At 40.1% G+C, this 144,179-nt stretch overlaps 2 protein-coding genes and 1 long non-coding RNA gene across 9 annotated transcripts; 1 reads left to right on the top strand and 2 right to left on the bottom strand.

Moving 5' to 3' along the window:
• Positions 1–34,270: 34,270 nt before the first annotated feature.
• SH3GLB1 (SH3 domain containing GRB2 like, endophilin B1) lies at positions 34,271–75,554 on the bottom strand. 7 transcript variants are annotated; one of them, XM_007529961.3, is made up of 11 exons: positions 75,332–75,552; positions 63,841–63,982; positions 61,073–61,201; positions 56,774–56,907; positions 53,514–53,606; positions 49,017–49,103; positions 47,431–47,454; positions 40,091–40,180; positions 39,627–39,727; positions 35,111–35,339; positions 34,271–34,737 (listed from the first exon to the last, which is right to left on the bottom strand). In XM_007529961.3, the coding sequence occupies exons 1-11, from the start codon at positions 75,401–75,403 to the stop codon at positions 34,630–34,632; spliced, it is 1,209 nt and encodes a 402-aa protein (XP_007530023.2). In that variant the 5' UTR covers positions 75,404–75,552; the 3' UTR covers positions 34,271–34,629. The 7 variants fall into 7 exon arrangements, with proteins under 7 accessions (XP_007530023.2, XP_007530026.2, XP_060058273.1 ...); XM_007529964.3 differs by having other exon boundaries at positions 49,065–49,103; positions 75,332–75,551; XM_060202290.1 differs by lacking the exon at positions 75,332–75,552 and adding an exon at positions 73,777–73,800.
• Positions 75,555–92,577: 17,023 nt separating this feature from the next.
• LOC103119655 (calcium-activated chloride channel regulator 1-like) lies at positions 92,578–118,888 on the bottom strand. Its single transcript, XM_007529970.2, has 14 exons — positions 118,730–118,888; positions 116,394–116,534; positions 114,561–114,708; positions 114,113–114,221; positions 109,319–109,496; positions 107,511–107,738; positions 105,130–105,354; positions 103,799–103,976; positions 101,668–101,768; positions 100,765–100,989; positions 99,918–100,188; positions 98,483–98,650; positions 97,089–97,322; positions 92,578–93,085 (listed from the first exon to the last, which is right to left on the bottom strand). The coding sequence occupies exons 1-14, from the start codon at positions 118,886–118,888 to the stop codon at positions 92,739–92,741; spliced, it is 2,712 nt and encodes a 903-aa protein (XP_007530032.2). The 3' UTR covers positions 92,578–92,738.
• On the top strand, positions 97,123–106,037 carry LOC132541257 (uncharacterized). Its single transcript, XR_009552424.1, has 2 exons — positions 97,123–97,243; positions 105,908–106,037. It is a non-coding gene; the product is annotated as an uncharacterized LOC132541257 (long non-coding RNA).
• Positions 118,889–144,179: the final 25,291 nt, after the last annotated feature.

The raw sequence follows: 144,179 nt of genomic DNA, 5'->3' as shown, positions 1-144,179 counted from the left end.
CACTTCGCACCATGTGCACTTAACCTGCTGTGCTACTGCTCAGCCGTCAGCATCTTTCCCCCCAAATCATGTTATAGACGGTGCTAATACCTTACAGAACAGTTGTTGACACATGGGTTCGCTTTCTCATTTCCTTGTGATAGGTGACTTAAAGAAGTTTCAGGGCTCTGTGACTGAAAGTAATTCACAGGTAGTAGGAAGTAGAATTAAGGACATAACAATGTGTTTTTTCAAGGCAAGATGTGGCTTAGAAAGTTGGCAAGTTCTTATGCTTCCATGCTTCCTTGAGTGAAAATAGACTCGGGTCCTCCCTGAGGAGCCTCCAGATTTTCTAAAAACCCACGGAACGGCTATCCACTGGGAGAGAACAAGTGACTTTCGATGGGGTCCTTAAGCTAATTTAAGAAAATTAAATGTCTAGATACTCAATTTCCAGCTCTATTCTTTCCTAAAATTGACTTACAGTTTGTAGTCAGTGAGTTCCTTCCACCTCCTTTTTCAAATCCCTCTTTGCAAATGACGGACAAACATTTCACCCATTATAAATCTAATGAGTGTGCATTCATTGTGCTGGAGGACCAAACAAAGAGACAATTTCAGGATACCCGACTCCCAAGAGGAATATTTTGAGTGCCAGCAGGAAATATTGAAGGGAACAATGCTTATTTCAGCTGAGACAAACTCTTGGCAAGACTTTGAGGGCATGCGTATCTACTATCAATCTATCCATTTTTTTTGAGTGAGAATTCAAGAGAGAGATGGCTGTCACATGAGTAGATGTTAACCTGCTTCTCTACATTGTGAGAAATGAAGGCAGACTTTGTCTGACAGAAAGTGATTCTGATCGTAAGGATTTGTTTGACAACAAAACCCAGTGAGAACTGGGTTTCCCAAGTCATGCAGCACATGATATCTATAAATTGAATTAACTCTGCAGCTCCAAAAATTTGGCAGAAATACATTTAATGTTCATGGGCATAATTAAAGTATGTTGGAAATGAGATATAATGTGGACATTTTTAGATGTTAGTTTAAAATTTTATAGGGCACACACTATTTTTCAAAAATTGTCAGGGAGGCGGTTGGGCAGTGGTGCATCCAATTAAGCACAGACAGTACCAAGCACAAAGACCTGGTTTGAGCCCCCACTCCCCAACTGCAGGAGGGAAGGCTTCACAGGTGGTGAAGCAGATGCAGGTGTCTATCTTTCTCTCTCCTCTTTCTCCCTCTCCTCTCTCAATTTCTCTCTGTCCTATCTAATAAAAATTAGAAAGAAAAAAAAGGAAAACACAGCTACCTGGAGCAGTGGATTCACAGTGCTAGCACCAAGCACCAAGCCCCAGTGATAACCCTGGTGATAGAAACAAATCTCAGGGAATGTTCAAGAAAATCTGAAGATGACTGTTCTGAGGCTTCAGCAAGGACTAGACAAGACTGAACAAATCTGATGGGTGTGGATGGGAGATTGGGTGGAGTGTTGAGATGCCTCCAGCTGAAATGTTAGGGGAAGAATATCTGGTTATTTGTTCAGTGTAGAAGTTTGGTGCAAAGATTCTGAGATTGTGTCTACATATGTAGCAAATGGCGGGATAGTGATGTGATTAGCATCACATGAGGGCAGATGCCAGTAGAATGGAAGGAACAATAACTTTGATCATCTGGCTCTACCTGAAAGATTTCTTTCAAGAGATGTTTCTTGTTAAAGTCTGTTTGCTTGTTTATTTGACAGAGATAGAGAGAGTGAAAGAGACCACAACACCAAACTTTTCCTTCAGGGCAGTGGGGGACAGGTTCAAACTTGGGTGGCACACATGACTGAGTGGCACCCTATTCAAGTGAGCACTTTCACTGACCCCTTGAAAAGATTTAACATCTTGATGAAGGGTAGAATAAAGATCGATTGGGCAGGTGACTGAATGTTGTTTTCGCCGGGCTGGCTTCATGGGCGGGTAACAGACGACCCGGGACTCATGGCTGGGTTGTGCGCAGTATCTCTTTATTCATGCAGGACGCAGCGCAATCTATACCAAGCTAGGCTAAACTCTAAAAACTACAAACAATCTTGTCCTTATAAATATACTAGCCCAGTAGGGTGGGAACAGGATGCGATGCAGAGAGGGTGGAGAGAAAAGTGACTGGTGAAAATCAGGGTATGACAAGGAGAGGATCAGGGTGTGACAAGGAGAGGGGGTGGAGCAGGTGAGAATACTACCACTAAACCACCAGTGCCCTGGAGGGAGGGTGGTGCTTGTTAACAGAGGCTATGTAAATAGAATGAAGTGGTTATGTAAATAGAATAGTGTTAAGCAGGGGGGATTAAACTAATGAAACAGAAGGGGTTTTTAGAAGCATACCAACAATTCCCCCTTTCTTTTTAACTAATGGCCATAGTAATTGGATTGCGGGGTGAACAGAAACCTATATCGTACAGGCGTTTTCAAAAGAACTGGCATAAGACATGGAAAACAAAATAGGCGAGCAGCAATAACCAGTGTGATGCCAAGGGGAACGTTTCTTGCCTCAAAGGGCAAGGCCTAGCAGGCAAAAGGGCATTTCTTGCCTCTGGTAGCGCTTCATGCCTCTGTGGGCATCTCTTGCCTCTTGGGGCACTTCATGCCTCTGTGGGCATAACCTAATAAGGAGGGGGACTTTTCTACCTCTGGGGACAGAGCCTGCAGGCGAGGGGACATGGTCTATAAAGTCTCAAGGCAATTGGCTGAAGTTAGTCTTTGAGAAACACAGCAGCATGTACCAGTAAGTCCGATGGAGGTGTCAGTCTAAAGTAGCTGACCACAGAAGAAAATGCCAAGGGATGAAACGCTGCATGTCTGTCTCGATGGGGAATGTCGGCCACCAGAATTCTGCTTTTCTGTAGAGAGTGATCTTTGGAGTCTGTGAATCTGTTTCTTCAGGTCATGCCAGGTCACATCATTTGTTTCTGGGGGTGTGTTGTAGTCATTCCATCTTGAGGGCAATGTCAGAGAACAGGAGTCCAAATGGATTTCTGGGAATTCCATTTGAGTAGATGCTTTTTCATGTGAAGACTTGACAGCTGAAATTCACTTACTTGTCAAACAAAACTTGTAGCAGATTAGAAGTTTACTATAATTGATAACTCTATTATAATTGGAAGTCTTTTCTAGTATGATTTTAAGGTTGTTTAAACAGTTTAAACTCAATAAAATGTGGAAAGGTAAACAGAAGAACCATGGTAGAAGCCTCAGGCATGAGAATAATTAACATAATCATTGCACTATCTGCCCCGCCCATAACTCATACCATTTCAGGATTAAACGTTTCAGATTTATGCCAAGACGTAAAAAAGAAATCAAAGGAGGAAAAAACAATTTTTTGGATTGTTTCTGGATGTCTCTCTAGAAATCATGGCTGCATCCAGCATTTTTTTTTTAAGTCAATGTCAAACAAAAATTTAGTCATTCAAATCACTCTCTTACAAAACAGATCTCACCATGTAGCATCAAGAGTCCCTGGAGGGCGTCCTAGTCCAAAAAGCTCTTCAAAATTCCATTTAGGGTGCTTCTGACTGTTCCTGCTGTATTGCTTCAGGCATCTACTTTTAAAAGTGTCTTCCCATCGAAGAAAGAATCCAATAAGGAGAGTAGAACTAACCACGTGTCTCCATTCTTGGGGACTGCCAGGGTACTGGAGAACATTCCTCAAATTAGAGTAGTCCTTATCCATGGGAAACATGCGAGAAGAAGTCCAGAAAGTCCCAGTGGAAATCCCCATGCATATCCCAAGGTCTACAATCATGGTCATAAAGAACCAAATTGTGGCCTGGAGAAAAATGTAGTCCTTTTCCTCAGGAAACATGGGAGAGGGAATCCAGAAAGTCCAAGGAGAAATCTCAGTGCATCTCCCAAGCTCTATGATTAGGGTCACAAGAAACCAAAGTTTCCGGTCAGGGAAACAAAGTGTGGCCCAGAGCAAAATATTCCAGAGACAGAGTAACTGTCTCATGATGAAACAGTAGAGGCTTTGGCAAACCTCTTCAAAAGTAGAAGAGAAGACCATAGTGCATAGGTAGGTAAAGTCTTCACTTATCTGGGAGTTGCGCAGGTCCAATCCCATGTTGTAGGCGCCATTATGTTGTTTTCGCCGGGCTGGCTTCACGGGCGGGTAACAGACGACCCGGGACTCATGGCTGGGTTGTGCGCAGTATCTCTTTATTTATGCAGGACACAGCGCAATCTATACCAAGCTAGGCTAAACTCTAAAAACTACAAACAATCTTGTCCTTATAAATATACTAGCCCAGTAGGGTGGGAACAGGATGCGACGCAGAGAGGGTGGAGAGAAAAGTGACTGGTGAAAATCAGGGTATGACAAAGAGAAGATCAGGGTGTGACAAGGAGAGGGGGTGGAGCAGGTGAGAATTCTACCACTAAACCACCAATGCCCTGGAGGGAGGGTGGTGCTTGTTAACAGAGGTTATGTAAATAGAATGAAGTGGTTATGTAAGTAGAATAGTGTTAAGCAGGGGGGATTAAACTAATGAAACAGAAGGGGTTTTTAGAAGCATACCAACAACTGAATGGGCAGTAAGGCAGGTTGGAACATGAATTAAAAGCGGGTCGTGTGGTGGCACACTGGGTTAAGTGTATGTAGTATGAAGTGCAAGGACCCACACAAGGTCCCGATTAGAGCCCCAGGTTCCCTTCACAATCAGTGAAGCAGACTGCAGGTTTCTACCTTTCTCTCTCTCTATTTTCCCCTTCTCTCTCAATTTCTCTCTGTCCTACCCAGTAAAATGGAAAAAATGGCAGCCAGGAGAAGCGGACTCATAGTGCCAGCACCAAGCCCCACTGATAACCCTGGAGGTCCCCCACTTCTGACCTGCTAGAGAGTCACTTATTTCTCACTTTTTTTAAGAGCTCCTCTGTTTGTTAGGTATATTAAATTTGTGACAGTAACTTATACATAGATGGTGTATTCTGTTTTTAACAGGCGACAGGAAATATTTGAACATGAAAACCTAGAAACAACAATTTAAATTTCATCTTATTGGGACTGAGTGGTGGTGCACCTGGTTGAGTGAACGCATCACAGTGCCTATGGGTCCGGGTTCAAACCCCCACTCCCCACCTGCAGGGAAGAATCTTCATTATAAAGTGGTGAAGCAATGCTACAGGTGTCTCTCTTTTTCTCCCTGTCTTCCCTACCTCTCTCAATTTCTCTCTGTCCTTCCAAATAAATCAATAAAAAACAGTGAAACAACTTTCATCCTTTTGTTTGCTATTTAAATAGATTTCACCCTGAGTCTGTATGATTAAAGACACAGTTGTTGCATATTTAGCTAAGAGAACTTTGCTTTCTTCCCAGGTATCTACTTTCCTCTGGTATCACTTAGCTGGTTGCTTTCCTGACTCCAAGGACTGAGCCTATTGGATCTTAAGCTGGTTGTGAGAATCCCATTGTACCTGCTGGTGTTTGGTTTAGCAATGAGCAGAAACCATTGCAACAGAAGTGCCCGTGTAGAATGGGGCCTGGGGACAGAAAGAGCTGGATCCTTTTTAGCCTAAATACAGTTAATTTTTAAAAATTTTTTAAATTATCTTTATTTATTTATTGGATAAAGACAGCCAGAAATCAAGAGGGGTGAGGGTGATAGGGAGAGAGACAGAGAGACACCCGCAACACTGCTTCACCACTTGCAAAGCTTTCCCTCTGTAGTCAGGGATGGTGGGCTCCAACCTGGGTCCTTGTGCATTGTAACATGTGTACTCAACTAGGTGTGCCACCACCTGGTCCCCTAAATGCAGTTTTTTTTAAAAAAAAATTTGTGTTATCTTTATTTATTGGATAGAGACAGAGAGAAATTGAGAGGAGGGGAGAGATAGAGGGAAAGAGACAGAGAGACACCTGCAACACTGCTTCACCACTCATGAAGCCTTCCCCTAGCAGGTGGGGACTGGGGCTTGAACCTGGGTCTTTGTGCACTGTAATGTGTGTGCTCAACACCTGGTCCCCTAAATGCAGTTTTTTTAAAAAAAAATTTTGTGTTATCTTTATTTATTGGATAGAGACAGAGAGAAATTGAGAGGAGGGGAGAGATAGAGGGAAAGAGACAGAGAGACACCTGCAACACTGCTTCACCACTCATGAAGCCTTCCCCTAGCAGGTGGGGACTGGGGCTTGAACCTGGGTCTTTGTGCACTGTAATGTGTGTGCTCAACCAGGTGCACCACCACTCGGCCCCCCCAAATGCAGTTTTTTAAAAAATATTTTATTTATTTATTAATGAGAAAGATAGGAGACACAGAAAGAACCAGACATTACTCTGGTATATGTGCTGCCGGGGATTGAACTTTGGGACCTCATGCTTGAGAGTCCAACGTCTTTCCACTGAGCCACCATTTGGCCCCCTAAATGCAGTTTTACAGAGAAGAAGAAGATTCTCTTTAGGGTACTGAGCTGAGCTGCCATTAGGTAAAATCAAAGTGGGTTTTTTTTTTTTTTTTTTTACCTAGTGAGGTCAGCAAGGACCTTAATTTATTTCTCATGTTTTGCTTAGACAAGATAATGCACTTAGTACTGCTTGGTTGGTCTCAAATGCTTGGCCAGCTCTCAAAGAGCATTTGATTTGGGGAAAGGATAGAACAGGGCGTTCCCAGCTGGCCTTATCAGAACCAGACAGTACTCAGAACTGAAGCCTTAATTGTTTGTGTGCCCTTTTGTGAAACCTCTAGAAAGCTAGATCTGCTTACAAAGCCATTAACTACGGGGTCCCCAAAGTCACCTTCCAGGGATGGCTGAGCATACCACCTAAGTGCATACCAGCCATTAAGCTGGAGTCTTTTATGCTTAACCATTTCCAATCCAAGACATACTTAGTAGATGCAGGAAGAATGAAAACAAAACAGAAAGATTTCTGTAAGCTCTGATAACATATCATTAGCTATCCCTGGAATGGGACAGTGAGAGGAAGCAACTGGTGGGAAGTGGGACATTTTATCTATTTGTTTAACTCATGAACTCAGGCCTTCCCAACCAAGATTCCTTATTTGAACTTCAGGACCTAGCAAATGACTTGCATGACTGTTTTCTCAAATATTTCCCATGTCTAAGGGTGGGGCATACTTAATGTTAATCTTTTAAGAGTATTTATTTATTAATGAGATTGATAGATAGATAGATGGACAGAGAGAGAACTGGAGCATCACTCTAGCACATGTAGTGAAGCAGTGTCAGGGACTGGACTTGGGATATCATAGTTTTAAACCTAACACTCTCGACACTACACCACCTCCAAGGCCATGCTAGTGTTATTCTTTATTTTAGGGAAAGAAGTTGATTCATACAGTAAATAGTGAGGTACCATGGTCTAATTCCCTCATGGGGTTGCAGTCTATGTATTCTTTTTTTTCATTTATTTTTATTATTTATTTATTTATTTATTCTTTTTTTAATATTTATTTTTATTTATTTATTCCCTTTTGTTGCCCTTGTTGTTTTTATTGTTGTAGTTATTATTGTTGTTGTTGGATAGGACAGAGAGAAATGGAGAGAGGAGGGGAAGACAGAGAGGAGGAGAGAGAAAGATAGATACCAGCAGACCTGCTTCACCGCCTGTGAAGTGACTCCCCTGCAGGTGGGGAGCCGGGGCTCGAACCGGGATCCTTATGCCTGTCCTTGTGCTTTGTGCCACCTGCGCTTAACCCACTGCGCTACAGCCTGACTCCCTCTTTTTATTTTTTAATATTTATTTTATTCCCTTTTGTTGCCCTTGTTGTTTTATTGTTATTGTTGTTATTGATGTCATCATTGTTGGATAGGACAGAGAGAAATGGAGGGAGGAGTGTCGGCTTTCTGGCGGGGTGATCTCCAGGAGAAAGGTAATGGACCAGTTCTTTCTTGCTCATGCAAGGGACGACACGAAGTAAAGACACCGAGGAGACTGCAGCGTGCTCAGATCTCAGATCTCGTTTATTAGTAGGTGGGCAAAGTTTAAGTAGAAAACCAAACAAAGAACATTATTCAAATATGTCAGAAATTACAGGTTTCTTAAAGGTCAACTTGCCCCTATGGTAGAGAGCTGGTATGACAAGAATTGATGCAGAGACATAAAGGTCAAGATAATTAGTCTCCAGATGTAGGCATTTAATTACCCAAAGGCGTTTGAGGGGAGAATAGGGATTGAACCAGTTAAGGCAAGATAGAGAGAAGATAAGCAAATTAAGGACATCAAAGGGCACTGCTAGGAGTGTGTGATAAGGTGTGTTCTCTGTGATCAGAAGGTGAGGTGAACTTTGAATAAGTGAATCTTTAAGTAGGCGGCCATGTGGCCTGCAGTTAATGGAGAGAAGTACTGAGGTTTCTGTGTGCTTGAGAGTCAAGAAGGGAAGAACTCAGTCTGAGAGACGGTTTCTCCCCTTTGCTCACCTCCGTTGAGAGAGACTGACAAGAAGGTATCTTCTCAGACCTCCATCCAAGGATGGGGGGAGTTCTCCCTAAGCTCTATCAAGCTTACACATAGCCCCAACAGAGGAGGGGAAGACAGAGAGGGGGAGAGAAAGATAGGCACCTGTAGACCTGTTTCACCACCTGTGAAGCGACTCCCCTGCACGTGGGGAGCCGGGGGCTCAAACTGGGATCCCTATGCCAGTCCATTAACGCTTTGCGCCACGTGCGCGTAACCCGCTGCGCTACCGCCCAGCTCTCACAATCTATGTATTCTTGAGAGCTTGTCTGGAGGGTCTAGTAGGGGAGTGTGGCTACTCCTGTACCCTCTACTGAAGACTGATCTGTCTGTATTTGAGGAAGATCATCCTCTTAAACATGACAGAGTGTGCAGCTTTGGGAGGGACGCACATGGAGCGGTGAGGGATGATGGGGACACCTGCCTAGCCAACCAGAACAGCCGAAGCAACCCTGGCAATTAGTGGGGTGACATATCGCAGCCAGACTGCCCTCGTATCCTGTGTATTCTTTATATTTATTGAAAGTCTACTTGGTGACAGGTATTTTGTAGGTACTGGTTATATAGTAACAAACTAAGTTAAATTCTGCTCTCTAGGGATTTAGACTCTAGTGAAGGATGTAGATATAACACACACACACACGCACACATACATGCCGTGCCATGATACCACACATGCCATACCATATACAATATGTATAGAGAGCATAGAATCTGGATAGAGAGAGACGATTGATTAACACGATCAGGGAAATAGATCTGGAGAGCTGTAAGGGTGGGCGTTTACTGGTTCTGATTATGGAAATTCATGATCACAAAATATATGGATGATGACCACAGGGTCATGTTCAAGAGCACTTTTAGGGCACAAAGGGCCCAGGAGTGAGGTGTCACTTAGGATGAATCCAGGAATCTGGGGATGAGATGGGGCATCTCCAGACATCAACCTGCACAGTGAGATTTAAGGCCTCTAAGGTAATAGCTCTTCCCCAGAACTTACTAAGGAGTTTCAAACACTACCCTTATTCAAGGCTGAAACATCCAGGTGCTTTTAGCTCATAGCACATTTATTGCTATCTTCTTTTTATATCTCTCTAGGGAGTTTAAGTGCAAATAGCTTAATCTGTAGTTGTTTGGGCAGAGGATGATAGGTGTGACTGTTTCTCTTCAAAATGTGAAATATCCCACAGTATTCCCCTGAGTTCACTGTGGAATACTTGGTACATGTTTCAGATTGTAGGCTCAAGGCACAGAGAGTCTCGGTTAAGGAACATAGGGATCTAAAAAGGGGTAACTCATTCCCAGCGGTGAAAATCCAGATGTGGGGCCTGGTGTTGGCAAGTCAGTTAGAGTGTATACATGCTCATGGGCAAGGCTCTAGTCCCTGGTCACCCACAAGAGGTGAGTGGTGCTGTAGTTGCCCCTCTCTGTGTTTCCCTTCCCCCTCCCTCTCTGTTTCTCTATCGAAAAGAAAAAGAGAAAAGAGAGAGAAGGGAAGGAAAGAAGAAAGGAGAGAACAATGGAGGGAAGAAAGAATATATATATATAATGTGGGGGTCGGGGGAGGAAGGCAAGCCACCAGGAGTAGTGGATTCAAAATGTTGGCACAGAGTCCCAATAATAATTTTGGTGGAAAAAAAATCAAAAGGCCGGGTAGAGGCACACCTAGGTGAGTACACATATTACAGTGTGCAAGGAACCAGGCTCAGGCTCCCAGGCCCTACCTGCAGGGGGGAAGCTTCACAAGTGGTGAAAGAATACTGCAGGTGTATATCTCTCTCACTCTCCCTCTTAAATCTCCCTTCCCCTCTCAATTTTTCTCTCTCTATCCAAAATAAATAAATAAATAAAAATTTTTTTAAGTCCAGACACATCTGTTTAGGACACAGGGTAAACCCAGACAGATGAGAAAGAAAGAGAAGGTCAGTCTATGAGTTACTGAGGAAGCCAGTTCTATCTGTGAGTGCACAAGGCTGCCTGCTAGTAAGATAAAGAACCGGTACTGAGAACATTGCAAGGATAGCACCTGGAGTCACAGGAAAACACTTAGAGGCACCGGAAGTGAAGGTGAGACATAGGCCAGAGGAGAAGGAAGCATACTGTGTGATCTTATTCATAGGTTGAATTTAAGAAAGAAAGGAAAAAGCAGGGTGAAACTTGCATCATTTTTGATATGCAGGAGAGTCAAGGACTCCAAAGTGGAGAGGAGGAAGGACCTTTAGGGGTACTTGGGACTCAGTGCTTGATAGCGGACACTTAACAGGGAGACGAGAGACTGCTTTGTGTATCATTATTAAGAGACTCCCTTGTTTATGTCTTTTAAAAAAATTTTTAAATTTATTTTAAAAAGGAGACAATAACAAAACCATAGGATAAGAGGGGTACAACTCCACACAATTCCCACCACCAGAGCTCTGTATCCCATCCCCTCCCCTGATAGCTTTCTTATTCTTTATCCCTCTGGGAGTATGGACCCAAGGTCATTGTGGGATGCCAAAGGTGGAAGGTCTGGCTTCTGTAGTTGCTTCCCCGCTGAACATGAGTGTTGACAGGTCAATCCATACTCCCAGCCTGTCTCTCTCTTTCCCTAGTGGGGAAGGGCTCTGGGGAAGCGGAGCTCCAGGACATATTGGTGGGGTCGTCTGTCCAGGGAAGTCTGGTCGGCATCATGTTAGCATCTGGATCCTGGTGGCTGAAAAGAGAGTTAACATACAAAGCTAAACAAACTGTTGACCAGTCATGGACCTAAGGGCTGGAATAGTGCAGATGAAGTGTTGGGGGGGGGTCCTCCATTTTGTAGATAGCTAGTAGGCATATTTTAGTTATATTTCAAAGGGCCTGTAGCTATACTAGTTTTTCTACCTTGTTTATATCTTAATGCATTTTTCAGCCACCAAGTTACAGATGCTACCATGACACCAACCTGACTTCTCTGTGCCAGGAGCCATTTCTCTGCTTTATAGATGATAAGCTTTGAGACAACGGAACCCCTCAAGACAAATGTTAATTCCCCCCTGGGCAGGCCATTTCCCCTTAGGTAAACCATTTATCAGTAATCAAGTGAGTCAAAACAAGTGAGTCAACACACAGTTTGGTTCCTGCCATTTGTTGCAAGGAACATTCCTCTTTGAAGATTGCTCCCCCTCCTCCTCCAGCACTTCCCCCCTCCTTCCCCAAAGCCTTATAATTTCTGTGCACACAATAAAATTTAGAGCTTGATCAGAAACTTGACTTGCTCTCGTTCTTCGCGTCTCTTGTCCCTATCATTTCAGGTCTCATTGGGTTCCTAGCCCCTGCTCACCGCCCTGCTGGCCGGGGCATCTCTGGACAGATGACCTCAGCAGTATGTCCTGGAACCCCGCCTCCCCAGAGCCCTGCCCCACTATGGAAAGCTAGAAACAGGCTAGGAGTGTGGATGGACCTGCCAATGCCCATGTCCAGTGGAGAAGCAATTACAGAAGCCAGACCTTCCACCTTCTGCATTCCATAATGATCGCAGAGGGATAAAGAATAGGAAAGCTTCCAATGGAGGGGATGGGATGCAGATCTCTGGTGGTGGGAATTGTGTGGAATTGTACCCCTTGTTATCTTACAATCTTGTCAATCACTATTAAATCACTAATAAAAAATTAGAAAAGTGAAACTGTGATAGAGTTAAATGATATTTAAGGTCGGTTCCTCGCATTCTGGGATTGTAATCTAGTCAAAGAACTAATCATTAAAAAAATCGGTGGTATTTGCCAGCAGGCAAATTCAATGCAGGAAAAAGAACAGGTGTGCTTGGAAAACAATTAACAGGAAAACACATTTTAAATGGGAGGAGAATCAGGGCAGGGGCCTCTGAGAAAGTTCCACTTGAGACTGACTGACGGCATTCACTTTCTGTTTGGAAGACTAATTTAGGCAAGAGAGGCAGCATGTGTGTTTGCCTGAGCTTGCTCAGAGCTGTTGGTGTGAGCCAGGTCCACCCACCACTAGGGCTGCCAGGGCAAGCTTTTCTCATAGTCCAAGCAGAGGCTCCCAAAGACAAGCTCAGCTGTGTGAACAAATTATTACAAGTCTACGCTTATGTGCCTGCTGGTATCCCATTGGGCAAAGCTGTACATCTGTTAGAAGCCTTGTAACTTCAAATATTATGATGACTAGACTATGTCTAGATTCACCTTTTCTTTCTCTCCTCCAATCCTTCCCTCCCCTCTCTCTCCTCTCCACCCTCTGCCTGAGTCATCTTCCTCTCCTCCTCCTCCTCCCTTTCCTCCTCTTTCTTCTTATCTGTCTCTCCAGAGCATTGCTCAGATTTGGCTTTATGGTGGAGCTGGGGATTGAATGCAAGGCTTCCAAACCTCAGGCATGAATTTTTTTTTATTCACTTACATATTTTATATGAAAAAGACTCAAGAACTAAGCACATCCATCTACATTTCTGGTAATCTAGAGTTGACTTTTAAATATAAGAATGAAATTCCAAACACTAATGATATTCAGCTATATGACAGAAAATACATTTATAGATACGGGATTTTGTGAATTATGTTTTAATGAAGAACAAACTTGCATAATACTTAGAAACATGTGGAGACAAGTTGTGGAGGCAACTACAATGCCATGCTGACTGACTTCCCTGGGAAGACGACCTCACCAATATGTCCTGGAACCTCACCTCCCCAGAGCCCTACCATACTGGGGAAAGACAGAAACAGGCTGGAATTATGGATTGACCTGCCAACATCCATGTCCAGCAGAGAAGCAATTACAGAAGCCAGACCTCCCATCTTCTGCACCCCACAAAAAAATTTTTATCCCTAAAGGGATAAAGACTTTATTATAAAGACTAAGGAAGCTTCCAGTGGAGGGAAGGGGGCATAGAGATGTGGTGGTGGGGATTTTGTGGAACCCTTGTTATCTTACGATCTAGTTTATCATTATTGAATCACTAAAGAAAAATAAAACAACAACAACACCAAAAAACAAACGTGGCAATCCATCAAGACTCCAACCTAGGTGCCTTTATCCTTTTGAAAAGGAGTTGTGATAGTCTCACACATTGATTCAATTAAACCGATTTTTCCCCAATGCTATTGCTAAACTGGACACGACAGAACCCTTGTATGAATTCTGCTTTTCAATGATCACCTATACAACATAGCATCTTGTATATGAAAGAAAATACATTGCATGGCATTATTTCCCCTGGAAAATTATCTCCTGTCCTCCTACATGTCTTGGCAGGGCCATAAGGTAAACAACTGTTGATTGCCTGCCTGCCCTTTGAAAGCACACAGACGTTATGTTATAACCTTTATGCTTGTTGCTACCGGGTGCCTGCCTCATCCTTAGTCTCCGTCACTCATCCCATCTACTCACACATGTATTCATATCTAATGTTCATTTCAATTTAAACACCAGCTTCTCACGGTTGTTCTCACTGAGTCCTTACATAGGTCAGACTTCTTCCCCACTCCATTATGTTATTGTAACCGTTCTTCAGGTCACAGCAAAGTGTGTTAAGTATATATTTTCTGATTTATTCATGTGTTTATATCTTTTTTTAAAAAAATTATTATATTTAGTTATTTTCCCTTTTGTTACCCTTGTTGGATTTTTATTGTTGTTGTAGTTATTGTTGTTGTTGCTGTCATCGTTGTTGGATAGGACAGAGAGAAATAGAGAGAGGAGGGTAAGACAGAGAGGGAGAGAAAGACAGACACCTGCAGACCTGCTTCAACGCCTGTGAAGCGACTCCCCTGCAGGTGGGGAATCAGGGGCTCGAACCGGCATCCTTATGCAGGTCCTTGTGCTTTGCACCGCCTGTGCTTAACCTGTGCTACTGCCCGACTCCCTATTCATGTGTTTATACTGACTATCTTTTACCTTATGCTACTTGCAAAACTGTGTTCTTAGTGATAAAATTAAGCACATTTCTTTATTTATAATTTATTAGTGGTTTAACATTGAATTATAAATCTGTAAGTTAACAAAGGTATACTTTCATACCTTTCCCACTGCCAGATTCTTTTCCATTATTTATTTATTATTGGATAGAGATAGAGAGAAATTCAGAGGGGTGGGAGAGATAGGGAGAGAGAAAGACAGAAACCTGCAGACCTGCTTCACCACTCTTGAAGCTTCCTCCTGCAGGTAGGGATCAGGGGCTTGAACCTGGGTCCTTGTGTACTGTAATGTGCGTGCTTGACCAAATGTGCTGCTGCCTGCCCCCCCCCCCAACCACCAGAGTTCTGTGTCCCCATTCCCTTCATTGGAAACTGCAGTAGTTCTGCCAAGATCATAGACAGGCATGAACACTTTGTCATGTAAACCATTCTACTTCCCTAGCCCTAGGTTCACTCTTTTTAAACATATCTTTTTAATTTTAACTTAATTTAATTGAAACTTAAAATTTTTTTTTTTTACTTGATAGAATAAAGAGAAATTGAGAGAGAGGGGAAGGTAGAGAGGGAGCAAGAGACAGAGACATCTGCAGTACTGCTTCACTTGTGTGGGCTGGGGTCTTGAACCTGGGTCCTTGTGCATGGTAATATGTATACTTAACCAGTTACACCACCACCCAGCCCCCCTAGGTTCACTCTTTTAAAGAAAGACGGATTCATTCATTGATTAATGTGAATGGAAAGGAAACAGTGAGAGACAGAGAACCAGGACTTCAGTCAGGCACGTGTTGGGGATCAAACTTTTGGGCTTCTTGCTTGCAAGTTCTGCTGCTGGTATGCCTCATATTGTTTTGGTCTCCTTCCCCCCACCTCTGGGAGATTGTGGTTTAGCCCTGCTAGTTTCCCACCTCTCTTTGTCCCCGCCCCCAGAATCCCTACAGATTTCCAGAGTCACCGGCATTGGCTGAGGGAGAGTGATGGGGGAGCACATGGTGTGGTGATTTGCCGGCTCATGAATAAAGATTTAAACTGCAGCTTCTTAACCCAGCCGTGTGTCCGCGAGTCTTTGACTACTGCCGCCAAGCTAGCCCGGCCTGCTGGCGCCCCCGAACTTTAACGACATTCTGCTGTTGTGTATAGCTTCCTAGTCACTCCTCTTTTCTTTAAAAAAAAATTTTTTTTTAAATCTTTATTTATTTGATAGACAGCCAGAAACTGAGAGGAAGGGGGAGACAGAGAGAGAAGGAGACAGAGAGACACCTGCAGCCCTGCTTCACCACTTGTGAAGCTTTCCCCTGCAGGTGGGGACTGGGGCCTCGAAACTGGGTCCTTGTGCACTGTAACATGTGCGCTCAACCAGGTGCGCTACCACCCGGCCCCTCTGTCACTCTTTTCTTTCCCCCATTTATGCCAATACCTGTTTAGATTGGACAGCCATCAACCAAACTGTCATTGCTGATTGGTGTCTCTTGATCTGACCCCTAAAACACGCACGGTAACCCACGTCAAGTCCTTTTTGACTGTCTTGTCATTCTGCCCCCCTCTGCAGCCTTTAACTGCCCGCACCAGCTGTATCCGGCTCTGACAAGAAGATCTGATGAAAATGTAGGCTGCTGGCAAAAATCATTTTGTGGAGATAAATGAAAATAAAATCACTGAGGCTGATTAAAATGCTGAAGAAAAATTGAAGTGGATCAGGATAATAAAACTCACTTATAGAGATGCCAGGAGAATTAGCTAGTCAGTATTCATGGTTTGACAACAAAAGAAAAATTGTTATTGATTTACATATAATGTCTGTTATGTCTTCCACAAGCCTTCTCAGCTAATAGGGAACTGTGAAACCGAATGCTCAATGTTTAATTTAAAGACCCATCCATCCTGGCTTTACTTTTTTTCCTCCCTTATTGTTTACCCATCAAAGAATAACATCAATATTGTAACAACAGCAATGCTCTTCTCTGCAGCGAGGTGGAATCGAGCAGGTTCTGGACCTAGACAGTTTAAGCAATCTCAGAGTAGATGGTAAAACACCATAGCTTCATAGAGTGTGGTTCATTGGACTTTTCCGGAAAAAAACTCCAAGAGTTGCTGCCTTCACTCCTCTGTCTGCTCGCTCCCAGCACCCATTAGAGGCCAAGCCAGTATAAATTATGGCCTGTTCGCCAGCCTGATTATTCCAGGACTGCTTGGCTTGGCTGCCTTCATCCTCTTATCAATCAGCACGCCTCCATCTCACCGCTTCTCAGCACACAGTCCTAAGAGCACAGAAACAGAAATGAAGAGTAGGGACTCAGGCCAAGTCATTATGCCTCTTGGTGGTCGTGCTGGTAAAAGAGATTAAAATTACGGCCTTCATTCGCTGAGGCCGGGAGGGTGGTTTGCTCTGTGTCACAGGCCAGGGGTTAAAATATCTTGCCCCCTCAAACTGGCCTTGAGTAATGTTTGAGAAGGACTTTCCACTTTGATTTCTTCTTCTCAGGCAAATGAGGTTATGCTGTAATGATGTTAGTCATACTTCTGAGAGAATATGTCCGTTGAGTAGATGCTGGTACCATACTGCCTACAAGTGAATGATGTCACTGAATTTCCACCGTGGCCCCAGAACTGGAAGTGGTTAGTGTTCCCTTTACAGAGTGGTAACTAACTTGCCCAAGAATATCAGCTATTGCGCAGAATATCAGGAGAAACTATGAAGAGACCATTGCCCTTGTTCCTCAGCACAGGAAGCTTTTTCATGTCTCTTTGAAGGAGCTTTTTATTTATTTGATTGCTGATTATATAAGAGAGAACAAAAGAAACCAGAGCACTGCTCAGCTGGGGCATATTATCATGATGGGGATCGAACCAGTGATCTCTAGAAACTTAGGCATGGAAGTTCTACACTTAGATAGGCTGACCCCTTCATCTCTTGAGCTTACCACACTGACCCCTCCTTTCCTGAGACCCCAAAACTTGTTGATGTCCCCATTAAACTTGTCTGCAATTCTGTGGAGGGTGTCACTAGGCTTTCTCCCAGCCACCCTGTACCTGCTTGTGTAACTTACTTACTTACTTACTTACTCCCTCCCTCCCTCCCTCCCTCCCTTCCTTTCTCCCTCTTTCTTCTGTCTTTTTAATTTTTTAAAAAATTATCTTTATTTATTTATTGGATAGAGACAGCCAGAAACTGAGAGGGAAGGGGGTGATAGAGAGACACTTGCAGCCCTGCTTCACCATTCGCAAAGCTTTCTGCCTGGAGGTGGGGAGTGGGGACTTGAACCTGGCACCTTGCACATTGTAATATGTGTGCTCAACGAGGTGTGCCACCACCTGGCTCCTGGGTGGTTTTCTGTCCATCCCTATTTTTTTTTTTTTTTTGCCTCAAGGATTATTGCTGGGTCTTGGTGCCCGCACCACAAACCCACTGCTTCTGTAGGCTTTATTTTCCCTTTTGTTGCTCTTGTTGTTCATCATTATTATTGTTGTTGTTATTGCTGTTGTTGTTATTGGACAGGACAGAGAGAAATCGAGAGAGGAAGGGAAGACAGAGAGGGGAAAAGAAAGACAGACACCTGGGAGTTGGGCTGTAGCGCAGCGGGTTAAGCGCAGGTGGCGCAAAGCACAAGAACCGACATAAGGATCCCGGTTCGAACTCCGGCTCCCCACCTGCAGGGGAGTCGCTTCCCAGGCGGTGAAGCAGGTCTGCAGGTGTCTGTCTTTCTCTCCCCCTCTCTGTCTTCCTCTCCTCTCTCCATTTCTTTCTGTCCTATCCAACAATGACAACAACAATAATAATAACTACAACAATAAAACAACAAGGGCAACAAAAAGGGAATAAATAAATAAAATAAATATTAAAAAAAACAAAGAAAGACAGACACCTGCAGACCTGCTTCACCGCTTGTGGGGTGACCCCTTGCAGGTGGGGAGCCGGGGTCTCGAACCGGGACCCTTATGCCAGTCCTTGTGCTCTGCTGCGCTACTGCTCACCCCCCCCATCACTATCTTTTTAAATTTTATTTGTTTTAAGGTCTATCATGTCAGAAATGAGCATAGATATTCTTGCCTTTTTTTTTTTTTTTTTGTGGTCCATTGGCTCATATGGTAGTTTTCCATCCTTTCAGTTAGGTGGGATTCCTGCAGACAATATATGGTTGGGTTGTGTTTTCTGATCCATCTTCCTACTCTGTGCCTTTTAATAGGTGAATTCAGGCCATTGACATAATATTATTGATATTATAGATTGAAGATATTTAATTCTACTATTGTAGATTTTTAGAATGTTCTGATATATGGCATGTTTATGGTGATCTGATTGTTTATAGGAGAATTTTCAGAATTTCTTTCAGGGCAGGCTTGGTGATAGTTGATTCCTTCAACTGTTGCTCATCTGAGGTTTTTATGCCTCTATCTCGTGTGAATGGCAGTCTAGCAGGATACAGTAGTCTTGGATGAAATCCTTTCTCATTGACCACTTGATAGATATCTTGCCATTCTTTTCTGGTCTGTAGTGTTTGTGTGGAGAAGTTTGCTGCTAATATTTTGGGTTTTCCTCTATAGGTAACTCTTTGTTTTTCTCTTGCAGTCTTCAGGATCCTTTCTTTATCCATTTCATTCTAAATATGATGTTTCCTGGTGACTTTAAGTCTGGGTTAATTCTGTTTGGGACCCTCTGAGCTTCTTGAACCTTTATGGCTTTTATGTTGTCTAGACTAGAGAAGTTCTCATCTATTATGTCCTGTAGAATGCTTTCTCCCCCGCTTTCTTCCTTTGGTAGGCCTATAATGCGTATATTATTTCTTTTGAAGTCATCCCATATGTCTCTGTTGTTATTTTCAGTATCTCTTAATCACTTTTTGAGAACTCTTACTTCTTTCTTAGTTTTCTCTAATTTGTCCTCAATCTTGCTAATTCTGTTTTCAGCCTCATTTTATTCTGTTCTCTCTCCCCTCTACTGTTTTCTCTGTCCTATCTAAAAAAAAAAAAAAAGGAAAAAAATGGCCACTGGGAGTGGGGAGTGGTAGATTTGTAGTGCTGGCACCTAGTCCCAGTAATAACTCTGGGAGAAAAATCTCTCTCTCTCTCTCTCTGTGTACAGAAGTAGTTGTTAACTACTTATGTTAAGAGCAATATATATTTTCTGCCCCAAGGTAAGTTACTAACCCAAGAGGAATGTAGAAAATAATGGGTCACTTGGAATGACATAAAAGAATTGGTATCTGTCTGTGTTACACTGGTTAAGAACTTGATCTTTGGTGTTGGGAATACAAATAAAAACAGAAACCCCAACTCTGTTACTTTCTGGTTCTGTGGGTTTCTAACTTTCATCTCCTCTTCTAAAAAATGGAGTCAAAATCATATATATATTTTTCCAAGGCTATTTCTGATTCAGTATTAGTTAAATTTGCATATCTAATAAATCCCCAGGTATTACTGATGCTGATGGCCTGGTACCATATTCTGAGAACTATTACTTGGCAGAATCTAGGCGACTGGAGCTAGAAGGTGGCGCACCTGACAGAGTGCTCACCTTGCCATGTGTGGGGACCTAAGGCTGAGACCCTCGCCACCACATGGGGACATCACACAAAGGGTGAGTGGTGAAACAGTGCTATGGTTTCTCTCTTCTCTTTTACCCTTTATTCTTTTTTCCCCTTTTTGTCACCAGGGTTATCGCTGGGGCTCAGTGCTGACACTCTGAATCCACCACTTCTGGGTGTTATTTTTTTCCAATTTTTTTTTTTTTTTTGCTTTCTATTTTATTTGACAGGATGGAGAAAAAATGAGAGGGGAGGGGGATAAAGAAAGAGAGACAAATATAAGACACTTGCTGCTTGACCACAAGTGAAGCATCTCCCCTGTAGGTGGGGAATGGGGGTTTGAACCAGGGTCCTTGCACTTGGTGGTATGTGCACTTACCTGGGTGCACCATTGCCCAGCCCCTCTTCTACCCTTTATTAAAAAAAAAAAAGTGGTCCTCTAGAAGCAGTGGAATTGTGCAGGCACAAAGCCCTACTGAAGCTCTACCGACAATAAGAAAAGAAAAACAAACAAAAACAGGGAGCAGATAAGGATAAATGCATCCAGTTAGAGGAAGGTCCACCTAGGAAGTATTTCAATGATGAAGAAAATCATTTGGTCAGTAAGTTCTAGCAAATCTTTTCTAAGGGGACATAAAATCCCAACATCTGAGACTGTGAGAGCCATTATTCATATTAACATGTTGGTCCCTTCTAGAAAATTTGAACACAAAGCGGACCCTTGCCTCTGAAATCTAGTCAAAGTCATGCTCTGTCAATTCAGCTTAAGAGAGGCTTCCCTGACAAAGTATCAGATAGTCTTTTCTAGAAAATGTTGGATGAAAAGCTTTGTTTTCTTTCTTTTTTTTTTCTTCTTTCTTTATTGGAGGGATTAATGGTTTACAGTCGACAGTAAAATACAGTAGTTTGCATGTGTGTAACGTTTCTCAGTTTTCCACATAACATTCTAACCCTTCACCTAGGTCCTCCTCCACCATCATGTTCCAGGACCTGAACACTCCTCCCTCCACTTTTCTTTCCCCCACCCCCACTCCAGAGTCCTTTACTTTGGTATAATAGAAAAGCTTTGTTTTATAGAATTAAATGTATAGAAAACAACCCCGGTGGCTATTTGTCAGTATATTTTGAATGTTGTACAAGTTGATAATTTGAGATTCTTCATTAATTATTATTACAACTTGAAGTAATTGTGCCTTGTTTAGGTCACTTCTGGATGCAATAAGCAGAAGGACTTAGCGATTATCTAGTTTGAGCTTTTCATTCTACAGATGAGAAATCTGTGGGCCTTTGAAATGAAGTGAACAATTTGCCCGAGAGTATATAACCATAAATTTAATTTCTACTGGACTTGCAATCTAACTGCTCTCAGAAAGAATTGCTTATGATGAGCTATTCTGAAACCACAATTATTTCAGTCTCCTGCAACATGTAATTGGTGTATATCTGAACACTCTACGTAGTAAGTAAAGTCATTTTGTTTCCTTGTGTTACATTATGAAGTCAACTCATCAGGAAGTTACATGCAATAACTTAAGCATTTTATGAATGCATGACTGAAATTGTTTCACAAGCACAATATGCAATTGGTTACATAAGCCTTGATGAAGCAGTGTGGCAGGTGTCTCCCTCCATAGCTCTTCCTGCCATCTCAGTTTCTGTGTCTCTCTCCAACAAAGTAAACAAACAAACAACAACAAAGAACTGGCAAAACAGTTCTTACATCCTGTACAGCAGATCTTATTGTTGCCACTGGGACTTCACTGCTCTAGGGCAACTTTTTCAGGTAAACAGAAAGACACCATAGCAATGAAGCTTCTTTCCGTGCAGTGCAAGCCTGGCTTGAACCTGAGCTGTGTGCATGACAAAGGAAGCAGAGAGTCTGAGGGAGCTATCTTGCTGGCCTGGTGATTGGCTTTGCCACCACAAGCCCAGTTCTCATCTCATTGACAGAACTGTCATTGTTAATCCCTCCTGTGGCCCTCCACAGGACATTGCCCTTAGTGTCCAGTGACAGTGGCAGAAACTGCCACACTCTCCAAAGGGAGGCTGGGTCAACCTACTCTGCCACTTGAGGAAGACTGGTCCTGAAATGTGTGCAGCCTAGAATGTTCCTAACTGTGACAGGGATGCAGAGGTTACACAGGCTCCTGTGCTAAATATGAATAGACATGGGTCCTAGATCAGATGGATGGGGTTTACAATTAATGGTATTTATATACTTTTCCCGTATTTGGCAGCTTCTCTCTGCCCTTATCCAGCTTTCTAGTCCTATTCCCAACTCTGACAGTATCTTACCAGGCAATATTCCCAGCCCACCTGCATGTGAGCTGTCAGGCTCAGGCAAAATTAGTAAAGTCACGGGCCCCTCGGAATGTATCTAAAATAGACTTCCTAGGTTTTTCCAATACAGAGACCCAAAATTTCACCTGCTATATTCTTGTCTTTAGGCTTCTGATTATTAAAACGTTTTGTTCTGCTTTGTATCTTAATGTGTTTCAGCCACCAAGTTACAGTTGCTACTAGCATGATGCCAACCGGACTTCCCTGGGCAGATGACTTCACCTATGTGTTCTAGAATCCTACCTCCCCAGAGCCCAGCCCCACTAGGGAAAGACAGAAACAGGCTGGGAGTATGGATCAACCTGCCAACACTGTGTCCAGCAGAGAAGCAATTACAGAAGCCAGATGTCCCACTTTCTGCTCCCCATAGAGATCTTTGGTCTATACTTCCAGAGGGATAAAGAATAGGGAAACTTCCAATGGAAGGGAGGAGCTATGGAACTCAGGAGCTGGAGATTGTATGGAGTTGCAGTCCTACTGTACTACAATCTTGTCCATCACTAAAACACTAAAATAAGGGAGCCGAGCAGTAGCACAGCAGGTTAAGCGCATGTGGCACGAAGCACAAGGACCCATAAGGATCTTGGTTCGAGCCCCTGGCTCCCCACCTGCAGGGGTGTTGCTTCACAGGCGGTGAAGCAGGTTTGCAGGCATCTGTCTTTCTCTCCTCCTCTCTGTTTTCCCCTCTTCTCTCCATTTCTCTGTCCTATCCAACAATGATGACATCAATAACAACAACAACTTAAAAAAAAAACAAGGGCAACAAAAAGGGGAAATAAGTAAATAAATAAATAAATATAAAAAAATTGAAAAAAGTTTAAAAAAAAACACTAAAAAAAAGGTGTCAGTGCTATTTTGTTCTCTCTCTCTTTCTCTCCCCCTGCCTCTATCTTTAAAACAAGAACAAAGAGACCAAAGAAAAAAAAAAAAACTGAAAGTAAATGGCACTACATTCATCATGTGATATTTAATGCTTGAATCAGGGCAAAACCTCTGAATTCTGGTTCAGTGCTGGATGCGTCTCTCTTCATCGCCTTTGAGTGGCCGTCTCCTGAGCAGTCAGCGTGACTCTACTTAGAAATAGTTCATTAGAAGTTGGATCATGTCTCTTTCTTTGCTTTGGCCGCTAGAATCCCAGTCACATTTGTCACCCCTGAATAATAATTAAGCAAGATCTTCCATTATACATACGAAAAAACCATTTTGTTATTTTTCCTTCAGACATTACCTTGTCTCTTGCTTTGGAGTTGACATTGTCTTAAGCCTTTTAACAGAGGGGAGAGAAAGTAGGTACAGATAACAGAAACAGAAACAAACAAAAAACTAAAAGAGGTGAAAAAAGAAGTAGAGGAGAAAGGTAGGAGAAAGTTAACCCATTTCACAGAGGCCATATACAGAGAAAAGTTTCATGATGGAAATAGCCCAATCCTGACTTGATGTGACTCAATTTTAAAGTCGTAACCAGAAGAATAATATCCTTCAATAAATTATTGCAACAATGCAAATCAGTAGTGAGCACTGTTAAAGTGAACTAGTCGGGGGTCGGGTGGTAGTGCAGTGGGTTAAGCACACTAGGTGCAAAGCACAAGAACCAGCATAAGGATCCTGGTTCGAGCCCCCAAATCCCCACTTTCAGGGGAGTACCTTTCGGGGTGTCTGTCTTTCTCTCCCCGTCTTCCCCTTCTCTCTCCATTTCTCTCTGTTCTATCCAGCAATGAACAACATCAACCATAACAATAATAACCACAACAAGGCTACAACAACAAGGGCAACAAAAAAGGGGAAAAAATGGCCTCCAGGAGCAGTGGATTCATGGTGCAGGCACTGAGCCCCAGCAATGATCCTGGAGGCAAAATAATAATAATAATAATAATAATAATGAACTAGTCAATGGGAAGCATGAATGGTGACAGATGCTGTACCTCCGTTCTCAAAGGGAGACAGATATGCATCCTATGATATTGATGTTCAGAGTAGGTAAACCTACATAATAGTAAAACTAGATCTGAATCACTGACAGATCCCATGTAGGAATTAGCATGCCTATGTTCTTGAGGTAGGCTAGCTTAGTAGTAGTGATTTAAGGCAATAAACACCAGAGTTGAGTTACATGGACAATTCTGGCTAAGGGATTCCAAAATACCTTCTCAGAGGGGATTTTTATGCTTAAGCTTAATCAGTATGGGTCTTCAGGTGGTACTGAACAGAAAAAAGTACGTAAAAGGCAAAGCAGTGGTAAAATTTAAACTGGGGTGGGGGGATGTATTTAAGTTTCACATGAATATGGGTCTAGACAAGTCCTTGTATGTTGGCTGGCTTCCAGCAAAGTTGCTTCCAACAGTAGTCTGCTTTCTTTCACGTGAGTCATTTGTTCTCTGAATTTCCTTCCTTGAAGAGCCTTCCTTATCTTCCCTTAATACTTGCTCAACCAGGTACACTACCGCCTAGTCCCTCTCATATTCCCTTGCATTCCCTTACTACTCACTTCTTGGCTGCTAAGTTTCTGATTGTAGTTTACAAAAGTGATGCTTAAATAGTCCAGAATATAAATAGATTGGCTTCTGGGGCTTTACTATACAGGATCACTGTAGCTGTTAACCATGGGATAGCTTTTTTTTTCCTCCAGTATTATCTCTGGAGGTCAGTGTAGGCACAATCAATCAATCCACTGCTTCTGGTGGCCATTCCCCACCCCCCATTTTATTGGATAAGATAGAGAGAAATTGAGGAGGGGGGAGATAGAGAAAGACACCTGTAGACCTGCTTTACCACTTGTGAAGCATCTCCAATCTCCCCTGCCGAGGATTCAAAGTAAGATCCTTGCACAGGTCACTGTGCTTCATAGGTACTATGTGTGCTTAACCAGGTGCACCACTGCCTGACCCCCTCCCACCCTGGGATATCTTTTAGAAATATTGCTGAGCAACTTTCAGAATTCAGAAACTTATGTATGTATATATATATATATATATATATATATATATATATATATATATCTCCTTTTTATTGTCATTTTATTGGGTGGGGGTTTAAAGGTTTACAGTGTAGTTCTTGACACTTGGGTAACATTTCTGATCTCACCATGATAGGTATCTGCAAAACACTCTTACTCCCGAGGTCCTTTATTTTTAAATTTTTAAAAAATATTTATTCCCTTTTGTTGGCATTGTTTTACTGTTGTAGTTATTAGTTGTTATTGATGTCATCGTTATTGCATAGGACAGAGAGAAATGGAGAGAGGAGGGGAAGACAGAAAGGAGACACCTGCAGACCTGCTGATTCAGCACTTTTGAAGCGACTCCCCTTCAGGTGGGGAGCCAGGATTCAAGCTGGGGCTCGAACCAGGATCCTTACTCTGGTCCCTGTACTTTGTGCCATGTGTGCTTAACGGGCTGCATGCTACTGCCTGACTCCCACGTCCTTTTCTACCATCACACATCAGCCCCCTCCCTCCTCCAGCCCTGTCCTCTGTCCTCCTTCCCCAGGTTCCTTTGTTTTGACGTGATACACAAAACCCAGTCCAAGTTTTACTTCGTGTTTCCTTTTTCTGTTCTTGTTTCTTAAGTTCCACCGTTGAGTGAGAGCATGCCCTATTCATCTCTTTGGCTTATTTCATATTTTATTTTACCAGAGCACTGCTCAGTTTTAGCTTATGGTGGTGCTGGGGTTTGAACCTGGGGACCTTTGGTGCCTCAAACAGGAGTGTCTTTTTGCTCAATCATTAAGCTATCTCCCCAACACTCTACATATATTTCTTTCATTATAGATGAATAGTTTTGCATTCTCCCCAGCCTGGAGACTCTATTAGGGCTTAGTTATCACTAGTATCTTTATTTTTAAATTATCTTTATTAGACGGAGACCGTCAGAAATTGAGAGGGAAGGGGGAGACAGAGGGAGAGAGATGGAGAGACACCTGCAGCACTACTTTATCACCTGTGAAGCTTTCCTCTTGCAGGTGAGGACCGGGGGCTTGAACCTGGGCCCTTGTGCATTGTAACGTGCACTCAAGCAGGTGCGCCACCACCTGGCCCCATTACTATTATCTTTATAGAGCTGAGCCTCCTCTACCAGACTCGCACACCAGTTCTTTTATTGGCGCTTTGATAGTGGTTTTAAACATTATATGATTACAGGGGCACAGCTCCACACTGAATGCACTACCAAAGCCATAGTTTGCAGTCTCAAAAATCATAGTACTCACAGAGACAGGCTACTTTTGGATTTCTTCTTTTTGCATGTTTGTTTCAATTCTCTGTATTTTCCATGAGTGACTATGTAGTACTTACCCATCACCTCATATATTCAGTCCCCTCCAGTTCTCTTTTAACCCGAAGGATACAGTATCTTTTAAAGCTAGAGTAGTTATCCATTGAATATATGTCTTGTAATGTCTTTTTTGTTTAAAATTTTATTTATGAGAAAGATAGGAGAGAAAGAACCAGACATGTGCTGCCAAGGATTGAACTCAGGACCTCACGCTTAAGAGTCCAATGCTTTATCCACTGTGCCACTTCCTGGACCACTGTCCTATAATTTCTTTATCCAGTTATTTCTCAGTGGACCTTTAGGCTGCCTCACACAGCAGATTTTAGAGCACAGAGATTAGTAGTAGGCTAAGATGGGGCAGTTTTTTAAGAAGGGGGTTTGACATGTTGACATACTCAGTTTATCAATTTAGAATACAATTACCACTTTGAACCATTGCTGTGCCAAGTATAAGAGAAACCTTCCATTAGACACTTGTTGGATAGTATGCCAGCTCCCCCTGGCTTTAACACTAGTATGTCTGTATGAGATTAATTTGATCCCAAAGCTGTGGTCTATTTACATAAGTCACTTCTACATTTACATAAAGCACCACCTTCCCTCCAGGGCATTGATGGTTTAGTGGTAGAATTCTCACCTGCTCCGCCCCCTCTCCTTGTCACACCATCATCTCCCACCAGTCACTTTTGGCTCCACCCTCTCTATGTCACATCCTGTTTCCACCCTACTTGGAGAGTATAAAAACAGCTGCTCTTCTGATTAAAGACACTTGGAAATTGCTTTCTGGCTCCAAGGGTTCCAGAGTGTATCTCCTGCGAAGTTAGTGCCGCACGAGTTCCTGATCCCTCTCCCACGCAGCAGCCTAGATCGGCTCCAGCTGAGTTCTCTCCAACCCAGAGAGCACTAGCTTGGGAAGAAGCACCCTCAGGCTATCCCGGCAACACTTTGGGAATGTTATCTGGCAAGGTTACTTAGCCAGTGGTGGAAACTAAACCCTGAGAATCACACCGGGCAGGTACTTTAGGGTCGTGTACAGTGACTATTACAGCAGCTTTCAAAAGATTCTGTGGAGCTGGAAAACTCGTTCGTGATGCATCTTTGCACAGGAAAACAAAAATACATCGTCTTTTTCTGCCAACCCAGTATTTGGCAATGGTAGTGCTACTTAATTTACTCCAAAGAGGTTAACAGCAAGTGTTCCAACATCCTCTGCTAGAAACCTCTAGTACTGTTAGTCCCAGGCAATTTGTACGTAACATTTTTTTTTTTTTTAATATTTATTAATGGGAGGGCTAGGAGGAGAGAGAAAGAACCAATCACTCTGGTACATGAGCTGCCAGGGACTGAACTCAGGACCCCATGCTCTACAGTCCAACCCTTTATCCACTGCACCACTTCCCCGACCTCCAGTGACAATTCTTCCAACTCTGCCAGTGTGGTTTTTATTATTCTCATCCTAGAGAAGAGCAGACAGGTCTGAAGTGGGAGAGTCAGTGTTCATTCTGACTGCCTTCCCCACCCCACAGACATGCTACCAAACAGCAGCTTGGACTGGGGGGTCCCAAGCGGAAAGGGAGACATATCAGACACAGGCTGAGGGTCTAAGCCTTTGTTCCACCATGTGCGTCATCAGGTAGGGTGATGCATGGTGGGAGGTGAGATGTACCCCCATGACAACAGTCTTATAAGTCAACATTCCTTCAATAAACTGACAACTGAAATTGGAAAAAAACTTTCTATTTTAACAAAGGCATGTGTTTCCAGAAGACACAGTAAAAGGAATTAAGGTAGTACTATAAACATTCCCAAAGTAACAAAAACATAACGGAAAGTAGAAAGTAAAATGCCAGAGTACTTTAAGACTGATCTTTTTTTTTTTCCCCTTACCAGAGCACCACTCATCTCTGGCTAAATATGGTGGTACGGGGGATTGAACCTGGGACTTCGGAGTCTCAGGCTCAAGAGTTTCTTTGAATAAACATTATGCTATTTATACCTGCCCTTGGTTTTACATTTTCAGGGTCTTTTTTTTTTTTCTCCTCTTCCTCTTACCTATTATTTTAACCAGTGCTCTTCTCTGGCCTGTAGTGGTGCAGGGACTTGAATCTGGGACCTCCAAGTCCAAGCACAGCTTTTTGCATAAACAGTATACAATCTGTCCACCTCCAGGCCTTATTTTTAAACCAAGGATTTCCAAGAACACTCACCTGAAGTCCTCCAAAAAGAAGAGAGTATTCTTCCAGATGCTGTTAATAATGTATTAACTGTTAAGCTTTCTAGGGGGTCAATAACAAAAGCTTTTTTTTTCCCTCCAGGGTTATTGCTGGGCTCGGTGCCTGCACCATGAATCCACCGCTCCTGGAGGCCATTTTTTCCCCCTTTTTGTTGCCCTTGTTGTTGTAGCCTCCTTGTGGTTATTATTATTGCCATTGTTGATGTTGTTCGTTGTTGGATAGGACAGAGAGAAATGGAGAGCGGAGGGGAAGAGAGGGGGAGAGATAGACACCTGCAGACCTGCTTCACCACCTGTGAAGTGACTCCCCTGCAGGTGGGGAGCCAGGGGCTCGAACCGGGATCCTTACACCGGTCCTTGCGCTTTGCACCACATGCGCTTAACCCACTGTGCCACCACCCGACCCCCAACAAAAGCTTTTAAAATCTGGAAAACTCTTTCCACAAGTAATTCCAAGCATTCAACTTAAGAAAAATATTATAGGGAGTTGGGCTGTAGCGCAGCGGGTTAAGCGCAGGTGGCGCAAAGCACAAGAACCGGTGTAAGGATCCCGGTTCAAGCCCCCGGCTCCCCACCTGCAGGGGAGTCGCTTCACAGGCGGTGAAGCAGGTCTGCAGGTGTCTATCTTTCTCTCCTCCTCTCTGTCTTCCCCTCCTCTCTCCATTTCTCTCTGTCCTATCCAACAACGACAACAACAATAACTACAACAATAAGACAAGGGCAACAAAAGGGAATAAATATTAAAAAAAAATTATGAACACACATAAGATCCAGCAACACAATGTTCTTTAAAGTGGTTTATTAGTGAAATACTGAACACCTAAAATTCAGTGTTTTAATAAAAGGTGGCACATATTGACGGAACTTTGCAGTCATCAAAAAAGATGTAGAACTGTATTAACACAGCAGGATAGTCATGGTATCAAGTGAAGAAGTTATTAAACAGTATGTACAATCTGCTGTCACTAGAAAGTGTACACAAGAGTCTGAAAGTTACACATCTGGTAACAGTTCTCCTTGGATGGTGGGATTACAGGTGATATTTCTTTTAACCTATGTGTTAAGTTTTCCTTCTCACCAGCACGTTTGACTTGTATTATTAAAAAATGCATCGACGATTGCTACAACAAAGCCTCCTTGAAGGTTCGAGTTCAACAATCTGAGGCACAGGCTGTGATGACACAGGTGTGATGACACCACAGCAGTGGTTTGTCAGCGTACTTAACTGACAAATTGTCACAGCGTTGAGTAGACTTTTGGGTGGTGGTATTGCATATTCTTCAGACTAAGAGACACAGTCAGAGAAAACCTAAACAGCTGGGGGTGAGGGAGACAGCTCAGTTAGCAGAGCACTGGACTTGCAGGCCAAGGCTCGCAGGCTGGTCCCAGCTGCCTCATGGACCCATGTGGTGGGCTGGCTTCTCCTTTTCTGTCGCATGTGAAATCCCCTCACATGTAATAAATTAAAAGAAAACAAATAACCACCAAAAACCTTCCCAGGGCAAAAGAGTACTCGCATTCCAAGCCCAATTTCCCTCACACTGAGATACCCCCATCTGCTTTCATACCCACTTGTAACAACCATTGAGGCTCCAGTATTTGAAAGCAGAGTAGTTGCTGACTCTACAGAAGGCAGGAGACTTTCCCAAATGTTAACCAGTAGGCCTGAAGGTGAAAGGCAGCTTTTCTTTATTCTGCTGAAGGAGTTCTCAAACTTTAAATAAGAGAGCCAACAGGATCAACTCAATAGCTTGTAAAAAACAGACTGCTGGGCCCTACCTCCTCGAGTAGGATTTAGTGGCCTTAATGACATAAAGGTTATGGATTTCTTTTATTTAACAATTATCGAGTACATACACTATAAGCTAGTGGGAATCTCACTATGATCAAAGGATGTAGAAGTCTCCCATTTAAGGAAGTCTACATTCTAGAGGGAGAGGTGTACATGAAATAAACTATAAATGCAATCATCTATGTAATTCTGATATCATAAGACTTTAGTAAAGGCTGAAAGACATGTTTTTTTAAAAAATTTTTACTTTTATACTTTTTAAAAAGCTGACATGGCAGAACTATGACTAGTCCCTTGAAAACATTAAGTACAAATAAAAGTAGAAAGTATCTGAAAATATGAATTAGCATTTTCAGCAAGTTTCCAGGTGATGCTGGTCTTGCCTATTTTGGAAGTCTACACAGAGAACTACTTCACTGAACTGACTTTACTAGTGAAATGGTGGTGGTGGGGGGAGATGGAGGTTTGATTGCAGAATCCCTTCCCCCCTTATGAGTCTCACCATGAGGTAAAAGCCACTTAGTCTGGAAAGGGCCTGGACCAGCTGGCTCAAGCTGGGAAGCCATCTATTAAGGCTCCTTCCTCACCTGGGCTGACCGTGCTCCACGCGACGGTAAGGCTAGCTCACCACTGCAGGTGTTTGGGAGGCAGGGAAGTGATTTTTGAGAAAAGCTGTCAACAAAGTTTGGAGGTAAGCTGGATCTCTGGGTCAACAAAGTTATTCCTTGTCCTGTACCCCACCATCTACCCTGTTTATCTCAGGATTCTCCTCCTCCAAGTCACATTCTAGTTTGGTGGAAGACAACACAGACCGAGGATGAGCTCACCCATCGGAGGCTGTCACCTCAGGTGAAGATGAAACAGACCGAGAATGGGCTCACCCATTGGAGGCTGTCACCTCAGGTGAAGACGACACAGACCGAGGATGAGCTCACCCACTGGAGGCTGTCGCCTCAGGTGAAGACGACACAGACTGAGGATGAGCTCACCTACTGGAGGCTGTCACCTCAGGTGAAGACGACACAGACCGAGGATGAGCTCACCCATCGGAGGCTGTCACCTCAGGTGAAGATGAAACAGACCGAGGATGAGCTCACCCATCGGAGGCTGTCACCTCAGGTGAAGATGACATAGACCGAGGATGAGCTCATCCACCGGAGGCTGTCGCCTCAGGTGAAGACAACACAGACCGAAGATGAGCTCACCCACTGGAGGCTGTCGCCTCAGGTGAAGATGACACAGACCGAAGATGAGCTCACCTACCGGAGGCTGTCACCTCAGGTGAAGATGACACAGACCGAGGATGAGCTCACCCACCGGAGGCTGTCACCTCAGGTTCATTTCTCATATTACTCAGCTGAGGCACATTCCCTTCTTGGGGTCTAGTCCTATGATACGAATTTTGCTGATTAGCACCATAAAAATGATTTAATACCATGTTAGATTAATTTGAGGATAAAATGTAGATACAACCTGATCATTTGGCTATTTCTAAGACTTTATAACTGTTTCCAAGTTTATTACTTAATTCATATGTGCTTTTTTTTTTTTTTTCCTTTCCACATGCCTTTAGGTTAGGCTCAGGGGCAGAGAGCTTATTTAAATAATTCTGAAGTGCACCATAAATTAGAAAACTTCCCAATATTTCCTTCCATGTGTAAGAAACTTAATGGGCTTTTACCTGAGTAGAAATGATACCTATGACTTTATAAAATAAGAATCAAAAACCAAAGCAGAAAACAATATGAAACAGCCACCCCTACACTCCAAGAATGAATCAAAATCTCACTAAGTTAAAAGGAAGTAAACATAAGGACTAGCTCATACACTGTAGTGGATTTGTGGCAGAAAAAGGCACAAGCAGCAGCCTCTGAAGCTCAACACTGAAGTCTTCTGCACATTACTGTGTTACAATAGTAAACTTCCACTTGACGGAAATCAGAGGTTCTGGAACACCTACACAAAATTTTGTGGTAAGGCTAAACCCAGATCTGGGTTTGATTAAAAGAGGGCAGAAGACTGGGAAGGAGTAAAACATGAAGGTGAAAGAGCTCTCTCTTCAGGGGCAGGGAGCTACAAGGGAGCTGACAAGGGGAAACTGATACTTACAAAATGTTACGTGCCAAGCCTTCCACTAAAAATTGCCGACTATCCTAGATACCACTCGCTATCTAATACTCACAATAGCCTCAGCAGTACATAACTGTTCACATTTTACTAATAATGACAGTCAATGATTCTTCCAAGTGGGTGCTCAAAGCGCAGTATAAAGACTGAATCTGAACCCAGAGCAACTTTACCCTACTACCCATACTCTTGCCCTTCACTACTCTACTTCCTATAATCCTAATTTACAGTTGCTTTGAAGCAAAACTGATTTTTCTGTATGATATTTTCAACTTTAAGTCTGGACTTATGTAACACAACTGATAATATTCTAGGTTGATTATACAACTACTTTTTTGGCGAAAGATCTTTACCCACTTGGTTCTACAGTGAGCCAGCCAGATTGAGCAGTCTTTGAGGCTCTTTGAGAGTATGGAAACATCTTGCAGAACGAAAAACTACAGGAGAAATTTTCTCATACCACACAAGTAAAAGGGTAACAACTACAGCTGAAGTCTGAATAATGAACTAAATTACAACATGATTAATATCAATCTATTAGGAGCTCTTAAAAAGATATTTTAAGTGTTTAAACACTTAAGTATTGATCTTTTAAGGTATCAAAACACCATTTTGATACATTAACATAGCCTGAAGAAATGAACTACATCTTTGCTCTTCCTGGGTAGGCCAGACTGAACTATTGCTAATTGTCAGAACGTGCTATATTGTCTTGGCTTCAAGCTTGGCACAGCTTTCCCCTCTGTCTGGAGCATTTCTTCTCCAAATACTTCCACTTTCCAAATCTGAATACCTTCTATTTCTCCTCTGATGACTCTGATCCTATTATGTGACAAGTGTTTATTTTTCGTATCATTTACTAGACTGTAAGGTTTGTAATGGGAAGGACTGTATGCATCTTGTTCTGGATAGTATCCAAGCTGATCAGCACAGTGCTTGGTCATCAAACAAATGTCTGATGAATCAATGAATGAATGAATGCATGAATGAGTGGAAGCATGAGAAGAGAAATGCTAGCATTAAGACAATATGCTAGCTCATGGCATTAGCCTTCTGACTCCAAGCATACTAGTTATCATTTAATTAGTGTGTTTCTTCTAGTTAGAGACCCTGATCAAGATAAACTAAGCTTAGGTAACCGAGGCTCAGAGTACACAAATGTCTATTTTGTTTACATATAATGTACTCTGATAAATGTAGCTGTATTCACTCATTTCCATAAAGGCCTGTTCCAAAAAAACCAAATTCTCTTTACTGACTATGTTGCAGCATGTTCTTAAAAGACCCAATTTTAATCAACATTAAATTATATAAATCAAGTATCTTAAAAACACTGTTTAGTGAACTGAACTTGTCCTTCAGTGTTAAGTACACCAGAGAAATATGATATTTTTCAAGAACTATTTTTTAAAATTAGACAAAATTCAGTAGTGTTTAATAAGAGGTCCTTCCCCAAAACTCATCAAACTATAATGCTGAAACCATTCAATCTCTGTTGGAAAACAAGGTAAACATAATCGAATTTCTGCTTATAAAAACATTAAGAAACACATTTTTCACAAAAGTTCTGTATCTTGGAGCTCTTTTTAAACTAAGAGCTTAAAACAAATTTTAATTTTATTCTTTGGTTATTAATTATATCTAATAAATGAGTCACCTATCAATTCACAATAAATTTATTTTACATAAAAGAAAAAGCTTGCCATTAATGAAAAATTCAGTAGAAAACAGTTCTGCTTTAAGTTGGGGCTCAAAAGTAGAAGCTGCTTATTAGTGAAACCTCAGTAGAAAGAGTTTGATAAGAAAACATTCTTGGCATGAAAGCTCTAACATAAATTCTGTACTGAAATATTTACCATGCAACTTTACTGGCAGAAATGCCAATTTCTGATGGCTGGTATTTTCTTTTCAGTCTCTTTTAAGACATTAACATGGGAGATACTTATAAACCTGCTTTACTTTGAGTTAATTGTATATAAATACGCTGTCATGACGGGGGTCTTCCCACAGCACTCCTATTTAGTTGAGCAGTTCTAAGTAGGTAATTGGCACCCTGCCCTTCTGATTTCCCCTTTCCCCCATTAGCCAGTCTGAATCCATTCCAACGACACTGAAGACAGTAATCACCTACAAAATAAAATGTTTTCAGTTATTAGCTATATTAAAAAAAATAAACACAAAGCTAATCAAGATTCGTATTTCAACTTGCTGAAATTATCACTACCTAAGGTCATTAGTGTTACCAATTTTGTTGAAATATAAAGGATTTTATTAGACGTAGGTTTAGAAATCTTGCTATTAAAAGTTTCAAATATAGAAATGTAATGTTCTATTTAGTTACAGAGTCACAGTTAAAATTTTATAAAATCTTAATTTGGTCACCTGAAACTTATATAAGTTTTCATGATAAGCTATTTTCAAGTAATAAGGAACCTGCATTTTGTTATACCAGAATACATGTCAGTCTTTGAAGGTTTTTTTCTAACCACAAAGCACTCACCTCATCTGCCAGAAGTGACAACTCACTACTATTTGCAGCATCATAATCATACAGCACTCTGGCCTTCCTGCTGCCACTCGACTCCTTAAGGTCAGTGATGCTGGAAGGAGAGGAGAGTGCCAGGCCACTTGTTGAAGTCAGGGGAGAAGAAACAACCACACTTGATGAAGCAGATGGTACAGGAGCCACAGGTGTTTGACTGTTGTTAGAATGATAACTGGATGGAAAACTATTGCCGGAAACAGGGCAAAACAAAAACAAAACAAAACAACAAAAACCCAGTGAGCGATGTGCCGGTGGTCAAAGCTCCTCCACCCCTTGGTGGCACTGCTCGCATTCTAGCAATCGCCACTTTAGCTTAAGATCCTCAGCTGTTAAAATCTGAATGACAAAGTGAGCTCTCTATTGGGTAACTGTGGTACAGAAAGATGATTTTCAAAAATAAACTCTTGAAAGATTGTTTCTAAGCTATCTCTACAAATATAAACTTAAAACAGGTTTTAAAAAGCATAATAATATGTATATTTTTACAGTTTCCCAAGACGAAATGAGTTCTTCATAAGAAACTGTATTACTATGTTTTACCATTTAAAGATCATTCATTTAGTCAGAGACAGAAAGAAAGGGAGAGGGAAAGAGATCACAACATATGGGGCCAGGCTCAAAGCTGGGCTGCACACATGGCAAGGCAGCACACTGTCCAAATGAGCTATGTCACTGGCCCCATTTTCCTTTCCTTTATGAGTTGTTAAAAATATATAAATTAAACTCCTTACATAGTAGACTACCACTAAAGTGAATTTATCTTCCCATCAAGTACAATTTCCTTCTTTCTGACCACTGGACCAAATGGACATCGCAGCCAGCAAGCAGCAAAATCTCCTTCATCCTTACCCTCTTTCTCTAAATCTCCCTTTCACTCCTTTATGCTATTATTTCTTTTTTTAATTGTCATCAGAGACATCTCTGAGGCTTGATACCTGCACAACAAAATCACCGTTCCCAGTGGCCATTTTCTTCCTTTTCCCCCTTTTATTTTTCTTTCATTTTATTTGTTAGGATAGAGAGAAATTAAGAGGAAAGATAGTGAAAGAGAGTCAGATACTTGCAGCTTTGCTTCAGTGCTCATGAAACTTTCCTCCTGCATCAGAGGATTGGGGATTTGAACCCTAATCCTCATGCATGGTACCTAGCATGTGTGCTCAACTGGGTGGGCCACCTCCTGGTTCCCCTCCCTGATGATTTTTAAAAAGTATTTTATCTGTTACACAAGAACTGCTCAGCTCTGACTTCTGGTAGTGCCAAGGATTGAACCTGGGACCTGAGAACCTCAGGCATAAAAATCTCTCTGCATAACTATTACACCATCTCTTCACCCCTTCTTATACTTATGTCTATATTTTAGATCTCGTATTTTCTTTTATCATTGAGTTCAGTGTTGAACAAAGTAGGGACTGTAAGTTTCTCAGACCATTTTGAGATTCTCTCCGTGACAATTCCTATTTAATCTTTGAATTTCATGTTACTCTACTATATGCTATGTATTATCTCATGTTGCAGTAACATACAAATGGCTCCATTTTCTTCCCTTTATTTCTAAAAAGACAAGCTTTTGGATCATGGGCAAAGTATATTAAGTCTTGGTGGTTTCAGTATTCATGTGTACAATTATTCTAATATTCTGGCCTCAAATCCATGAACTTAACTGTTCTAGTGATTCTGTGGCTGAATACTAGCTCAGCCACCCATTCCCAGTGTCTCTGCTAGATCACATCAATTTCCATAACCATAATCCCAACAATCACAATTTTCAGATCACCCCCCCACCGCCCGCCAATCTCAATTTACTAAATATTCTGGATCTGTGCTCCTACAATAGAACCAGTCTGTACTCCTACTGACATTCTGTCCATGACCATAAATATTATAATCACACCCCCTGCATATATATCGTCACTGTCTATGTCCCTTACTTATATACTAACTTGGTAAAAACACAAGTGACAAGAGAGAAAAGCAAAGTCACCCTGTCTGCTGCTATGTTTAATTTACAAATTTACAGGACCCTCCAGTGGTTCTGGAAATAACACCTTTCCCTAGCCCATTTATATTCCATTTTCACCTTTTATATTTAGTTGGTAAGTAATGGCCTCCTTAAAGTCAAGGCACATGAGCGAGCGGAGAGCACACAGGCTTGTGGGCATCTCTTCTCGGCACACAGATGAGTACCTGTGCTCCTGCAGTGCACGCCACATGCGCACGGATCTCACCCTCCTTGATATGCCTCAAGGATATCACACCAGCAGGTGTTTTTTTTTTTTTTTTTTTGCTTTATTTCCACATTATCAAATTTTCTCCATTCACTGCATCATTCCTACAAACATCCAAACATGCTCTGATTTCTATCTCAAAGAAAAATCTGCCAGAATCCACTTTTCCCTGTGTCTACGTCTCCATTTCTCTCCTTACACTACAACTCTAAGAAAGACCACAATTCCTCTCCTTCAATTCTCTTGCATTATGATCCAGTTTGTGCCCCTACGACTCTACTGAAACTACCCGTGTCAAAGGCAGCAATGACTTCCGTGTTCTAAACCCAGGGGCACACTAACAGTGATCATTGCACTTGACCTTCCTAGTGACCACAATGTATCATTCGCCTCTATTAGGCTACATCTTCACTAGACTTCTAGACCACACACTTCGTTTAAATTGTTACCTCACTGCCCACTCCTTACCACTTTTGTTTTCTGTTTATTTCAGGGCTTAGCAGTTCCCTCATTCTACCTATAATTATTCCCTCACTGTCATCTGTTCTCTTAATTTAAATATAGTTGATAAACTGAGACCTTTCTCTCTTTAAACCTCCGAATTCGAGGCCAATGCCGGCTTACTCTGTAGTACACACACATTGTCATCAACAGAGATTTAAGCCCCTGGCCCCACCTGTAAGGGGGATGCTTCATGAGCAGTGTAGTAGTGCTGCCGACTTCTGTCTCTTACCACCCTCTAACGACAGACAGACAACCCTCCCCAAACCCTTCTAATTCACTCCCCCCCACCCCCAAATTACAGACTTCCATAGCCTCACTTCGGGTTGCTTCATTTAATTAGCAGACATATCAAACTTAATATATCAAAAACTGGGCTTTTCAGTATTCTCAGCCACTCAACTTGTTCCTCCTGTAGCATTTCGTCTGAATTACCCATGACTCTATTCTTTCAGTCACTCAGTATTTTATACCGATTTGCACTTGCACCTTTCAAGTTGGCCTGCCAGTGTAAGGTTCTTATTTCGCATACATTTTCATTGTTGTGAGGCCAGACCATGTTTGTCTTGTATGTAACTACGCATCTAGTGTCATCTTATATAAGGTTAAGCATTACGTAAGGTTCCATAAGGGTAAGCATTTCTGTCTGTTTTGTTTGCTGACACAAATTTAGAATATATAACAGTCTAAAATATGGCAGGTGTTCAGTACACATCAAATGAACAAATGAATGGCTTTGTGTTCTATATGCTACTATTTTGCTTTGAAGTATGAATCTCACTCAAATTAATAGTATCAATGGTTTTGAAGTCTTACAGGTCTCAAACATTCTAATGACATTTCCCTCCATTTTTTTTTTTTAAACTGCATGGATTAGTTTACTTCAAAGGACACCTAAATGTCAATGAAACTGCATGTTCATTAACCATGTGCAGAGGCATTGAAAGTGACTTTCAAATACATATATTTTAAATTATTTATTTATTCCCTTTTGTTGCCCTTGTTGTTTTATTGTTGTAGTTATTGATGTCGTCATTGTTGGATAGGACAGAGAGAAATGGAGAGAGAAGGGGAAGACGGAGAGGGGGAGAGAAAGGCAGATACCTGCAGACCTGCTTCACCACCTGTGAAGTGACTCCCTTGCAGGTAGGGAGCCAAGGGCTCAAACCGGGGTCCTTATACCAGTCCTTGCGCTTTGCGTCACCTGCACTTAACCTGCTGCGCTACCGCCCAACTCCCTCAAATATTTTTAAACCTTTTCTACAGAACACCAGAAAATATTCACTCAAATTATCTTTTTATTCCTGTTAATGTGCCAGAAGAAACTCAAAATGTTTGATACCTCTAAAGTCTGATAGTTACTTTTTTCTTTTCTTTTCTTTTCTTTTCTTTCTCTCTCTTTTTCTTTATTATTGGATAAGAAAAAGAGAGAAGAGGGGAGTGGAGATATTGAGAAAGACAGAGAGACCTGCATCCCTGCTTCACCACTTGTGAAGCTTTCCCCCTGCATGTGGGTGCCAGTGGCTTGAACCTGGGTCCTTGTGCACTGTAATGTGAGTGCTTAACCAGGTGCGCCACAGCACCATTACTTTTTTTAAGAGGAAAAGAAAATCTGACTTTAAGCAAACTAGGGAAAAAAAAAAGTCTTCAATACTTCTAATCTTCACCTCTACTATTAGGTCATACGAAAAAAGTCTGGATCTCTTCCTAATCAGGAGTTGCATGTGTGAAAAGGAAATTGTCACCTTCCCAGTTGCTTCTGGAGGTCTAACATATACTGGTAGCACTGTGCATAGTAAGTCATCTGGGCTTCTACAAAGTCATTCAGACAGCGGAGGTGATGGGCCTGTGAAGGAAACACTACAGTCATTTCTTAGCTCTATAATCAGCTCCTGTGGAGGCAAGTCAGAGGACAACGCTGTACTCAGGGAGACTCCTAAATACGAAGCATTTTACTACAGGCTAAGACTGACCACAATCAACAATATAGGAGCAAGCTACCTAGCCACCAACAAAACCAACAACTGGATTTGGTGATAGGAGAATCAGAGATGAAGAGTGAACAAAAACTCAAATATTTTCTTAGCATATCTTGGGAACTGTCACAACTTACCTGAAAAGGAAAATTCAATCTCTCTTGACAAAAACTGCGTTAGGACTATCACAAGGTCTTTTGTCTGAAATGAATTTTCAATGATTTAACACTTACATGTGTACTGCTGATTCCTTCTAGCAGAAGTCTGGTGATTTCTGCTTGACGATCAAATTCACTTTGAGTTATTCTTAATTCCTGTTCAGACTTAAAAGTAGAACATACTTTTAGAATCTCATTAGAGAATTTTGTCCACTTTGTGTATATTTGTTAAGGTAGTTAAAAAAAAAACCTCCTAAATAAACCTGAAGTATAAAATTCTACTATTTAGAACTAGTCCTGGCTTTCTTTCTCGACCTTAGTTCTCTTAGTTCTGTACTCTGCAATGTAGACAGAACTGATTCTGTACCAGTAGCTGATTAAAAAAAAAGTGTTAATGACAAGACCTAACACACACACAAGGAGGAGAGAGATGGCTCAGCACACAGGGCATGTGCTTTGCCACACACATGGCCCAGGTTCAAGTCTAGTACTATGTGAGAGCGACATAGCTCTGGAGAGAACGCTGGTACCTGGGTGTCTCTTCCTCATTTCTCTGTCTGCGTAGGAAAGAAAAAATAGTAGACTTGGGAGCACTGAAATTGTGCATGTGTAAGCTTCTGGTTCCACCAAAGCCAATCAACCCATCACCCACTATGGGATTATAAATATATTTTCAAGAACCAATTTTACTAAATTAAAAAAAAAATCCCAAGATGATATGAAATATTCATAACTACTATTTTACTTGAAATTAAAGATATCTTTCAATCTCACATTAGTAAACTTCAGAGCAAAGCTATGGTTTTAACATCATGTGTTTAGTTGCTAAGTAATAAACTTTCTTCATATAAAAATGCAAATGTCTTATAATCCAATAATGCCACTCTGTAAGATATATAGCCAAAAGACATGACAACACTAATTTCAAAGAATATATATACCCTTATGTTTATAGCTGCACTATTCAGAATAGTTAAAATAAGCAGTCAAAGTAAACATCCACTGGCAGATGACTGGGTAAAGAAGTTATGTAGTATATACTTCATGAACTGCTACAATTTTGCAATTGAAAAAAAAAAGACATTGTGCTATTCAGAACAAAATGTATGAAACTGAAGGTGACTGTATTATGTGAAATAAGAGGTCTCACTTATATGGGATACAGGAAACTAAAGCAAAAGGAATTGAAAAGAAAAAAAAAATTACCAAATGTCCCTTAAGGCTTTGTCTAAACTATGGTGGTTACCAGGGTCAGGGCTGGCAAAATGCCTTAGCTGAACAGTGAGCTGCTCTGGCAGAGGGGAAGGGGCACAAAAACTTTGGTGCTGAGTGCAGTGAGCCACACACACACTTATGGAAGTGAAACTATACCCTGACATTTTATAATTTTGTAAACCAACTTAAAGTCACAATTAAAAAAATATTTATAGGAACAGTTCTTCAAAAGCTTTGTTCTACTTAACGATTCCTTTCAGTTTCCTTTCATAAACCATGCCTTATGTAGAAATAGTGTCCATAAACTATGCTGTAGTTCTTTTGTAAGTTGTGGGTATACTACAGTATGTGGCATACTGGTTAACTTTTTAGAGGAGAGAAGACAGCTGTAATGTGCTGATTTTTTATGGCAAAAGTATACTCAGTTGATGTCAAGCTAATAACAAGAAGTCACTGATCTTGTAGTTGGATACAACTGATTCAGGTTTAGTGCTAGGACTAAACAGTTTACTGAAAATACTTCCTTAAACTTTTAACCAGTTAGTCGGCAGTAAGTGGAGAAAATAAAATCCCACAGGTCATTTAAAATAACTAGCTTAACCTCCCATTTGAGGAATGTCACTGGTAGGAATGTAGTAATGCTGTTTCTACTAACTTTCTAGGATAAATATTTAAGTCATTATATAGTATTTACAAGTTTGTATTAAGTATAAAAACAATGTGTAAAGTTTTTCCTTTCATATCCCATCACCCCTTTCTTCATTTCCTAGTGGCAACAGTTAATCTAACGAACCAATCAATAAAGAACTAGCAGCAAAATACATGAATTACTATAGTCATTTCATCCCGGTGACAGTAAACCTGGCAAAGGGGATCGAGAACTGACCACTAGACTGGATCATGGAATTCAATTTGGGCTACTCAATAAATCAAGAGTTAAAAATTATTTGACTGAAATCAGAAGTAGTGCTTTGGTAGCAGGGTTGAAGTAATAAGTATTACCTGGAAGCCAGTATGAAGCAGAAAAGAATTACAGGAATTTTTCTAAGAAAAGTGTTAGGAAGGGCTGGGGAAACAGTATAATGGTTATGCAAAAGACTTCCCTGCCTAAGCCTCCAAGGTCCCAGGTTCAATCCCCAGCACAACCATAAGGCAGAGCTGAGCAGTAGTAATCTGGTCCCTCTGTATTGTTCTGTCTCTGTCATTAAAATAAATAAATAAATAAATAAATATCATAAAATGTGGTAATTAAAAAATAAAATAAAAATTTTAAGGAAAACTTAATTTTGCTTGGCTAAGTAATTGTTTTTTGATTAACAGAAGTATTCACAGCATATTCAAAACAAATGAACTTCAGAAGCAAATTAGGCTAATTCCACTGTAGATCTTCCGCCAGCGGAAGTACAGTTCGATGTTAGTATTCAGAAGAAATGGCAGAAAAGACCTTGAAGAGAGAGACAGTGTGTGTGTGTGTGTGTGTGTGTGTGTGTATACACACACACACACACACACACACACACACACACACACACACACACACACACACACAGAGTTTTTCTCTGGCCAGACTTTTTCAGATGGACACAGTGACAGAGAGGCAGAAATCACCACAGCACAGAGGCTCCCTTGAATGCAGTGAAGATGGGGCTCAAAACTAAGTGATGCACACGGCAAGGCTGTGCAATATCCACCCGAGTTATTTTGCCACCCCTCAATGGCAATGTCTTTATCCAAGGTCTAAAAGCAAGTAAGTGGGAGTCGGGCGGTAGCCCAGTGGGTTAAGTGCACATGATGTGAAGCGCAAGGATCCCGGTTCGAGCCCCCGGCTCCCCAACCTTTAGGGAGGTTGTTTCATAAGCAGTGAAGCAGGTCTGCAGGTGTCTCTTGCTCTCCCCCTCTCTCCATTTCTTTCTTTCCTATCCAACAATGAGAACATCAACAACAACAATAATAACTACAACAATAAAACAACAAGGGCCACAAAAGGGAATATATAAATATTAAAAAAAAAGAAAATAAGCTAGGTAGCAGATTAAAAGTAAATTTGAGTCTGAAGTAGAAATAAAGTTCTTAAGGTAAGAACACTGAGTTAAAAAAGGAATAAAATGATCACATATTGAGGGATCAGTCTTCTCTGGTTGAACAAAATGTTATTTAACTGAAAAAAGGTGCTATGTTAAAAGCCTAGTAAGTCATCCTTCTGTACAAGTTAGAGCTATATTAAGAAGAGGTAAATGGTAACAGATGTATCTCATTCTTAGACAAACTTTAATATCTATGTGGTTGCAACAATCAAATGTCACAAGTCATCTACACTTCTGAAACATGGTGCTAAGCTGAGATGCTGTAGTAAGGGAAAATAACTCGTTTTAGAAAGATAACTAAAGGGAGCCGGGCGGTAGCGCAAGGACCGGTGTAAGGGTCCCAGATCGAGCCCCTGGCTCCCCACCTGCAGGGGAGTCGCTTCACAGGTGGTGAAGCAGGTCAGCAGGTGTCCATCTTTCTCTCCGCCTCGCTGTCTTCCCTTCTCTCCATTTCTCTCTCTCCTAACCGACAACAATGACATCAGTAACAATAACAATAATAACAACAACAATAAAAAAAAACCAAGGGCAACAAAAGGGAATAAATATTAAATAATAAAAAAGTTAAAAAAAAGAAAGCTAAAAAGGGCTTAAAGACAACGAATTTAAAGTGCTTTCATAGTTCTTCAGTTCTCATTACTTAATTTGTTGAGACACAGAGTTTTGCTTTGCGGGTACTACACATTTAGAGCAACAACTTTGGTCATCATTACCTCTTTTACTATGGGCTTAAATCTTAACTATTCCAGAAAAATGAAGTTTTAAAGTTATACATTTTGAATTATAAAAATGACATACATGATAGAGAAAAAACCTTCCCAAATCTGATGTACTTAAGTTTTTAAAAAATGTATAACACATGCTTTTGTTTCAAAGATTTCTTCCCTTTTGTTATATTAACTATCACTCACTCAACTACTCTCTCTATTGAACTAACTACACAAAAAATATGTCTCCTAATCTCTTCTGACAGCATCGGCATTCTTGTCATCCCTTGATAATCTTTAGAAGAAAAAAGATATACAACTGGCCAAGAGAATTTCTATCAACTAAGGGACAATTACTGACCCTATGACAATCTTTATTAGAATCATCAAACAAGGAAATGCAGTAAAACCTCAGGCTAAATTAGACCCCACTAAAACCCTAGGTGTACTTCCTCCCCAACTTGAGGGCAGATGCTATAGATCAATTTGAACACAAGTGACACTCGGTGCTTTAAGAGCTGTGAGAAAAATCCAAGCTCACCAGAGAAAGAAAGGACAACAGAAGCTGGAAAAGGGCATGAAACTGGCTCACTTCACTGTGGGTTCTTTGGTCACTACCAGGAGAACCCATCACCTGAGGCCTAAGTCAGGGAGTCCTAGGATTCCCCATGAATACAATGGGCCTACACCTCTCACAGACTCCTCTCGCCACCATCACTGGTCACTTCCTTCAGGAACATAAGCATAAGCCCACTGGTGGGCCACGCCAGGGCCTTGTCTTCACTGTAAAGTAGCAACGGTAGCAAGTGCCCCACTCTCCAAAGGGAGGCTGGGTCAGCCTAGCCTACCATTCGAAGACTGGTCCTGAAAAGAGTAGACAAAAATGTGCCCAGCTGTGGCCATGAACTGAACACAGATTTGACGGGGAATCCGAGGTTACACGGGCTCCTGTGCTAAATGTGAATATGAATATACAAGGTCCTGGGTCAGACTGATGAAGGAAACAGTTAATTGTATTTATACCACTTTCTTCAAGTTTGGGAGCTACTCTCTGCCCTAGTCCAGCTTTCTAGTTCTATTCTCAACTCTGACTACATCTTCCCAGACCATATTTTTAGCCCACCTCCATGTTACTCAGGCAAGAATCATTAAAGTAACGGCAAACAGACTTCCTAGCTTCCTACCACCCTAACATCCCTATTCTCATCTGCTCTATTCTTACCTTCTGGTTCCTATTTATTTAATATTTTGTCCTGCCTCATAACTTTCTGCCTTTCAGAAACCAAGTTACAGATGCTACTGTAGTTCCATCTTGAACACCACAGGCAGACAAGCTCACCAATGTTCCCCGGAACCTCACAGCTCTCCAGAGTCCTATCCTATCTCACTTGGAAAAAGGCTGGGAGTATGGATTGACCTGCAAATGTCCATGTCCAGCAGAGAAGCAATTACAGAAGCCAGATCTCTTACTTTCTGCATACTAAGAACTGAGAATTAAAGCAGGACCTTAGAAAAAATGGGCAAATATATAGCTAGCTAGCTATATAAGTAACAGAGAAACCATGTCTTGGGAAAAGCACTGTAGTTTCCAATGGAGGGAATGGGGACACAGAGCTCTGGTGCTGATAATGATGTGGAGTTGCACCCGTTACTTTGTAATTTTGTGACTAACAAAAAATAGGGGGGAAAAAAACCCTGACGTTTTGACATGTAAATGTTAGATTTCTACCTTTATTGTAAGAAAAAAAATCACTTCAACTTGTAGGGAACGCAGAATCAAATAGAAAGCTTTTGTACATCTGTATGGTAAGCAGTGGGGTTTTCCTGTTCAATTTGTATAGTTTTCTACATGACTTCACTTTCTTTTCATGTTAGTGGTTCAGGAAAGACAACTCTGCAGATGCCCAGATGGAAGTGGAATTACGTTTCTGAATGCATTTTGCAAAGTGGAGTGAAAGCATAAGAACTTCAGACTGCAGTTCCAAGTCACAGAATCAGTATCTCCGTAACTTATGTGTGGAACAGACTGTATCACAGTGGCTAGTCCACAAAAATCGGAAAATAAAAAGGTAAAGTTCCTAACACATTTAACAGAGACCTCAACACTCTCTCAATCTTCAGCACTGACCTGATCTGAAGGTCGGATTTTGGTATGCCTGAGCAAGATCTAGTGAAAAATGCTTCTGTGTGGGGCAGGGGAAAGTCAAGATGCAGACTAGCAGGATTTGTTTTCCTTTGCCCCAACAAAACAGAACACGAGAATCTACAACATACTTGGGAAACACCGCACAGATGGGAGCCTGGTGGGGCAGGCTGGCAGTGCTCCCAGCGAGCACACACATCACCATGCCCAAGGAGCCAGGTTCAAGCCCTGCAGGAGGGAAGCTTCATGAGTGGTAAAGTGGTCTTGCTGGTGTCTCTCTCTCTCCTCCTTCCCTCTCAACTTCTCGCTTTCCTATCGAATAAAATAAGGAAGGAAGGGAGAGAGGGGACTGATTCCCAGATAAGCTTCCACAACAAAGGACAGTAGGTCAAGTAAGGAGTGGTCCCACTGCTCCTTTCTGCTCCCTGTCCTTTCTGCCTGGGGCCCTTCTCTTGTGAGCCACTCGCAGACCTGCTATGTTCCAGCGTTCCACCCCAATACCCACTTGCACCTATCTGTCCAGTGATGTGACCCCACTTGTCTTCATCAGGTCTATTCAACTTCCTGTTACCAGTAACAATAAGCCACAGTTGGGGAAACAAATAAAAGCAACAAAAGTCCCATAAGACAGAACTGTAACGGAGTGATAGAGTGGAAGGTCGAATCAAAGTCTCGTCACCCCAGTCCCACCCTGACTTTAGACCAGAGGGCAAGGGGAAACAGGAGCTCCCCACCAAGTGGGAGCTGCAGCTGCAGCCTGGAAGCAGTCATTTGGGAATTCAGTGTCCACAGCCACTGACTCTGGAGGCGAAGGCAGAGGCAGAGAAGAGCTCCACTACCCAGCAGCCTGCCAGTCTGTGATACACCCGCAGTCTCAAACTTGCTCTGGCAGTATACTGGATAATGGTTGCAGCCAAACATTGAGAACCTCCGATTACTGCCCAGGTCTGTTCAAACACAGACTTTCCCCTGGTCCTAAGAGAATCAAACATAAGGGGAACACAGAAAAATAAATAAATAAATAAATCGTAGTCTTATTAAAACCGTCTTCTGTTAAAGACCATGACCCGAGATGGGTAGTCTTCATTGGAGGACGTGGTATGCAACCATTATCTCTGCAACATAGTTCTACCACTCTGAAAGCTCTACTAGCTCAAACAGGCCTGAAATTTACAAAGTAATTTTCACAGTGTTGCCCAATGAATATTTACTGAGTGGCAATTACATTCTTGTTTTATTAATTCTGTAGTTTAATAATTTACTTACTTTTGTGACTTCCTCTGCCCAAATCTAGCCAGCATTAAAAATTAGAGAAAAAATATAGAGCATGAAAGAAAGTTGGGATTTAACATTTTCTACAACTTAGTATAGGAAAATGTAAATACTTTAACTCAAGTGGCATATTTTCCTTTTCCAGAATCACATTACAGTAGTATATACAGCAGTATAGTTTAGCATACTATGAAAGTATGCCTTCATATATACCAGTACTATAAATTTTAAAAATTTACACTAATCTATATAGTAAAATTGAAAATTTATGCTATTCTAGATATATATATACTAGTGATTTTCCCAAGTAGGGAACCCTTAATCCTTCTTAGTTCTAATTTTCACATGTATAAAATGAGAGACTTATTAAATGATTTCTAATTCAAGTCAAGGTACAGAAAATCAAACAAAAAGACAAATGGGCAATGAATGATGATACAGCCATTTTGAAAGGCACAATCAGCTTGAAATCTAATGACCTTATAATGACCAGAGGTAAGTACATTTTGTTGAACTAGATGACACTAGATGTAAAACAAGTGCCTAATAAATGAAACAGTCTTGCTAATTGTTTAGAAGAAAAATTTTACTTGAAAGAAGGAAAAAAAAAAACCTAAGATTTATAATATTAAATTGCCAGTAACTAAAATGATTTCACATTTTTCATTTATCTACAATTATGACAATGGAAATATATTAATGCATTCTCTTGCTATCTGAAGCAACCCCTCATTTAATCAGGGTCTCAATAATTACAGTAGTTTGAAGAAACAAAATGCACTTTACATATTCTGTACAATACTTTTCCAATTACATGGATTTCCCTCTTGCTTTTTAAGTTAATATTAAAGGAATAAAGCACTCAATTAATAGCCAATTCACTATTACCTGTATTATACAGACTGCATGCCAGTTTTCTGGAAATAATGTGTCTAGAAATATAAAACCAAACACTGTGTCTATACATCTTTAATAATTCTGAATTTGGGAGCTATGCTCAGATTTTACGAATCTGTTTCATTAAAAAAACTTAAAATTTCCAAACATCTCAAGAATATCTCTTCACAGTGAGCTGAATATATACACTGGATTTTTAGGACAATTCTCATCCCTCAATCTTGTTCACCATCATCACTATTCTGTAGTTTCTAATTCTACACTGAGTTTAGATAAAAATAAGGTAAAGACTGAAAGTACTAAGAAGTCAGGTTAATTTTTGTCTTTACTTGTAACTTAAAAGTTTATTTCTAAGAAAATTTCCTTTGCTGAAAGTGAAAATACAGGGTTTCAGCTAAATGAGCAGTTTTTATTTGTTATAGAAGACACCGTGTGTAGAAATTCCGATTCTAAAGCTTGAATTTTCCATAGCTAACATTCTGGCAATTAGAACATATAATCTCCTTTCTTCCTCCTTCTCATCCTTCCTCCCTCCCTCCATTCTCAAGTACAGGTATCCAGTTAGTATTTGCTATATTTTTAATTAGAGATAATATATGCATAGCTTTTAGACTTTTCCATGCAGCTAATAACAAGAGAAGGCACTTTATTTAAGATGTAGAAAACACAGTAGGCCAACAAACCTTCAGCCATTTTACATGCAGGAAGTTGAGCATGTAAGAGAAATTTACCATAATGTTATCTCCTTCAAGTCGAGCTGAGTTTAGTTGCTTAAGTGCATAAGTAAGAAAAAAGGACACAACATAGCAATGAGCACGGGAAACAAGTTGCTTCTGCACAATATAGAACATATCAACAGATATTAAGAGCGCCAAGATGGCTTGCTACTTAAAACAACTATGTTCTACAGACTCTCACGCAGTACTGTCATTCAACTTCTGCAAAGCTTCCCGTTTCTGAAATCAGAACAAGCGGTTGGTGCTTGATTTTAAATTGTAATCACCCAGGGAAAATTAATCACTTTAAAAACTGCCACAGTTATCTATAAAGCTTAGTAAATTTTCACCTATGAAGGCCCTTCTGCCTACCCACAACTTTTCTATTCAAAGGTCATTTCTATCTTATGAATGCATGATGCCTTCAACCAGGTTCTCTTTCAATCGGCCGCAGCCAGGTCTTGGCATACCCTGAAGAAATATGAAAGGCATGTCAATCCTTATACTTTTAATAAACTTTAAATTCTAATGTGTGTACATAAAATTTAAGGTTATTTATATTGAATATAATGGTCCTATCAATCCACACAGTTGACAAATGGGAGATCTAGAATGCTGTGAAAAATGCTAAAATGGACAAAGGTGTATAGCTCTAAGTTACCTGAAGACAATTATTTTTCAGCACATTTGGGTATCTAAAAGTAATAGAACTAAGTCTCTAAATGTAGGTCTGAAACCAGATGAATTTTTTTCTGTACATTAACAAATTTAAAGTATTTTTCTCAAAAGTTTATGTAATACTAAAGCTAGGTTAATAAGTGTTAAGAGTTATAATTTAATAAGCAGAAGTTGTATTTATCTCTGCTTCTCTGAGATGTTACGTGGTATTTCAAAAGCGTATTTTTGTTCACGGTGAAAGAAAAAAGCAAGTTTCCTCTTTTCTCTGCAACTGGCCCTTTTCTATTTTTTGAGAAATGCTTTTGATGTGACTTTAACATTCTCTAATGTGCTAGTAAGACACAAGCTAAAAAGTTAACAATAGTGGACACAGGTAGAAAATTTTACCGGGAGGATGTAAATTATCAAAAAGTTAAATCTGCTAGTGATATATTTGACTGTGAACAGAGAGAAGCAGAAAGTTTGCAATATTAATCTGTGAAGTCAACAGAGCACTTTACACAAAATTAGCATGCAATGCAATACATTGATTTTGGAAATGGTAAAAAGAAACTAACTGATGAGCACAGCTCCCCAATCTTACTTGCAGAGGGATAGCTAGTTACAGTGCAAGTCACAGAAATGTATAAAGAATGGACAGAAAAGGAAGTCTGAGGTCAGAGTAACCTCTGGAAACCAGGAAATGTGTCAAGTAACAACAACAACAAAAAAGTAAACCCAAACTTGTAGTGCTAGCAAGTTTGAATAAAAATGAGTTGGTTGGGGGGGGGGAGGGGGAGAATACAGCTGAAGTCATGAAATGTGAGCTATCTTTTTGTCTTTGGGTCTGGCATATCAAGCATGTATGGCTTCACTATTCCTAGCTTAAAAAAAACTCCTCTCTCCATTTCTCTCTGTCCTATCCAACAACGAATTGTGTCAACAAGGGCAATAATAATAGCCACAACGAAGCTACAACAAGGGCAACAAAAGGCGGAAAAAAATGGCCTCCAGGAGCGGTGGATTCATGGTGCAGGCACCGAGCCCAGCAATAACCCTGGAGGAGGAAAAAAAAAAAAAAAAAAACACAAACAAATAAAGAGGAGAAGGCATCACAGCACCAGAGCTTCCCCAGTGCTGTGTTATTAAGAGTTTGAACCCGGGCTGCATGTACAAGGCACGTGCCCTAGCTGCTGAGTTCTCTCTCCAGTCCAGGAAATCAAATTTTTGACCCGACAATTAAATTGTTTCATTCATAACATAAATTCTATGAAGACTGAATATAAGTAAAATGTTGAAGAAAATCACCTATATAATCTTTCATTTTCATTCTTAACTTTTCTAGGTTAAAAATAAAACAAAAAATACAAATAAACAACAACAAAAAAACAAACACAACAAAACACTTATCATGATCCAGGAGGCAGTACGGTGGATAAAGCATCAGGTTCTCATGCATGAGATTCGAAGTTTGAGCCTTGACATCAACCAGTCATGTTCTAATTATCTCTCTCATAAATAAATAAATAAATCATATATATGTATGTGTGTATATATATATATATATATATATATATATATATGAAAAAAACTACCATGATGACTCTAGAAGAGCTTGACAAAAGTTTTATACTGACACAGCATTTCATAAATCACCACTAAGAACATACATACATTTTAACCAAAGAAATTCTGTATCAGTTCCAACACTAATTTCTAGTAATCTGTATTTATTTTATTAACATTTATCTCAATTATGAAATTATCTTAAAAACCATTTATATTTTATGAATAAATTTATTATCAGCAACTAGAAACTAATATCTCAATTCAGAGTCTTGTCTTATCTATAGGGTTCATTTTTAAAGATTCTGCAACTAGTATGCTTAAAGAAGTTAGGCTATTCTTTTTTAAAAAATATTTATTTTCCCTTTTGATGCCCTTGTTTTATTGTTGCTGTTATTGATGTCAATGTCATCGTTGTTGGATAGGACAGAGAGAAATGGAGAGAGGAGGGGAAGACAGAGAGGGGGGAAGAGAAAGACACCTGCAGACCTGCTTCCCCTCTTCTAAAGCGACTCAGTTAGGCTATTCTTAATGATGATGATGCTATAATAAATTCTGAGGCTAGTGGACTGTGCAATTAATGTCTTGCCAAGCATAACTCTTCTTCACAGTAGCTAACACAGATTCTCCAAAAGGGAAAACCATCTAGAAAAAAAATAATTTATTCTGCTTATGTAAGTACTGAGATAGTTTCATAAGAAATCACTGTGTAAAACCAAAACTAGTTTTAAATTCTACTCTAAGTCAAGGCTTCTACTGTTTCTTTTTCCAAACAAGAGAACCAAAATGACTTCTACCAGCACTGTGGTGTTATGTTCATCAAAACAATCTTTTGATGATGGTAGTAGTAGTGAGTTGGAAGCAGAAGGCAAGTATAGCCTATCTCCTAACAAAACCTTAATGCAAAATATGAATTAGCTTGTTCATTTCCTCTAATTTATATAGGATTATTATTATTATTATTTCCTCCAGGGTTATTGCTGGGCTTGGTGCCTGCACCATGAATCCACCACTCCTGGAGGCCACTTTTTCCCCCTTTTGTTGCCCTTGTTGTTGTAGCCTCGTTGTGGTTATTATTATTGCCCTTGTTGACGCTATTCGTTGTTGGATAGGACAGAGAGAAATGGAGAGAGGAGGGGAAGACAGAGTGGGGGAGAGAAAGACAGACACCTGCAGACCTGCTTCACCGCCTGTGAAGCGACCCCCCTGCAGGTGGGGAGCCGGGGGCTCGAGCCGGGATCCCTACGCCGGTCCTTGCGCTTTGCGCCACATGCACTTAACCCACTGCGCCACCGCCCGGCCCCCAATATAGGATTATTTTATACTGCGTTAAGGTTTGTCAAATCAAATCTGATTAATCTCTTTAAAGTATGAATTAGAGGTATACTTATTTAGAATAAGCCTAAAAATAAACCCTTTACACATACACACATTCTCTTTCTCTTTCCCTCTTTTTCTCTCTGAACTGCTATATTTAATTATACCCACTCAGTTAAAAAAGACTACTCTGAGATTGCTTTTATGAAAAATAAACTAGAAGGTATTTATCTAAATGGGGTTTCTCCTCAAGAACCTGGATTCCTTGATGCCATTATTTGAGTGTTTTGGAGTTGTTGATGATGACACCTCCAGTCAGTGAATAATATGGGGAAAGGGAGTGACAGCTAACATTTAAGCCATACACAAAGATTCTGAAATATCATTTATCCTCATCACAATTACTGTTTTTCTATTTCAAGAATAACACACCTATTTTCAAAGACCTATTTGCCAACACTACTGAGGATATTTAAAGAACATGACAGCTCTACAGCATTATTATTAATTTTTGGTAACAGATACACTGCTGAATTAATAACACTGCCTCAGTGGTCTGGAAGGTCGTACAGTGGATGATACAGCATTGGACTTTCAAGTATGAAGTCCTGCATTTGATCTATGGCACTGAATGTTTCAGAGTGACCCTATGCTTCTCTCTCTCCATCCCTTTTTGTATGTAAGTAAATCTTTTAAAAAGTATTGTGTCTTGATACGACCACTTAGTAATGACCTGGATGTATTAGGGCCTGATAAATTTTTAAAAATGCAAAAACAGTGTCCCCCAAATACATTTAGTCTTAGTTATAGATAGTAACTTACAGGGTATATAGGTAAAATATTCTTTTACCAATTTTTAAGCTTTTAACCCAAATATTTTTCTATTAAGAAATAGTATTAAAAAAATAAAGAAATAGTACTCACTGAAGCTCTAGTGTCTGCTGTTTTTGCCTTTTTTAGTCTGGTTTTTGCAGCATCCAAATCCAGTCTTTTGTTTTGTAATAGTTTTTTTTCTTTCTATAAACACATGGGAAAGAAAAAAAAAAAGGTTAGAAAGTTAAAATAAAGTAAGAGTAAATATCTTTTTTTTTTTTTTTTTTTTTTTGCCTCCAGGGTTATTGCTGGGGCTCGGTGCCTGCACTATGAATCCACTGCTCCTGGAGGCCATTTTTCCCATTTTGTTGCCCTTACTGTTGTTGTTGGATAGGAGAGAGAGAAATTGAGAGAGGAGGGGGAGACATACAGGAAGAGAGAAAGATTGACACCTGCAGACCTGCTTCACCGCCTGTGAAGCAAACCCCCTATAGGTGGGGAACCGGGATCCTATGCCGGTTTTGTGCTTTGCACCATGTGCACTTAGCCTGTTAAGCTACCACTCAACCCCCTACATATTCATTTAAATAATTATTTTCACTCTTAAAAAATATTTATTATTGGATAAAGACGAGAGAAATTGAGAGGGTAGGGGAAGGTAGAGGGAAAGAGATGGAGACACCTGCTTTACCAATCGTGAAGCTTTCCCCCCTGCAGGGGGGACTGGGGGACTGAACCCAGGTCCTTGTGCACTGTAATATGTGCATAACCAGGTGCACCACTTCCTGGTCCCATTAATTATTTTCTATTAAGTATATGTATCATCTAGCAAGCCATGATCCAGGATTAAAAAATTGGCTATAAAATAATTATTCAGATATTTGATATCCCCCCCCCCCCATTTTAGATATCTGGGGACACTTGGGAGAGGTAGGAGGTAATGTCAGAACGAAAGGAATATTAGCTTTAACATTTGGTAATTCTTTTTTATCCCTAGGGACATTTGTTAATATCTTGTGTTATTGTCATAACTTTGGGAGGGGTATTCTATTACTGGCACCACTGGGTAGAGGTCAGGGAACGAATGCTGCTAACTATTCTGCTGTGCAGCACAGATCCCATACAGAATGGTTGTTGGAAGGTTGAGAAAACGTTTCAAACTGTTAGACTGCAGAGGAAGTGTTTACAGTAAGCAAGAGGAGGCTTAGGGCTAAGGTCCTTAACAGCCTCCCTCTATACTCTACTTTAAGGAATGAACAGGCACCTCCTCTTAGGGTACTGTAGCACCAACCACAATTCTAAGCCAAAATGTAATTTCAAATTTAAAAAAAGAATAAATTAGTAAGATTATCAGACTTCTTCATGCAAATTCCAAGCTCTATATAACGAATCATAAGAATTCACTGCTTGTTTTTTTGACCCTTAGTTTTAGATAGAATTTTACTCTGTTGCCAATATATTTTAAATTTTATTTAATGGTCTTTTCTATGTTTGATCTAACACTTAAACATTTTTAAAATATTTATTCCCTTTTGTTGCCATTGTTTTATTGTTGTTGTTAATTATTATTATTGTTGTTGCTATCGTCATTATTGGATACGACAGAGAGAAATGGAGAGAAGAGGGGAAGACAGACACCTGCATACCTGCTTCTGGCCTGTGAAATGACCCCCTGGAAGGTAGGGAGCCCGGGGCTTGAACCGGGATCCTTACGCCGGTCCTTGCGCTTTGCACCACCTGCACTTAACCCGATGCACTACTGCCCGACTCCCTGATCAAACACTTTTTAAAATTAGTAATTTAATAGTGATGCACAAGCTTATAAAATAACGGGTATATTTCCACAGCACTCTCATCATCAAAGTTCCATGTCTTCCCTGCCCACACCTCCCCGACCCCACCCCACTAGTCACTAGTTTTCCCAAGGCTCCAGATATGGGTTGACTATTTTTTTTTCTTCAAGTTCATATGTTTCAATTCTTTGTATTTCACAAGTGTAGTGTCCAACATTTCCCTCCTTACTGCACTAGGCATAATCACCTTCAGTTCTATTTTGTCCAAACACTTGTGTACTCAAAGAAACTCATTGAGATCACACTGAATTTCTGTAATATTTTATAATAAGAAACATGTGAACTAAACTTCTGTAGTAACATTTGCAATAAAGAGTAGGCTTGCAAATAAAGACAATGAGATACCACTTCACTCCTGTGAGAATGTCATACATCAGAAAAGGTAACAGCAGCAAATGCTGGAGAGGGTGTGGGGTCAAAGGAACTCTCTTGCACTGCTGGTGGGAACGTAAATTGGTCCAACTTCTGTGGAGAACAGTCTGGAGAACTTTCGGAAGGCTAGAAATGGACCTACCCTAAGATCCTGCAATTCCTCTCTTGGGGATAGATCCTAAGGAACCCAACACATCCATCCAAAAGATCTGTGTACACATATATTCTTGGCAGCACATTTTCTCAGCACATTTTCTAATAGCCAAAACCTGGAAGCAACCCAGGTGTCCAACAAGAGATGAGTGGCTGAGCAAGTTGTGGTATATATACACAGTGGAATACTACTCAGCTATAAAAAATGACTTCACCGTTTTCAGCCGATCTTGGATGGACCTTGAAAAATTCATGTTAAGTGAAATAAGTCAGAAACAGAAGGATGAATATGGGATGATCTCACTCTCAGAAGTTGAAAGACAAAAATCAGAAAAGAAAACACAAGCAGAACCTGAACTGGAATTGACGCACTGCACCAAAGTAAAAGACTCTGCACCAAAGTAGAAGACTCTGGGGTGAGTGGGTGGGGAGAATACAGATCCAAGAAGGATGACAGAGGGCCTACTGGGGGTTGTATTGTTATATGGAAAACTGGGAAATGTTATGCATGTACAAACTATTGTATTTATTGTCGAATGTAAAACATTAATTCCCCAATAAAGAAATTAAAAAAAAAAGAGTAGGCTTGCAATAAATCTTAAGGATTTTAAAATTTCTTATACTCTATCAATAAAACACAGTTGTGTGAAAAGATAATGATTTTTTGACATGTGAAGAGACAGGAAATATAGGGGTTAAACTCCTGAGGTGCTAATTTGAAATACATTTTTGCAATCATTCCAGAAACCTGTTATATGATACTGAAATTTCAGTGCCAGTTACAAACAATAGATGTAAAGGTACTCAGTAACAGCACAGGGCTATCAAAAAAGCCCATATCATCATAATTTTTACTTCAGATTTAGTGTTGTTTTTTGTAGATTATACATCTATATAAATTATTTAAATGTTATAAATTGCTACATCCAGTTTAATCTCTTAGCAAATTAGCCATTAAAAACTGAGGTATATTTAAGAATATTTCCAACTCACAGCAATTGTTTTATAATCTCCTTCTATAAAGTTTCTTAAAGGAGTGAGAAAATTTAAGGCTGATGTTTGAATCAATTCTCTGTCTGCTGTTCCAATTCGTTTTTGTGTTTCTCCACATTTAATAAGGGCATTACCTGAAAGAAAGAAAGAAGTTTCTTTTTTACATCAATGTCTGGTAATGTCAGAAATCAAAGATGAATTTATCACATACTAGTTAATTGTTAAGAATTAACATAAAAGATGAATTTTACCAGAGGAACAAATAGGACAGAGACACTAAAAGTACATAACTGCATTAGGGTTAAGGTTACTGAAGTACAAGGTAGGCAGTAATTAATGGCATTATTTGAAAGAAAGAAGTTTTTGTATGCCATTGTCAGAAAATAAAGTAGCAATTAATCTGCACTAAAGCTGTCACTTGTTCAAGTAAAAATCACACAATCATTATAATTCATTGTTTTCATCTGGACAGTGCGACGCTTTACCACGAGTTAAGATTCAGGCTACAGCTCGCCCTCTGCTGCACTGGAAGATGCTTCAGTGCCACGATGTCTTTCCCTACCTCACTCGGTGTTTATCTCAGATTAGATGCACTTTACTAGCTGCTGAGTAGAGATGAATTATGTACCCTCTTTCAGAATCATTTTCCTTGTTTTTGAAAAGGAGATAGTGGGATTTACATTATAAGTAGATTTTAAGTAAGAATTCATTGAAATAATATACATATAAGGTGTAGATCAACGCCTACAATATTCAATTGATGTATATTGTCAGATACTAACAAGTAAGTTCAAAGCTCAAGTCCAATAATAAAGGTACCATTAACCAGAATTACTAGGGATGCAAACAGGTTTCATAGATTAAAAAAAAAAAGAAAAATCAGAAGCCTCTCTAATGTTCATGCTCCTCTAGGTTTTCAACTTAGTGAAGAGCTGGGATTTCTTCAAGTTCCTATCTTGACTTTCCAGTCTAACTATGTCTGCTATAATTTAGATAATAAATCTGTTCAATATATAAAGTTTTTCTAAAATTTAAGAACATTAAAAATTAGAAATAAAAGCACAGGAATTTTAAAGCATTTTCAGACTTCTAAATTATTTTTTATTATATAAAATTTATTAAGTATATACAGGCTATGTGAATTGTACAACATTCTAGTCAACATATATATTATGAAGTTTAAATAAAAGACCTGCTAATCCACATCACCTCCATGTTCAACTCAGAAATTACAGCCTTACACACACAAACACACACACACACAAAAAACCTTTTAACTTTGAGACTCAATCCAGCAAGCTCAGAGAGACAACAGCTATACTGATCTTTGTGCTTATACTTTCCTTCTGTCCTTTTCATTTGATTTTACCAGTTATGTATGAATCCATGAAAGATATAGTGCCAATTCCTCTCACATTTTATTATGAACACCACCAAACATACAGAAAAGATGAAAGACTTTTACTGGGAAATCCCTCATTTCTCCCACCTGTGTCCTACAATTAACATTTTGCTCTGTTTGCTCCGCCTTGTAACCATCCATCCATTTTGTTTTCTGATGCGCTTCCAAGTAAATTGCATGTTATTGCACTTCTGCAGGCGTACCACTAGATGGAGTTCAGTGTTTGTTTACAGGGTATTTTTAAAGTAAAAATGACAGAGAGTGAATAAATGCAGATACCAAAAGCATCATGGGATGCATTTTGAGAGATGCACATAGAACACTAGTATAACCCATAAAAAACTTCATTTCTTCCCTGTAAATTGCAGTCACCATCACTCTCAAAGAACAACCACTGTCATTTGTTTTTTGTTTTTTTTTTATCTTCCAATAACAAAATTTATTATCTCCCAAAACCAAAATTTATTATTTTCCAGTACCTTCCAATGTTACTAATACAGGTACATCTTAACTTCAGTTACAATTCAGGGCCTTACAGTCTGCACCCAAGTATTTTGCAATCAAATTAAAGTTTTGGATCTGAACCTTGACTGAAGGGTTTTAAAAAAATTTTTTTTTTCAATTTAAAAAAAGAAAACACTGACTAAACCATAGGATAAGAGGAGTACAACTCCGTACAATTCCCACCACGAGAACTCTGTATCCCATCCTCTCCCTATAGCTTTCCCATTCTTTAACCCTCTGGGAGTATGGACCCAAGGTCACTGTGGGATGCAGAAGGTGGAAGGTCTGGCTTCTGTAATTGCTTCCCCACTGAACATGGGTGTTGACAGGTCGATCCATACTCCCAGCCTGTCTTTTTCTTTCCCTAGTGGGGTGGGGTTCTGGGGAATCTGAGCTCCAGGACACATTGGTGGGGTTGTCTGTCCAGGGAAGTCTGGTCAGCATCATGCTAGCATCTGGAACCTGGTGGTTGAAAAGAGAGTTAACATACAAAGCCAAACAAACTGTTGACCAATCATGGACCTAAAGGCTGGAATAGTGCAGATGAAGAGTTGGGGGGTTCTCCATTTTGTACATAGCTAGTAAGCATATTTTAGTTATATTCCAAAGGGCCTGTGGCTATCCTAATTTTTTTTTTTCTTTTTCTTTTTTCCCCTGAGCCTGAAATCTGATATGCAGGTAGATCCAACTTATTGTCTGGGGAGATAATGTCAAGAGCTGGAAAAAGGACCAGAAAGCTGGATCAGGGAAGAGAGCAGCTCCCTAATATGGGAAAGGGGTGTAAATATTGTTGATTATAAACCCCATCGATTTGAACTGATCTGGGCCCCTATTCAGCTTAGGAGCCTATGTGACCTCTGCATCCCTCTAGATCTGAGCTCACATTCTCTGGTCATGAGTAGGAACATTCCAAGCTGTCCCAATATTGGCCCATCTCCCTCAGGTGTAGCACAGAGTATGTTGTCCAGCCTCCCTTCGGAGGATGGAATATTCTCTACTGTTGTTGATCCACATTGAGGGCAAGGTCGTATGGGGGCCCACAAAGGGGTCTATTGTATTGTTCCTGATAGAGATGACCAGTAACAATGGAGAGAGGGATTTATTTGAGGCCCAGGCCCCTCATGTCTGTTTGGGAATCTCAGGACTCCCCGACTAGGGCCCCAGCTGATGGGGTGGCCTGATAGTGACTAAAGAGTCATCATTAAAGCATGCCAGTCTCTTGCCCTTACTCAGATTTTGCAGTCCTTGCTTTGCTAAGGTTAGCTTTGGAGTGAGTGAGACAACTGTAATAGGAAGTAGGTGAGGAGGGTATCTACAGACTTCTAAATTCTAATCTGAAGAATACAACGTAAAAGTCAAAAAAGCCAGTTGACAGATCTGAGGAACTCATTTCACGGTACTAACGTTACTTACTGGTAATATAAAGACAACTACTAAATCTTAAAGTCCATTTAGCCCAAGAATTTATGAATTATTGTATAAATCAGACTACTTTTAGAAAATTAGATTTAAGACATAAAGAACTTTGAGCTTCACAGTCATACAGCAAAAGGAACCAAACAATACAGTTGCAAAACATAATAGAAAAATTGAAATAAGCGAAAAATAGAAATGGGATGTAACTGAAACATCCAGAAATAATTAACATTTTTATTGTACTGTACTGAAATTATTGTAAAATGAAAGCACTACTGATTTTTTCAAACACTGGGTGCCAAGTACTTTAGTACAGAAATCATGAAGCTAAGAAAAAAAACCAAGTGAGATGATAAATATAAACAAAATCCACAATAGCAATATGCCCCAAGTAGTAGTATAATGGAGATATTAGAGATTCAGTCAAGGTGGGACAACAACAAACTTTCTTTCATGCCTGAGGTTTCTGGTTTGACACCAGGCACTCCCTGTCCCAGAGTGATGCTCTTGGTTTCTCGGTCTCCTTTCTTCCTCATATGAAACACTTTCATATGCAGTAAGTAAAACAACTCTTACATTTTTATTTTAACTTTTTATAACTAATGATAAGCATTCTTAGACTATATGTTTAAATAGATTAAATCTTAAATTGAATCATACACCGGTCACTGACATTTCTCATTGTAACCAAAGAAATATTTTCTATTGTTTCGAGAACTTCACCACTCTGATCTGATCAGATAGGAAGAGGGACAGAGCACCACAGCACCAGGGCTTCCCCTACTGCAGTGGGGGCAGGCGCAAACCTGGGGGGCTTGCACAGCAAAGGTATCCTTCCAGATGAGCTATCTTGAAAGACCTGTATTCAAAATTTTAACATAATCTGAAGTTATAGTTGATTGAAGCAAAATCAGGTACAAGACAGTGTTGTTTCTAAGCAGTAAAGATATTTCCTAAGAGATTTGTCTTTTGCTTACCATAAGCAGTTCCTGGCCCGAACTCAGTTCCTGCATCAATCATATACTGTCCCAAAAGCTCTGGGTTGTTTACACGACTTGGAAGTTTTCTATCCAGTTTTTCATAAACCAATTCTTCTATCCTGGCATCTAAGACAAAGATTTAAATTATCAATGACTTCAAAAAAAGCAAAAGCATTTAAAAAGATTCTCTACTAGACCCTTATCCTATGAAATAAAACTGAAATTAACATAATTTTGAGTATATATCCAAATACTTCATTTTAATTTACCTGTTGATGTATTATATGGTTTTAAGAAAATATTTCCAAATAAAACAATCATGTATTTTGTGTGGCCTTAAATTGCAGAAGAACTGTATACTCATTTATTATCTAGTGAATCTCCTTTTTCTTGAATCATATAGTGTGTTCTCTCCCCCCCTTTTGTTGCCCTTGGTTTTTTATTGTTGTTGTAGTTATTATTATTGTTGTTATTTATACCGTTGTTGGATAGGACAGAAATGGAGAGAGGAGGAGAAGACAAAGGGGGAGAGAAAGATAGACACCTGCAGACCTGCCTGTGAAGTGACCCCGTCTGCAGGTGGGGAGCCGGGCCTTGAACCGGGATCCTTACGCTGGTGCCTGCGCTTCGTGCCATGTGCACTTAACACCACCGTATTACCCCCCAACCCCCATTCACTTTTTTTATAGTGCCAGGGATTGCACCTAGGACCTCACATGGTAGGTAGTGCTTTATACACCGTAGCCTCTAGTGTAATTTCTACTCTAAGCATATATAGCTATAATTTGAAAATTAAAGATTTTCAGCTATGAAAATATGAATCTAAAACACTAAGAAACAAAGCATTACATACTTCTGACATCTCTGCCTTCTTCACTGACCCCCCCCCCCCCATATCACAGTCCAAATACAGTACTGGAGCTTAAGAAAAAGCTAGGCTTTCAATTCCAAATTATAGAGATCATTAGTACATTATCTTGGTTTAATCTTACTTATATTTAAACTTTCTAAATATGGAGATAAGGAAGCCAGCACAGAAGCTTATGTAACAGATAGTTCATATCTGAAGTTCTAAGACCCCAGGTTCAGTCCCTGGTACCACTATCAGCTAGAGCTGAGCAGTGCTTTGCTAAAAAAAAAAAAAAAAAAAGAAAAAGAAAAAAATATATAGCTTTCTTTAAGGATATATTCACTCAAAGTCTTCACTATAATAAACTGTTAATGTAAAAAGGAAGAGGGGTAAAACCTGAGGCATACAAAAAGTTAGCATAATGGCGAAGAGAAACATCCATACTACCACCTACAATAAAATATTCCAGACATACAATGTTTTTAGAAACAATAAAATACAAATTAAAATTTTAATAAAAAACAGTTAAATTCTTGCATTTTTTTGCGTAAGTTCACAAAATTCTTTCACAAGTAGAGATTTCACACGGTGAATTAAAAACTTGTACAATGAGTTAAACCAGGAACAAAAACACCTCAGAAACCAGCAAAAACATTAGTTATAATTCATAAAATAGGCTGTTGGAATGACAGTCTAAACACTGGTACAGTTAACAGAAGAGTTTCTAAGTAGGGACTTAAAAAATATGAATTGAGTTAAAGCCAAAAATGAGCCAAGTTCAAGATATAATCATTCAGAAGATGTCACCAACATTTTAGAATTTCAATCTGGCTGTGAGAGTAATTCTTAGTTTTGCTGCTTTTCTACCTATTTGGTCAAAAGTCTAAGGCTGAATCCTATGTTGATTTCATTTAGTTAATAAACTACTTGATATATTAGTGAATACTGCATTTCAGCATGGTATTAGTAAGCCATCATAAAGTCTTAAGTAGGTAATTTTGCAGTAATATAGAATGTATTTCTGCCCTAAGTTCAGAAAAATTATTTTTTTGCCACGAAGGTTATCACTGGGACTTGGTGTGTCAGCACTATGAATCCACCACTCCTGGCGGTCATTTTTTCCTTATTTCTTTCTTCCCTTTTCTTTTTAATTAGGACATAGAGAAACTGAGAGAGAAGGGGAGATGAAGGAGAGAGAGACACCTACAGACCTATTCACCACTTGTGTGTTGTGTGCCTGCCTCCTGCAGGTAGGGAGTGGGAACCTGAACCCTTAAGCATGGTAAGTATGTGCTCAACCAGGTGCGCCACCACCGGCCCCAATAAAAGTTTTTTCCCCTTTTTCTTCCATTTCATATTGCTTTCACAGTGACATTAAGGAAAAAAGGCACTGTTGCATTTGTCCTTCAGTTTTGATCTTAAAGTGATTAAGACTCGGTGATTTACACAGTGAAATGGCTAGTATCAATTAGCTATGTTACACTGGACAAGATACTAAGCTGCTTTGCTGAAGACCTTCTGTGCACTTTATTTACAAGGCTATTAAGCTGGGAAATCAAATGGATTGATATGTGAGAACAGAGAACTGAGACTTAACTGGTATTTATACTTTGATATAAATTTCCCTTAATTATTTAGGGACACTTTTCATTGCCTGGAGGAAAAGAAGGCTGAGTTTTCTTCATGATTCTTAGAATCCAAAGTCAAAGCATGAAACTGAGTTTTCAAGAGACTGTCAGAAAGCATAGATATTTAGAGAGAGACACAAAGATGTGCTTATCATTCTTTTCCTCACCTAACCAAAGAAGAACTTTCAAACAGTCATCAAAACTTTCTTCCCGTTTTACATTAAAAAAGCCCACTAACAGTACCTTTTGAAAGGATTATCTAAAAAGCAGACAAGTAAATTTCTTACTGGGATTTGGTTGTAGCAGTACTTCAGTTTGTTTCATTATTTTTTCTGTCCATGTCTTGGTACATTCAGCTTTGCCAAGGAGGTTCTCTAAGTGCGCATCCAATTCTGTCTTCTCAGCCTGGCCGAGCTTTTCTTCTGTAAACTGTTATTTATTGTACACAGAAATAAACTTAGTGAATTTAATGTGACATGTACGTGTCAGCTTTCAATAATATACATTTAAAGAGTAAAATATACCCCAAATATACTTAAGAATCTATATCAGTAGTTAAAAAGGAAGCTCAAATCCAAGCCTTTCCATAAATATGAATAGCCAGCTGTAAAACTGACATATAAACGTGTCATTTTTGCCCTTATGAAATTTATCCATAACTTCATTGTGGTGCATATGACTACAGGATATAATTAACATATCGTCTTAACTCTGCTAAAACGTATGATATGAGATCTACAGAAAATCCAAGATACTTCTTTTACATAGAATATGCGAACATTTCCTTGTAGAGGTGGAGTAGCAGCAGTGTGAAGGAACAGCTGAGTCAGCTGCACCTAAAGTCAAACTCTAGTTGCTACTTGTGTGACTTGAGCAAACTTTTGATTAAGTTATTTCATGGGTATCCTTCACCACAAGCTAAATAATACATATAGTACAGTGTTTTGAGAACTAAGATTATGTATGTAAATCATTTTGTCCAGGGTATATAATGAATTTTAAAAAGGGCTATTCATGTTCAGTGTGGCTTTGAGTTATAGGTGTTTTAATCACAAAAGCTAGGTCTGTAAGGGGTCTCCTGAGAAAACAACTTAAGTTCTTGCTTTAGTGTATCTTCTAGCCAATTCACTTATAAACTAGGTTTTGGAACATATACTATTCATACTATGGAGATATCACTCAAAGACCATGGAACGTGGTTAAATCTACTCAGGTTATACACCTTATTAGTTTGAGTATGTTGGTTGTTGAGGACATGCAGCACTTCCTTTACTATAACAAAGAGGTAAAAAGATTTCCAGGTACGTTTCATGGAGACTTGTAGGTACTTTTAATTAAATCCAGAAGTGATGACTCAAGTTGTTTATCACATATAATTCCCCTCCAGTATATGTTGCATCATTATCTATGCCTGCTGGTCATGATTCAATTCTATCTAACAAAATATGTCCACCTTACTTTCCCATTTCTTAAAATATCTTCTGCTGCTCTACTTTCTAAGTATATCATCTGTTTTAGCACCCTTTTGGTCTACTAGTTTCAAATGAAACTGGGTAACACTTTTACCAGAAAAGCTCTCTAGAATTTTATTCTTAGACTTTTGGCAACCCCCACCAAATTTCTTATGTAGGGGTTAGAAGGAACAACTTCATGAACTCTGAAAAAGCCATATGCCTTTTTGTGATGGACGTATAGCCAAACTTTGGTCCAATGGGTAGAACTGAAAATAACAGCAGGACCAAATCTACTGACTGTTTAAGTTCATAAATTCATAATAGCTGAAGATAGGAGAGGTAATGAATGGGCAAAAACGCAAAATCTAGTTTCTACAGTGTGGGAAGTGGTGCAGTGGCTAGTTTTTGACCTTAAAACGGTGAGGCACTGACTAACTGCTAAGCACTGCATATGCTAGAGAGGTACTCCACCCCTCCCTCCCCCCTCATGTTAATAAACAGATCATAAAAACAAACAAAAACAAAAACACTGTTTTCAGGACCAGCTGGATAATTATACAATCTCATTCTTAAAGAATCTTTGTATTTTCAACAGATGCCTGAAAATCTTAAGCAGTAAGACTTCCCACGGAGATACAGATGAGAATTATACACACTGGAAGTCTACTTCTAATGATTAAATTAAGTACCTGCCAGATAAAGCAACCCGGTAAACAAAGAAATATGCCCACATGAACATCGCTTATAAAGGATGACTAGTTAAGAAATTCTTCAATTAGTATCTTAAAGGCTGGGAACATATACACCGATTTCCCTTTAGCAACTCTATTTGTTCATTCAGTCAGTAAGCAGTGCCCAGAATATATGTGCTTCCCCACTGTAGGCTGACAGTTTTCAGACAGAGGAGAGAGGGGGACGCCAGAGCTTGCCCTGGTGCTATGAGTGTCTATGCGGTGCCAGGACTTGAATCTGGGTGGCATGCGTAGGATGGCAGGTGCCTGATGTAATATTTTTTTAGCTCTTGACTTTGTTATGTGAGCTAAGTTTCAGGGAAACATTTTCTTTTGATAATATTTCAGAAAATCAATAATCACAAAGCTAGTTATTTAGAAAAGGAAACTTTTTAATCTTCAGGTAAAAATCCTGCTTAAATTATTTAATATTTTTGATTCTCATTATACATGAATATCTCATTAATAAACATTTTTTTAAAAATTGAAAAATGGGGAGATGAAGTCATGGCTGGAGAAAGGACCAGAAAGCTATATCAAAGAAGAGAGTAGCTCCCAAATATGGGAAAGTGTATAAATATTGTTGACTGTAAACCCTATCGATTTGATCTGATCTGGGCCCCTATTCAGCTTAGGAGCCTATGTGACCTCTGCATCCCTCTAGATCTGAGCTCACATTCTCTGGTCATGAGTAGGAACATTCCAAGTTGCCCCAATATCGACCCATCTTCCTCAGGTGTAGCACAGAGTATGTTGTCCAGCCTCCCTTCGGAGGATGGAATATTCTCTACTGTTGTTGATCCACATTGAGGGCAAGGTTGTATGGGGGCCCACAAAGGGGTCTATTGTATTGTTCCTGATAGAGATGACTAGTAACAATGGAGAGAGGGACTTATTTGAGGTCTAGGCCCCTCATGTCTGTTTGGGAATCTCAGGACTCCCCGACTAGGGCCCCAGCTGATGGGGTGGCCTGATAGTGACTAAAGAGTCATCATGAAAGCATGCCAGTCTCTTGCCCTTATTCAACTTTTGCAGCCTTGCTTTGATAAGGTTAGCTTTGGAATGACTGAGGGAAGTGTAATAGAAAGTAGGTGAGGAGGGTATCTAAGTCTAAGCAGACACTGTTTCATTAGGAACTTTATGGTGTCTTTTTCTAGGTCTTTCTACTTGCTTGCTGAATATACTGACTCACTGCAGACTATTGTGCATTTTTGCTTCCAGGTATATAGTTTGCCCTAATTTAAGGGTACATGTGAACATAGACAGACAATAACTTGGATCCACCTGCATATCAGCTTTCAGGCTCAGGGGGAAAAAACAAACCCAAAACTAGTATAGTCACAGGCTCTTTAGAATATAATTAAAATAGGCCTACTATCTATAAAATGGAGACCCCCCCCCCACACTCTTCAGTTGAACTATTCTAGCCTTTAGGTTCATGATTAGACAACAATTTGTTTAGCTTTATATGTTAATTCTTTTTCAGCCATGAGGTTCCAGATGCTACCATGATGCCAACCAGACTTCCTTAGGCAGATGACCCCACCAATGTGTCCTGGAGCCCAGCTTCCTCAGAGCCCTGCCCCACTAGGGAAAGAGAGAGACAGGCTGGGAGTATGGATCAACCTGCTAACGCTCATGTTCAGCGGGGAAGCAATTACAGAAGCCAGACCTTCCACCTTCTGCACCCAGGTGAGGGGATGAGATACAGAGTTCTGGTGGTGGGAATTATGTGTTGCATCCCTCTTACCCTATAGTTTTTGTCAGTGTTTCCTTTTTATAAAGAAAAATTGAAAAATGATATAAGGGTGTAAAAGTCCAATGCAGCAAAGATGAGTATTTGCAACATGACAACTTAGCTGAACTGAGTATGAGAAAGGAAAAAGAATACAAACTGATGTGTGAGGTAGTCTACAAATATACATAATGAAAGATCTTATTTTTGGTACAAAAGGGAAATTAAAACAACAACAACAACAAAAGAAATGCTTACATATTAGTAAAAGAAAAACCTGAAGAAAAAAAAAAGAAAAAAGAAAAACCTGAGTATAGAAACCCTGCTCAGGAAATAGTGGTTCTGGAGCTCCAGGAGTGGGAAGTAGAGCTCCAGGTGTCTCTCTCTCTTTTTAAAAAATTAAAAAAAAATTATTTATTTATTCCCTTTTGTTTCCCTTGTTTTTTTACTGTATTTATTATTGTTGTCATTGTTGGATAGGGTAGAGAGAAATGGAAAGAGGAGGGGAAGACAGATGGGGGAAAGACACCTGCAGACCTGCTTCACTGTGAAGCCACCCCCCTGTAGGTGGGGGGGGGGGCTCGAACGGGGATCCTTGTTATGCAGGTCCTTACACCTTGCGCCACCTGCGCTTAACCCGCTGCTCTATCATCCAACTCCCTCTCTTTCTCTTTCATCTCCCCCTTCCCTCTTAGTTTCTTTTCTAACCAAAAAAGAAAAACAAAACCTCTCTTGCCCAAGACTCTGAGATCTCAGGTTCAATCCCCAGAACTATAAGCCCTAGTTGAGCCGAGTTTCTCTCCCTAATAGAGTGAAATTTCTCCATTGTTAATTAGACTGTAAGATATACTAACAAAATATTACAATACTTAGTACACATATATTTCTCTAAAGCATTTAAAAATTCATCTACATGGTAATTTTGAGTCACCTCACTTAAAGGCTCAAGCTACTAATCAAAGTATGGAGCACTTATGAGATATACTTATTTTCTACTAACTTCCAGATATATAAGCAGCACACAGCACGGTTCTTACTCTCCAAGGATTTCTAATTCTACTGTCTAAACACAAACATAAATTTGTAATAATGGCACGCTGGTTCAGATGATTATTTAATTTTTTACCCTTAAATTTTTTATTTTCAACATCTTCAGGTTCAAAATAGACCTGGCAGTTTTCTGATGACAGTAGTAATTAAAACTATAGTTGATTTTAGGGAGTCGGGTGGTGCAAGGACAGCAGTAAGGATCCTGGTTCGAACCCCTGGCTTCCCACCTGCAGGGGAGTCGCTTCACTGGTGGTGAAGCAGGTCTGCAGGTGTCTATCTTTCTCTCCCCCTCTCTGTCTTCTCCTCCTCTCTCCATTTCTCTCTGTCCTATACAACAACGACAACATCACTAACAACAACAATAATAACTACAACAACAATGAAAAAGAACAAGAGCAACAAAAGGGAAAATAAATAAATAAAAAAATATTAAAAAAACAAAAACTATAGTTGATTTTAAGCATAAATTTTAGTGAATTACAGTAATTAATAATTAAACTTGTGAAAATGGTCTACAATAAAGTCAGTGTAATTAAAGAAATACAAACCCAATGCACTTTAAATGTCGTTTAATATAAAAGTTTTTTTGAGAGAGTTGGGCTGTAGCACAGCTGGCTAAGCGCACGTGGCACAAAGCACAAGGACCGGTGTAAGGATCCCGGTTCGGGCCCCGACTCCATTGCTTCACAAGCGGTGAAGCAGGCCTGCAGGTGTCTGTCTTTCTCTCCCCCTCTGTCTTCCCCTCCTCTCTCCATGTCTCTCTGTCCTATCCAACAACAACAACAATAATTACAACAATAAAACAACAAGGGCAACAAAAGGGAATAAATAAAATAAAGTAAAAGTTTTTTGTATACTGCAAAATGACTAGCAGACAGCTTAATTTCCCTCTGTCTATACAGTTTCTCTAAAGACTGCTGTAAGGAAAGGACTGGCATTGAGTCAGCCACGCTATGCTAGGCACTATAATCCTTCCTTTACTGCCGAACAGCCCTGCAGCTTATGAAGTGAGCCTGGATTCCATAGCCTCTACTAGAAAGAAAAAAGAACTGCAAGGAAAGCTTGTGATTAAAAGACATCTGTTTATGTGAGGAGACCTGAAACCACACCCTTGAGGTAAAAACAGATATGTAAATCATTACTTCAAAAATATACGAAAATATACATTTGCTCATTAGAAACCATCAATTCTTTAAATAGGCAGAGTACCATTTAAAACGTGATCTAAATTTCTTAAGTAAAAAAGTATAACTTGAGGCTAGGTGGTGGCACACCTAGTGAAGTGCACATATTACAGTGCACCAGGACTCGGGTTCAAGCCCCTGGTCCCCACCTGCAAGTGGTGAAGCAGGGCTGCAGTTCTCCCTTTCTATCTCCCCTCTAGCAATTTCTTTTAAAAAAATATTTATTTATTTAATTTTTGAGAGAAACACCAGAGCACTGCTCAGCTCTGGCTTATGGTGGTGCGGGGGATTGAACCTGGGATTTAGGAGCCTCAGGCATGAGAGTCTGTTTGCATAATCATGATGCTGTCTCCCCCGCCTAGCAATTTCTTACTAATAGTAAATAAAGATTAAAAAAAAAAAAGTATAACCCAATTCTAAAAAGAATGCGCTAGTAAACTGTAAGTGCTTCTCAACTTGTACTGCCCTTTGGAGTTCTTTGAGGGAGCTCTCAAAACCAAACCAGGGTGCACTGGCTAGGGAGGTGGCTCAGCAGGTAGAGGACACTTGTGTGCCCGAGGCTCTCCTGCATTGTATATGGAGTGGCGCTCTGGTCTCTCGTTTAGAAGTAAATCTTAGGAAAAAAAAAAAAAAGAAAAGAAACTAAGCACAATGATGGTCAATCAAAACCAAAAGGATTCTAATTTGCTTAGATTAGGGAACAGTGTGTAAGAATCCTAAAACAAAATTAAAAACCCCTGTTTTAAGATCATACATTATTATTTTAACATCAGGTGAACAAGTCATACTCTATTTAGCAATTTACTATATTAATGCCAATAGTGCCAAAAGATATGGGTTTAGGATCACACTAAATATGCAGTTTTTACATAGTGGGAAGTTAAATAGACTTTGAATGAAATGCTTATTAGATTTTGATACATAGGAAAGTTATTGCAGCTTACATTTGATAAAAGAAACAGGATTTCAGAAGTGTATACCAGGAATAATTTGGAATTCAATTCAGATAAAATCTGCCTGGAATAATCTGAGGACGGTATCATACTCATCTTTACATCTCCACTTTAGACACACCATTATGCTTGCTGAATTAAACTAAAATTTGAAAACTTTCTGCCTTCATAAGATGGAAAATGCTTATGGACTTTATAGTATAAATTTGGTGGTCAGAAAATTTAAACAGCCCTTTTCCTAAGGGATTTATATAGTATAAAAATAACATTTTTTTTTTTTAGAAATTATATGGTCTTATTTTAAATATGACGAGCAAAGCTTTGCTTCAACATTATTCTAAAATGAAAATGCATTCCCTTGAAAGAATGAAGGGAATAGTAATTCACAAAATGAATATTTGAATAATCAATAAACATTTAACTAAGATGAACTGGGAGTAGTATGAAGTCTTTGAGGGCAGGAGCTGGGCCTCAGTGTTAGGTACCTACAGGGCACTCAACTAGATTCATATCAGCTTCAACTTCAGCAGAAATGTTACAGAAACATGAAAAAAAAATTTAACGTCCTAAATGATTAAAAGACCTTATGTATATGTCTATTCACTTGTCAATTTTACTGTAACATTCTTTTTATAGCAGTAAGGCATTTTAATTAGCCTGGGGGGTGGCATCACCTACGCCTGAGTGATGCTCTGATTCTCTCCCCTTTCTCTTAAATAAATAAATCTTTTTTTAAAAAAAGTAGCAACATATATACATATGTACTTAGAAGGGTTAGAGTGATGAGGCCCATTTACATGCTATAATAGTTTGATTTCACTTCTTGAAAACAAGAAATGTGCAATTTAAGAAAGATTTTTTTTAATTTAATGTGAGTTAGAGTGAGAATGAAAGGGGGTGGAGAGGAACAAGCACTTTCTATATTGGTTTATGATGATGCCAGGGATTGAACCTGGACACTGGGGCCTAAGCCATAGTAGCATTAGACTCTGAGCTATTTCTGTTTGCTCAGAAATGTGTATTTATATATTTTAAATATTTTCCTTACTTTTTATATATTTAATTTATTTTCCCTTTTGTTGCCCTTGTTTAACATTGTTGTGGTTATTATTGTTGTTGTTATTGATATCATTGTTGTTGGACAGGACAGAGAGAAATGGAGAGAGGAGGGGAAGACAGAGAGGGGGAGAGAAAGACAGACAGGTGGGGAGCCGGGGGCTCAAACCGGATCCTTACGCCGGTCCTTGCGCTTTGCACCACGTGCGCTTAACCCGCTGCGCCACCGTCCGACTCCCAGAAATGTGTATATTATAAATAAAAAATTTTTAAAGTAAATTGAAAGGGTATAGCAGTTGGCCAACCAGAAAACGGTCTATTCCCCAAGTTGTAATTTAATATGGAAATTATTATTCAGAAATGTGAATGCTGAATTCTATTTCTAGTGATCATACTGCTTATAGAGTAATTGGCACAGTTCTTATGCTATTCATAGCACAGAACTTGGCACTCTGGCACTATTCAACTCCATTTAGAGTAGACTCAAGTTATTGACCGAATACTCATTAGAAAGCAGTGTTTTGGGGCCATGTGGTGGTGTACCGGGTTGAGTGCACACATTACAGTGCACAAGGACCCTGGTTCCAGCCCCCACTCCCCACCTGCAGGGGGTAAGCTTCATAAATGGTGTAGCAGATCTGCAGGTGTTTTTCCTCTTTCCCTCTCTATCTCCTCTTCCCCTCTCAATTTCTGCCTTGTCAAATGATAGGAAGAAACAAAAACAAACAAACAAAAAACAAAGGCTGCCTGGAGCTGTGGATTCTAAGTACAGCACTCAGCCCCAGCAATAACCCTGATGGGGTTAAAGATAAACAAACAAAATATTAAAAAAGAAAGCAATGTTTTGTTAAAAATTATTACAACATTCCAAACTTCACATTATACTTAGAAACCATCTTCACTTTATTTTTATAATGTAGTGAGGAAAATGTCAAACACATACAAAGGTAGAACAGTATAAGGAAACCTCAAGTCTCCTAATAAGCTAGGGGGAACAACCATTATCCCGCCATTATTCCAACTACCACTCCTCCAATTTTTCTCACACTTTAAAGCAAATGTCAGTCATAGTATACTGTCGTTTACAAATATTTCAGGAAGTATCTAACACAAACAGACCTTCTCTCATAGCCCAGAACCTCGGCCTTCACGGCTGGCATAGCTGAGTCAGAGCACCTTGATCTGCCTCAACTATGGCCAGTCGCAGACCTCTGGCTAGCTGGCGTCCCTGCAGTCAGTCAGTCAGGCACTTGGTCCCGCCCCTCCCATTTTCTTTTCCTCTCCCCAAATTGGCAACCTGCCACTTCCCTGAGGTCTCTTTAAAGGCGACCTTACTGGCTAGGTTTGCCCTGACCTTCATGGCAGCAACTACCATTCCTACCGTGAACCTTCTTACCCTTCTCTTCTTTTTTTTCCCCATCACCACCTTAGGAATTGACTATTTTGTGCTCTCCGGTTACACTGTAAAGTCCTGGACCGCAGATGTTCGGTTGCTATTTTCATTTGTATCCAGAATAGCAGTGACAGATACGGAGCAGGCTGTTAATTATTTGATTGCTGACAGCTTAGGATAGAATTCTATCAATTTTTCCTAAAGAGGTTGAAATAGTGAGTAACTGAAACGCACGTGGGAAGACTATCTTCTAAAAGCTTTGCCAGATTCATTCAAATTCTAGGATGTGTCCTATTAAGCACTGTGGGTTATGTGTACCTGAAAACATCTAACTTCATGGTTTTCGGCACTGAAAGTCAAAGGAGCCGCACTGAAACAAAGGTAAAGTATCAAAATCAAAATTCACTTTGGACCCATTATTACGCGTGCTTTTTGCTGCCTGTCTTCCAACTCCTTGAAAGCACGAAATCATTTGAACTGTGAGCTTGGCCGTCTTCACCATATGCCCAGTATCTCCGCGGAGAGGGAGGACAGAGAGCACCTCGAAGCACCTCGCTTCCTCCCCACTAAGCAAACGCCAGAGAACTCCGGGGGGGGGGGGGGTCAAAACCTACAAGCACTTTGCCCACACCACACACATTATTCGTCTGAGGGATCCGAAACCAACTGCGTCGTCCTAGATGCTCTCTGCTAAGTCTCCCCAAAGGCTGTCGCGCTCTGCTTCCTTCATCCCACCATCACCAAACCAGCTCCAGTCATAGACCTTAGCAGAGAGCAGCTGTGCAAGTCAAGAAAGTCACCGACCTCTCTTTGCTGCCGCAACCTCCTACCTAAAAGGGGGGCGGGCGAACTCCGGGTGACACTGTCACCCAAAGGGCCGGACGGAGGCCATCGGTGGGTCAGATGCCTAGCAAACGTGGGGCAAGTCTTTTTTTTTTTTTTTTTCTTCCCACAGCGTAGGCAGCTATCGACATGCGTTTCTTCAACTGCTATCACTCCTCTGCCAAGATCCTGCCAGGCTGAGCCGGAGCTAGGCCAGCACGCAACCAAAAAACCACCACACCACCGACCAGCCCAGAGCCGGGGTACGGAGGAGACCCACGGGGAGGAGGGCGCCCCTCCGCTAGAGCGAGCCACACCACTCATTTTACATTTCAACGTCCTTTGGGTCAGGGCGTACCAGAAAAACCCTTTTTTTTTTTTTTGTTGTTGTTGCTGTGTTGTTGTCCTGTCGTCCCTTTCCAGACACCGAGACAACAACAACTGCTTGCTGCCAAGTCGCGGCTGCGTCACGCCGCTTCCACGCCAGACTGTTTACAAGCCACGTGATTCGTGCTCGGACTGTGGCCCATCTGCTCAGAGGTGCCACTGCGTCCGCAGAATGTGGGTGACGACCGTCGAGAGGAGGAGGAGGAGGAGAGAGAGAAAGAAAACAAAGAAAAGAAAAGAAAACAGAACAAACCAACCAACAGAACCAAAACCCAACCCACTGTCCCGAGTTCCCCAGGACTGGCACTTCCTTGATTGCGGAATAGCCCGCACACACGGAGCAGCTTCACTTATTTATTTATTTTTTTCCTGCCCTGGAAGAAACTCAGCCACCAGGAGGAGCCTCCCCTCTGGCCTTTCCCTCCGCTGGAAAAGAAAAGGGGGTGGGGACCCCGACCTCCACCCACCCCCCATCCCGGAGGCGGGGGGAACCCTCCACCCCTAACCCCCCCGGAGCTGCCCCCCTGGGCCTTGGCCCCGGTCTGCTCGCCCAGCGCCGACCTCCATGGCCCCCCCAGGGCTGCCAAGGAGCCAGGGCACGAAAAGCAAACTTCCTCCTCGGACCCGGCCTGTCCCCCCGCAACACACACACACACCCCGGGGACCCGGGAAGGCGGTCCCCCAGGCGGCCGAGCTCAAGGTGTCCTCCCTCCCTCCCTCCCTCCCTCCATCCTTCCCGGCGCCAGAAGACGCCAAGGGTCCGTCTGCTTCTCCCGCAGCGGCGGTTGGGCCCAAGGGGGCGACGGCAAACCGCCGCGGGCCCGGCTGGGTGGGTGTGCGGGTGGGGGCAGCATGGCCGCGCCCCTCCGTCCCCCGGGCCCCTCCGAGACCTCCGGCCGCCCGCCGACGCCGACGCGGCCCCCTCCCCGCCCATCCCCGCCAAACCCCGAGGCCCCCATCCACCCCGCCCCCGCCTCGGGCTCCCACACAGCCGCCGCCCCGAGTCCAGGTACCTGGACGGCGCGACTGAGAAAGGTGCCGGCGTCGGCCGCCAGCTTCTTCACGTTGAAATCCATGATGTTCATTCTGGGCGGCGGGCGGGCGGGGCCGCCGGCTGACCTAGCGGGGAGGCGCCGCGGCCGGGCTGGGGCGCCGGGCGAGCGCGGCGGCGGGGGCGGACGTGGTCGGTGGAGGGAGGCGGCGCCAGCTCCGCCGCCGCCACCGCCGCAGCCGTCGTTTCCGTCACGGGGTGGGGAGCGTGAGGGTGGGGCCGAGGGGGGGGGAGAGAAGCAGCGCCTCCCGGCGGGCCGCACGTCCGAGCGGCGGCCACCGAGCCTCCGCGGCCCTGGGTGAGGCCACTAACGTCGGCGCGGGGCGTGTAGGAGGCCGACGGCCCGGCGTTCGGCCGGGGGCGCCCAGGCGGGGGTGGGTGGGTGGAGGAGGGGTGGGGAGGCGGCTTTTCAACGGAGGAAGCGAGCGGCGGCCGCGGGGCGGGGCCTCTTTCAGAGGTTCTCGCGGGAACAGCGACCCCTTCAGGCTCGCGGCGGCTTAGCCACGCGCGCGACCTGGGTCTCGAGGGAGGCTCGCGCTGGCTGGAGGGAGCCTGGCGGGATCTCTAGCCGGCGAGTCTGCGGCGAAGCACAGTGCGTGTGCGTGTGCGTGTGCGTGTGCGTGTGTTCTAGGGGGAAATATGGGAATGAGAGCATAGCATTGCATTATCTGGGAAGTGAGAACCCGTTCACCTGTCAGTCTTGCAGCACCCGCGTGTGGGTGTGTGTTTTCTAGGAGGAATAATTAGGGAATGAGCATAGCATTGCAATATCTGGGATGTGAGAACCAGTTCACTTGTCAGTCTTGCAGCACCCGCGCCTTGCTCCTTCCTGACAGCTGGTGGCACTTGATGAATGTTTTTCAAGACTAGGGTTGAGGCTTTAAAAAAAAAAAACACGTTATTTATTGGATAGAGACAGACAGAAATCAAGAGGGAAGGGAGTCAGTCATAGGAGAGAGACACCTGCTACATTGCTTCATCACTTGCAAAGCTTTTCACCTGCAGGTGCGGACAGGGGGCTCAAACCAGAGTCCTTGTGAATTGTAACAGGTGTGCCCCACCCGCGTTGAGCTTCCTTCCTTCCTGTCTTTCTTTAATTCTTTCTTTTTTTTTTGTCTGCACCAAATCAGTTGCTCATTTAGCATTATTAAGGACCTGCTGTCTACCTGTACTGAATCTGTTGCTGGAGATACCAAGCTGAGAAAAGACCATCCCTGCTCGCAGGAAGCTCTCCATTATTTGAGAACATCTCTATCTACAGCTCTGTTTGCTGCCAGGAGAACTCTGTGACTAAGGTGGCATTGCACATCCTGGACTAAAGGGTCTGTGCTAGGTGCCTGTTGTGTGCAAAGGACATTGCCACAGATACAGTCTTTGGTCAAAGACACAAATACAGGGTCCAGGTGGTGGCGCACCTGGTTGGGCACACATATTACAACGGGCAAGAACCTGGGTTCAAGGCCGTTCCCACCTGCAGGGGGAAAGCTTTGTGAGTGGTGAAGCAGGGCTGCAGGTGTCTCTCTGCTCTCTCCATATCATCCCCCTTTCCTCTGGATTTCTGGCTGTATCTATCCAATAAATAAATATAATTTTAAAAAAAGGGAATTAAAAGAAAGTGGTGAGAGAGGTATAATGACTTTTAACTCTTCAGCCTGGCAAACTTTACTAATAAATAAGAATCTGAGTAATCATCTATTAATAATTATGAATCCACCTTCTCTGACCCATCCTGGATGGAGCTAGAAGGAATTATGTAAAGTGAGATAAGCCAGAAAGAGAAAGATGAGAATGGGATGATTCCACTCAAACAGAAGTTGAGAAAGAAGAATAGAAAAGGAAACACAAACCAGAATTTGACTGAGTTTGGAGTATTACACCAAAGTAAAAAGACTCTGGAGGGGGAAGGCACAGACTTTGGTGATGGGAATGATGTTAATAGATACTCCAGGTAACTTAAAGTCTTATGAATCACTAATCAACATGAGAGGGGAAAATAGATCGAATGTCTTGAGCTCTTTTTTTAAAAAAATATTTTATTTACTTATTTATTCCTGAGAAATGATAGGAGAGAGAGAGAAAGGACCAGACATCACTCTGGTACATGTGCTGCCGGGGACTGAACTCAGGACCTCAGGCTTGAGAGTCCAAAGTCTTATCCACTGCGCCACCTCCCAGACCACTCAAGCTCTTTATAGACTTCAGTTCTGAGTATATATCCATTTAAACACTTAAGATTTCAAATTAGTAAATTGAATTTTAACACTGGGCTTAGATTGTTAATGAATTTCAAATCATATTTGGGAAATATTAAATCACCTATAATCTTAGGCTAGGGAGACTAGAAGCAACTGGTCTTGTCAATATATAAGATGTAGTTATTTGTAAATAGCATTCAATTACATAAATATTGATAAAGTCTTGTGTGGTACAGTAAATCCTAGTCATGGGATTTTCAAAGTAAACCAAGTTCCTAAATAACTTGACTATAATAACAATTATCTGTTGCCTTCTTAAACCCTTAAGACAGCAAGCAACCTTCCTCATTTTCTGTAAAACTTGTATGTTTCCCAGCCCTGGAACCTCTGGGCTTCTGCTCATTTTCTTTCATGCTTCTCTTGATCCACACCATTGGATACTGCACCCACTGACCTCAACCAAATCAATGCAACCAGTGCCACCTCAACATGATTCACTTTGGACTGTGTCCAGAGATACCAGGCCTGGACGTCAACCCTCCAGCAAATACACTCTGGTGAGACCTTTCCTAGCTCATGGGATTCCTTAGTTCTATTACAGTTGGCACATTTCCTAACAAAGCAACAGAGCCTAGATATAGACCAGGGCCCATGGAATAGGGCACATGTGTACATATATTCATAAATTGGGGGGAGGGAGAAATGTATACCTTAAAGGAAAAGTGTGCAATAGTCTACAGTGACTCAGTAAGTTCAGCAAGCGAGTAGAAAGGCCTAGAAAAAAGAGATACCATTGACAGTCGTGCGGTAGCGCAGCGGGTTAAGCGCATGTGGCACAAAGCGCAAGGGCTGGTGTAAGGATCCCGGTTCGAGCCCCCAGCTCCCCACCTGCAGGGGAGTTGCTTCACAAGCGGTGAAGCAGGTCTGCAGGTGTCTATCTTTCTCTCCCCTTCTCTGTCTTCTCCTCCTCTCCATTTTTCTCCTATCCAACAATGATGTTAAAAACTACAACAATAAAACAACAAGGGCAACAAAAGGGAATAAATAAATAAATATTTTTTAAAAAGATACCATAAAGTACTTAATCAAGTATTTTATATTTAGGCTAGATACCCTCCTCACCTACTTCTTATTTCACTTCCCTCAGTAACTCTAAGTCTAATTCTGCCAGATAAAGTAAAGACTGAAAAAGCTGGGTAAGGGCAAGAGTCTGGCATACTTTGTCCACTCCGTTATCCAAGACCTTGGTCAGGGAATCCTGGAATTTCCATATAGATAAGATGGACCTAGACCTTTAACAGATCCTTGTTTCCACCATCAGTGGTCATCTCCATCAGGAACAACACAGTGGACCTCTAGAGGACGTTCTTCTCAGTGTAGAAGAACAATGGTAGAAACTGCCCCACTCTCCAAAGGGCTCGGTCAACATACTCTACCACTTAAGGAAGACGGGTCCTGCAATGAGTGCAGCCTAGACTATTCTTACCTGTGATCATGGAATCTGTTATACTGACAGGAATGCAGAGGTTACACAGGCTCCTGGGCTAAATATGAGTAGACATAGGCCAGATCCATAGAGCTTACAGTTAATGGTATTTGTATACTTTCCCCATATTGGGAGCTTCTCTCTGCCCTGATCCAGCCTTCTAGCTCTACTCTCAGCTCTGACATCATCTTCCCAGACAATACTTTTAGCCCGCCTGCATATTAGTTGGGGGGTTCAGGCAAAAATAGTAGTCATGGGCCCCTTGGAATATACCTAAAATAGACGTCCTGTCTTCTTCTTCCAGCAGGAAGACCCCAAATCTCATTTGCTATATTACCTTTAAGTGCCAGATTATTTTGCGCCGCTTGATATCTTAGTGCTTTTCCGCCACCACGCTACTATGACACCAACTTGATTTCCTTGGGCAGATGACCTCACCAATATGTCCTGGAACCTCACCTCCCCAGAGCCCTACCCCACTGGGGAAAGAGAAATAAGCTGGGGCTATGGATTGACCTATTAGTGCCCATGTCCAGGGGAGAAGCAATTATAGGAGCCAGGCCTCTCACCCTTTGCACACTTAATGATCGTGGGTCCATGGGATAAGGAACTCTGGTGGTGGGAATTGTATGAAACTGTACCCATCTCCTCCCGCAGTCTTGTTGATTGGGGTCCCTACCTGCAGGGGGAAAGCTTCACAGTTGGTGAAGCAGGGCTGCAGGTGTCTCTCTGTTTCTTTCCCTCTCTATCTCCCCCCTCTTCTCAATTTTTCTCTGTCTCTATCCAATACTAAATACATAAAAAATATTTCATAAAAAGACATCGATAAAGAAAAAGGATTTTTTTTTTCCTTACAGAGCAACATAAAATGGACATCGAAGCAAAGATAAAATCCCAGATTCAATATATTTCCATTTGTGTGTTTTTCACAAAGTAGGTTGAGGGTGAAAGACATGGGGAGTGTTTTGGGTCTGAGCAATTCATGCTATTAGAGTTACCTTAGGAAGAAATGACTGTCACCATCACAAAGAAGAAATGAATGCACATATTAATGTTACCTGCTGTTCCTTTATAATGCCTTCACAACTGATCTTTCAGGCTGTAAACAGTAGACACTGCTTTTGTAGCTGTTGTGTAGTAAAACACCGAAGTCTGTATGTGGGATTATTTCATAGCCCACTGAGTTTGCATTTTCTAGTTCTAACAAAAGACCATAGAGAAACAAAAATCGTGACTCTTAATTTACTCTTAATGTTTCTCCTACATTTGCATCTGTTTTAACTTACTTCAAATACAGTCTATATCATGAAGACTGATTAAAAGTCACTCAGAATAAAGGGGTTTGGACAGATTTCACAATTCTTTTTTTTTTCATTATCTTTATTTATTTATTGGATAGAGATAGCCAGAAATTGAGAGGAAGGGGGTGATAGACACCTGCAGCACCACTTCACCATTTGTGAAGCTTTTCCCTTGCAGGTGGGAACCAGGGGCTTGAACCTGGGTCCTTGCACGTTGTAATCAGATGCACCACTACCCAGCCCCCAGATTTCACAATTCTTATTCAGATGCTTTTTTTTTTAATTTAAAGATTTTATGTACTAGGGATACTGTATCATATATTTTATTTTTCAATAGAGCTATTAAATAATTTTATTAGGATTTGAGAGCTTTAAGTGGCCTATGCCTTAACCTTACCTCAGCCCAATCTCTAAAATGACTTTAGATCTCTGGGACATAGATACTCCATCAGGATTGAATTCAAGCATCTTCTAGGCTCCTGCCAGTTCTAGTGATAAAAGGTTTGTATAGCACAGTTATATACAAATAATGTCAAAAGACATAAATTATGGTGATGTTGTGTATGAGACAGCAAATCCTAACAAGGGATATTTAAAAGTTAACCCAATTGCCAAATAATGTGATTATAGCAATAACTGTCTATTGCCATCTTAAACCCTAGGACAGCAGGAACCTCCCACTTCCTCTATAGAGCTTATATTTCCCCAGTCCTGGAACCTCTAGGGTGGGGCTCACTTTCCTGCATGCTTCTCTCAATTCCTACCATATGATACTGCATCCGCCGATCCCAACCTAATCAACACAACGAGTACCACCTCAGCATGCTTTACTTCAGACTGTGTCCAGAGATGTTAGGCGTGGAATGTCAACCCTTCAGCCTCATTACTCGGGTGAGACCTTTCCTTTCATAGGGTTCTCTAATTCCATTATTCCATTCCAGGTGGTTCATTTCCTAACAAAGTCCCAAAATCTAGATACAGACCAGGTCCCCTGAGATACAGCATATGTTCACATGTATCCATAAATTAGGGCAAAATATATACCTGAAAGCAAAAGTACACAATAGTCTGCAGTGAGTCAGTATAAAGTTCATAATGAAATAGTGTCTACTTAGACTTAGATACTCTTCTCACCTACTTCCTATTACACTTCCTTCAGAATGAGAAAAAAAAGTTTTATGGTTTCCATTCACATAGTGGTTTACATTACTAAGCCATTAAGTGGCTGACTCATTTTTTAATTCCTAGATACAAGACAATGTTTTCTGTCAAGTTAATAGAAGAAAGATAAGTATAGGTAGTCTTAAAGAAATAGCTTCATATGTTACAATGTATTCATTCAGAGTATTAGGTGCCTATTCTGTGCTCCCTGTTTTCTAGATGCTACAGATACAGAAGTCAGTTTTTTAAATTTGTTATTAGTGATTTAATAATAATTGACAAGATAACAGGGGTACAACTCCATACAGTTCCCTCCACCAGAGCTCTGTGTCCCATCCCCTCCATTGGAAAGTTCCCTATTCTTCATCCCTCTGGGAGTATGGACCAAAATTCTTTATGGAATGCAGAAGGTGGGAGTTCTGGCTTCTCTAATGGCTTCTCCACTGGATATAGACATTGGCTGGTTGATCTATAATTTCTCAGATTCTTTTTTAAAATTACTTTATTTTTATTAGTGATTTAATAATGATCAACAAGATAAGGAGGACCAACTACATAATTTCCAGGCTCCAGTGGAAAATGAAAGTATGGAACTCCTGTTCAAGAAGCAGAGAAAGACCATTAAAAATACTTAAGAGCCGGCTGGTGGGTGGTGCACTTGGTTAAGCACACAGATATGAGCGAGAATCTGGGTTCTAGCCCACCTGCAAGGGGGAGTATTTCACCAAAGCTGGCCTGCAGGCATCTCTCTCTCTCTCTCTCTCTCCTCTCTCCTCTCTCCTCTCTCCATTTCTCTGTTCTATCAAATAGAAATAGAAAAAAAAACCCTGAAATATAACCCTTTTTCTTTCTCCAGTGGTTCCTCTCTCAACCTGTCATAGTCTTTTATTTGCTACTTAATGCCGTTCTAAGCAACTAAAACTCAAGATTTTAAGTGTTAGTATAAATTATACTGTGTATCTTCATGTTGTATATTGTCATTTAAAATGAAAACACAAGATTATTTCATATTTATGAATGATCACTGGAATTATTTTATGATACAAACACACATCTGTATTCTTATCAAAATAGCAGAAATATTGCACAAAATTAACTGTTTTATTTCTTGATATATGAATTTTCCACTATTATTCTTTTTAAAAATATTTATTTTATTTTAATGAGAGAGAGAGAGACACAGAGCAAGAAAAAGAGAGAAGTCACCACTATTATGCTATCTCCGCTAATAATTTTCTTTACCTTCAACTTACTGATGGGCAAGGTGTGGCTGAAAGAAGGAGGAACTATGGGTTGCCCTTTCCTTGTGTCCTCATTTTCAGTGTGATTCTGAGCAGTGATCTGGCCTGCTAGAATGTTTTATTCACAGGGTATAGTGAACATGATGTGAAGGGGGTTGGAAGGACTTGCAGTGGACATACATACAAAATACGTTAGTAAAAACCTTGGTACAGAGCTGTGTGGGTGTTTTTGTGTAAATAAAAAGGTCTATTGCATAGGCATAAGTTTAAAAATAATTTTAAGGAAACTACAGTGGTTATTTTTGAGGAAAAGATAAGATGGGGTGAGGAGTTGAGAATTAGAGCTTTCACTTTTAATTTTGTATTATATATAGCTTGGACTTCAGTCTGTGTGTATGTAATATTTCTTCATATTTTAATATTTATTTTTAAATTTTTTATTTACTTTATTTTTGGTGAGAGATACAGAGACAGAGACAGAGATAGATCACAGCACTGCTCAGCTCTGGTTGATGGTGCTGCTGGGGATTGAGCCTGGGAACGCAAAAAGCCTCAGGTGTGAATCTCCTTTGTATAACCATTATGCTGTCTCCCCCAGCCCCATTTTTAGGGCTGAAAGGTAGTGATCTAACACTTGATGGATACTTTTTTTTTTTAACTTTTTTTCTTGTATTTATTTATTTATTTCCCTTGTTGTTTTTCATCAGTGTAGTCATTGTAGTTGCTATTAATGTTGTCATTGTGGACAGGACAGAGAAAAATGGAGAGAGGAGGGGAAGACAGGGAGAGAGAAAGACAGATACGTACAGACCTACTTCACCGCCTGCGAAGAGACCCCTCTCAGGCGGGGAGCTGGGGGCTTAAACCCGGATCCCTACACTGGTCCCTGCGCCTTGCGCCTAGTGCGCCCAACCCGCTGCGCTACCACCCGACTCCTGATGGATACTTCTTAAAACATTCAAATGGCAAAGAGCTGGGCAAAGAAGAAAGAAAGCAACCACATATCTCAGTGTTAACTTTTCTTCCTTTCTCTCTCTCTTACTTTCTTTCTTTTTTAAAAAAAATTTATTTATAAAAAGGAAACACTGACAAAACCATAGGATAAGAGGGTTACAACTCCACACAATTCCCTCCACCAGAACTCTGTATCCCATCCCCTCTGCTGATAGCTTTCCTATTCTTTAACCCTCTGGGACTACGGACCCAAGGTCATTGTGGGATGCAGAACATGGGCGTTGACAGGTTGATCCATACTCCCAGCCTGCCTCTCTCTTTCCCTAATGGGGCAGGGTTCTGGGAAGCGGATCTCCAGGACACATCGGTGGGGTTGTCTGTCTAGGGAAGTCTGGTCAGCATCATGCTAGCATCTGGAACCTGGTGGTTGAAAAGAGTTAACATACAAAGCCAAACAAGTTGTTTATTTATTTTTTAAAATGTTTTTTTTAAATATTTTATTTATTTATTTTCTCTTTTGTTGTCCTTGTTGTTTTTCATTGTTGTTATAGTTATTATTGTTATTGATGTTGTTGTTGTTAGATAGGACAGAGAGAAATGGAGAGAGGAGGGGAAGACAGAGAGGGGCAGAGAAAGATAGACACCTGCAGACCTGCTTCACCACTTGTGAAGCGACTCCCCTGCAGGTGGGGAGCCGGGGGCTCGAACCGGGATCCTTATGCCTATCTTGTGCTTTGCGCCACCTGAGCTTAACCCACTGAGCTACAGCCCGACTCCCCGAGTTGTTTATTTTCTTTGAGGTGATCTTGCTTTTTAAGCATATAAGTATTCTAGAAATACAGGTTCTTGGGCGGGGTACACTTGGTTGAATGCACATAGTACAAGGCATAAGGATCTGGGTTCAAGCCCCCAGTCTTCACCTGCAGGAGGGAAAATTCATGAGTGGTGAAGCCATGCCATATGTGTCACTCTTGCTCCCTCCTTCTATCTCAGATGGGCTTCTTCTTCTAGCATTTGCCCTTCTTCTGTAGCCAGTCAACAGCGTCAGGTTGAGCCTGATGTAAAGTTTCGAGACCTCCTTTGAATCTGGAGAGGTGGCAGTCGTTGACTATGTGGGTCATAGTCTGTCTGGAGCCGCAGGGGCAGTTTGGGTCGTCTCTGGCTCCCCAGCGATGGAACATAGCGGTGCATCGGCCATGGCCTGTTCGATAGCGATTGAGGAGGGCCCAATCATAACGTGCTAGGTCAAAGCCGGGTTGACACTTGCAGGGGTCTGTGATGAGGTGTTTGTTCTTTACTTCAGCTGACTGCCAACTCTGTTTCCAAGAGTCTGGAACAGAGAAGTTCAGTGTAGGCGTAGGGGACCAGATTGGGTGACGAGACGTCAAGCGTTGGACAGGGTGGGCGAAGATATCCGCGTATCTTGGCAGGTCCGGTCGAGCGTAGATGTGGGAAATGAACTTAGATGATGCCGCATCCCGACGAATATCTGGCGGGGCGATGTTGCTAAGAACTGGCAGCCATGGAACCGGGGTGGAATGGATGGTTCCAGAAATTATCCTCATGGAGGAATATAATTTGGAATCGACCAAGTGGACATGGGGGCTACGGAACCATACTGGGCCACAGTATTCTGCAGTGGAATAGCATAATGCCAGAGATGATGATCGCAGTGTGGAAGCGCTCGCGCCCCATGAGGAGCTGGCCAGTCTTGCAATGATGTGATTCCTCTCACTCACCTTTGCTGCAGTTTTTATGAGATGTTCGTGAAGTGACAGGGTGCGATCGAGAGTAACGCCAAGATAGACTGGCTGGGCTTCATGCCGGATTCTCGTATTGTCAAGCTGCACATTAAGCTCACGCGAGGCCAAGGCATGGTGTAGATGGAAAACAGATGATACTGTTTTAGCAGTGCTAGGGATTAGTCGCCATTTTTTACAGTAATCAGATATCAGAGACATGTCTTTCGTGAGTGTTTCCTCGAGGATGTCAAACTTGGATGCCTGAGTTGCACAGCAGATGTCATCGGTGTAGATGAACTTCCTTGAAGAAGCTTCTGGAAGGTCATTGATGTAAATATTAAATAGCGCAGGAGCCAGAACAGAGCCTTGGGGGAGGCCACTTGAGACAAGTCTCCATCTGCTAGACTTGTCACCCAGATGCACCTGGAATCTTCTGTTTTGGAGAAGAAACGACATAGTGTTGGCCACCCATGGAGGCGGGCATCTTGAGATCTTGACTAGGAGACCACGGTGCCAGACCGTGTCATAGGCTGCTGTGAAATCAACAAAGACAGCACCCGTCTTTAAATTCTTCTGGAATCCATTTTCAATGGATACTCAGATGGGCTTATCTAGAGTATCTATCTGATAAGGGTGTGTGTGGTGGCGGGTTGCTGACCGTAGTCCTAGGGGGAAAGGGAAGGACTTAGAAAGTCTTTTTTCCTTTCTATCTCTCTTTCTTGAGTATTGCTCAGTTTTGGCTTATGGTAGTTCTGGAGACTGAACCTGGAACTTCAGAACCTCAGGCATGAAAGTCCTTTTGGATAACCATTATGCTATTGGGTTGGTGGAAAACTCATCACACATTTGGCATAGAAAAATGTGTCATGACTTTTCCAACAACCCTCTGTCCTTCCTGCTCAGTCTTAACATTTTGTGAAGCTTTCTTTCTATATAAGTAAAGGTGAAGAATGTAGTGAGAGAGGTAGACATACAAAGAAAGGAGAAAAAACAGTGGAAAAGGCATTAAATTAGCTTGAATTTGACAGAAAAAAATGAATTAAAATTATTAGCTAAATGTCATATTTTTCTTTTTTCACAAAAGAGAACTATTAGACTCATTTAAACATTTTATCTATCTATCTATCATCTATCTATCTATTTATTTATTTTGATAGAGAGAAAATGTCAGGGGAGTTGCCTCAGAAGCGGTGAAGCAGGTATGCAAGTGTCTGTCTTTCTCTCCCCTTCTCTGTCTTCTCCTTCTCCCTCAATTTCTCTCTGTCCCATTCAACAACAAGGGCAACAAAAATGGGAAATGATGGCCTCTAGGAGCAGTGGATTCATAGTGTAGGCACTGAGCCCCAGCAAAAACCCTGGAGGTTAAAAAAAAAAAGGTTTGTTTTACAATAGAATTTTATGCACTTTATAAAAAATTGTGTGTGTGTGGGGAGGAAGACTTTAGTCCCTCCTCAAAATTTTAATATGTAATGAAAGAATCTGATTTTGTCTACCTTTTTATTATTAAGAACTAATATAATTATATATTGGCATCATATTTCCAATGAAAATAAACCCATTTTTGACACAGTAAGCAAGGCTTGCCATACATAGTTCTTAACCAACAATCTGAAACCTTCTGTCACCACAAAATGATATATATATATATATACATATATATAAATATATATTGTTTTCTGTTACACTTAGAATTTTACAATAATTCATGACATCCTTTGACTCTGAATGAAAATTCTGGGTTCCTTAAAATATTCTCTTTCAGATATTTTTTGGAAATCTTACCTATTCTGTTCATGTTTTCATCAAGAGGACTTAATACTCCACTATATAGTAAAGCTTGATTACACTTTTATTTCATGTTAGTGATAATTTTGAACTGGGGTGAAGACTAAAAGGAAGAGTGCAATAACAGGTTGACTCATAGTGCTTAGTATGACCCATACTAGAATTAAATTACCTTTAGTGAAATGAACATATCACTGATATTTCAAGGCATGAGAGTAAGGAGACTTTATTAAAACTCAGTTTCTTAATTCATTTTTATTTTATCCCACATGAAAATTAGCTTATGTCTTTAACTCTTTCAAGCAGTGAAGTAAAAATCATTAAACACCATAGCTGGAATGCAATAATAAATTATGAGAGATTCTAGCATAATAATAAATTCAATAATTTATCATTCTAGTCTTAAGCACTAGTGATTCAACAAAAGAAAGATCAGGTGATGTCTTTATATACACCCCTTTGGTGATTACATTCATTCTTATGACTTTAGAAAGCAACTCTTTATGACCTCTCATTCCCCCCCCCCAGCCTTTATCTTTCCTGATACTACGTTCTTACCAAAGAACGTAATAACATCTCCTAAGAAATACTGAAAACTTCAGGCACTCCTAATTTGAATTTTTGCTTTTCTCTTCTTGCTCTTCTCTTCCAAAACAGACTTCATTCAAGATCTTTTCTGTTGAAAAGTGGATTACAAAAAGTATGTTGGGGACCTATAACCCTTTGATAGAATAAGATGATGGTTTGTTTGAAGGTGAAATGTACTGACATTTATCCTGGGAAAATGTGGAAATGTACCCTTGTGACAACAGAAATCAACATTTCCTCAATAAAGTGACATTGGAGTTGAAAGAAAAAAAAAAAAACCAAGCATACAAATAACCCCCCCCCAAAAAAAAAACTCAAGTCTCCAAAAAGAGGGGGCTGTTGGCTCTGATCAGGCATGGGATTAGAGAGGCAGGTTTGAGATACTCTGAGCTTAATAAATTGAATTGGATTTAACTATCTGTACTCTGTTAGCAGTTAGTACTATTATAAAATTGTATTTGTAAAATTAAAAGGCAGTAACAGACTCACACTGTCTGTCGTCCTGTTCTTGGTTCCGCCCTTTGGAAATAATAAAGAACAGTTCAAAGACTAAAAACTATTGATAAACTTTGTTGGAGGACAGAGTTTGATAAGTCTGTGACCTAGGAAACTCTAGAGACCAAATGATAATAAAACCCTTGGATCCCTCCCCGAGGTCCCCTAATTTCAGCTCCTGACTTTTCTGCCCTTCCCCACTTCTACCTGCAAAAATGCTCACTCACCTTTTATAGTCAGAGACGTTGATGTGAAATGATGACTTAGCTTTCCATTGTGGGCCTGGGTGGCCATAAAACTTTTTCCCTTTTTTACAAAAGCTAGTGTGACAATATTTGGCTTTCTGTGTTCCTAACAGTGTTTTCATCTTCCTTCCTTCCTTCCTTCCTTCCTTCCTTCCTTCCTTCCTTCCTTCCTTCCTTTCTTTCTTTCTTTCTTTCTCTCTTTTGTTCTGGTTTCACTGTCATCCAATGAAGTGATATAAATTTTTAAAAAATATTTTATTTATTTATTAATGAGAGGGGTAGGAGGAAAGAGAGAAAGAACCAGACATCACTCATGTGCTGCCGGGGCTTGAACTCACAACCTCTTAGCTTGAGAGTCCAACACTTTATCCACTGTGCCACCTCCTGGACCACTGAAGTGATATAAATTTAAACTTAAGTTTTTAAGGGAAATTTCAAATAAATCCACTTATCTGTTGTTCACCCATGAGATCAACTAACAAAAACCTATTCTGTGCAGCCGGTTAAGCACAGGTAGCTTGGAACGACCAGCTCAAGGATCCCGGTTTGAGTCCCCAGCTCCCCACCTGCAGGGGGGTCGCTTCATGGCTGGTGAAGCAGGTCTGTAGGTGTCTTACCTTTCTTTCCCCCTCTCTGTCTTCCCCTCCTCTTTCCATTTCTCTCTGTCCTATCCAACAATGATGACATTAGTAACAACAACAATAATAACTACAATAATAAAATAACAAGGGCAACAAAAGGGAATAAATAAATAAATACTTTTTTAAAAAACTATTCTGAGCAATTTCTATGGTCAGTTGCATGAGGAATAGCAACCAGTAAGCTTATCCAGCCTGCCAAAAGGAAGTCCTACTTAACATATTATGGAAAGTCATTTATAACAAAAAGATAAAAATCTAGACAGGAATCAGATGTAAAAGACAGATAACTTTTGAATAACTATGAGATGAGAAATAGAGCAGCAATGGGTTTTTCCTGAGTGAAGAGGAAACTAGAGTTAGTGAAACTAGATCTTCAAAGAGCTGAGGGAAAAAATAATATATTTAGAATTTAACACCCAATTAAACTATCACTTACAAGGCACTCATAATTGTACTCATGAGAGATTGAATCTGGGGCCCCAGACATAGTGCTCTCACAGGCTGGCTGGCTGTCTCCCTGAACCCTTCACTCCACAACATTATTCTCCCTCCTGATGTCACTGGTGACTCCACTGTCTGAATCTCCTCCCACTACTTTATATGCTGCTCTTGTTCTTTTTCATTTATCATAATAACAGATACAATAGTCAACATTTACCTTGTGCTGTGTTCAGTACTTTATATTCATTGTATCCCTCTTGAAATCTCTCTTCCTTTGGCTTCCATGATAGAACACTCCTCTGATTTTCCTTCTGCTATTCTTTTTAAAAAAATTTTTATTATTTTTTTATTTATTGGATAAAGACAGCCAGAAATTGAGATAGGAGAGAGAGAGAAAGAGAGAGAGAGACAGAGAGAGAGAGAGAGAGAGAGAGTCGTACAACACTGATTTACCACTTGCAAAGCTTTCCCCCTGTAGGTGGAGACCCGGGGCTTGAACCTGAGTCCTTGCACACTGTCACATGTGCGCTTAACCAGGTGCACCACCACCCAGCCCCTCCTTCTGCTGTTCTTAAGGAGATACTTTTTTTGGACCATCCGCATCTCTCTGACTTTAATAAAGAAGGTCCCTCAATTTATAATCCTTTCCCTCCTACCCTTCTCACTTTATGCAACAAGTAACTTCATTTATATCTATACACAGATGCTAGTTTTAATTCATTATATTTCTACATGTACATCTATAAACTGTGCAGACTATTATTATTTGTTTTGCTAAATATAATACCATTGGTAAACGTAACTACAATACTATTAATACACTTAAAAACAAAATTCCTCAATAAGAGTAGCACTCAATCAGTAAACAACTTTTAAATTGTTCTATAAATACACCTAGCCTTTTCTAAATTAAAAAAATTTGGATCTTAATTAAATTAATTTATTGATTGAAAACCTTTAGTGGTTTCTCATTGATATTTGAATAAAAAAAAAAAAAACTCTGTAACATATCAACCCTGTCAGGCCTATCCTAAGACTAACTAGTCTTTCAGAGCATATAATGGACTCTAAATATCTAAAATACTTTTAAAAATGCATTCCCATGAATGCCACCTAAATGGTAATATTCTCAAAGGGAGGGACTGAAGTTCTCATGAGGAAACTCAAATCACTCAAGGTTTGTTTTAGACCAAAATGAGGAAGTTAAGGAAAAGTGATGCGAAAATTATGCCTGTCGGCCACAGCCAAGTGAAGACGCTAGTGGGATTTTCTTGATTGACATTACCCTTGAAAAACCTGCCATATTCATAGGATACACAGCTCTGGTGCTAAATATATATATGCCCTGGGTCGGGTGGGTGGAGGTCAATCGTTAATTCTTTTTAAAAAATTTTATATTTATTTATTTATTTTCCCTTTTGTTGCCCTTGTTGGGTTTTTTAAAATTGTTGTTGTAGTTATTATTGTTGTTGTTATTGATGTCGTTGTTAGATAAGACAGAGAGAAATGGAGAGAGGAGGGCAAGACAGAAAAGGGGAAAGACAAACACCTGCAGACCTGCTTCCCTGCTTGTGAAGTGACTCCCCTACAGGTGGGGAGCCGGGGGATCGAATCGGGATTCTTAAGCTGGTCCTTGTGCTTTGCGCCACCTGTGCTTAACCTGCTGCGCTACTGCCCCACACCCGTAAATAGTTAATTCTATCCAGAGTATATTTTCAAGAATGAGAGCTTTTTTCTGCCCTAATCTAACTTTCCAGTCCATTTCTATATTCTGACACTATTTTTCTTAGACAGTGTTTTTAAATTTACTTTTAATTAATTAATTAATTAATTAATATTGTCTCTAGGGTTATCAGTGGGGTTCTGTGCCTGCATTATGAATCCACTGCTCCTGGAGGTCATCTTTTTTCCTTTGGTGTTGCTGCCGATGTTTTGTTGTTGGATAGGACGGAGAGAAATTGAGAGAGTAGGGGAAAACAGAGGGGGAGAGAAAGACCTGCAGATCTGCTTCACCCCCTGTGAAGCAATGCCCTTGCAGGTGGAGAGCTGGACTCACACCTGGATCCTTACCCTTTGCACCATGTGCGCTTAAGCAGACTTCATGCTAGCTATCAAACTCAGGCAGGGACTACCATAGGACATGTGCCCCTGGAAACATGCCGTTGTGGAATTCCTAGCTTCCTTCCAACCTAAGATTCCTGATCTCATCTGCTTTGTTCCTACTTTTTGGTCCATGTTCATTCACCATTTTGTCTCACTTTATGTCCTGCCACCTTCCAGACACCAAGTTTCAGATATTACCATGATTCCATTCTGCCTTCTCTGGGCAGATGATTTCACCAATGTGTCCTGGAACCTCATCTCTCCAGAGCTCTGCTCCACTAGGCAAAGATAGAAAGAGGCTGGGGATATGTATTGACCTGCCAACATTCAAGTCCAGCAGAGAAGCAATTATAGAAGCCAGAAATCCTCCCTTCTGCACCCCAAAACAACTCTGATCCATGCTCCCAATGGGGGAGTGATAAGAGTGATAAGAGAGAGGTGGGCTAGAACTTATGGCAGTGCAGTATATTGAATTAGAAACCTTTGAGACTTAGGCATGAAAATATTTTTGCATAACCATTATGTAATTTCCCCTGCCCCTCATTTTAAAAGTTTTTTGTAAGTGTATAGTACACAGTAGGCACAAAATATTTATTTTGAACAGATGAATAAGATAAAATACATATAAAATTTAGTACAGCAACATTCAAGTTGATTACCCTATTTAAGACATTTACAGTAGGTGCTACCTTTTACTTAAGGATTACTAGATTTAAACAAAGGTACATACTTTAAGTCTTTTAGATGAAAACTATGTTATTCCACTAGATGTCAGACTAACTTAAAAATTTATTACTATGGAACTAAAATTGTATGATTCCAGTGTCTACTTGATATGATTCCTACTTTTTTAAAATGAGAAATTCACAACTTCTGTACATTCACTTTTAAATAACATATAGTATGTTATAGAAGACAGTCTGCATAGTCAATTTCTAAACAAACGTTTCCCAAGTATGTATAACATTGAATTGCGGCTCTAGTACAATTTCTAGTTTAAAGTATAGAAAAAAATCACAGCTAATTCAAAAATCATTGAACTGAATGCAGAAATACTTGTAGCAAGGGCAGGGACACTGGGTTCTGGTGGAATAATAAGCTTGGTTGCTTGTGCAATGTTAGAAACTTCTGAGGTGCGATTTCTTTCATGGATGGCTTGAATTGCAATATAGAATGTGGTGCCATTTTCTATTCTAGATGATTCTGGTTTAAATCCAAAATTTTCTGTTGAGCCAGCCTCCTTAGGTATTAGACCAGAAGTATTTACTAAAGCAGCATGGTCAAAATCTTGTTGGAGATCCTGGATGTATTTACTTATTCTTATAATGTAACTGTTGGCTGCAAGACAAATAAATACTTCATGAAATATTAAAATCATTAAGATACTTGGAGGTTAGCAAATTCCCCTTCTATATAGGTGCATATCTGAATGGCACACTAAGCTCTGGTTGTGGAAATTCTAGATGTATATTTATCTAGTTATTTTAAGATTTTTTTTTAAGAACAAATATGTGAATAGTTTTTGTTTTTGCTTCCAGGGTTATTGCTGGGGCCAGTGGATTGGTAGCACAGGCACCGAGCCCCATCAATAACACTTCAGGTAGAAAGGAGAGAGAGAGAGAGAGAGAGAGAGAGAGAGAGAGAGAGAGACCCACAGCACTGTTTAACCTCTCATGGAGCTCCCCCTCTCACACGTGGGGACCAGGGGTTGAACCAGGGTCCTTATGCATGGTAGCATGTGCTCTGCCTGGTGTGTCATTGTCCAGCCCCTGTGATATGCCTTAGAGAAGTGTTTGGATTAAACTACAGTGTCAAGGAAAACAAAAGCAAAAAAATAAACAAATGGGACTACATTAAAGTATCATGAAAGTAGAATTAGACATTTAGTATTGACTTACTGTAGTTAATACATATACGAGTTTCAATGATGCATACCTGAAACTTATATAATATTACAACGAGCTATTCAACAAAAAAGGCCTTATAAAGCTAATATGAAACTAACTCTAAACAAAACTATTTAAATGGTTAAAGTTCTAGCCACACAAATTTGTTGCTAATCATGAAGTAACCTAAAATCAAGAAAGGGAAAAAAAGATAAGGAATCAAAGTTACATGAACATCTCAGTTTTCAACTCTGCTAAAATGTAAACAATGGCTAGAAAAAGAGTAGAAAGAATCCGTCCTGCAGAAGGGGAGCGGGAGCTGGGACCCAAGCCTTGCGCATGGTGACCTGTGAACACAGACCTGTGTACAACTCCCTGGCCCCTTATTTAAGCTTTTTTAACCTTTAGTTTCCTTTCTTTTTTTTCAGTCTTTTTTTTAAATTGTTGTTGTTGTTGTTGTTGTTGTTATTGTTGTTGTTATTGATGTCATTGTTGGATAGGACAGAGAGAAATGAAGAGAGGAGGAGAAGACAGAGAGGAGGAGAGAAAGACAGACACCTGCAGACCTGCTTCACTGCCTGTGAAGCGACTCCCCTGCAGGTGGGGAGCCGGGGGCTTGAACCGGGATCCTTACGCCGGTCCTTGCGCTTTGTGCCACCTGCGCTTAACCCACTGCGCTACCGCCCGACTCCCACCTTTAGTTTTCTTTTCTGAAAATAGTTTAAGTAATTTAATTCAGTCAATAAATGTATTTGTTGAAGGACTATTACCCTAGTGTGGAGAATTACATATGCGATAATGCATCAAGTACTTAGCACAATGTCTAGGATTTACTATATATATTGAATTATTAGCTATTAGAACAGTCATTATTTCTCCAAGAAAGGAAAGGAAAGGGAAATAATGACCGAAAAGTTAAAGCCTACCAGCCGGCCATATAAAATGTGTTCTCACATTCTGAGATGGCACGAGAAATAAGACATTAAAAGTCCTTTTTGCAAGTAAAGCTTTTATTTATTTTTATATGAAATGACAAAAATTTCAGCTTTGTATCACAAACAACTTTGTGATTTTTAAAAAAAAAATATGAGGTACTTTCCTCTGTTTTCTTTTTAAAATTTATTTAAATGTATTATTGGATAGAGACAGAGAGAAACTGAGAGGGGAGGAGGAGACAGAGAATGAGACGGACAGACACCTGCAGCCCTGTTTCACCACTCATGAAGTTTTCCCCCTGCAGGGGGGCGGGTCCTTGTGCACTGTAATTTGTGCACTTAAAGTGATGCGCCACTGCCTGGCCCCACTTTGAGTTATTATTTACTACTATTTTTTTATGAACCTGGCTCCCTATGCAGGTAAAGGTATGGACTTATCCAAGTGTGCCACCACCTGGCCCCCCCAAAGGCTTAATTTATCAGATTTTTTTTTTTGCCTCCAGAGTTATTGCTGGGGCTCCGTGCCTGCACTACAAATCTACTGCTCCTGGCCATTTTTTCCCATATTGTTGCCCTTGTTATAGTTATTGTTATTGTTGCCATTGATATTGTTGTTGTTGGATAACACAGAGAGAAATTGAGAGAAGAGGGGAAGACAGAGAGGAGGAGAGAAAGATAGACACCTGCAGACCTGCTTCACTGACTGTAAAGCGACCCTCCTGTAGGTGAGGAGCCAGGGGCTCCAATTGGGATCCTTATGTTGGTCCTTGTGCTTGACACTTTGTGCCATGCATGCTTAACCCGCTGTGCTACCGACTGACCCCCCCCAGAATTGAATTTATAACTATTTTTTTGGTCAGTTAATTTAAGCTGTGGCTTTTTCAGTGGAAATATTGGTATTTCAAAATATTTGTTTTATTTGGTAGGATGGAGAGAAATTGAGAGGAAGAGGAGGTAGAGAGAGAGAGAGAGAGAGAGAAAGGGAGAGGGAGAGAGAGGGGGAGGGAGAGAGACTTGCAGCACTGCTTCACTGTCCATAAAGTTTCCACTTGTAGGTGGGAACTAGAGGCATGAACCTAGGTCCTTGCACATGGTAACTTGTGCTCTCAGCACGTGCAGTGCTGCCTAGCCACCTTGTATTGGATTTTTAATTATTTTTATTTATTTTTTAACCAGAGCACTGCTCAGCTCTGGTTTATGGTGATGTGGGGGATTGAACCTGAGACTTTGGCGCCTCAGGCATGAGAGTCTCTTTGCATAACCATTATGCTATCTACCCCCCTGCCTTGCATTAGTATTTTTGAAAGTTTTTGTCCTAGTATATGTTTAAAGATTAAGGTATGAAAAAAAAAGTCTTGTTTTTTGGGTTATTTCTGGGGTCTGGTGGCTGCACTATGAATCTACTACTCCTGGAGGCCATTTTTTTCCCATTTTGTTGCCCTTGTTGTTATTGGATAGAACAGAGAGAAGTCGAGAGAGGAGAGCCTCGAGGACAGAGGGGGAGCAAAAGATAAACACCTGTAGACCTGCTTCATAGCTTGTGAAGCGACCCCCACACTTGCAGGTGGGGAGCTGGGGGCTGGAACCCAGATCCTTATGCCGGTCCTTGCACTTTGCGCCATGTGCGCTTAACCTGCTGTGCTACCGCCCGGCCCTCAGTATGACAAAATATTTATTTATTTGTTTATTTATTTATTTTAAATTCCAATTCCATCAGGATGGGGGTGGGGGGTACTCAGAAGTAATACGTAGGACTTAGGAAGAGAAGGCAGGATCATAGTAAAAAAAAAAAGGGCAAATATATAAATAAATATAGATAGTTATAGAAATAATAGTTGACCAGGATGGCAGAGGACATAGTGGGTATTGTATTGTTATGCGGAAAACTGAGAAATGTTACGCATGCACAAACTATTGGATTTACCGTTGACTGTAGGAGAGAATAAGAACTACTAATAATCATAAGTCCATCCATGTACCAGCACTGTGCTAAGGACTTTCTCACTTCACAGAATCCCACACTGATGGCTGTTAAATTTTACAGAATGTAATTAGTTAGTGTTAACTAACTAACTAACTGTCTATGAGTATCTCATAACCTATTGATTGTGTGATATTTGAAATTGTAATGGAAATCTCTCTTAAAAAAAAGAAATAATAGTCAACCTATATCTATGATCTTGGGGGAATTAATGCAGTTTCCAATGAAGGGGGTGGGGACACAGAACTCTGGTGGTGGGAAAAGTGTGGAATTGATATCCTTGTTATCTTATAATTTTGTAAATCAATATTATATCACTAATGAAAATTAAATATATATATTATTAAGTAAAGAAAACTTGGGTGAGCTAATTATCATCCCCTGGAGTTCCAGTTCTCACGTCTGAAAATAGGTGGATAATGACTTATAGCGTGAAGTCCATGAGTGTTATTTACAAAAAAGGTCATTAGAGAAGTCTCAGGAAATGAAGGCCAGTGGAACTGCTTATAGTAGATTTTAAAATTTTATGTCAAGCTTACCTTTTCCTTTATCCAGAACATTGCCAGGGGCTGTCCATGACATTTGAATGTGATCTCCTTTAAATGTAGCTTCAAGGTCTTCAATTTTACCCGGTGGGAACACATCAGCGGGGGTAACAGCAGGAGCTTCGGATACAGTGAACGAACCTCCAGAGGTTAGTCTGCTGAAGTCTTGTACTTCAGCTACCATGTCATCTTGGACTTCAGGCCTGGGTGGGTTCATTATAATCTTACCTATTCAAAAATAATTTCATATTACTTTCAGTGAATTGAAATGCATTTTGTACTGAAACGTCTATCCTTGTAATCACATTTTGCAGCTGTTGATCACAGACATTGGCAGTATAATAGTTCTTAGTAGGAAAAAAAAACCCAAAACTCCCTGCTGTTTATTTGACCTGCTTTGTATCTTACTGCCTTTCAACCACCAAGTTGCAGATGCTACTGTGATGCCATCCTGACCTTCCTGGGCAGATGACCTTACCAATGTGTCCCCAGAACCTTACCTTTCCAGAGCCCTACCCCACTAGGGAAAGATAGAAACAGGCTGGGGGTATGGATCCACCTGCCAATGTCTCTGTCCAGTGGAGAAGCAATAACTGAAGCCAGACCTTCCACCTTCTGCACCTCATAAAGAATCTTGGTCCCTACTCCCAGAGGGATAAAGAATAGGGGAACTTCCTATGGAGGGGATGGGATACAGAGCTCTGGTGGAGGGAATTGTACCTCTCTTAACCTACAATCTTGTAGATCATTGTTAAATCACGCATAAAAAAAAACTTGCTGTTTGGTATCATTTGTAAGTTGATTGGAGCTAGAATTGTCAAAATATTGTATTAAAATTGATGAGTAGAAATTAAAACTACAGTTTAATGTGTTTTTATGATTTGATTGTATATTCCTTGAGGACAAGGATGATACTTTATTTATTTTAGTAGCTCCACTATCTATCATAGTGCTTGCCACGGAGAAAATGCTGAATAATTTTTTTCTATGTAAGTGAAAAGAATTGAGGGGTTTGGTGTATTGTACCAAAGTAAAAAACTGCAGGGTGGGGGGAAAGGTTCAGATCCTGGAACATGATGGCAGAGGAGGAACTAGTGGGGATTGTATTGTTATGTGGAAATGTTACGCATGTACAAACTATTGTATTTTACTGTCAACTCTAAGCCGTTAATTCCCCAATAAAGAAATTAAAAAAAAAAAAAGAATTGAGGGGAATGTGAACAAAACATATGGAAGCAAAGTCTGAGGCTATTTCTACAGACATTATATTGAAACAGCTGATTACATAGCTATGGACCTAAGTTCTCCACAGTGCATTTTAATTTTTAATCCTTGCCACATGTAATTTATTTAAATAAATAATACATTTTCATTTTAATGTCACTTACCATTTTCAACATACCCTGGTACATACAGAGCTCTGTTCTGTTGTCTTAAGCTTAGCCTAGCTGTATTTTTTCTTGCCTGGGCATATACTTTTAGACTGTATCTGCCATTTCCATGGTAATCTGTAAAGTATCTTGAATAGATGCCATCATTCTTGACAGTGTCAGCGCCTTGGTATTGAAATTTAAAATTAGTCAAACAACAGAAAGAAAAACGAGTATCCTATTTATGAGCACTGGTCAACATGGCCATTTTGAGAGACAGTGTATATAGCAGCGTATTCTAAGTACATGAATCTTAGCATCAGGCTTTCATTTTCTGCTTGGTCACTTGCTAATCCATGATCTGAAAAAGTCTCATTCACGTGATGCTGGGGATTGAATTTGGGACTGACACTATATATACCAGAGTGATATTCTGGTTCTCTGTCTTTAATTAATAAACACTACTTTTTTTTTTAAAGTTGATAGTGAGAATGTTTTGCAGGCCTCTATCACAAGGACAAGAGAAACTGTACCCATGTATAAACCACTGTAAAGTCCCTAATAAAATGATAATATAAATTAGTCTAATTTATGATGTTTTCAGTTGATTTTTAGCTATGATTGACTCATAAAAAGATTAATAGAGTTAAGTACAATATAAATAAACTGGGGAACGCTTGTGCAAACTCTGACACTAAAAAAAATAGAGGAAAACCCTGTTCTATTCCAGGGGATAAGTTGTTCATAAAATTTAAAGAAGATAAATGTTTTCATGTCTATGTCTAATGAAGATAGTGAGTAAAAAACTTTTTTTTTTTTGCCATAAGGATTTTGCACATGTTCAGTTAAATTCCAGTGCTCTTTCAGCTTCTTATAGAGATGGGCAGGTGGACAGATAGAATGACAGTGTCACAACAGTGCCTCACCATCTGAGGAGCTACTCTAGTGTGGTGGTGCTCCTGTGTGGGGCTGGAACTTGCATTCCAGGCTTTGCATATGGTAAGGCAACTATTTCCTGGCCTGTGAAAAAGTTTTAATAGTATACAATTTAGATTGAATTTTCCTAAAGTGTGACTGTTTTGGACCCTCTGGCATGAAAAGTTTGCTTTCTCCCCAGCCCTAAAATAGGACATATATACATATACATACACATACACATATACATATATATGGAACACTGGCTTCCTTTTTCCCTTTTTTTAAAAATCAATATTTAAAAATTATTTATTTTTAATGATAGAGACACACAGAGAAAGATACACACCGACAGCAACCAGAACGCCATTCAGCTCTGGTTTATGGTAGTTCTGGGGATTGAACCTGGTATTTTGGAGGCTCAGGCATGACAGTCCTTTGCATAACCACTATGCTGTCTCCCCAGCCCTGGCCTCCTAAGTTATGTGACTTTGCTATCAAGTTAATTTCAGTGGAAGTTGATGCAACTTCTTGTTACCTGCACCGTTGTCCCAGAGCTCCAGTATTACTTGATGTCCGTCTTCACTTTCTATAATGGCTGTTACATTGACTCCCAAGACGGGCAGAAACCCTTGACTGACTCGTGCATAAACAATCATTGGGCTAGGGTATAGTGCTGTATTTCGACTCATGTGAGCTGTTGCAATTACTGGGAGAGTGGATGGATTTCTGGCTCTTGTGGTCATTGTCACCATTAGCAACTGTGAGTCGGCATGTTTATTTAGAAGGCTGTAAGTCCAAGTACCTGTCTGAAGATCGAAAGTTATCTACTTGAGAACATCTGAAATATTTTCCCATTCCTTGTGTGGAATATAAAATCATTTAGAAATTTAAGCAGAGGGAGTCCGGTGGTGGCGCAGCGGGTTAAGCGCAGGAGGCGCAAAGCGCAAGGACCAGCATAAGGGTTTGAGCCCCCGGCTCCCCACCTGCAGGGGAGTCACTTCACAGGCAGTGAAGCAGGTCTGCAGGAGTCTGTCTTTCTCTACCCTTCTCTGTCTTCCCCTCCTCTCTCCATTTCTCTCTGTCCTATCCAACAACAACGACATCAATAACCACAACAATGTTAAAGAACAAGGGCAACAAAAGGGAAAAATGAACAAATAAATATAAAAAAAATAAAAATAATAAATTTAAGCAGAATTATAGGAATTATTCTTAATACATGATTTATGAACTACTAGATAGTAAATATGAGTTACTGATCATTCCATTTTGTTTTATTTTCTGACAGATTATCTGTCAGCATTCTATATTTGACAGCATATTTCCATATTTCCTCCCACAAAATTGATAAAGTATATATACTTTATCAATAATACTCTTACCTCTGCAGTACCGGGTATTCGAAGACGGGCAGACTGAATATTTAGTTTGTCCTTTTCAAAATCTGAAACTTTGTATATTTTTCCTTTTGGATCTTGGAGGAGAATTTCTGGCTTTTGAGTTGTCCACGTGACAACAAAGAAAGTGTCGTTTCCGATTGTACTATCCACAAGCACTGAACCATTCATCCACTTTTTTCCTTCAATATTTAAGGCTTTACTTTCTAACTGTAATATAAATCAACATAATAAGCCATAAAATCAGTTGTTATAATAGCTAATAAAATTTCAGTGTTCACAGACTTTATTTCTTTTATAGGATTTATGTATTTATGAGAAGCAGGGAGGAAAGGGGGGGAGAAAACCAGAGCATAACTCTACTATATGTGATCCCATGGATAGAACTTGGATGCCTCAGTCCAATATTTTATTTACCCTGCCACCTCCCAGGCTGTGAGAATCATTATAAATGCATTTTAAACACTTCAATTAAAATATATGTTTTAAATATTTTGTTATTTATTAATGAGAAAGATAGGAGGCGAGAAAGAAAGAACCAGACATCAGTCTGGTACATGTGCTGCCAGGGATCGAACTTGGGATGTCATGCTCAAGAGCCCATTGCTTTATCCATTATACCAACTCTCAAACTACCTTCAATTAAAATATTTAAGAATTCCTTTGAAGAATTATTCAATAAATAGATAACTATAAGGAACAGAAGAAACAAAAGAAAAAAGTAGCTGTTGAGTATCACAGAAAAGTAAATTCAGTAAGATTATGTTTCTCCTATCCCATTAGAATATTTTCAGGCAAAAGAATTACCAGAGAAAGAAGTGGTAACTTTGGGTACTGGAGTTTATTATAGATATGAAAAAAAAGAGAGAAATTTTCTCATCTACTGACCTGTATAGCCTGTTGAGTCATGTCACCACTTCTAGATGAGATTCTACTGAAAGCATCAATAAGACCACTTACATCTTTATGAGCATAAAAACGAAGTCCTCCTAAATTGAAATTTTATTGATGTTTATAACATGATTGAAGTTAGAAAAATGGTATTTGTCATTGTGTACATATCACTAGACTTCAACATTTACTTTTAAACTTAGAAAAATACATTTCCCAGAACCATTGGAACTTTTTCACATGTAACTCGAAACTAACGGAGACTATTAGAATGAAAAAAAGAGCTGAGCAAATATGACTGTTTTAATTTTTATGATTTTATTTTATTTTTGTTATTGCCACCAGGGTTATTGCTGGAGCTTGGCGGTGGCACAATGAATCCATTCCCAGCAGCCATTTTCCCTTCCCCTCCCCCTTTATTTTTATTTGACAGGACAGAAAGATTGGAAGAGGGACAAGGGAGGAGAGAGAGAGAGAGAGAGACCCATTAGGCTGCTTTACTGCTCATGAAGCTTTCTCCCTGGAGGTGAGGGCTAGAGTCTAGAAGTTGGATATTTGCACAGATAAGTGCTTAACTGGGTGCACCACTGCCTGGCCCCAGTATTGTTTTTATACTAACCAGTCTTTAGCTAGAAGTGGCTACCATATTGGCAAAGCTGGTCTAAACACAACGCAATAAAAAGGAAATTTATGGGAGTCGGGCGGTAGCGCAGCGGGTTAAACGCATGTGGCGCAAAGTGCAAGGACCCGGTGTAAGGATCCCTGTTCGAGCCCCGGCTCCTCACCTGCAGGGGAGTCGCTTCAGAGGCGGTGAAGCAGGTCTACAGGTGTGTCTATCTTTCTTTCCCCTTCTCTGTCTCCCCTCCTCTCTCGATTTCTCTCTGTCCTATCCAACGACAGCAACAGCCACAACAATAATAATAACCATAACAATGATAAAACAAGGGCAACAAAAGGGGGAAAAAATGGTCTCCAGGAGCAGTGATTAGTGGTGTAGGCACCAAGCCCCGGCAATAACACTGGAGGCAAAAAAAAAAAAAAGAAAAAGAAAAAAAAGGAATTTAAGACATTTAAAAAAACAGTTGCTTATTTTCTAGTTGCAGTTAAGAGTTACCAAAAATTTATAAAATGATAGTTTAGAATAATGTTAAAAATAAGTGTAGAAAATAAATAATACAGGAGTTAACAAAGAAAGATTGCTTAGGTGTTGAAAAAAAGAATGGCTTGGTGGCAGTCCAAGTGGGTGCACATGTTACCATGCACAAGGTCTGAGTTCAAGCCCTGAGTCCACATCCTGAATGGGGGTGGGGAGACAGAGGTGGAGGTGGGTGGGAGTAGGAGCTTCATAAGGGATGAAGCTTCAGGTGTTTCTCTTTTTCTCTCTCAAAGATAAGATAACAAAAAAAAAAAAAAAAGAAGAAGGAATGGCTTGCAGAGAGCACTAATTGGTGATGAGTATTCTAAAACCTTGGGCAAATTGTACCTTTTCTTTCCTGTCTCCACTTCTTCATCTATAATTTAGAATTATCTGCATCTTTCTTGTAGGACTGAGTATGACAGATCAAGTAAGAATTTTGGAATTGTGGTTGAGGAAGTCATTAACTATGGACAAAATTTTATTTGGAGATATTGGTAAAAAGTAGTGATAAATGAATGAAAATATCAAATGTTGAATGATAGTAGATAAACTTATTTTTTATTTAATTTTTTATCTTTATTTATTTGATAGAGACAGCCAGAAATTGAGAGGAAGGGGGAGACAGAGCGAGAAGGAGATAGAGAGACACCTGCAGCCCTGCTTCACCACTTGTGAAGCTTTCCTTCTGCAGGTGGGGACCTGGAGCTCTAAACCAGGTCCTTGTGAACTGTAACATGTGCTTTCAACCAGGTGTGCCACCACCTGGCCACGATAGTAGCTAAACTTAATGTAGGTAGAAATGGTGAGAAGAGGCCTGGGGGAAAAGAAAGATAGTCATCCAGAGAACAAGGGGGAAGTAAGGAACAAAGGTTCATGTTTAGGATAGGATGTTTTTGAGCATTTTTATAGTGTTAAGAGGAAAGAATGAAATCTCAGAATGGGAGAGAATAAAAATGTATTTTGTATTCATACTGTGTCCCAAAGGCTTACCTGTCATGTTTGATAGTGTCTCCAGTTCTCTTGCAGCAGAAGGTCCCAGAGCAATGGTGTGGATGATAGCACCACTCTGTTTTACCTCCTCAAAGCATGAGCTGATTTGACTATCTTCCCCATCTGTCAGTAATATGATCTCAGATCCAAAAGTTCTCTGGTTATCGTGAGTGATTGCCTGATAGTGGAAAACAAGCCTACAGATTACAAAAGAGTATAGCTAAAGAAATTTAAAGTAAGATTAACCTCCCTGTTTGTTATTAAGCCTGTGTATGAGAGAAGGCAAAAGAAAATCTTAGTTTCGTATGTTGATTCAGGCTGAGTTCTGGAGATAAAACTAATGTGTAATTGCCATTTGTTTTTCAAAGACAGGGTGTTAATAATGCTTTACAGTCTTTCACTCAAGTTTACCAACAAGTGGTCCAGATAAAACTTTAGACTCTCAAGCATGAGGTCCACATTTATACATAGTTGCCCCTTTCTTTTCTGATTCAATCCTCTCTTCCTCTCCAAACCACTTAGGTATAACATCATAACTACCTCCATCTGTCCCTCTTTTTCTTTCTCTTGCTCCCTGGGTGCTTATGGAGCTGGAGTTTAGAGTCCTCTTATCTTCATCCTGTCACTTCTTCCCTGCTGGGAGTCTAGATCAAGGTTGTTTTGGGGGAGCAGAAGGTAGGAGTTCTAACTTGTAATTGCTTCTCCGCTGAGCATGGGTGTTGACAAGCTGATCCATACCCCAACCTGTTTCTACCTCTCCCTAGTGGACCAGAGCTCTGGAGATGTGAGGGTCCAGGACACATTGGTGAGGCCATCTGCCCAAAGAAGTTGGGATGGAGTCATTAAACCTCTCTTTTCCACAGTACCCTTAATCAGTATTTCTTTCTGCTTATAAAAATTCAGACTCTGAGAGTTGTACAGAAATGGGAGACTTCTCAATAAAATCACGATGGCTATGTGCACCTTGAATTTTTCTTCTCTCATTTAACCACGCCTGGATGCAACCCAGTAAACATCTGAGGAGTGTAGTGGTGAAATTACCATATTCAGAGAGGTTCCAGCTTTCAATAGTTTGAGAGTAGGAGACTTAAAAAAGAATTATTTAACTAATGGACCTATGAGTGCTGTGATCACTGTTCAAGAGAGTTAGACCAAATTAAAACCAGTGGAGGGCTGGGAAGCAGCTTAATGGGTATGCAAGTGACTTTTGTATGGAGACTTGAGCTCCCGGGTTCAGTCCCCAGCACTGCCATAAACAAGAGCTGAGCAGTACTCTAGTAAAAATAAACAGAAATGACAAACAATACAAAGGAAAACATTTCTCACTTCACCTGGAATCCTGCTTTGAGTCCACTGCAAATTGAGGTTCCCCCATCAGCTATTTGAGGCAGGTTTGCAGTAATATTTTGGTAATCATTGCCATCAGCTATTTTTGTAAGATAATTTTGGATTTTGGCATCACTGTCAAATGTGACCATTGCAGCCAAGGAACCTTTTTCAATAATTTGAATCAAGAACAGTTCTGCTGCTTGATTCATCCGAAAGAGACGGTTTTCCTGTAAGGAAAAAAAAATAGTTTTAAATATTCCTGAGTCTTCTTAATTCTTGACAGACTGGTGAAAGATAGTTTTTCAAGAGATCATGATAATAGCCAACATTGTATTACATAACTTCTTTATGTTATAAAAAATTTAAGATGATTTTGAAAAAAAAAATCAGTCACATTACTTTTGGGAAAGCCTTAATGATTTCTGCCTTTTGACTTAACAGTTATTTATCCAGTAAGTTATCATGAAAAAATAACTAATTTAAAAAGTGATGTTCGTTGGTGGTTTACCTGATTGAGCACACAGTTTACCAACTGCAAAGACCCAGGTTCAAGTCCCCAGTCCCCATCTGCAGGGGAATGTTTTACGAATAGTGAAGCAATACCACAGGTGTCTTTCTCTCTCCCTATTCCACCTTTCCCTCTCACAATGGAACATACCCAAAAATAGACTTTCTAGCTTCTTTCCACACGAAGACTTCTAATTTCATCTGCCCTATTCCTACTTTTGGATTTCTGTTTATTAAACCTTTTTTCCTGCTTTATATCTTACTGCCTTTCAGAACACCAAGTTGCAGATGCTACTATGATGCCATCCTGACTTCACTGGGCAGACACCTTCATCAATGAGTCCCGAAGTCTCAACTCTCCAGATCCCTGCCCCACTAGGGAAAGATAGAAACAGACTGGGGGTATAGATTGACCTGGCAATACCCATGAATTGCCAGCAGAGAAGCAATTACTGAACTCCTACCTTCTGAACCCCAAAAAGAATTTTGGTCCATACTCCCAGAGGGATATAGAATAGGGAAGCTTCCAGTGGAGGGGATGGGACACAGAACTCTGGTGGTGGGAGTTGTATGGAACTGTACCCTGCTATCTAATAATCTATAAATCATTATTAAATCACTAATAAACAGACAAAATAAAAATTAAAAAAATGTAAAAAAGTGTATGTAGATGTTCATTCCAACATAGATTTTAATAACTGAGCTTCATCTGGCTCCCCAATGATGGAGTTATTGATGGTTCTCACTTTTTACATTTATGTTATTTCTGCTCTGTTAGAACTAAAAGTCAATGAACAGTATCCATAATCTCATAAGTTCAGTATTACACTTATTTTTATTTTGTTGTGTTATCTTGTAGTACTCGTATAAAATCACTGTACTAAACTTAATTAGAACAATTAATTAACTTAGTAGAATAACTCCTAAACCTAAATGTAAATCACATTTCTTTCTTTTATGGAACTGGATGCCATACACATGTCATCTCACCTTTCAGGGTTTTCCTTCAGAGAGGCGAAGAGAGAGAGAGAAGAACGATCATACAGCACTAGAGCTTCCTACATTGGTGCAGCGCCTCTGTGTGGTGCTGGGCTTAATTCTAGGGTTCAAACTGAGGTGTGTATGTGACAACTCAGTGAACTGTCTCTAGCCGCCATTTTGTTTCTTTTTTCTCTCTTTAATTTTTAAAAATTATCTTTAGGATAGAGACAGCCAGAAATCAAGAGGGCAGGAGGAGATAGTGAGGGAGAGAGACAGAGAGACCTATAGCCCTGCTTCACCACTCTCAAGCCTTTCCCCCTTCAGGTGCGCGGACCAGGGGCTTGAACCCAGTTCCTTGTGCATTTTTGTACCATGTGCACTCAACTAGGTGCCCCACCCCCACCATTTTGTTTCTATTAACTTAAATGATTAAGAGAACCAACAAATAAATCACTTACATGTTGGTATACGTGAGACCCTTTCTGTTTCATTTGGTTTAAATCCCCCCTGCTTAACACTATTCTATTTACATAACCACTTCATTCTATTTACTGTTAACAAGTTCCACCCTCCCTCCAGGGCATTTGTAGTTCAGTGATAGGATTCTCGCCTAATCTGCCCCCTCGTTGTCACACTCTGATTTTTACCAGTCACTTTTCTCTCCACCCTCTCTATGTCACATCCTGTTTCCACCCTACTTGGCAAGTATATATAAAGACAGCATTGTGAGTTTTACTGTACCTTGAGTTTAGCTTAGCTCGTCTTAGATTGTGCTGCGTCCTGCATGAATAAAGAGATACTGCGTACAACCCAACCATGAGTCCCTGGTCGTCTGTTACCCGCCCGTGAAGCCAGCCCTGCGAAAACAACCTAACCCGTCGAAAACAACACTTACGGAACTCATGCTTCCAGATTTATCAAGCACCAGGCAGACTACACGCTGTTTGGATTTGAGCAATGAAAAGGTAGGAGAAGGTGGTAGATTTGTTCCTGTCATGGGAGATGTATTCTGAAAATCTTCAGATTTCATGATTATATCCCATGTGCTTTTGCGATTACACATTTTATTTTGTAGGGTTGGAGCTTCTGTGTTATGTGTATTTTTTGTACAAAACTCAGTCACCTGCAAAAAAAAAAATCAGAAGGTGGTATCACATTAACTGCTGAGTACAGCTTTCCTTTCCGAATACGCATCTGGCTGTCATACATATCTTCCACAGATAAATTCCTCTTAAATTTGCTCCCTCTTCCCTGTACCACAGCCACTGCTTCTACTTTGGGCCCTCAGGTTTCTTTTCGATGTCTTTCACCTCATTTCATTTCATCCATACTGTCCTGAGAGGAGTAAACTGATGACACTTCCATTTTGAAACTAAAATAAAACCCAATTACTCTTGCTTTTGTAAAGACCAATTTCTTGTTTCAGGCACATTTCCTGTCTCTTACTGGCTCAATATGCATTCCTGTCCTGTCCCACAATGAACTCGTCTTTGTTCTTAGACTATGCCAGAGATTTTCAGATGGGTCTCGGCTAAACCAAATGAAAAAAGAACTGGCCTACACAGACACTGTAAAATGGGTATTATAATTCTCATTTAAAAGACAAGAGAACTAAATCTCAAAATAACACTTTGCCCTCAAGGGAAAGGTTTAAAAGTCATTAACTAGTTTTTGATGGCAAGTTTAACTCCGAGGTACCTTTCCTTATTCACTGAGCTTTAATCATCTTTTTTTTTTTAATTTCTTTATTTGGTTTACAATTGACAGTAAAATACAATAGCTTGTACATGCATAACATTTCCCAGTTTTCCACATAAGAATTCAACCTCCACCATGTTCCAGGGTCTGAACACCCTGCCTCCCCCACCCCAGAGTCTTTTACTTTGGTGTAATACTATCTTTTTTTTAAAACAAAGATTAAACAATGATTATGTTTATTTGTTTATTGGATAGAGACAGACAGAAATCGAGAGGGAATGGGGTGATAGAGAGGGAAAGAGTAAGAGAGACACCTACAACACTGCTTCACCACTTGCAAAGCTTTCCCCCTGTACGTGAGGGCTGGGGGCTTGAACCTGGGTCCTTGCACATTGTAGCATGTGCACTTAACCAGGTGTGCCACCACTTGGCCCCTCACTGAGCTTTATATAGTTAAATTACATATATTGGCTCAAACATAGCTTTGGGATTTGAATTATTGTGTTGTCATTTTCAATTGGTTAGATTTTAAAATTTAACTGGTTTAATTATTACCCAGTGTGAATATTTTTTCTTGTCTTTTCTGTAGAGGTCTCAACACAATATCACTATCACAACACTTTGCAATAGCTTCTGAGAATACAGTATTTTCAAAAACTATAAAATAAATTATTTGGAGAAGAAATATAACTAACACTTGGAAGATACAGTTGTAAGTAAAACTCAGTTCTAGACACAAATCCACAAAGATAAAATGAAGGGTAGCATATAAGAATTTATGAAGTGAATCCAAGGAGACATGAAACGTTCTGAACAAAAACAGGTTAATAATTTCCAGATGTGCCCTGCTGCAGACTGGGGAAAGTGAATATTAGTGCCTGAGTAATGTTCCTTATTTCTGTTATATGTAATGTTATAATAGAAAATCCAGTTTTCCTAATTATTCTGCTTCATCTAAGGGAAAATTCTTTGTGACACTAAAAAAAAAAAAAAGAAGGTACTTACAGAATCAAGACTTTGCATAAACATTATGGATTCCTTTGCAGTCTGGGATTTATCTGGGATGAAGATACATTTTGCTTCATACAGCCCTGTGTGTGAGTCACGTTTGCATGGCTTTATTACACAGCTGCCTCCCTGGCATTTGTTGACAGCTTTAGTACCAGTAATACCAGTTGAACATCTGTGTTGAAAGAATTAAATTACTTTTATTTGTGAGAAGTAGAACAAATAATAAAAAAGACTAACTCTCGATATCTTTCTCTCCTGGAGAATTGGCATCAGCTATGTACCAGATATTTCTTTTTGACAGAAATAGGCACATATTTATTTACCTTCGATTGCTCCTGTCTGCCTGTTATGAACAGGTTTTTCGCTGCTCCTGAGTTTTTTCAGGCAGAAAGAGAGGCAGAGACAGAGCTACAGTGGGAGAGAGAAAAAGACACTACAGCACTGAAGCTTCCTCTAGTGTGGTGGCACAGGGGTTCTGTGCATGGCACCTTCTATTTCTTCTTTTTAAATATTTTTTATATTTATTTATTCATTCCTTTTTGTTGCCCTTGTTTTATTGTTATAGTTGTTATTGCTGTTGTTATTGATGTCGTCGTTGTCGGATAGGACAGAGAGAAATTGAGAGAGGAGGGGAAGACATAGAGGGGGAGAGAAAGATAGACACCTGCAGACCTGCTTCATCACCTGTGAAGCGACTCCCCTGCAGGTGGGGAGCTGGGGGCTCGAACCAGGATCCTTATGCCGGTCCTTGTGCTTCTCGTCACGTGTGCTTAACCCGCTGCACTACCGCCTGACTCCTGGCACCTTCTATTGCAACAAGAACAATGATGCCAGTTCTTATTTATTAGCAGTAATTCCTCACTTAAGAGCCTCTAAAATTTATGTGTGGGGTACCCACATGTTGCTAACTAGACATATACATATACATACACATAGACATATCTATCCTATGTACATGGCACATATAAGCAATTATACACAGTTTGCTGTTAGTGGTATTTTGCAATCTACATTTTGCAAGTCACTGAACTAAACTGCAGAAAAAAAAAGAAAGGAAATGGTTGCACATTCAAAACATTTTGTTTTTATGATAATTAAGATATTTGTCAAATTTGGCAGAGTGGAATGTGGAATATAGGAATGTAGGCACTGAATTCCAGTAATAACTCCAGTGGCAATAAAAAAAATAAACACAATTCTCAAGGATCCTTACTAATATGCAGGATTTATTCCCACTCTGTGTTAGTGTTAACCTCATAACATTAATTCACTTTAATAGTAAGTTTTTGTTGCAAAAATTAAAAGAGACAGTGGGTCAGATCTTCCAAGATCAACTTTAAATTAATCCTGAAAGTTAAATTTATATAACCTCAAAGTGGCTATCGCACAGGAGGAGATCAATAAATATCATTTTACATACTTGTTTTTACTGATTTTCTTATGTCTCATACAAAAATATTCATGACTTTATTCAAAATTTGTTTAGTTGTTGTTTACTATGGTTAAGGCTAGGAGATTTAAAAATACCAGTTTCCAAGGACGTCTTTGTGTGGTAAATAAATGTACAGAACGACTCCATAGTGTGAGAGAAACCCATGGTTTTCGCTTTGGGAATATTCTCAGTGCTGCGTAATGCTAAATAGAGGGATAAGAAAGACACTTAGGGGAGAAACACAGACTGAGTCCTGGAGAATAAACACACATTGCTTGGAAAGTAGAAGTGCTCCTGGGAGGCTGTGCAATGAGATGAGAGGAATTAGTGTCTTGAGCTGGGAGCCCAGTCTGTGTGAGAGATTCTGGGCAACACAGAAAGGAAAATTACACAGTGAGAGGAAATTACACAGTGGAGAATGGAGAGGAATTTTTCTTTTGTTTTCTTCTTAAGTATTGTATTTATTTATTTGATAGAGGCAGAGAAATTGAGAGGGGAGGGCAAGATAGGGAGAGAGAGAGTGAGAAAGACAGAGAGAGAGAGAGAGAGAGAAAGAGAGAGAGAGACACCTGCAGCCCTGCTTCATCACCTGTGAAGCTTTCCCCCTGCAGGTGGGGAGTGGGGGCTTGAACCTGGGTCCTTGTGCACTGTCATGTGTGCACTAATGAGATGCACCGCTGCCTGGCCCTGAAGAACTTTTCTGTTATCCCTCTAGTACGTGTGTTTTTTTTCTTTAACCCCAGAGTTATTTGCTACTACATTTTTTTATTATTCTTAAATACATGTGTTTGACAATTTAACTGAAATATTTGCATATTTCATCTGATCTTAAATAAGACCTAAATCTACCTAGAATTATATATATTTGCTTTAAAAATATTTATTAATTTTTTATTGGATAGAGAGAGACAGAGAGAACTTCAAAAGGGAAGGGGAGATAGGGAGGGAGAGAGAGAGACACCTGAAGCCTTGCTTCACCACTCGTGAAACCTTCCCCCTGCAGGTGGGGATAAGAGGCTTGAACTCAGGCCCTTGCACACTATACTGTGAGTGCTTAACTAGGAGCACCACTGCCTGGCCCCTAGAATTATATATTTTTAAAACTCATCCCCACAGGAAATAACACAGTGGTCATGCAGGCTTATGTGCCTGAGGCCTCAGAGTCCCCATGTTCAATCATCAGCACTACTATATGCAAGAGAGTATAGATCAATTCTCTCTCTCTCTCTCCCTCCCTCTCTCACCTTTCTCTCTATTTTTTTATAGAAATAAAGTAATTTAAAAAATAATGTATGACCTTATCCTTCTGAAATATTATTTTATTATTATTCTAATGACAGAAGGGTACAGACAGAGAGACAGAGACACCAGAGCAATCAGTGCTCAGCTCTGGTTTATGGTGATGTAAATAATTGAACTTGGGGTCCAGACAGTAGAGCAGCGGGTTAAGCGCATGTGGCACAAAGCACAAGGACCCAAGCAAGGACCCGAGCAACGACCTGGATTAGAGCCACCCCCCCCACCTGCAGGGGGGCCACTTCACAGGCCGTGAAGCAGATCAGCAGGTGTCTGTCTTTCTCTCCCCCTCTCTTGATTTCTCTCTGTCCTCCCCTCCTCTCTTGATTTCTCTCTGTCCTATCCAACAACAAGCAATAATAACAACAACAACAATGATAACAAGGGCGACAAAAGGGGGAAAATAGCCTCCAGGAGCAGTGGATTCGTAATGCAGGCACCAAGCCCCAGAAATAACCCTGGACACACACACACACACACACACACACACACAAATTAAACCTGGTACTTAGGATCCTCAGGCATGAAAGACTTTTTGCATAACCATAATGCTGTCTCCATAATGCCCCTTCTTGTGAAAAATGTCCCCCTTTCAATTCAAGGATGAATGAAAAGTAAAATATATTGTAGGGAGCCAACATCTGTCATTTTCTCTCTTCCCAAATGTCTTTGGCAAATGGGTTGATTACAGAGAAAAGACTCTTGAAGGCAAAGTGTCGATCAGCTGTGAAGTAAAAGCTTCTGGGGAGATCTTGGGCTGTGGGAAGGTTGAAACACTGCCTTGACTCTTTTTTTTTTCCCTACAGGGTTCTTGCTGGGGTTCAGTTCCTGCACTATGAATCCACTGCTCTAGGAGGCTATTTTTCCCATTTTGTTGCCCTTGTTGTTGTCGTTATTATTACTGTAGTCATTGCTGTTGTTGGATAGGACAGAGAGAAATCGAGAGAGGAAGGGAGACAGAGAGGGGGAGAGAAAGACAGACACCTGCAGATCTGCTTCACTGCTTGTAAAGTGAGCCCCCTGCAGGTGGGGAACCAGTGACTCGAACAGGGATCCTTACACCCATCCCTGCACTTTGCTCCATGTGTGCTTAACCGCTGTGCAACTGCCCGACCCCCTCCTTCAACTCTTAACTGTTTGAGCCCAACTTCTCGAGAACACTGGGAGTAGAAGCCAAGCCATGACCTGACCTGACACAGCTTGTTTTACAGACCTTTCTTAACTATGTAGAAAAGTCAGAGCTTATGTCACTTTAACTGACCTCACCTTTCTTCTTTCCAAAATGCCCTGCACATGAAAAGTTTTTAGACTGATGCCTAAAATCATATTTGTGAGATTTCTCACAATTCATAGGTCTCCATATGTGTACAGGAGATTCATTTGTTAACGCACTGAATCACTTTATGCTTGTTAGATTGTTTGTCTAGCCTTAAAGAACCCAAAGGGGTGCAGGATAACCGCTACCCCACAGTTTAATTGATTTTGCCATAGTAGACTCACCTTAAAAATTAGAGCTCAAACAAAATAAAAGTTTAGGCAGGAACATGAACTATGATTCTCATATAGCTTAAAGTTCAGGCTATCGCCTTTTCCTTTCTCCTTTAAAAAAATTTTTTTTTATTATTCCTTTTTGCTGCCCTTGTTTTATTGTTGTAGTTATTATTGTTGTTATTGATGTCGTCGTTGTTAGATAGGACAGAGAGAAATGGAGAGAGGAGGGGAAGACGGGGGGGAGAAAGATAGACACCTGCAGACCTACTTCACCGCTTGTGAAGCGACTCCCCTGCAGGTGGGGAACTGCGGGCTCGAACCAGGATCTTTATTCCTGTTCTTGTGCTTTGCACCACGTGCGCTTAACCTGCTGCACTACCGCCTGGCGCCCTCCTTTCTCCTTTAAGGATAGCATATTTTAGTGTGTACCCCAGCTAATACTGAACTGATTTCCAGTTCCTGGTTGTTCTTAATTCCAAGGTGAGTTTCCCTGGAGGTTGTTGAATATATACATACACGGTGAGACAGACTCCTGAAAAGTACAAAGTCACTGTCACAGAGTTGTTTACCTTGTTGGTTCAATAACTCCCTTTTGGGAAAGATAGAATGGCTGGTCCGTATTGTACTCTTCAAATACTCCCCAGCGAAGATGGGCCCACTCATGGACAAATACTCGGCCTGTGAAGGAATGTCACTTGTAAATTTAAATTTATAGCCTTTTAATACCGTTTCCATAACTCTGCCTGCTCTATATCTCTAACACAATTAAGCGAAGGAAGTCTAGAAATTGATACCTTTGATTAGATTCCAAGAGTTAAAATATTTGAGTGTTAATAAATGAGACACATACCCAGAAAGAGTTATAATTAGATTGAACATAACTAGTATTTCCAAACACAAATAGTAGCTGATACCTAATTTTTCCTCCTTAACTTCTTAGAAATACTACTAATTACAGTGTCACATTTTTTTTCCCCAGTGAAAATAAAAATAGAAATACAGAATAGTCATTCCTACCTCGGGGTCCATACACAAGTTCATTATTATCCAATAAGAAATTTGGGGTAAAATGTATATATTGTCCTTTGTCTCCACATTGTCCGTATTGAAGAGTATAGGGGTCATCTCCATATTTTGCATAAGGATTAGCAACTATGACATCCGCCTAAAAAGGCAGCACAAACAAACCAAACTGGATTCCAAGAGCAATAGAAACAAATGATTTTAGACATAAGGAATCTTCAGTCAGGGCTGAGCAGTGGTGCACATGTTACCATACACAAGGACCTGGGTTCAAGCCCCTGATCCCCAACTGCAGGGGAAAAGCTTCACAAGTGGTGAAGCAGAGCTTCAGGTACCTATCTCTCCTTCTCCCCATCCCTTCTCAATTATTCTCTGTCATGTCAAATAAAATAAAGTTAAAAAATTATAAAGAAGGGATTTTCAGCCTAAATTAGAGTTGTGTGATTAATACTATTTAAAGTATTTGTTAAAAAAAAAAAACAGTAGGGCATCAAAGTAAAAACCGTGTGGTGAGGGGTAGACATGCAGCTTCCTGGGCCAGTGGGGGGTGGGAGTGGGTGGGAGGGATGGGTCACAGTCTTTTGGTGGTGGGAATGGTGTTTATGTACACTCCTAGTAAAATGTAGTCATATAAATCACTAGTTAATTAATATGAGAGGGGGAAAATCAGTTGTATGTCTCAAAGTTTTTCAAAACACAAACTGAATCTTTTTAATATATAGGCTGTGTATTTGATATGCGGACTCTCTCAAAAGCCTAGATCAAGTAGATCAGAAGCATCCAATAGCACAGCTATATACAAGATACTGTGTACTGTACAGCAAACCATAACAAAAGGACTTTTCAAAGTTAACCCAGTTACCAAATAATGTGATGATAACATTAACTATCCATTGTCTTTTTGAACCCTAAGACAGCAGGAACCTCACATCTCCACTATAGAGCCCCTACTTCCCCCAGTCCTGGAACCCTTGGATAGGGCCCACTTTCCCTCATGCCTCTCCCAATCCATATCAAATAATATTGCATCCGCCGATCACAACCTAACCAATGCAACGATTGCCACCTCAACATGCTTCACCTCAGACTGTGTCCAGAGACTTCACGTGTGGAATGACAACCCTTCAGCTTCATTACTCGGGTGAGACCTTTCCTTTCATAGTATACTCTAATCTCATCTCAGGTGGTTCACTTTCTAACAAAGTCCCAAAACCTAGATATACACCAGTTTCTATGAGAGAGAGCATATGTTCACACGTATCCATAAACTACTGCAACATATATACCTGAAAGCAGAAGTACACTAGAGTTTGCAGTGAGTACCTCCCTAACACGTCCTCTCCACTATTCTAAGCTTTGGGTCCATGATTGCTCAACAATTTGTTTGGCTTTGTATGTTAACTCTCTTTTCAATCACCAGGTTCCAGATGCCATCAGGATGCTGGCCAGGCTTCCCTGGATTGAAGACCCCACCAATGTGTCCTGGAGGTCAGCTTCCCCAGAGACCCACCCTACTAGGGAAAGAGAGAGGCAGACTGGGAGTATGGACTGACCAGTCAACGCCCATGTTCAGCGGGGAAGCAATTACAGAAGCCAGACCTTCTACCTTCTGCAACCCACAATGACCCTGGGTCCATGCTCCCAGAGGGATAGAGAATGGGAAAGCTATCAGGGGAGGGGGTGGGATATGGAGATTGAGTGGTGGGAATTGTGTGGAGTTGTACCCCTCCTACCCTATAGTTTGTTAATTAATCCTTTCTTAAATAAATAAATAAATAAAAAACCAGGAACAAAGCCGCAGTTTAAGAACTTGCTAAAATATCCTACCTGTTCATATGATTCATGCTTTGGCATTAAGTACTCAGATCTTGACTTCCATGTCATTGGAATTAAAATTTTTACATTTCTGAAGTAAACTCTTCGTTTGCTGGCATGGAACAGGTATGTAGAAGCTTCAGTCACCATTTTCTGACAAAATTAAAAATACTTTGTAATAATTTTTGAATGAAACACGCATACAATCGTATACAATCTAGAAGAAGCAAATGGAATGTCTTCTTTTCTTTCTTTTTTTAAAATTTTTATTATTTTATTTATTTATTTAAATTTATTTTTTATTTAAGAAAGGATAAATGAACAAAACCATAGGGTAGGAGGGGTACAACTCCACACAATTCCCACCACCCTTTTGCTTCTCGGTGCTCGGTGTCACCACTACGGAACCTCAACTTCTAGTGGAGAGAAAATGAGAGGGGAAGAGATACAGAGAGAGGAAGAGAAAGACACCTGCAGATCTGCTTCACTGTTTGTGAAGTGATCCCCTGCAGGCAGGGAGCCGGAGTTCAGTCCCAGGTCGGTGTACGTATATCCTTGTGCTTAGTATTATGTGCGCTTAACTTGGCGTGTCACTGCCCAGCCCCTGGAATGTCTTTTTCTCCAACTATTTTGCCAAACTAATTGAAAATAGGTTTAACTTTAGATCTCTCCCAGTTGGTAAAATGATCATGTTCATATATTAGAGACTCAGCACATATTTATTGATTTTTACTGACCCTTATCTACAGTCACTCAGCATCATGTATTAGAGCAGAGTGTAAAGTGTGCTGAGTAAATCTATTCAGATGACTAAGACAGAGAAACCTGCTGGCAAGGTGCTTTTTTAATTTAGCAAAGGTGCTTATAATCTGGTTAGGAGTTTATTATACTTTAAAATAGAAAAAACAGACCACAGAATGTGAGCTCAGGCTAAAAGGGATGCAGAGGTTACACAGGCTTCTGTAGTGAATATAGGCTCCAGATCAAATCGATGGGGTTTACAGGTAATGGTATTTACACACTTTTCCCAGATTTGGGAGCTACTCTCTTCCCTACTCTCTTCCCAGCTTTTGAGTCCTATTTCCAACCCTGATGCCATTCCTCAGATAATATCTTTAGCTCACCTGCATGTTAGCTGTTGCACTCAGGCAAAAATTAGTAAAGTCATGGGCCTCTTGGAATATACTTAAAATAGACCTACTAACTTTTTCCAAAATGGAAACCTCAAATCTCATCTGCCATATTCTTGCCTTTAGGTTCCAGATTATTAAACAATTTATCCTTCTTTATATCTTAAGGCATTTTCAGACACCAGGTTCCAGGTGCTACCATGATGCCAACCTGATTTCCCTGGGCAGACGACCACACCAATGTACCCTGGAACCTCATCTCCCCAGAGCCCTGCCCCACTAGGGAAAGATAGAAACAGGCTGGAAGTATGGATCGATCCGCCGACACCCATGTCCAGTGGAGAAGCAATTATAGAAGCCAGACCTTCCACTTTCTGCACCCCATACTTCCAGAGAGACAAAGAATAGGATGGGGTATGGAACTCTGGTGGTGGGACATGTGTGGAATTCCACCCTTCTTATCTTATAGTTGTGTTGATATTTTCTGTTTTTTATTTTATAAATAAATTAAATAAAAAAATAGACAAAACAATGTAACTGACTTTTTTGTTTTGTTTTATTATATGTAGTGGGTTCACAAAAATTCAAGGTTTTATAAAACAGTAATGAATATAAATCATGTAGGTTTCTTGGCTTCAGGGTTGAGTTTTGCTACTTATTGTATGACTACGTATGTCACTTAGATTCTCTCATCACATAACAGGAGTTACAGTCTCTATCCAATCTTTAGGAGTAGGGTGGTGGGAGGGGAGTTGAACACAGAACTCTCATTCTTGAGACTAGAGGTCGTATTCTAGGCACCTCAGATGCCAGAGATGAGCAGTGCTCTGGTGGCTCATAAACATACTGAAACTGAACAAATAACAGTCTTGAGGGTTTGGATGCTTATTATCAAATGTGATAATGATATGACATGATGAATACTGCCAAAGCAGTTTTTCAAAGTTATAATCACCTAACAGTATGTATGTTTTTTTAAAATTATCTGTGATTTAGTATTGATTCACAAAATTGCATGCCAACAGGGGTATAAATCCACTTCATTCCTACCACCAGGGTTCTGAATCTTCAATCTCCCCCACTGCAAGGCACTGCAGTTCCCCTGAAGTTGTAAACATGAGCCAACCATCATCTCTACAACTATCTGCCTGACCTGACAACATGAGTTGAACTGTTAAAGTGAAAAATAAAAAGGAATAATCAAATGTCTTTACTCACCTTTATGCTTTGGATAAGTTTTCCATCTTCTGGTACACCAGGGTTAATTGCAATAACAATGCCGTCGTATCCATTGCCACTCAAATTTATCATTGAACTTTCCATTCCAGGCAAGAGATGCAAGACTAGGAACAGAATGACATTCAGATTGAGCCCCATTTTTACATATGTTTCTATAAACCTTTTGGAAATGTAAGAGGGCATTTATGTGCTGGGAAGTTGTCACTAGACCAAAACATTTGCATTAGTATACCAAGGAACTAAAATATCCTGATGAACTTCCTTATCTTACTCATTCTAAAGATTTAGTTAAACAGCAGTGGGGATTATCGAAACAATTTATCTTACTTTCTAAGACAGCTAGGTGTCAAGAATGCATCAAATCAGGTAAATCTTTTAGATTATTTGTTTAGTCATCAGCCTCAGAGTGGTGATCAGTCATTGTCACTATCACCATCATTGATGCCAGGTAGCATGAATGTTCTCTCAGTGCTTATGTGTTTCTTAACATGTATTCAGTAGAAGGGTGTGGAACTGAAACAAAACAAAACAAAACAAAACACCAAGAACAAGCAGGATAAAAAGGTTTGTTTAAAATACAAAACAATAGCACAGCTATATACAAGATACTGGGTACTGTACAGCAAACCATAACAAAAGGACTTTTCAAAGTTAACCCAGTTACCAAATAATGTGATGATAACATTAACTATCCATTGTCTTTTTGAACCCTAAGACAGCAGGAACCTCACATCTCCACTATAGAGCCCCTACTTCCCCCAGTCCTGGAACCCTTGGATAGGGCCCACTTTCCCTCATGCCTCTCCCAATCCATATCAAATAATATTGCATCCGCCGATCACAACCTAACCAACGCAACGATTGCCACCTCAACATGCTTCACCTCAGACTGTGTCCAGAGACTTCACGTGTGGAATGACAACCCTTCAGCTTCATTACTCAGGTGAGACCTTTCCTTTTATAGTATACTCTAATTTCATCTCAGGTGGTTCACTTTCTAACAAAGTCCCAAAACCTAGATCTACACCAGTCAGCTTCCCCAGAGACCCACCCTACTAGGGAAAGAGAGAGGCAGACTGGGAGTATGGACCGACCAGTCAACGCCCATGTTCAGCGGGGAAGCAATTACAGAAGCCAGACCTTCTACCTTCTGCAACCCACAATGACCCTGGGTCCATGCTCCCAGAGGGATAGAGAATGGGAAAGCTATCAGGGGAGGGGGTGGGATATGGAGATTGGGTGGTGGGAATTGTGTGGAGTTGTACCTCTCCTACCCTATGGTTTTGTTAATTAATCCTTTCTTTTTATTTATTTATTTATTTATTTTTTAATTAATCCTTTCTTAAGTAAAAAATTCAAAACAAGACAAATAAACAAACAAAAGAACTAGAGTGGGAGTGGCAGTGGGTTAGGGTTTTTTTTTTTCCTCTAGGTTTATTGCTAGGGCTCAGGGCCATTTTTTCCCATTTTGTTGCCCTTCTTGTTACTGCTGTTGCTGTTGTTGGATAAGACAGAGAGAAATTGAGAGAGGAGGGGAAGACAGAGTGGGAGAGAGAGATAGACATCTGCAGACCTGCTTCGCTGCTTGTGAAGTGACCCCCCCCCACAGGTGGAGAGCCGGGGGCTTGAACTGGGATCCTTATGAGAGAGTGAGAATAAAAAAAGATCTGAGCTCTGTTCAATTCCTGCATATGGTGATTCTGGGGATTGTGCCTGTGACCTCTGCAGCCTCAAGATTGCAATGAACTATCTTCTTGGTATCTTTCTCAATTTTTGGAGGGTAGGATGGGGTGAGAAGGACTTCATTGCTTTCAACTGACTTTTTTTCTCTCTTTTTATAGACAAAGAGGCAGAGAGAGAGAGGAAAAGCAAAAGTATTCTCTACTGCAGTTGGGTGGGCCATGATAGAACCTGGCTATTTTGCAAAGCAAACACTCTCCCAGGTGAGTTAGCTGGTTGATCTTTTTTTTTAATTCATCTGAACCATGTATGGCATGTTAATTGATTCTATTTGTGTATACACACACACACACACACACACACACACACACACACACACACACACAAACACTTCTCCTCTACAAGACTGTAATTCCTTAGAGGGAAATGTCTGCTTTTTTCCCCTGAAACTATTTCATCCTGAATCTTCTTAAATATAAAATGAGGACAGTAGTATCTATCTGGAATGAGTGTTCAGAGGATTAAATGAAATATTGTGTGAAAGCTCTTATAAGTGACTGGCATATAGTTGGCCCTCAGGTTTTATTTGCTTTTAAGAAGTTATTTATTTATTTATGAGACAAAGAGGTAGAGAGGCAGAATGAAGGACAGGGAAAGAGAGAGAGAGAGAAAGAGAGAGAGATACCACAGCACAAAAGCTTCTTTAGTGCTTTGGGATTGGGATTGAACCTGTACACATGGCAATACAGTGCACTATCCAAATGAGCTATTTTGCCAACCTAACTCTTTGCTGTTTAAGATACATTTAAATTTGTACGAAAAAATTACAAGAGTGCTCTGTGTCAGATCCAGGGCTCTGGTCTTTAAAGAGTACAGAAATCAATAAAAATCCATCAAGCATTGTCTGTAACTTTGCACACTTTCATAGACTAAATTAAAATAAAAAAGATTCAAATTACAAGACAGAGTAAAAAAAAAAAAAGCTCTGAGAGTCTATCTAGTAGAGGAGACAGAAAAGTTTTGAGGTGGCTTCAAGAAGCCAAGGTGTAGAGGTGTTAAATTTGTCTTAGATCATACTTTCAAGAAGGGACAAATTTGGTTTCTGAATTCAGGTCACCAGTTCAAGTTTATATTTTTAAAGCTGCCTTGACATATACTACTTCTCAGAAAAGATGAATCAGTGAGTATCAACCTTGGAAATCATTTTGAAAGTAGTCTCATTTTGTTTTCTGCTGTATATTAATAGTTGATAGATTAAGAAACTGTGTACAGACATGATCAATTTATATGAATCAAATAGAATTTTTATCTTGATTCAGTTTTAGGTTGGATAATGAAATTTTGACTCTTTTGCTTTGAAACTTTAGAACTAATTGTAAATAATTAAATTTTAGAATTTAATTATTCATATTTTGATAACATAAAAACTTTCAGTAGGCCAAATAACTATTCATTTGTACCTGAAATTTGAATGTATAATAAGAGTAAAAATCGTGTGCTATGAAATTACAGAACTTAGTCTTTAACCAAATTTCTTCTGTAAAACTCATTAGTTTTTTAAAAAACTATCTTTATTTATTTATTTATCGAATAAAGACAGCCAGAAGTCAAGAGGCAAAGGGGTGATAGGGAGAGAGACAGAGAAACACCTGTAGCCCTGCTTCACCATTTGCAAAACTTTTCCCCACAGGTGGGGACTGGGAGCTCGAACCTGGGTCCTTACACCTTGTATCATGTGTGCTCAACTAAGTGCAACACCACCTGGCCCCTCCAAGTTTCTTTAAATGATGTTTATTCAAACTGATTCACTATTTTCTGTTGCCCCTTGTTACTTAAACAATGTATCTTTTGGGAGCCTCACAAAATGATGTAGGATCAGAAGAGCAGAAGTGTCGAGGTAAAAGCAAATCAATTTTTGAGTGGTTACTTTACATATCGGAATCACATACAATGAAATCTAGGCAGGCACTACTCTTTATAGTGTGAGATATAGAAAAGGAAATGTTAAGAGTATGTATATAGATGTGAGTCATTGATTCGGGACTTAGAAACAATCACAACCTCACACACCCATTCATGCTACAGTGCTAGCATTCTTAGGTGCTGTGGTTATTTCCTATACTCATTGTGCTGAAATTAATCAACTGTTACATACAATTTTGATTGGAGATATGGTGAATTGGTAGTTTAATTTCTGTGTAGATACTCCCTTGGAATATTCATTAACATATTTTTTTCTTTGTTGCTTCCTTTATACCTTCACTTTTTTTTTATAGCTTTACTTTTAAAACATCACTTTCATTGTTAACAATATTTATACTCTTCTGCATTTGTGAATATTCTCTTTTTTGTTTCAAATTGATTAGTTTGTTCATTTATCCAACAGATCTAATTACACTTGCAATGTGTCAAACTCTCTGTTAAGCAAGAGTATACTACTAAATGGTGTTCCCTGAAGTCTTTGGGGGTGTTTTTGAATTAGAAATTATAACTATATTAACACTTTATTATCATTTGTATTGGTAATGCTATTAATATTAACAGTAATTATTACTAAGAGTTCCCTATAATTGAGTTATAGATTTTTCTTGTCTTTTATACTACTACTCTGATAGTAAAAAGACTTGCTGTTCAGATAGTGCTTTGATTGATTATTATGCAATTGATTATTGTGATTTTTCTAGTTAGAATTATCCCAACTTTCAGGGTACTACTATGGCAACCTAGTGTTGAGAAGTTAGTTCTCCCTCAGAAAACTAAACAAGCAAACAAGTAAAACAAGTAAAACAACTCAAAGAATTTCATCAGAGAACAGCTGGGATTTCTGGTAAAGAAATAAACATCATTATCTGAGCTTCCATGACTGTGCATGGACACTGGGAGCAGGAGAGCGGGGAGAAAAGGACTCAAGCAGAAAGGTGGCATTACATTGTTGGTGGACACCTTATTTGCAATTGCTTCAAATCTACACAGCTTATTTAACGGATCTGAGTGGGACCACTCAACCACAGAGTGGCTTTAAAAAAGGAGCTCAGAACTGCTTATTTAGAGCTGTAGATGCCACTGACCTTTGAGCAAACCAAAGGAACCATTTGATAAGCCTAGGTAACTGAACACTATATGCTTGTGGCAACAGGGAAAACAACCAAACTCTAAGGTGTTATGCTACCATACAGATATGGTGACTGAAGTTACACTGCCCTCAACTTAGGAAAGAGACTTTACCTCATAGCAGAATTCCCACTTTCAGGAAACAGTCTGGGAAGAGAAGAAGGAGGTCTGGGATTCTCTGCCTTTACCAATCCTTTCCCACACTTTCCAGTCTGGGATCCTGTTTAAGGGACATTAGACTCTATAATATTACACCATTTCTTTAAAACTTCTCCCCTCACCCACAACTCACACATTAAGCAGAACCCAGAACCATCTGCAGAGCAACAACAGAAACCAAAACAGATGGGTAAAATTAGGAAAATTCTAGTACTGAGAAATCAAAGTATCCAGGCACTTAATGATGCCAATCAAGAAGAGAAAGAATTTAGAAAATACAGTATCAGACAATTAAAGAAATACAAAGCTTTCAATTTAAAATGGAGAAATGAATAGGAAAGAAATCCATGATTTCAAAGACTTACTAGATAGGATATTGTAAAACATGAAAACTGAGCTACAAGTTGTGAAGGGCATTTTAAATGCATCCCAGTCTCAAATAGCAAGTTAAGGAAATAGACTTATACACATAGAAGAGACATCATCAGAAACAGGAGACAAAATGATCACAATTTTTAACTTCAAAGTAGAAGGACCAAAAATGTTTATAAAGAAAATGAAGACTGGAGACTCCACTAGAAAGGCAAATATCAGAGTCATAGGGGTCTCAGAAGGAAAGGAAGTAAAGAAGGGAGCAGAAGCCATATTAAAAAATAATAGCAGAAAATAATTTCAAATCTAGGATTTGTTCAGGATATAGATGTTCAGAAAGCAGAGAAAACTCATAAATTTCTAAACCCAAATTATCCTATACTAAGACATGCTTACTCCTTGCAGACAAGGACCAGGAGTTTGGACTTTACCATCACACTAAAGGAAGCTTAAGTATTGTGGTCTCTTTTACTCTCTCTACCTCTATATCTTCTCTTAAAAAAAGAAAAGGTTTTTATATTGTCTCAGTGTTCTATTTTTAGGACAATCTATATACAGTTGATAATATATACTAGGACTCTGGGATGGGAGGGAGGGTTCAGGTCCTGGAACATGATGACAGACAAGGACCTAGTGGGGTTGAATTTATATATATATATATATATATATATATATATATATATGCATTTATATATATTTCTGAATGACAATAAAGGATGTGCAAGTTTGAGATTATGAATTACAAATTAATTAACCTCCCTCCCATTAACTTAAGCCAACTTTGTTAATACCTACTGTCTGGAGGCATACACATGTAAGTTGTTCAAATTGCCTTATAATTTACTTAATGCTAATAAAACTTTAGTTTTGTCTAGATGTCCTTGTTTTTTTTATTTATAAAATGGAAATATTGAAAAGATCATAGGATAAGAGGAGTACAATTTCACACAATTCCCATTACCAGAGAACCATATCCTATCCCCTTCCTTGAAAGCTTTCCTCTTCTTTATCCCTTTGGGAGCATGGATCCAGCATCATTATGGGATACAGAAGGTGGAAGGTCTGGCTTCTGTAATTGCTTCCCCACTGAACATGGGCCTTGGCGGGTCAATACATACTCCCAGCCTGTCTCTCTCTTTCCCTAGTGGGACAGAGCTCTGGGGAAGTGGGGCTCCAGGACACATTGGTGGAGACATCTACCCAGCAAGTCAGGTTGGCATCATCATAGTGTCAGGAACCTGGTGGCTGAAAAGGAGTTAATATAGAAAGCAGAATAAATTGTTGATTAATCATGAACCTAAAGGTTGAAATATTGCAGATGAAGATTTGGGGTCTCTGTTTTGGAAAAAGCTAGTAGGTCTATTTTAGATATATTTCAAGGGGCCTATGACCCAACTAGTCTTTGCCTGTGCCTGACATCTAGTATGCAAATGACTTAAGTTACTGTTTGGGGGAATGGTGTCACAGTTGGAAAAAGGACCAGAAAGCTGGATCAGGGAACAGAGTAGCTCCCAAATATGGGAAAAGTATATAAATAATGTTGACTTTAAGTCCCATCAATTTGTTCCAGGCCCTATATTCAGTGCAGGAGCCTGTGTAACCTCTGTATCCTTGTAGGTCTGAGCTCATATTCTGTGTTTGTGTCTAGGAACATTCTAAGCTGCACTAATTTCAGGACTCATCTTCCTTGAGTGGTAGAGTCTGTTGGCCCAACCTCCCTTTGGAGATTGGGGCTGTCCCTACCATTGTTGATCCTCATAGAGACAAGGTACTACTGAGTCACAAAGAGATAATACTATGTTGCTCCTGATGGAGATGACCAATGACCATTGTTGGTATGCTTCACATTGGTTTGGTCTCACTTCCCCGCCTCCGGGAGATTGTGCTTTAGTCTTTGTCTTTTCGTGCTTCTCCCTACTCCCCACCCCCTACCCTACGTACTTCCTGAGTTCCTCTCTGCCACCAGAGGAGAAAGACGGAAGAGCACATGGTGTGGTGATTAGGTTGTTTGCCCGCTCGTGAATAAAGATTAAACTGCGTTCTCAGCTCAGCCACGAGTTTCTGGTCATCTGTTACCTGCCCATGAAGCCAGCCCGGCAAAACAACAGACCATGGAGACAGGGATCTGTTAGAGGTTTAGGCCCATCATATCTGTGTGGGAATCCCAGGATTTCCTAGATGTCCTTGGTTTTTATGTGAATAAAATGAAGGCCACTCCCATCTCAAGATCACCTGTTAACTTATTGGTTTAAGTCAATAGACCTCAGGGTGGTTTGCAGACCCTTAAAGGCCACAAAAATCTTTTCAGAACATCTGAAATGTCAAAACTGTTTATGATAGAAATACTGAGAAGTTATTTGTAATTTTAGTGTGCCAATATTAAGGAAAACAAATGTGTAGAAGATAAGATGTCAGGTACTTTAACATGATTCTAAGCAGTAACTCTAAACTATTCATTGCATTTTTCATTGCCAACAACTTACAGGTAAAATAATGCCTGTTTCATTAAAAAATGAAATTGATGAAACAGTGAAAATTAATTTTACTGGAGACTTATCTCTAAATCATATAAAAATGAAGAGATAACAGAAAACTATCAGCTGTTTTATCTTCTTATTTTTTAAATTATTATTTTTTTAATTAATTAATTAATTTATTGGATAGAGACAACCAGAAATTGAGAGGGAAGGGGTTGATAGAGAAGAAGAGAGACAGAGAGATACCTGTAGCCCTGCTTCATCACTCGACTTGACTTCATCACTTGACTAAGTCAAGTTCTTTTTTTTTGCAAATATTGTTACTATCAACTCTTACAATTGTCTTATCTGTTTATCTTAAAAGCATTTATTCACTTATTAATGAGACAGGAGGAAAATGAGAGAGAGAAAAAGAGAGAGAGAGAGAGAACCACAGCATGCGGTGATGTAGGCTGAACTCAGGACCTCATGCTTGAGATTTTTTTTAACTTCATTTATTTATTTTCTCTTTTGTTGCCCTTGTTTTATTGTTGTAGTTATTATCATTGTTGCCATTGATGTCATCATTGTTGGATAGAACAGCGAGAAATGGAGAGAGGAGGGGAAGACAGTGAGGGGAGAGAAAGATACCTGCAGACCTGCTTCACTGCCTGTGAAGCAACTCCCCTTCAGGTGGGGAGCCTAGGGCTAGAACCCAGATCCTTATGCAGGTCCTTGTGCTTTGTGCCATGTGCACCTAACCCACTGCGCTACTGCCTGACTCCCAAGAGTTTAGTGTTTTATACTGTTTGTCACTCCCTGGGCTGCAGTTTTATCTTTCTAAAAACATATTTATTTGTTAATGAGAGAGAGAGATCCAGGACATCACTCTGGCACATGTGAATCTAGTGAATGAACTTAGGACCTTATGCCTGCAAGTCCAGTGCCTGCCTTACCCACTGCACCAGCTCCCTTGTCAAGAAGCAGATGGTTTTAACGTCTTCATGATCGAAATACCACTCAATAAAACTTCCATATGAAATAACATATAACCAGATAACAATTAGAAAATGGATCTTTGGGAGTCGGCAGTAGCACAGTGAGTTAAGCACAGGTGGTGCAAAGCACAAGGACCAGCGTAAAGATCCCAGTTTGAGCCCCAGGCTCCCCACCTGCAGGGGAGTCGCTTCACAGGCCGTGAAGCAGGTCTGCAGGTGTTTATCTTTCTCTACCCCTCTGTCTTCCCCTCCTCTTTCCATTTCTCTCTGTCCTATCCAATAACAATGACATCATTAACAACAATAGTAATTACTACAACAATAAAACAACAAGGGCAACAAAAGGGAATAAATAAATATTTTAAAAAATAAAAAAAGAAAAGGGATCTTTATTTAACAGTATAAATATATATAAAACATATATACAAATATATGCCAAATGGAGTGGTAAGCAAATAAAAGTACATATAGTTCTGAATATATTTTTAATATTGGCTTACAAAACTTCAATACTTTTGCATGCTTAGAATTAATAATATTATCATCTTTAAACCTTCAAAAATTTTATGAGTTAATGATCCACATAAAATTAACAAACATTATTATTCATCTTTTAAAATTTCTTTATTGGGGAATTAATGTTTTATATTCGACAGTAAATATAATAGTTTGTACATGCATAAAATTTCTCAGAATTTTTTTTTTAATTAAAATTCAGCCCTTTCATTCATTTTCACCAGTAAAAGATAAATGGTGGTGATTAAAATAGCACTAACAACTGTCACAATTCCAACCACCAGTATAGAAATATTATTTGTAGGATTCAGAAGACTTTCCTCAAGATTGGGCTCTGCTTTAGGAACAAACAAAGCTACTCATGCAGTGTTGGATACTTTTGATGCCACCTGCATTTTATCCACACTTTGAAATGAGATGAGTAAGTGGGTTGCATTTTCTTCTGATTTATTGTTGGGAAATTGTGCAGACGTGTTTGAACACTGGCAGGGCCCACAAACCACTATATTTCCATGCAAGTATTATTTACAGATCCCCAACACATTATTCTCTCGGGGTACTGCTAATTCAGTTAAAACCATTGCAACAGTTGCTAAGGATGCTTCCACCTTCCCAGCATGCCTTTTGCTTCTCTCCACCCCCTTTCCTAGCCAATCCTGTCCCAACTTGCCACTTCTGGAATTCTCCCATAAAAGCTTCTGCTGTTTCAGCTTTTGCTCTCTCTTTTTTCTCTTCTGAGACCCGAACCTGAGAAGGGCTGGTGGGCATAGTGGGAGGCAGCCATTTTGCTAGCTCCCAGTGGCCTAAACCGCTCTGCTCACGCCCAATTCTGGGGCATCTTGTGAATAAAGATTTGCGTTCCTGCTCCACCACCAGTTCCTGTTCTCTTCTCTCTCCCCCGTGATGCAACCCTACAATTTACTTCCTGTTTTAAATGCAAACATTTCCCTGCTAATGACCTTATTTGGCAACAGATCAGTAGTGTTTACTTGTGTGGCAGTCTTAAAATTGTCTCTTAGATCAAGGATGCTTCCAATTTTTTTTTTTTTTTAATATTTATTTGTCTATTTATTCCCTTTTGTTGCCCTTGTTGTTTTATTGTTGTAGTTATTATTGTTGTCATTGTTGTTGGATAGGACAAATAGAAATGGAGAGAGGAAGGGAAGACAGAGAGGGGGAAAGAAAGTGAGGCACTTGCAGACCTGCTTCACCGCTTGTAAAGTGACACCCATGCAGGTGGAGAGCCGGGGGCTTGAACCAGGATCCTGACGTTGGTCTTTGTGATTAACCTGTTATACTACCCCCTGACTCCCTCACTTATTCTTATAATATACTGTTGAGCTAAGAAAAAAATGTTATGTGTAACTTAGCAACTAGAGGAGATATTATTTGAATTTCTTTTTATTCATATTCCTCAATTGTGTTTCTTATATCAAGCTTATATTCTCATTAAAGATCTCATTTTTTCCAATAAAAATGGAATTCTGACTTAAAAAACTCTGCCAAGTACTACTTCTCTGAATAAGATGGTACCATGATAAAATGTGTCACATTTGATTGATTCATAGCATGAGGCTATAAAATTAAAAGTTTACTAGTATAGCCACAGGACCTTAGGAATATAACTAAAATATTCCTACTAGATATCTACAAAATGGAGGACCCCCCCCCCCAACTCTTCATCTGCACTACTCCAGCCTTTAGGTTCATGACTGTTCAGCAATTTGTTCAGCTTTGCATGTTAACTCTCTTTTCAGCCACCAGGTTCCAGATGCCAGCATGATGCCAACCAGACTTCCCTGGACAGACAATCCCACCAATGTGCCCTGGAGTCCCACTTCCCCAGAGCCCCACCCCACTAGGGAAAGAGAGAGGCAGGGTGGGAGTATAGATTGACCTGTTAATGCCCATGTTCAGCGGGGAAGCAATTACAGAAGCCAGACCTTCCACCATCTGCATTCCACAATGACCTTGGGTCCATACTCCCAGAGGGTTAAAGAATAGGAAAGCTATCAGGGAAGGGGATAGGATACAGAGTTCTGGTGGTGGAAATTGTGTGGAGTTGTACCCCTCTTATCCTATGGTTTTGTCAATGTTTCCTTTTTATAATTAAAAAATAAATAAATAAAAAACTTTACAGAGCTATCAGTTAAGCATCATTTTCTTTCACCCACCTTTACTTTTATTTACTTTTGCTACAAGCACTTTTCATTAAGTTGGCATTTATAACAGTTCATCCTTAACTTTTCCAACATCAAAAATCATCTCTTAGAGCTGTTCATGTTAGCCCAACCTCATCCCCATCAAGATCTGTTATTTGACTTGGTGTGTATCGGTCAGGTGAAGGAAATTTGAAACAGTTGAAACCACAAATGCACCTGCTCATACTGTTCTGTGAAAACTCTCCAAGGCTGTCTCTCTTCATCTTTCTGGTGGTCATGGTACATTTCCTTCAAATATTCCTGATTTCAAAAGTGTATTTTTAATCTTTGTCATTTCCTGAATCCACACCTACTTTTATTTATTACCATTTTCAACAAATTTTTACTTGTTGATATTCCTTTACGAAGTATGTAACTTGAGGGACAAATTCTTCTACTATATTAGACGTATACAGTAGGGTGGATTTTCTTCAACCTTAGTTGAAAAATAGGCTTATTATTGTTCATATAAATGAAGTGTTCAAAGATAGCAGATAATAGCTGGTATTTGTTAATTGCTCTTTAGATGACAGACACTATACTAAAAGTTTAGGTTAAATTGGAGACAAGTTGGAATATTCTTGAGAACTTGAGAACTTCAGTCCAGTAATATGAAAAGCTATGAGGGAGGCCAGGTGGTGGTGTAACCCGCTAAGCACGTGCATTACAATATGTGATGATCTGGGTTCGAGCCCCCTCTCCTCACCTACAGGGGCAGGCTTCATGAGCTGTGAAGCAAGTCTGCAGGTGTCTCTCTTTCTCTTTCCCTCTCTGTGTTCCCTTCCTCTCAATTTTTATCTGTCCTATTTTTTAAAAAGAGGGGAAAAAAAGAAAAAAAAAACAAAGGAAAGAAATAAAACAAACAAAAATGGTTACAAAAGCACCCAGCCTCACCTTAGTGGCAGTAAAAAAAGTAAAGAAAGGAAAACAAAAGAAAAGCCATGAATCATAAAATCTAGAGCTTCTGGCTGGAGAGACGTGCACTGTGGTTATGCAAAAGACTTTCATCTGATGCTCCAAGGCTCCAGATTCTGTCTGAGACACTATCACAACCCAGAGCTGAGCAGTACTCGGGCTAAAATAAAATAAAATAAAATAAAATAAAAATTCGAAGTCTTAGTCACAGCAATTCAATTATTTAAGCCAGCAGAAGATTTTAGATATCATAAATTACTCACAATTAGCCATCCTGCCTTTTATATATGTGCCTTTATTTGTTGGATATTTTAAGTTTCTCATGATAGTGTTAGTTTTTCCACATACCTGTACTTTGATGCTATCTCTGCCATTTTCTGAGTGAGTTATAAAGTATCTAGAGTAGTTTCCATCATTCTTGAAAGAATCAGCACCTTGATAGAGGAATGAAATAATAAATAATTATTGCAAAGAAAAATAAATTTATGCATCTTTTAAAAAAGTTTATTTATTTATTCACGAGAAAGATAGGAAGAGAGAGAGAAAGAACCAGACATCATTCTGGTACATGTGCTGCCAGGGATTGAACTCGGGACTTCATGCTTGAGAGTCAGTGCTTTATCTGCACCACCTCCCAGACCACAATTTATGCATTTTTCTAAGTCAAAGTTATGGCCTTTATCACATAGCTTTTGGAATGCATCACCATCCTTTAAATCAAATTCCTAGGGAATATTTACATTATACTGTGCCAGAAATAGTATCTTTTGAATTCATACCTTTCAGGCATTATGAAATGTATAGGTGTATCTGTATTTCACACATGTATTATACATATATATGTGCACTTCTGTATTTTAGTAAACATCTCATTTTTTTGTGGTCCCAAACACCCATATATGTAGATTATTATACTAACTTCCTTGGTGATTTCTCAGCCAAATGGTCTACTTCAACTGAATGCATTTACTTATATCAGTTCTCTATATACTTATGTCAGTTCCACTACAGAAAATGTTTTTACTTGGGATGTAATTCTCATACTTATCAGTTACAAAGACTGGTCATCAACTATTCTCTTTATTCTTTTTAGAGTCTGTAGCTATTACTCTTTTCATTTATTACCTGTCTGATCTGATAGTGGGACACTTCATCAGCTATTAGAATAAATATTTGAGGAAGTGTACGACTATTGTGTCATAAGAATACATGATGTCATCAGCGTTATCAAATTGCAAGCTTGTGTCTAAGGGCAGTTAATCATTTTAAGACCTAAGTTCTTGGGAGTCAGGTAGTTTATGCAGTGGGTTAAGCACAGGTGGTACAAAGTGCGGGGACCAGGTAAGGATCCTGGTTTGAGCTCCCAGCTCCCCACCTGCAGGGAGTCGCTTCACAAGTGGTGAAGCAGGTTTGCAGGTGTCTATCTTTCTCTCCCCCTCTCTGTCTTTCCCTGTTCTCTCCATTTCTCTGTGTCCAATCCAACAACGACAACAACAATAGTAACTACAATAATATATATAAAAAACCCCAGCAAGGGTAACAAAATGGAATAAATAAATAAATATTAAAAAATAAAAGACCTAAATTCTTAAAATGCGGTTCTTGAGTAACAATATCTGCAATTCTTTGGAATTTGATAGGCATGTACATTTCTGTGCTCCACGCTAGAAATAAGGAGGCACCCCTATAATCCACATTATAACAGACCCTCTAGGTGGTCCTTGTATGTGCTTGAAAACACTCATCTAAGTAATTTCAATTGCCAATACTTTTATTAAGTAAAAAGTATTAGGAACAACCTAAGTAAAACTTTGAGAACTTATAACAGGATGAAAATAAGTAATAGCATATGGAAAAGGCTGGTGAAGGAAGAAGAAGTGGGTACTAGCTGTGAAAAGTATTTTCATAGCTGGTGAAGGTCTGAAGTGTGAGTTTAGGAATACGAAACTCTACAAAGACTAGAATCAAAGGAAATCAAAGGTCAGATGAGTGAGCTGAAGGCTAAAGTCGAAACCAAAGCTAAAATGAACAAAAACCAGGGAAAGCAATAGTAAACAACAAATAACAGCAAGACACACAAGAACTTTATAGAAACCATTGAAAGACGTAATATTCACATCGTAAGTGTCCTTGAAGAGAGACAGCTCTTAGTTATAATAGCTGAAAAATTCTTCCAACTGAATAAAGAGGCATACCCAGTTCCAAGAAGTTCAAAGTTTGTGCAAGGATCCAAGTTCGAGCCCCGGTTCCTACCTGCAGGGAGATCCTTGCACATTGTAACATGTGCACTCAACCAGGTGTGCCACCACCCGGCCCTGCATTTGGGCTTTTCTACCTTTTTTTATGTAGTTGGTTTCCAGTTTAATTGCATTGTTGCCTGAAAAGATGTTTGATATATTATTTGATATTATTTTGAAAAGATGTTTGATATTATTCTAGTCACCCTAAATTTAGTAGTATTTGTTTTGTACTTAGCATGTGGCCTATCTTTAAAATACTCTATGTGGAAAGAAGAACAGAAAAGGAAGTGCAAAGCAGAATGTGAGTGGGTTTGGAGTATTGAACCAAAGTGAAAACAAACAAACAAACAAAAAACCAACTCTGGTGGGGGGGGGCCTGGAGAGTGGGGAAAGGTAGATTTTTAGCTTCACTGTAGGAGGGTGGAGGTTGGGACAAAGACCTTTGATGGCTGGAATGCTGCTACTATATCCTCCTATCACAATGTGCAAGGATCCACGTCTGAGCCCCTGGTCCCAACCTGCAGGGAGAAAGCTTTGTGAGAGGTGAAGCAGCATTGCAGGTGTCTCTTTGTCTCTCTCCCTCTCTATCACCTCTGTCAGTCTCGATCTCTGACTGTCCAGAATAAGTAAATAAAGATAATAATAATAATAATAATAAAAGAAAAACCCAAATGTATGGAGGATAATAGCATGCTATTGAATACATTTACAGTCAATGACAAAGTCAAAGGAAGAAATTCAAAGGTCTATGAAAATGAATACAAGTTATCGAATCTGTAGGGCACAGCAAAAGTAGTACTGAGAGAGAAGTTGACAAAAATAAAGGCCGGGGCTGGGTGGCGGTGCATCTAGTTTAGTAGTTTAGCGAATATTACAAAGCTAATGTCATGGGTTCAAGCTCTCAGTCCCCACTTGCAGGGGGAAAAGCTTTGCAAGTGGTGAAGCAAGGCTGCAGGTATCTCTCTTTCTCTCTTCCTCTCTATCCTTCTTCTCAACGTCTGGCTATCTCTAGCCAATAAATAAAGAAAGATAATAAAAAACAACAAACAAAAATAAAGGCCTACATCAGGAAATGAGAGGAGTGTCAAAGAAACAATCTAACAGACCAAATACAACTCAAAGTTATTTGAAAGAGGGAAAGAATAATAATTAAATGATAAATGAGATTAAAAACAAATAAGGATGATATGAAAGATCAGTGAAAATAAGACCTGATTCTTTAAAAGGATAAAGAAAATTGAAAAATCACCAGCCAGATCTACTAAGAAAGAAAAATAAAAGTACTAAGCAGAACTTGGACTGGAGTTGGTGTATTACACCAAAGTAAAAGACTCTGGGGTTGGCGGAGGGAGGGAATTTTGGTGGTGAGTGTGAAGTAGAGCTATACATTTGTGATCTTCTAATTCTGTAAAAAACTATTAATCACTAATAAAATTATATTTAATTAAAAAAGAGAAAATGTCATGCATTTAAAAGGCAAACATACAGGCCTACCCTATACAGTATTTGATAATTACATTTTTTTTTTTTTAACCAGAGCACTGCTAAGTTGTTTTATGGTGGTATGTCAGATTGAACCTGAGACTTTGATACGTGCACTGAACTGGGTGCATCACCGCCTGGCCCCTAAACCTGAGACTTTGGAGCCTCAGTCATGAGAGTCTCTTTGCATAGCCATTACCCCTGTCCTGGTAATTACCTTTCTAATCATCCCGAAGGTTTAAAATATTCTCTGCTGTGTTTAAGAAGACACTGACGTGGCGCAAAGCGCAGGGACAGGCGTAAGAATCTCGGTTCGAGCCCGCGGCTCCCCACCTGCAAGGGGAGTCGCTTCACGGTCGGTGAAGCAGGTCTGCAGGTGTCTATCTTTCTCTCCCCTCTCTCTCTGTCTTCCCCTCCTCTCTCCATTTCTCTCTGTCCTATCCAACAACAAAGCAACGTCAACAATGGCAATAATAACCGCAACGAGGCTACAACAACTAGGGCAACAAAAAGGGGGAAAAATGGCTTCCAGGAGCGGTGGATTCATGGTGCAGGCACCAAGCACAGCAATAGCCCTGGAGGAAAAAAAAAAGAAGAAGACACTGAAGAGACTGAGGAGTAGGGATTGGGTAGACAGCATAATGGTTATACAAAGAGACTCTTGTGCCTGAAGCACTCAAGCCCCAGGTTCATCCCTAGCAGAGCTGATCAGCGCTCTGGTAAAAACAAACAAACAAACAAACAAAAATAAAACTGAGGAGATAGCATAAGGATTAAGCGAAAAGATCTGTAAGCCTGTAGCAACAAAGGCTCCAGGTTCAAATCTCAGTACTAGCAGAAGCCACAGTTCTGATTTAAAAAAAAAAAAAGAAACTGCAGACACACAGTCCTTTTCCACCATACATTTAAGACATCTAAGACAGCACCAGATACTTAAGTAACAGTTAACAAAGTAGATGTTTATCTAGAAGCCAATTATACTGACCTGTTTAACTATGCACCCTACTGTAATCAGTGCCCTGGTCTCTTGAATTTCTTACTATACTTCATGTACATACACTGTCATTCCAATATGATTTTTTTTTTTTTGATTACAACCTGATCATCTTATCTCACCGTTTTTCCTTTTAGGAAAAGTCATTGTCCTGTTCCAAGCCCAACCCAGAAATCATCTCATTGTTTTTATTTTTCTGACTTTATGAAATCCTGGGAAAATTAATGTCTTCTGCTGACATAGCACCCTATTATATATATTTATATATATTATACTATATATTATACTATACATACTATATATTCATCCTGTGATGGAGGAATAGTATCTCCTTATGCCGCCTGACTAGTAGCATTATTCATTTATGTCTCCTGATATCTGGACTGTGAGCATATGGAGAATAGGAAGCTTTGACTCCATCTTTCGTTCTTGGACTGGTGCCTGTAGAGTCAGAGAGTTGTTGAATCGTCTGCTGTGTTTCACAATGCTATTTGTATCTAGGTCGTAGTTGGCCTCTTATAATGTTCATCTCTGTGACTGCTGCCTCAGCCTCTGGTCCCACAGCAGTTGAATGACTGATAACTCCACTGTGTTTCACTTTGTCCATGGAGTTCATTACGTTTTTGTCCTCCCTAGCATACACCAGTATTATTTCAGCTCCATCTGTTTGGGGGAAGCCTTCTCCAACTACCTGAAAACACAGTTCTGAATATTAAAACAGGCTGAGGGAGAATTAGAAAAAAAATACTGAGGGCTAGAAAGGATAGTGTAGAGTAGGTGAGATAGCCTCTGCTAAACATCATACAATCTTCAGTCAGTATCCTCTTGAGGAATTCAAACACAGCTTCTAACTTTCTGTACACCTGCTGTAGGTCGTATCTGCTCAGATGAATTTGTATGGGACTTAATACTTGCATAATGGCCCTAATATTCTCAGTGACCACTTCCCCCTTCTTTTTTTAAGAGACTGAGAGAAATAGAGAGGGAGAGAGCAAGAGAGATACCTGCTGAACTCCCCCCCCCCCCACTGCTCATGAAGCTTCCTCTCCTCCCCTCCTGGAAGTGGGGATGGGAACCTTGAACGTAGGTCCTGGCACATGGTAATACATGTGCTCTACTGGACATGCCAAATGCTCAGCCCCAACATCATTTCTGCATAAAATGTTCCATTGCCCCTGAAGTCACGATCACAGAAAATGCTTAAGTTTTTTGGAACAGTCCAGGTGCAGATGGTGTTCATAGTTTTCTAGTTATTCAATCATCCACTAATACCTAAAACCAGGGGAAAAAATGCAGAGATGGAGCTTACCTTCATGTTTTCAGACTTATCAAGAACTAAGGACACAATTCTCTCACTGATCCTCAGCAGTGAGAAGACAGGTTGAGCGGGTGGTACCGTCATGGGCCTTGTGTTTTTCAAATCCTCAGAAATACGATCACTTCCCACGGACTTTTCCTATTGCAGTTTATTGTTTGTTTTGCAGTGTTGGAGCTTCTCAGTTATGTTTTTTTTTCAATTGCAGAATTCAACAATCTAACGCTTTAAACAAAAAATTTGTACATGTGAGGCATTTTGAAAATCCAGATACATACCTGAGAAAATTTTTAAGAAAAATTTTGAAAGTTTTTTTGCTTATTGACCACAAAATGATTCAATGAGTGAATGTCATTATATTGTAGATTTTTATAATGATACTATAATAATAATGCCATAGTAATAGCTTGTCTTAGTTCAGCACTTAATATTATTTGTCAGTATTCAAACCACCGTATTGATTTAATAAACCCTCATGTCACCTAGACACCCTTATTTGTCCCCTATTTTTTCTCTTACTTAATGTATTGCTAAGGAGTGAAACTTGGGCCAGATAAGCACTGCAGCACATGTAGCCCCAGCTATTCAGGAAGATAGGCTGGAGGACCACACTTGAGCCCAGGACTTTTTGGATATCTTGTGCTGTGCTGGTGTGTCCACACGAAGCTCATGGAAGACCACTCTACTTTTCATAGTCATCTTAAATATAATCTCTCTGACACAAGATCTACTCTTATCTACATTTTCTCAGTTCTCACTATACATTTTTTACTGTAAAAATGTTTCCATTCTATGTGCCTTTTAATGCCTGTGGTGGCAGTACAATTGAAAGACCGTCTACATGGTTCAAATGGTCTGTCTTGGTACTCATTGTGATAGTTGCAAAGTTATGTATGTTTTGAGGAACTTTTTTATAGTTTTTTTTAAATTAAAAATGTAGTGTTTTTAGAGCACAGTTCTTACAGATTTATTTCAATGAAAGCATCTATCATTACATGGGAGTTATACCTAAGGGGAACAGAGGAAAAATGTCAGTTGTGTCAACTGCCATTTGAGTGGGTATGTAAGAAAAGAACAAAGCTCATTTGGAAAAGGGCAGGTGGTGGCACTCTTGCTTAATGCTCACATTACATTATGCAAGATTCAAGCCCTTGGCCCCCACCTGCAGGGGGAAAGCTTCACAAGTGGTGAATCAGGGCTGCGGGTGTCTATCTCTTTTTCTCTCTCTCTTTCCCTCCCCTCTCAATTTATCTCTGTCTCTATTCAATAAAACAGACAAACAAACAAAAATCTCAGTTGGGGTCACTGACTTTAAAATTGAAGCAAATTTTCCACTGCTAGATAGGTGGAGGTAAGGAGAATTGAAGTGGATGGTTGGCTAGATAGGTTACCTGGATATTGCTCTTGCTTTGTCCTGGGTACAGCCTACATTGAAGCCTGGCCCTCAGAGCTCTGAAAGAAGCCTACTGTGCCTTTCTGTATGAAAAAATTAGCCTGGAGTGGTGAGGCCCAAGTGATGGAGAGAGACAGAGAGAGAAAAGGAGAGAGAAAACTGAGGAACTGAGGTGGATTTGAGTTTGGAAGTAGAGAAGAAAGAGATATGGTCTCTATTTTCTCAGTCAGGAGTCTAGTGATTGATGGGATTACAGAGTGGTTAGAGATCCTGAGGAAAGTTGTATATTTTAGAACAGCTTCTGTAACAGTTGAGAAAGGGAGCTGGGGATAAGCAATTAATAATGTTGCTGAGTGGTAATTAAAGCTTTCCTGAGCATGGGAAACTTTCTTTTTTTGTAACTATACAAATTAGTTTTTGTAATTTTCTTTCACAATTATTGACATATTAACAGAATCTGAAGGAAACTAGCTAGGAAATCAACAAAGACTATTTGGCAAGTTGAGTGAGAAAAAAAATAAAGAAACAATGGGGTGAGAGTTGAGCTACTTGTTTGTATTTGAAATAACTGACTTAGCTGAATATTTCAGGAAAGAATGTATAACCAGAAGGGTGTGAGGAATGGAGGTGCCAATGAGAGTAAACATTGTCAGGTTAACTTGTGAGGGACGAGAAAAATTGGTATGGCAAGATGAAGCTTTCAATACTGAACTAGGGAACAAATCCAGTGAGGATCAAGGCAAGTCGAACATTTGAGAAAGTGCAGAGCTTACTGAAAGGATGAATCAGAGAGAGATTAATGGTTTGAAGAAAGATTTGCATGTCTGACTCTTCAGTGTCCCAGCTTCAATACCTACACCACTCGTATAAGCTATAAGCGAGCAGAGATAAACAAACACATATCTTTTTTTTTTTTTAAAAGGACATTGAAGAGAATGGGTGATGTGCAGATTCAGAAAGGTATTCTTGAATAATAGTGACATGTGACTTGCATCCTCCACTAACAATTTTTATATGAAAAATAAAATACTTTATTTCACTTGAACCAATGTCCTTAACTTTTAGCTTAAAGTGGATGAAATTGTTATTCTTATAGGTAACTGTGATCACTTATGTATAAGCTCTGGTTCAACCAAAAAAAGTTGAATAATAATTTTAGCAGTAGGGAGTCGGGCGGTGGCGCAGTGGGTTAAGCGCACACGGCGCAGAGCGCAGGGACCAGCGTAAGGATCCCGGTTCGAGCCCCCGGCTCTCCACCTGCAGAGGAGTCGCTTCACGGGCGGTGAAGCAGGCCTGCAGGTGTCTATCTTTCTCTCCTCTCTCTCTCTGTCTTCCCCTCCTCTCTCCATTTCTCTCTGTCCTATCCAACAATGGCAATAATAACCGCAACGAGGCTGCAACAACTAGGGCAACAAAAAGGGGAAAAAAAAGGCCTCCAGGAGTGGTGGATTCATGGTGCAGGCACCGAGCCCAGCAATAACCCTGGAGGAAAAAAAAAAAAAAAACAGAAAACAAACAAACAAACAAAATAATAATTTTAGCAGTAAATAGATTGTAAATGTTTGCTCCTATCCAGGAATTGGCAACTTGACTATTTTCTCCAGGCTGTAGATCTGCCTTTTATGGAGATAGCATGTCATTAAATAATTCCTAATTGTGGAGATCTGGAAAATTAAGATTAATCAACATCTTAAGAAAAGGCATTTATTATTTATTTCATGTTTGGATTTATATAGTCTCTATACTAAATATATCTTATAAATATTATCTAGTTTGATATTCTAAACAATTATATGAGGCAGCAAATATTCTGTTCATTACTTTACAAAGTATTAGCACAAAAAGTCCAAACCACAGAGCCAATAAGAAGGGGAGCCACTGAACCTGGGAATTCTGGTTTCAAGACTTGTCCACATAAACTGTATAAAGAGTTATTCATTGGATTTTAGTCAAAATCCATACCGGATGGTCCATATTCATTTGTTCCCCCCCCCCCCAAGTACAGAGTCAGGGACCAGACAGATGAATGTATTCTCCTCTTTGTTCACAGCCTGCAAAATGCCTGTTGTATGTTTTATCTCTGCCTGAGATAGTAGCAGATGCAACTAAAACATCAGCCTGAGAATGTTTAAAGAGACTGTTAAAACATCAAGGTTTGGGGCTGGGGGTGGCACACCTGGTTGAGCTCACATATTACAATATGCAAGGACCTGGGTTCGAGCCCTCAGTCCCCACCTGCAGGAGGAAAGCTTTGCGAGTGGTGAAGTAGTGCTGCAGGTGTCTCTCTGTCTCTTTCCCTCTCTATCGCCCTCTTGATCTCTGGCCATCTCTATCCAACAAATAAAGATAATCAAAAAATTTTTTAAAAAATCAAGGTTAGAAATGAAAATAACACTTGGCCTGAAAAAAATCTAAGATAAATGATTTTGATAAAAATGGAATAAAAGAAAACATCACTTTTAACAGAAGATTGTTGACTCATACATACTTGTAGCTTTCATGTTTTGGTCTCTTGTACTCAGAGTTCTCATTTCAGTTGTCAGAAACTAATATAGTAAAAATTTTGAAGAAAAATCTTTCTTTCTGGGGCTTTAAACATGTAGCTAGAAGCTGTAGTACTCATTCCTATTATATAAGGAGAATGAAAACAAAGTGAGAATGAACAAATGTGAACCAAACCGCGAGGCCTACTGTTCAACTTGGATATTTCCCACCTTTAGTAATACAAAAAAAAGCAATTGACTGATGATTATTCTTTGTCACAGAATTATAACATTGTCAACTGTCTAAAGTCATAGTTTAATACTGTACATTTATTGGCTTTTAAGCATTTCTTGATCCTACATCAAAAGAGAATAGTTTGTGCTGTGTTAAGGAAAAAAAAGTTGTATATGATAAAGGTCATGAACTTTGGAAGCATCTAGCTTTGCTTCCAATCCTGGTATAACATCATCTTTAAGATACTTCTTTGTTTTACTTATTAGTGATTCAATAATGATTAACAAGATTGTAAGACAAGAGGGGTACAATTCCATATAATTCCCACTACCAGAGTTCTGTACCCCATCAACTCTATTGGAAGCTGCCAGGCTAGCATGGGGGATGCCTCTTCCCAGGCACATACTTTTTGGGTTGAAGAAAAAGCGACCAGAGCCAGCCTGGGCTCCTACTCACTCTGCTACCTCTTCTCCCCCTTCCCCCCCCCCCCCTTCAGTCTGTTCAGATGACTCAGGAACAGACTCATGGCAGTGAGGCAATTCAATTCTTTATTGATCAGAGAGCCAAAGTTTTTAAAAGGCAGACCCGGAAGTGGCAAGTCGGAAATGGCTAGGAAAGGGGCGGAGAAAGGCAAAAGGGACTGGAAAGGTAGGAACTTCCTTAGCAACTGTTGCGAGGGTTTTAACTGGTAGGATTAATAATAATACCCTGCAGGCATGGAAGGTCTTGAGGGTAGAAAGAAGATAGATAAAAAAATGGAATGGGTGGGGATCTTTCAGGCAAAACAATGATTTTGTAGATAATAAGGGAGCAGGCTATAGTATCAGGAATGCAGGGTGCTTTGTTAGGCAGGGAGTCTGATAAGACAAGAGGATGGATGTCCCCTCAAGTCAAGCCCTGCCAAGCTCAACCACATCCTCACAATTTCCCGACAGAAGCTTACCTAATCTTTATCCCTCTGGAAGTATGGACCAAAGATCTTTATGTAGTGCTAAAGGTGGAAAGTCAGGCACCTGTACATGCTTCTGCACTGGACATGGACCTTGGCAGTTCTGTCCATAACCCCATTTGTTTCTGACTTTGCCTCGTGGGGTAGGGTTACAGGACACATTGGTGAGGTTGTCTGTCCAGGGAAGTCAGGATGGCATCATGGCAGCATCTTCAACTTGGTGGTTGAAAGGCATTAAGACATAAAACAGGACAAATTGTTTAATAATCAGAAAGCTAAAGGTAAGAATAGAGAAGGTAGAACTAAGAGTCCTCATGTGGGGAGAAGACAGGAAGTCCATTTTAGGTATATTCCAAGGGACTCATAACTTTAGTAATTTTTGCCAGAGCTTGATAGCTAATATGCAGGTGGATTGTCTGGGGAGATGGTGTCAGAGTAGGAAATAGGACTAGAGAGCTGCATCAGGGCATAGAGTAACTCTCAAATATAAGGAAAGTATATAAATATCATTTATAAGATAATTCTTGAATGAACCTTTAAACAGATTTCTAATGTTGCCTAAATGGGAAATGAATTGTACTTATGCATTCATAAAACTAATCAATATGATTTCTGTACTTTCTTGTGCTCCCCATCCCAACCCTAACAGGCTACACAGGGGTTTTGTGCCTGGGTGTTTCCACTCTTCCTAGTGGACTCTTCCTGTCTCCTTCTTTTTTTCAATTAGAAAGTGTAAGATGGACAGAATGACAGAGAGAGATGAGATACTACAGCCACTGTGTCACTACTCTCATTTGCCACTACTCTCATCCATGTGGTGGCTGGATGACTTCAATCCCAGTCATTAGACATGGGAAGCTGTGTGCTTTACCAGACTAGCAACCTTCTGGTCCCAGGATCATTGCTATTTTTAAATCTGAGTAGGTGATAATCTGAACTAATGACAGTTGAGGAGTCTAGTCTGTAGTGATGGTTTACAGGAAAGGTTTGTTACTATACTTCCAAACTCAAGGAAAACAGCTAGACCAGGAGCTCAGGGAGAGGAAGGACAGAAAAATTCATTGAATGGAAGAGCTGAAAACGTTATCATCTTACATTTTCATGAACATAGAGATTCAATAATAATTAAGAGGAATAGTTCTTCCATAGAACTTACTACCTAGTGGTGAAAATTTATGATGAAAAATTTGTAGATCATTAATTTTACATGCTCAAACCCATTAAGTTATTGAGGATGCTGAGTGATGATGTCATCCTCTTCAACTTGCTGGTAACACTGGGTCAATAGTCTCTCTTCCTTTCTTTCTTTCACTCTTTCTTTCTTTTTTTTCCTTTTTCTTTCTTTCATTATTATTATCTTTATTTGATAGAGACAGCCAGAAATTGAAAGGGAGGTGGCGATAGAGAGGTAGAGAGACAGAGAAACACCTGCAGCACTACCTTCATCACTTGCAAATCTTTCTTCATGTAGGTGGGGACTGGGGGCTTGAACCTGTGTCTTTGTACATTCTAACGTGTGTTCAACCAGGTGCGTCACTACCCTGCCTGGATAGTATTGCTTTCCTTAAGGTAAATTATAGTCCCCTGTTCTTCCTGATCTTATATAAATTTACAATAGAACTTCAGCATTTCTAAGACTTTTCTGTTTTCATGAAGAGAGTCCAGTCTGTTGACCCATTTGTACTGAAGAAATTATCAAAGTGGAGGTTGGGTGGTGGTGCACCTGGTTGAGTGCACATGTTATAGAGCCCAAGGTCCCAGGTTTGAGCCCCTGGTCTCCACCTGCAGGGGGAAAGCTTGTTGAGTGGTGAAGCAGGGCTGCAGGTGTCTCTCTGTTTCTTTCCCTTTCACCCCTTTCCCTCTCAATTTCTGGCTGTCTCTAACTGATAAATAAAGATAATAAAAAAATTAAAAATAAAAGAGATCATCA

Source organism: Erinaceus europaeus, chromosome 11, assembly GCF_950295315.1.
Source record: "Erinaceus europaeus chromosome 11, mEriEur2.1, whole genome shotgun sequence".
Taxonomy (NCBI): domain Eukaryota; kingdom Metazoa; phylum Chordata; class Mammalia; order Eulipotyphla; family Erinaceidae; genus Erinaceus; species Erinaceus europaeus.
The sequence above is the reverse complement of the archived record's forward strand: the minus strand, read 5'-3'. Positions and strand labels throughout refer to the sequence as shown.

Coding starts and splice junctions, on each gene's coding strand:
- SH3GLB1 (XM_007529961.3), bottom strand. CDS start 75,403: ATGAACATCATGGATTTCAACGTGAAGAAGCTGGCGGCCGACGCCGGC. Junction 63,983..75,331: donor TTCTCAGTCGCGCCGTCCAG/GTACCTGGACTC, acceptor AATAAATAACAG/TTTACAGAAGAAAAGCTCGG. Junction 49,104..53,513: donor CAGCAGACACTAGAGCTTCA/GTGAGTACTATT, acceptor TATGCACTTAAG/CAACTAAACTCAGCTCGACT.
- LOC103119655 (XM_007529970.2), bottom strand. CDS start 118,888: ATGGGGCTCAATCTGAATGTCATTCTGTTCCTAGTCTTGCATCTCTTG. Junction 107,739..109,318: donor TTATGCAAAGTCTTGATTCT/GTAAGTACCTTC, acceptor TTTTTTTTGCAG/GTGACTGAGTTTTGTACAAA. Junction 93,086..97,088: donor TGTTCTGGATAAAGGAAAAG/GTAAGCTTGACA, acceptor TTTGTCTTGCAG/CCAACAGTTACATTATAAGA.